General features: G+C 31.4%; 2 protein-coding genes and 3 long non-coding RNA genes across 11 annotated transcripts; 2 read left to right on the top strand and 3 right to left on the bottom strand.

The window, feature by feature from the left end:
- The first annotated feature begins 90,592 nt into the window (after window positions 1-90,592).
- Window positions 90,593-102,173, top strand: LOC131845109 (uncharacterized). 2 transcript variants are annotated; one of them, XR_009357619.1, is made up of 3 exons: window positions 90,593-90,684; window positions 96,465-96,604; window positions 101,752-102,173. It is a non-coding gene; the product is annotated as an uncharacterized LOC131845109 (long non-coding RNA). The 2 variants fall into 2 exon arrangements; XR_009357618.1 differs by lacking the exon at window positions 101,752-102,173 and adding an exon at window positions 99,445-100,258.
- LOC131845108 (uncharacterized) lies at window positions 98,803-102,252 on the bottom strand. Of its 2 annotated transcripts, XR_009357616.1 has the most exons (4): window positions 102,167-102,252; window positions 101,449-101,622; window positions 101,024-101,124; window positions 98,803-98,862 (listed from the first exon to the last, which is right to left on the bottom strand). It is a non-coding gene; the product is annotated as an uncharacterized LOC131845108 (long non-coding RNA). The 2 variants fall into 2 exon arrangements; XR_009357617.1 differs by lacking the exon at window positions 101,449-101,622 and having other exon boundaries at window positions 102,167-102,245.
- Window positions 102,253-105,021: 2,769 nt separating this feature from the next.
- Window positions 105,022-120,279, bottom strand: LOC131845076 (armadillo segment polarity protein). 5 transcript variants are annotated; one of them, XM_059194093.1, is made up of 16 exons: window positions 120,148-120,279; window positions 119,788-119,856; window positions 117,473-117,597; window positions 116,809-116,914; window positions 116,178-116,388; window positions 115,498-116,080; window positions 114,942-115,088; window positions 114,019-114,141; window positions 113,209-113,379; window positions 112,183-112,353; window positions 111,491-111,700; window positions 111,044-111,158; window positions 110,429-110,583; window positions 108,979-109,045; window positions 108,045-108,077; window positions 106,818-106,874 (listed from the first exon to the last, which is right to left on the bottom strand). In XM_059194093.1, exons 2-15 carry the CDS (start codon window positions 119,822-119,824, stop codon window positions 108,073-108,075), a joined length of 2,226 nt encoding a protein of 741 aa, XP_059050076.1. In that variant the 5' UTR covers window positions 119,825-119,856; window positions 120,148-120,279; the 3' UTR covers window positions 106,818-106,874; window positions 108,045-108,072. The 5 variants fall into 5 exon arrangements, with proteins under 5 accessions (XP_059050075.1, XP_059050073.1, XP_059050074.1 ...); XM_059194092.1 differs by lacking the exon at window positions 108,045-108,077 and having other exon boundaries at window positions 105,022-106,874; window positions 111,491-111,697; XM_059194090.1 differs by lacking the exon at window positions 108,045-108,077 and having other exon boundaries at window positions 105,022-106,874; window positions 120,148-120,278.
- Window positions 120,280-120,386: 107 nt separating this feature from the next.
- LOC131845078 (uncharacterized) lies at window positions 120,387-136,393 on the top strand. Its single transcript, XM_059194095.1, has 8 exons — window positions 120,387-121,269; window positions 122,861-123,016; window positions 123,208-123,331; window positions 124,919-125,022; window positions 128,017-128,166; window positions 130,802-130,882; window positions 133,990-134,148; window positions 135,759-136,393. Exons 1-8 carry the CDS (start codon window positions 120,976-120,978, stop codon window positions 136,041-136,043), a joined length of 1,353 nt encoding a protein of 450 aa, XP_059050078.1. The 5' UTR covers window positions 120,387-120,975; the 3' UTR covers window positions 136,044-136,393.
- A 3,807-nt stretch (window positions 136,394-140,200) lies between these two features.
- On the bottom strand, window positions 140,201-141,711 carry LOC131845140 (uncharacterized). The gene is made up of 3 exons (XR_009357622.1): window positions 141,652-141,711; window positions 140,959-141,156; window positions 140,201-140,327 (listed from the first exon to the last, which is right to left on the bottom strand). It is a non-coding gene; the product is annotated as an uncharacterized LOC131845140 (long non-coding RNA).
- Window positions 141,712-144,179: the final 2,468 nt, after the last annotated feature.

The raw sequence follows: 144,179 nt of genomic DNA, 5'->3' as shown, positions 1-144,179 counted from the left end.
GATGCGGCGTGCGTTTCGCCGGATATGCTGCTGCCCACATCCGTATCAAGACCACGCTGTACCCGGATGGCTTTGACCGTTGGTTGCTTTAAAAATATAAAGTGACATGTTAACTTAAAAAATATTATTTTCACATTCACAATTTATTATTGTCGAGCATTTCATATTAAAATCGTTGAAATTTTATATTACTATTTTTTTAATGTGAATAAATGCATTTAAGGCTATATATAGAAAGCTAAGATAACAAAAATTTGTGGTGCAAAAAGTCATATGTATATAGGTAACTCTCAATACCACCAATCGACTTGTGATTGAATGTTTACAAAAATATACATTCTAATTTTCAGTAGTTCTTGAAGACTTTGTAGTTTTGGAGTGAGAAGACTTTGTGGTTGGGAGTTGGGAAAAATATAATTACAGTATTAATTTTAAGACGGTTCTTTACAAGGTATTTTGTAACCGTGCTAGTTCCTATCCGCGCCAGGCACGGCGAGCCCCTAAACGCATTAATTGATTCGCCAGATAAACCCGGAATGTCACTAGGCGGATGCGGCGGACGTGACTTGTGTATTTTGACTACGGATTTTGTTATTTAACGCTTGAGTGAGCGGTTTGATTTTATTGTGCTTGTGCAAGCTAATGTTTGAGGGCTGAGATTTCATTATCACTTCAACGTACATAAAGTTTAATTATGAAATTGTAGATTAGATTAGATAATTGAAACTAATTTTCTTACGTAAATTAGCATAAAAATATCCTAAATGTTAATACAAAATATAAATAAATTCTTTATGAAATGAATTCAAATTATCATTTATATAAATCATCACCAACTATATGATCATCCTTAGAACTACTTATAGTCATCGCTCCTTATTATTTATTCGAAGTATCTTAAGAAATAAACTAATTATCGGATAATTGGTCTTAAAATAGTACTTTATAATATAATAAATAGTATTCAGTGGAAGACCAGTTAAATAATATGAAGTGACAAAAAGAAAAGCGATTTCAACTCCATAAGACAATAAATACTAATAAGGTTTTGTAATTCAAAATATACCAATATAACATTTTAAAACAATTAAAACACAACGCATTAATCATAAAAGCGATTCTTTTATGGAGGGCCTTTGAAAATCCATAACAACGTTAATATTCCCACCCTCTAGAACAATCTATGTAATGAGAGAGCATAAAACAATGCCCCTGTAATTTACGAGTTACACTGCCGTTGAGAAAACTCGGACCTCTCCAGATTTTATATTTTACCTCGACTTCTATTTGATAATGCTCCGGCTTTTAAAATGAGCATTAAGATTAGGAAGGAAAATGTTATTGGGGTAAGCATTCGCCGAGCTTTATTATTCAAGCCTTCAAAGGAATAAAAATCTGTTGGACGGATATTCTAGTCGTTTCGATGGGATGCATTCTTGTTCGGAAATTCTTGTTTGACTTTGTAATGTGGCATTACCATAATATTTAAAATTTGATGTTATATCAACCTGATTAAATATTTTTTACACATAAATTAGATGGATATTGGATTTTTACTTTTTGTTATGCATTGTTTTCATAATTTCAATGAAAAGAGCAGACAATAAATATTAATAGGATGTAAAGTTACGTTAATATTAATCTATATATGCATACAAATATAAATATTATTTTTATTGTTTTCTAATACTTAGTATGTTCTTACTTACTTTTGACAGTTCACGAATTCACTAAGACAAGACAGCGTATGGGGTCAGCTGGTAATGTATTCATAGTAGCAATTTGTTTATCTTTAATGTAACAGCTTATTTTGTGATTTATCTGATAAGTAATCCACATCCGCTATTTTTATGCAAATTGCATTTTCAAAAACACTATTTATTTAACATTTAATATAATTAGATGTTGATGAAGAAAAACTATAAAATTACTACCATTGACAATAACAATGGCTTCTATTTCACTTTTTTCTTAATAGCAATGTTGTTGTGACGTATAGAAATCAATTTTACAATATTACCTACATTGGTATAGCAAGTGAAATACAAATTAAAATTTGAATGGGCGGGCGGTAATTCGACAATAAAACGCAGCTGAGTCGCGCCCCAATCAGATGGCGATCGTGATAAACGACCGCCGTGAGACTGCATTCTTGCCTTTATACCATAGTATATCAATTACGTAGCCACGTACAGTACAATAAAAATAGAATTTTACTAAAAATTTTGTTAAATATAAACTAAACTATCTGGATACCAATTGTCAGTAGGCTATTTAATCGTGAATAAATTAATAGATTTTTATTATAATCATCTTAATGGTAACTTAACTAGTAATAAATATTAAGAAATTTGTAGAAAAATAAAAATTAAGATTCCTAGGCTTGATTCCAAATATATGAGTTGACTTTTAAATGAATAAAAATTAAATTATTTCAACTACAACTCTACTGTACTCTTATTGCTTGCGGGTTTGATTCTCATGATACAATTATTTATATTCATGAGTATGATTTTTGGTGTTAGCTTGTAATTTCTGTGTAGTCACTAGAAAAGTATTTTTAGGTACAATATTTTAGTTCGTTGTTTAGTATCGATAGTTATAGCTTTGATTAATTAAAGGCTAAATATTTCGGGTAATTATCATTACTCAGAAGAAATTTACTGCGACAAATATCAGAAGTCGTACAAAATAATAGATTATATCAAAATATCAAACACAGCCCTTAACATTGTCAGTATAATAATCTACGCTGGTAGCAATAAAATCATAGACAATGAGAATTGTTGGCTGTCATGTATGATCAATTATCACATACTATGAATTATGCGATAATTAAAATATTTACTTTGTTGTGCCCAAAGTGTAATAGTGTACGCTGACTTGCACTATTTAAACTTTCTTGAACCTCCTCTGCTGCAAATAATTAAAGTGTCTTATTAATTTTGCACAGTTGATCCCCGTGGGCGAGTCGCCTTACTTAGGCATAATGCCTTATAATAAGTGGCCAGAATTAGATGGTATTTAAGTATACATAATGTATTGCTGTTAAGTTTTTTAATTTTTGTATTTTTATAAATACAATATAAAATAAATAAATTCATGGCAATTTTTAATTTTTAAAAGTACAAGTACAAGTAACCTGAAAGTATAAATATACTCTCTTGTTGTTGTACTTTTTAAAAATTTAAAAGGGTAAATTTAAAGACAGTACAATGGTTAGAAGATATAATCTTTAAAGAATTTTATTTTCTAGTTTAGAACGTAAGTAACTACACCAAATGAAAACAACCGACTACACCTAAAAAGATAAACAAGACAAAAACGACCATTTTAATATATTTGAGTGATTAATGAAAAATGTTACAAAGTTTCAGTCTAGGTTGATTCAGTCTTAGTTGAGTTGAGTTGAATTTTATAAGTCTAAATTTAATGTACTATTTAGTAATTTAAATTTCTTGACTTCTATTCTCAATTAAATCTAGATAAATTTCAGCCATGCCAATATGAATTAGAAACTAACTCAATCAGGGACGGATTTAGTTAGTAACCTACAGAATGATTGAAATACATAAAAAATACACGGCAATGACAGAATAAAAATAATTACTTCGTATCCCGGGCAAGGCAGCCGTAACGTTCAAATGGAACGTACCAACCTTCCAGATACCTATCCTTTTCGGCTCGGTAAAAATATTCGTTGAGTAGAAAGAGATGGTTAAATGTTGCCTAAATAAAACATAACGACTGAGAACACGAGCCATATTGCCTCGGTGGAAAAGTTTTTAAAAGTTTTCTTTGCGGACCCATTACAAGTACAGTGTCCTTGTGTGTGTGCGCTCGATATACGCGGTCGATGAGCCCGTTTCATGTTAGAATATGGCTACAAATGTAAGTAATATAAAATACATTTGTATCATTATAAAATAGATAAGTAAACCATCTGCCATCTGATAAGAAATGACGGGCATAGTATATCTGAGACTGTGATTTATTATCCGAATAACTTTTTTTTTAAATATTATTCTATAAAACATAAATTATAATAATTGTTTGCGTTTTAGTATGTTGATTAAGTTCCTTATTTTTGCCCCCTAGTTTATAGTTTTCTTAAATATATTTCAGGTTCAGATAGCGACCAGTTACGTTTATATTAAATGTAAAGAAGATTTGACAATAATGTTTAGTACAATTAATTGAGGTAATATTTAATATACATTTTATTTTTGCACTCAATATTTTCAATAATTGTCATACATAAAACCATGTGACCTCCATACCTTTGTATGAGTGAACATCTACTCACACAGACAAGTAACCGTGTACACAACGAAAGTAGGTTTATTTCCATGAAAAAGTTTTGAAAATCGATGGCTTTAGCTCCTACGCTAGCAAACTTTTACGCCATATAACCATAAATACGGCTCCGTGTTTTGCTCGCTGCGCCTGTAGACATTCAGCCGCTGGAATTTTCTTGTAATATTCTCTAATCTACGGCCGCTGTGAATGTTTTTCGTGTTATAAAAAGTATTTTTTAATAATTTGAGACTGGTACTAGCATATTTTGCATATTGTGGAATAAAGAAGAAATAAAAAATGTATTATAGTTTATTACAAATGAAAAGTTGTGTATTTTTTTGCTACACAGATTGCAACAAATAAAAAGGTGTATGAAAAATTTTCAATATACTTATATATATATATATTTTACTATAATATTAAATTATTAGAGAGAAATACTTGTTACCTTACGAAATGTATTGAAATAAGTTTAGTAATTCCATTTAGTAAAATTTACTGAATATTTATAAAGTAAAATGCAAGTAATACTCTCTAACATTTAACATCTCTGCGCAGTATGACGCATCGCTTGGTCTGCGGCGTGCGCCATCTTGAAAATATCGCTTTGATATATTATTGTTTATAAATAATGACTCGAAGACCCTCCCAATTTAATTGTGGTATCCTCTGGAATGGCTTATTAAACGGCCGGTTAATATTTCCTTATTGGGCTATAATTAATTTCGTTAGTCAGGTGCGACGCCGGAGGCGGTTATTCGGGAATCTAAGCGGTTATTATCTACCGCATTATTTTGTCGTGGCCAATTTGTATGAAGCTTTTGACGGGTGAGATACAGTTAATTAAGTCCTTCATCGAAGATAATTTCGATTTTGTTGCGATCCAGTTCAGACATGGCCGACGTAGTTGACAGGAGCAGAAGGCTCGAGGGAGGTGCTAGCTTAAATATTATTATTTTGTAGTATAGTAGTGTAGATACAACAATAATTATATTTAATATTCATAGAATATGTTGTTTAATTTACAGTAGGTACTAATTTTCTCGTAACTTCAAGTAAATATAATATTCAATAGAAAGTACTTATATACATATATCTTAATTTTTTATGCAATAATAGTTTTGATCAGAATAAAGAAAGGCAACTCAGGGAACACATATAAAAAGATCTATGAAGTAACTTTATATTTTACAGTAAGTGTGTGTGTCGATGGGTACCTACATATCTACTGTATATGAGTGTATATATATTTTTTCTTTGTCCTGTTATATTCACTATTACCATGATCATTGTTCATCAAGTTTGCTCAGTAATGTAAGGTTTTATTTCTATTTTTCTTCTATAGAAACGCTTCTTTTTATGTAATTGGAATGGTAAACAAGCTGATGTTGAACTTAATAGTAAGTGGTAAGCGATGTCAAAGAACATGAACAGTATATCGATATCGCTCCTGCGTTACAATACGGAGGATTAAGTTTTCATACCTCATATCCTACAGGATATAACTTACAAGCTACTCTTTCACTGCTTTAACCCACCCTACAACTGCAACGCAACTTACAAAGCAAGCTGCTTGGCACCTGAAATAGGTGCGACTAAGATATCTACGCAGACAACTTTATACAATGTCTATCTTGATGAAAATTATGAAATAAAGTTACGATCTTCTAATATAAAAAGATAATATAATAAAAAGATAATATACAATTTTCGCGCATATTTCTGTTTTATTAAATTCCTAAAAGTAAAAGTTGTATCACCACCAATACTGCACAGTTGCCAAAATTTAGTACTAACTATGGGTGACCAAATTTTAGGCAAGGTCAAATTAGCGCCATGACCTTCTTGCAGCCCTGGGTCCGAGTAGTTTCGAACAACTGCCATAACTCGGGTACTCTGAAACTGGGTGACGGTAGCGGCCGTTGACTCCGAGAAAAAGTTCTCTTTAAATATCCGCAACTTTAGTTTAGCAACTCAAATTTAGTTTGGCAACAGAGCAACAACAAGTCGCAACAAATCCCGATGAAAGTTGCGCGCGAGTCGTTTTCAAGTTCATCGCTTGGTTTGTTCTGTGAAACCAGTTTCAGTTATTTAAAATATGAATGAATGGATAACTATGGATTTTATTAACCTGATTTGTTTTATAAATATTGGAATAATTGTTATTGACATAATATATATTACTATCACAAGGAAGCAAAATCTCTAAAATTTAGAGACAGAGAATAATGAAGCTTACGGAGAGAAATAAACTTTCTAATGAATGCATTTATGTTCGTACATAACACTTACGTAAAAAATAATATTCTACATAATACAGAATTTAATTATTAACACAGAAAAATAATTAGGAATATACAAACAAATTAATTTTGTTATTATCTGGTCATTGTACCACTCTCATGTTACGTCATTGAAATGTTAGCTACTTGCTACGACGTAGGCGGTGTCAAGCTGCTACGGGGTATGAAGTTTCGTATCGATTACTCTTATGACATTTAAGATGACCTTATCAATTTCTGTTATATCATGTCATATTTTATATACTTTGCAACTATTTCTTTTGTAATAATTATTTTTTATCAGATTAACGGTTTTTTTTTATTATCTATATTAATTTAGAAGTGGTAAGGATATGACAAATTAATTAAAAACAAAAATATAATAAAAACGAGACAACATCAAGTAGCGTTCTGGTTGGGTAACGCTATCAGCGCGGTTACGTAACCATCATGATTGAGTACACATCCGCAAAGCCCCTGTATCAATGCCAAAGTCCTGAGTGGGACTGTCACGTCAGCTTTGCGGCTAAGAGAACGCGCATGCGTCCACCCTCCCCCCACCTCCCTCTACCCGTAACACGGAAAACTTTTCCCCGACATAGCTATAAGCACGACCGCTCACCCGTCGGCAACACTTTTTGCCCCCCTATGGGTAGGGGAGGCAAAAGTTTTGCAGCCCGGCTCGGTACTCCGTACACATCGCTCTTCCACTTTTTCCTGTATATTGAAATGGAGGTGCGGAGAAAAGAGTAGAATTTAGAAGCTGTCGTACAAATTTTAATGAGGAGTGAGAAGGTGAATGTTGTTTAGTGTAACAAGCACGAGCCTTTGTATGGATATTTTAATATCAACATCAAATTTCCGTTCACATGTTCATTTTGTATTAATATGTTACGTTGATATTAAAATTCTTTCAGCGAATATTTGAACAAAATTGTAGTGAGTACTGTGTTACGTCTATTGTACTGTGGTCCTATCAGCATTTGGCATGGATCGCTTCAAATTAATTTAGTTTAGAAGCTGATAACTAATTCAAGGGATTTCTATAACTATGTGTATCTATACTTACTCCTACACAGTCTGGTACATTATGAATGGCCGATGGTCAGTAGCGGTAACAGCTATTTAGTGGTAATTACAATTACTTGAACCGCCACTTCATCACGTTGCCGCTATTCGATAACGTGGCTATACTGAATGATTAATAAGGTGAATCGCGGTTTGTTTGCAGTCCGACCGTCCGGGGAGAAACAAACTTATGAATATGCTGCGTTCAACTTAAAATCGATTTTCTTGAACCTTCGTTACGGTATCCTCTTAATTGCATGGGTTATTCAAACATTTCGTCGGGTGCTGTCAACGGCGGGATATTTGAGGTCTGTTCAGGGTACATTCATCACAAGCGGGTAGTTAGTGCAACGTGACCCTACGTTATCTTGTAGGAGCAGCGACACGACCCAAGTGACTGATGACCCGCCTTAATTAAATTTTATGAAGCCCAAACTATTTGGTCGAATTCAAATAAAAATAATTATGTTTAGTTTATTACACGGTACACTACATATATACAGCAAGATTTCAACTAATAATTAATATATCTATGTACCTCTTATTTAATATCAGATTCTACAAGTAAATATAAATATTAGCGAGTATTAAAAAATCATAATACAACGGTAGATAAACAAAAAGCAGCCAATGTCACTTAAAACTTAAGTAAAAGCCCTGATAGGCATAACATCGCAACATACCAAAATAACACATGAAATCAGAACCACTCCTTCCCCTTAAAAAATAACCAGTGAACATAATTAATGGAATGAAATCCCACAATTCACTTCACATTTCTAATGCTGTCTGTCCACCTGCAAAGCACGGCTAACTCCGACGTCCGCATCCAAAATTCAAGGTACAAAGACATATTCAGCCTGTGGAAGCAGTTTCTGATGTGTGTGAATCAAAGACGAGATGCCTGAATTAGAGCATGGAATTAGTCTGACTGGACGGATTAAATAAACAACCGCAGTACGTGACTATCTCCGTTCTGTTTTTGAATTTGTGAGCTGGTATGTAAATAGAGAATGTAGCGGCGATAGATATAGCTGGTAGGTTGTTGCTCCCCAGTTTATTTAACAGATTTCTAGACTTGTTACTAACGTGGTACCGTGGTTTGGTGATTTCTGTGACATTAAATGTAAGTGATATTAAAAAAAAATACGAGCTGAGTTTCTTGTCAGCTCTTCTCACCTCGAAATCATTCCGAACTGACGGTAGATTTGACATATCATAAGAGTCTGTAATAGACCTACATGAATAAAGATATTTTGAATGTAGAATTTTGAATCTATTTTGATTTTAAGAATACACGTTCTTTGTGAGTGAGCTGATAAAACAAAATTTTTTTTAATATTTTTAATTATTTAACAATCTTTGTTAGTAACTTGAGGTAATTTAAAAAACTTCTAATGACAGTTTTGTAATAAATACGATATTAATTTTTACATAAATTTTAGAAATTATTAATAATACTAATCTATTAATATTTCCTTGCTTTTTCGCATGTTTCGATGCGACATCAAATTCTTTACAAGTATGTTCTGTCTTGTTTTTTTGCTTCGAGATTTATATTTAATCATTAGTTTACTACATGTTTATATACGTAGCTACAATATACGCAATGTAGAATAACAATATGATTTTTATAAACAGTAAATTTAAAAAATTAACAACCCTTTCAACTTTGCTTTTAGCTAGTTGGAATAGAGCCATTTGTTATAGACTGGAACGTTCTATTAAAATTATTTCCATCGACGTTTTCAATTCAATTTAACTCTAATTAAAATTATAGTAGCCAAACTTTCGAGAGTTGTCACTTTTTTAATGAATGAAAATAGATTTGGAATGGAGTCTAGACAATGTATTTTCACGTTGGTGTCGATAAAATAGGAATCGGTTTTAAAATATAAAACTGTGAAACACGAGTAAAACCTACGATTGTTTTAGTTGCATAATGGAGAAAAAAAATTGTGGTCCTTTATATTCGTCATAAATTTTGTATAAATAAATAATAATATTTTAACATTTATACAATGGGTATTTTAGAGTTACCATATGGTACATATTGTATTTGATGATAAAAAAATTATAAAGAAGAGAAAAAAGAGAGAACATTTGTTTTTTTGGCACAAACTGTAATAGGTAGAAATAATATGCACTTAAGATATACATTAATATAGAGATCAATTGACTGTGCACAGTTTAGAAAGTTAATCAAACAAATAACAATTTTAGAATAATCCTACTGCGGAAGTCTTATTTTGCTAATAAATGGAACGTCACATGTCATTGCACCTATCGTGGATCGTAGCAAAACAAAAGAATGTCGCGACATTTAGCCAAAGACGGTGCAATAACTCAGCCTCTCGGAGCGGCCCGCACAGATTTATTGGCGCAATTGACAAAGTGGCAAATGGCCCATTAGAAATTAGGAGTTTCACGAGAAACGCGCACCCGCTACCGAAAAATGTACCGCAATATTTTCCACTGTACGCAAAATTGTTAGCAATAAATAATATCAGAATGTTTTGTGCTCGCTACAGTTCATTTTGTAGCGAGCGTCAGTTAATTCCGTAAGCTGATGGTTTTCTATTGTATATTTTTAGTAATAAATATAAAATGTTACCAATGAATTAAATATTGTTTAAAAACATGATAAGTTTAATATAATAGTTATTCGTGTAAATTTATGTTTATAAATTATGACGACAGTTATTAATAAATTGAAAAAATGTTTGAAACATTGTTACCTAAATATGTGTTACAATTTTATTTGATTTATTTTGCTCAATGTATGACTTAGTAGCAGTTATTTCTGAAATGTTAATGATAGACTCATTCGTTCATTATCAACAGTGTAATTCAAAAGTGTCTGTGCGGCTGAACAGATTTTAATTAAATTTGGCGTTTAAGATACACTATATTGCAAAGATTATCAGGATTGTATTACATAGCCTAACCATTATCTCAAAAAGCAGATAGAAACACTGAATTTTTTTGTATTATGTTTAGTTACAAATGTATCTATTACATTTGCTACTAAACATAGACAATACAAAAAAATTGCAATGATATATTACACAAATAAAAATTATTGTCATAATCGGTCGACTATTATGAGTAACCAAATAAAGTTCTATTATCAAACAAAACAATCGTAATATTCCAATCGCATCAGATAGACGGGGAACTAATTCTATGAATGTTTTCAGTCGATATCTTACGGAATGTTTATTGTCATTGAGCAATAAAAATGCGTCTAATGATACGAGAAACTCTGTAAAACTGAGTCAGAATTGTCTCACTATTTCATATATGGGTCAATAAAATTTTATGTGTAGTTAAACTTTGTTAAACGTTTCGCATTCTACTAGGAAATTAGTTTCTAATGGTAGTATAATATTGTGTACGTATATGTATATGAATAGGAAAATGTTTGAAATATAAACAATATAAAAATTTATAAATGACTTATCATTTATAACTTTTTATGTATTTCATCAGCTGTAGGCTAAGTCCATGTCATAAGAAAAATTTACTTGGAAAATCACTCTTTTGTTACGATCCTCTTACTCTAATTATCCTATTTAGTGGAAGCAAAGAATAAATTTGAAGTTTATGCAACTATGATATATTCAATTATCAATTATCAGTTCCCTTCCTGTATTTTTCACACTTTCCTTCTTTATCTCTCTTGGACACATCTCTCCTTCATTTACACTAATTATTCTATTGAATACAAGATTTTTTTGTAACTTAATACATGTAAGAAAGAACACGTTACGTAAAACAATCTAAGCTTTTATAAAGAAATTATGATGTACATAGAAGATGGGCATCCAAGAAAATTGGTTTCAAAAATTGTCAGCAAACACATTAGTGGGTGTTCAGTATAAAAAGATTATCTGGTAAAGGCGGAAGCGAGTAAACAGATTATAAAAAAGACGTTTCTGTAGGAACCCCTCCGGGCTACTTGTATTCATAGGGATACGGTTAATGTTGTCTCTTGCCGAGAATGGCAAGCAAATTGTCTTCGTTTCAGAGAGAGTATATTTTTATTTTATTTTCGGCCATTTCTCGCCTAGTTTATTTTCATTTTGTTATTATAATAATTTTTATAATGTTTAATTGTGTCATGTTGGAATTGCATATTATTTTAAATACATTTTAGAAAGAAGAATAATTTCAATTAGACAGTTTTATAAAAAAATAATTGTAAATATTACACCATATATTTGCTAATTATTAACTATTTGTATATACTATATGGATACTACATATCGAATTTAAAGAGTTATATATTTATGTAAAAAAAATCTACAAACAAGTCCAGTCGAATCAGTTGTTGTTTATTACAAAATAATTCACTATCTACGACGTTTAGTTATTTTAGATAGATGGACTATATTGTTATTAGAGTACAAGTGGATTTTTTTTCAAATCTTCAGTTGCGAGTATCAGATCCTAGAAACAGATTTCCTTTTAGAACCTCTTTTTTCCGATCCCGCGGGTGCAATTCGTCGGTGTCCCGTTACGTTCCTGTACCCATCTCTTCCCCCTTATCCCCTCCACCCTCTCCCACCTGCCTGTTCGTGCGTGTCGATAAAAAATAATTGCTTCCTGCGGAACAAAATTACAATATAAATAGCAACATTTTCTTGAACTACATACGAAGTTTTTTCAATAGGTACTTTTTATAGGAAAAATAAGATATGTCATAGAATAAAATAGGACACGGTTCCTCTTGCTGCATGTATACTTGTACAATATAGGAAGTAATGTAGGCATACATAGTCTGATAAGTTAAAACGTAGGAAAATGCTATAAAAAAAATAAAAAAAATTGAAAGTATAAATTTATTAGTATTATTTTGTTCATTATTAACATGGTTTGGCATTTTGACAGGCCAATATAACATAGATATATATAAAAAGACTATAATATAGCCGAATAGTAAGTGATATATCTAACTCTGAATAGTTGGTTCTATCATATCTACGTTCATGTTACCGTTGAGCCTGTTAGCTCACTGGATGGACTTCGAAACAATGGATTCAGTGAAGTAAGATTCGATATTAAGTTATATTATTCACAAAGTAGTACTAGTGGTTAGACTTAAGACTCGCCTGTTCGAGTATATACCACTGTTCATATAGTTCGACTGACTGACTAAGTTATCAACATTGACTATAAATTGCTTGAGTTAGAAACTCAAAATTTTGAATATATTTCCTTGTAATATTCGCTAATATTGGATTTTTACGAAATTTCCTCTGAATTGCAATATAAATATAATAATTTATACCATCGCTACTATTATTCCAAATATTCATAAACGATAGTTAAACATATCTAAATCTCTTCCATATAGCGGAGGCCGTAAGAATCGGTCTTCAATCTATATGAGGCCGTTATTCCACATAGTTTGTGGTTTAGCTCTGCCATTGCAAGTTCCTATTCAGGGTCAGCTAGATCAAAACATTTCTTTAATAAATCGACCACTTCAGGTAATCTGTGTGGATGTTCTCGTTATGAAAATCAGTATATTTGTACATTAAGAATAAGTAGAATTCTTGAAAAACTTAAGTAATAAAACGGTCTGAGATGTAGGGTTCGTTAGATCATATATACAATTTCGTACATATATATTTTGTATTCGTAATAAAGTCATTATGTTGAAACATGCTGATAAAGTAGACAGAATAAACAAGAAAAATTATATCTATACCTACTATCGAAATACATAAGCCTAAGAAAAATATATCACCGCCATATAATGGCAATAATGTTGTAATACAATAGTTTCGATGGATATATTAAAATTCAAATTTAAAATTAAACTTATATTCAAATTGAAATTAAAAATTCACATTCAAAATATCTTAATCATGTAGGTCTACTACAGACTCTTATGATATGTCAAATTTACCGTCAGTTCACGTCAGATGATATCGAGATGAGAAGAAGTGACAAAAAACTCAGCTCGTATTTTTTTAATAAATAATTTAAAAGATTAATTAAAAAATAATTACGTGCATGAAATAAGTTCATGTGTAACAAAAGATTTTCCAATCATCTTATGAGAGTTTGCGACAAATAAACCGAGTACACACGTGAGGGCTCCCATTCAACAAGTCAAGCGGCCACATTGTGTGCGAAGCCGCGATCAATCATAATCACGGGCTCTTTCACGTCGACTAATGGCGCACGAAATGGTGGAACGCGTTTAAAATCTGCGAACAGTCGGGGGCCACTGCGTATTTGGAGGTAACCGTTCGGAAATGGGCACAAAGAGACTGGCTGCCGGCTGATCCATCATGTGTCGCGGCGTGAGCACTCGTACTTGAAGTGGTTTTGGTGTTGCTTTTAAACTAATTGTTTCACTTCATTACTTTATATATGCTCTCTTTATTTCATTCGTATCATCAGTTTCCATATCATGCTACAGGTAATTTTTATTAATTCAAAGTATTTTGTGAATAAGTTAATATAGAAAACAAAATTAAATATTACATTATTATAAATTAAAAAAAAAAGGAAGTAATCAAAATACTATCAAACAATATCGCGAAACGTAGTAAAAAAAATACAGTCGAAATAAGAATTGTTTTGAAGTATGTAGATAAAATTACCAGTTATTATATTCGTGGTTTTGAAAGAAATAACATATTTTAAAACTACGATGATTAAATTATATAACCATAAAGAGAATCTTTATGCAAATATTTTTAAGGAATTTAATTTTACAAAAGTGTAAGTAGCGACTGTGTACAACAGCCTAACGCAAATCAGTCTCTTTCCCGCACCGATCCATTGTATTCTCTGTTATTTTAATTTTTTCCCCGCGTAGGAATGTCTTTGAGACTGTTCAAATGACGCGTGTAATATCAAGGTTTGAATCCGTTTGATGTGGAAAGATTACGGTATTTGTGATGAGTATTTTTCACTGCGAATAAAAGCGATTTTCCGCATCCCTTTGCGGTGTGCAATGTTCGTTTACATTGGTTTTTTGATGTGGCTACTTTGTTGCGATGTCTGTCTGTAACGTCGAGTTTGTTTAGTACTTACTTCCGAAGTTTCAAAGGTGGCGGTAAGTCTTGTTGGACGCTACTTACTTCAAAGTCGAACAAGCCGCGGTAGCAACTTTTCTTAGTATTCGTTTAGTCTGAAAAATTAGTACGATATTCAATGTGATCTTTTTTAATAAATTGTATTGTGAGTTATATTTAAAATAATAATTATTGATAATATATGCCTTAAAATAATTATTGATATTTTTATGCTTTGTTCTTGTATTAGCCTTATTTTTATTACGTTTGTATTATTATGTTTTTATTAAATATTTAAGTTAGTTTATTTAATCAACTACGAACCCTGTATTTCTCAGAACACTGCAGTGTCTTGATACAGAACTAAGTTCATACTACGAACAATTCCACAAACTTTGCTAATCATAAACGCGAAAATATATCAGAATGGATAGACGAATATTTGTTATTCTTTCACGCAAAACCAACAGAACGGATTTTGGTGAAACTTTACAGAATTATGTAGCTTATACATCAGAATAACATAGACTACAATTTAAAAGGATATTATATAAATTGTGCGAAATATAATGATATATGTATGTGTAATGCAGACAAAGTTGCGCGGGTCAGCCAGTAAACAGTAATAAGAAATATTACATTAAAAAATAATCCATTAAATCATAACTAAAACGTAAACGTAAGTGTAAGGTTCTAGTACCTTACACTTACGTTTACATTTTTTCATACTCGTTACTATATTAATTAATATGATATAAAAATAGATATTTGTTTAACCAAATTTCCTAAATATAATTTACATATATAACATACATATTGTCCAAGTAACTGTATATCCACATTCTGACATATCAGCCACAATTCTGTAGAAAGTTGGAATATAACACGAAATACATCCAAGGCACCGCATGGGTCAGAGAGCTGTCCGTAGCAATCCACGGACGCTAAGCAGAAAATTCCATTCCCGCAAAGTTTTGATTGTCCGAGGCAGCTGGCATTCTTGGACGACACATTCCGCGAATCACTGAGGAGAGCCGTTTTATTGTGTTCATATCGCACAAGTTTATTCTCGTAAACTCATCGGCAACTGTCATTTGGGAGGACATGAATGTAACCTGATATTTTCCAAATATCCACCGCAAATTAGTTTTGTGTGTGTTGTATCTATCCTTCATAATATTATATATTTATTTTGTTATGTCACAACTTAAATTTTCCACGCAATAAACTTGTCTAAGGAGTGCCACTAACTCTTTAATGGCTATTTAATATATTTATATCAATCTGAAACTTTCAAATAAATAGTTTAATTTTTAAGAGTTTTGTATTTAGTTTAGAATATTTTATGTTACCTTAACAATTTGAAGACCACTTATAATTCATTCACTAAAACGTTAGTAGGCTATTCATAGTTAGAAACCATTTTATAAATAAATGACATATGTTTCGATAAAATTACATACACGTGTATGCTCCGTATAAAACTAGAAACACCCCAATAAACCTGTTCAAAATTTAATTGAAACTGCCTACATTTACAATTACCATATCCTATGATAAACAAAAGAGGCAAATGCAACGTCCGACCCTTGTCCATTTTTATCCCCCACTAATTGTAATTTCATTGATAACACAGTTTACAGTTTGACCGGTCCATTAGAGAAACAAGGTGGCGTCCGGCCTTTCGGGGGTATTTATAACCTTTACTAGGTATAGTTGTGGCAATAATTTCATTAGCAGGGCACAACTACCGGACAAGACAAATGGTAGCCATTAGGAGCCCTAACGACGGCCCCCGTCAGCCCCAAACTTTTAACGACGAGAATCAAAGTAAATACGCAACGTTATCTTGCCGATTTGGCGTAATCATAATTCTAGGTGGGCAAGGGTTCCGCTAATGGGGCGTAGTCAGGTACGTAACTAATTAATACATATAGTTGCCAATTTAGAAAAGCATTGGTCAGCGCTTTGTAGTTTCACAAAGATTGTTTTGAATGTGATTTTTAATGAGATGTTATGGAAAGCCCACTTCAAAGTAAGCTTTGATGTTTGTTCTACTACGGATAAAAAAAGGTGACTACTCATCTAAAATTAAATGTAATTTATACATATACAAATATACACAATATTTTAGGCAAATTAGACACGACTTGATGGATTAATATTATATATCTATCAAGTAGTGAAACGGACTTCCGCAAAATAACACCTAATTCGATTAAATATATAAATTAGATACGACACATATATATTTTTTTCTAAATTAAAGTAAAGATGGGCAAGGTGAAGTGTAGACTCCATGAATTAATATACATTACTCATAGAGTGATTGTTTTATAAAATACTAACTTCAAACGTCATATTCCTAAAAATTTTTGGAGAATACACGGCAGCGAATATTAAATCAAATCAAAAATCATTTATTCGTCTAGGATATTTTAGCTGCTCATGGACATATTTTTTTTCCTATTAATATTTTTTCTCTACCGTTCAGTTCAGTATACAGATACAAATGAAGAAGAATACAAATGAAGACTGGCAAGAAACTCAACTGTAATTTTTTAAAGCTAGTTTGTGACTATAGATGTATTTCTGTTTAACAATAATAATACTCTACATAGAAAATGTTCGTTAGAATTTAAACGGCAATGGCGCAAATTATGATCCAGGAAAAATTCAAATGCTTAAATAATATATTACCAATTCGTCAGCTAGTGTTCATACTCTAACAAATAACTTTGGAAAGTTTTAAGATTACATGGTTGTGAGAAAATAAAAATGGCGGGAAACTCATCATAACTCCTTATAATGTTCCCTTCCATCCTCTTAGGCCACGTCCCGTGGGACAGTCGCGGAAATCAGTCGCGCATTCGTGCCGTCCTCGCGGCACTCGCACGTTATTGTGTCCAACCCCGGTCATTAAGGGCCATTCGTGGCGAGTAACTTCTTCTGGCAGACCGTAATGTGTTCGGACTATGTTATATTTTAGGCAAGACGATGTCGTTTGTTTAGTGTAGGTTTTAGATACTAGAATAATGAGACAAAGGAGAGAAAGATAGTTCCTCTGACTTGGAACCGAAAAGGGAAATTGTAATAATTACAGTTAATTAAAGAATTATGTTTTTAATTACATTTCGACAAACATCATAAAAAGTTATTTACAGTCTTATGTCGTCCGTTTTTAATTAGACATTATTGTCCTTAAGTAATTATTATTGTTTATTTTTTCTAGATAATTGAAATGAAAACTAGGCTCTCCACCTGATGGTAAGTGGTAACTGCCTATATACAGACAGCACATTAATATTTGATGGTCGTGATACCACTTATACGTTTGCGATATCAGAGGACTAAGATGTTATGCTTCTTATCCTGTAATTACACTATTGTGTAGATGATCAGCAATTTATAAATATATCCAAGTAAGTTAAGAAAGGAGCGTGTCTGATTCGATCTCAGATACCTTTTTTAAATATTAGATAATTCGAAATGCAAATTCAAATTTCGAACTAACACGACATAATGCCATGATGCAATTCATTAATGTGTACAAAATAAAGCTTATCGAAGTGAACATTCAACATGCGTAATCCGCCGACTGTATTACCGACGAGGGCTGTCTCGTCCGATGCCTCAGTCGCGCTCATTACGCTCATTACCTCCAAGACTTGTGTGATGGGGGCCTAATAATTTCACTCGACCCGATTTGTTGACTTACTGGTTGACAGATTTGTATTTCGATACATGTGCAGTTCTAATACATTATTAAGTAAATTTGAAATGATTGAATTAGATATTCTACACACAATATTACTTTCATTTTAATATTCTTAAGTAGCGGCTTTGCCCGGGTGATCTTAACTTTGTGAGTTTCCTATGTAACTTTGTAATAATGAATATTTCAAAAAGTGAAAAAACTGCTTCTGTCGTGCCGTTCCGGAGTTTATTGTCGTCACGACGATTTCTCGCTCCCTGTGTATAATATTATAAATAATCGTAAATGTAATGTAATAATAATAATGTTCCTGGGCAAATCACATAGAACCGTTTAGTCCCAAACTAAGCAGAGCTCGTGGTATGAGTCCTACAAAACTGATACTATTACTATTTTTTTTTATAGAAAAACAATATGTACAAAACATCCACACCAATACAAACACACTAATGATACAAATATTTGTAAAGGGATGTATTAAATAGTTAACCATCGAGACCATCAAGTGATTATGAATATCATTAAGAAATTTACTTTTAATCTGTATAAATAGATAATTCAATAATTGCCTATATTAATTTCGTAAAGGCGCTGAGCTACTATGAATAACCTTTGACTGAGCTGAATTTAACAAAGAAGGTATTCATTTATATTGTTTTATATTACACGGCATCCCTTCACCAACCAACATAAAGTATCAAGACCGCTAGTACAAATACTACACTAGTAAAATATTTCATAATTCTTCTTACACCAAAATTACACTAAAATAAAAAAAGATGGCCGATTTAAATTATATATAATCACTCATTATTCATTGGTCGAAAAATAAGTAAAGGGCATGCTAGAATAATTCAGGATTTAGTATGAAAATACGGGAGGATTACCGAGGATCTTCATAAAATGACTCAAGTGTCGGGCAGTGACGCGAGTTACGTCAACTCATTTGTAGGGCTGATGAGTAGCAACGGAACAAACATACTCGTACATATACAGCGAGTTTATTTATTGGTATTTTATGAAAAGGAGAAAATGAGAGAGATGTACTAAGAGTAACTGAATGAATAGAAATTGACTAACAAGTAACTAGATAAGTTATTCTAATATTTTGTTTAAATTGTAAATGTTAATAATACAAGCTTAAAGAAACTACAAAAAAAATAGAAAGACTATAAAATACCCATTCTAATTAGATACAAAGAAAATGTATATTTTAATGCTTTTTATTGCGTAACATTTTTTTAAGGAAATTTAATCATACATTATTTTTTATGCAATCATATCGGGTATAAATATAGAATTTTCATCCCTTAATGTCATTATAGTAGACAGATTTTAGTATACTTAACGATATTTAAAGTCGAAATCATTTAATAATATAGCTCACTTTCAGTCACTCATTCGGAGTCATTGTAAGTTATTAATTTTTATAATCTTTAAACAGTAACTGTAAATTAATAATTGTTTATTTACATTATAATTAATTATCATATTACGAATGCTCATACAATTTCGATTTAAATATCTAATTCTAGATTTCATTTATGAATGATATAAAAACGATAGTAAGAAGTAAGAATAAAAATGTGACAACCTGTATAGTTCGCGTATTTCATTTCGCACATATTGCTAAAGTACAAACCGTGGCGTATTAAGTTAATGAGAGACAACACGCGTCATTCCTGCACGAGCAAGGGGATATTGCGGCCGAGTGTACTTCATACATCGCATGCGGAATACGAATTTATTGTTTCATTAACACGGGATTATATGACATGTAAGTCTTGGATACAGCCACTTGACGCAAAGACACCCTACACATATTATGTAGGATTTTGGTTACAAATAATAAAGAAAAAGCTAATACCATTATGTACGCTCATTTTGAACACTCCAATTATTTTTTAGTTTCAGTTTTCACGAATGAGTAAGAAATATTAATAGATATTACATTATTAGTACACAATATAGTTACTATTAGAGTAGTATAATTCTATACTACCCGACAACGTCTATGATTAACTCATCTACAAGAACAGCCGTGAAGATATAACATACTTATTGCTTCAGAATCACTAAATCTACTTAAAGTTTTCAGACTACAATGTCTATTCAATTAGTTCACTAGACCATAAAGGTCGTTCTAACATTTTCGTGCAAAATAAAATCTTCTTACATGCATCTGTATAATTAATTATAATACGCTATAGAAATTGAAACGTGCGGGGGTAAATGGAACACACGGCATCTAGGTACTTTTTTATTAATTTACGAAATAAAGTTATAATCTTGTTAGCGTCCCGACGACTCCATTGTGTCGAAACGTTACCTGGACATTGTAATAGGATCAACTTATTAAACACTAAGTACAAAAACATCAAAAGCATTTTCGCGAAACGAAAGAATGGTGCTCTGCTAAGAGGCTTTTTATTTTTATATTTTGATTCTTTTATATTAATTCCTGTTCAATACATACACAGAAATATTTGATGACAATAACTTCGTGGAAACAAAATTTGTATTGTTAAACGTGTATAATAAAAGTTTTCTGTTATAACATTAATAATAACGGGAGAGTGCTTAATATAAACCCACTTGAATAAATAAACAGAGTGTACCGAAAAGCAATAAACATGATAACATCGTTTTGCTATAACAGTTATGGGGCAAAATATTTGAGATCCATTTACCAAAGATATTAGCCGTTAAAGAGGTGCTTGAAAGGCAATGGAGCCTTTACCTTCGGACCCTTTGGGAGGCGTTTCCTCAAGGAGCTGAGGAAGGTGTTGTGCCCCAACCTAAATACGATCTAATTACGAAATAGTTTCACTTCTTGATTTATAGATTAAGTTTAGCCAAGCCCGGGTCGCACACGCGGCGCACTGGTACACCACTGACATATTAAAATCCTTTGTCGCATGTCCTTAATCGATATTGTTATTTAATATAAGGCCTTTAATAATTATTACACTGTAAATAAATATATACCCGTTTGATATTGTTACTATATTGTACTGTATATTTATAGTAATCTGTATATTATATATACATAGTTTGTTACAATTTGCTAAAAGATTTAGTTTTGTGTAGGTACTACCTACTAATATTAAATTAGACATTAAGCTTCAATAAGCAGCATTGAAGCTCTATGCACTGAATATATCTGCAAATGATTTAATAAAATATCTTCCCAATCTTTTGTATACAAAATGACTGAATGAATGATGATTTATACATTATATACACGTATTTATATGATGATTATAATTTAATGACATAAAAAATATATTTTTAAAATAAATATTTAATTTTAGACATAAACATATTGTTTTTTATTAAGACAAAATAAAAGATGTCATGGCAACTAATCTGTCTTTATCATTATTTAGAACTAGTTATGTACCACTAAATCTTAAACAGATATGTTATCAATTTTGTATATACACAAGAGTATTCATACGGGAAGGTATCGAGAGGTGTTAAGGGAAAGACGGGACAATCTCGAAGGCATTATCGGATTCCGTGGGTGTTCGGCCCACAATAGATGTTCCTGACCGAACCGAGCTTATACTGTGGGCCTAGTGCTTTGTACCAAATCACTTCGCGTAGATTTATTGCCTACTGTCCCCATTACCCCATTCTCCCCCCTATATAAATTGTGGAATAAGTGTTGCCATATTTACCGGTGACGTATTGCTAATCGGGCGCCTTCTGGGCTTGCCAGTTGTGACTCGTGAGTAGTGAGTAGTAATAATCTGGGCATCCTGATGACGAATTTGAATAATTTATATTTGAAATTTATTGCTGCGAGGTCCGAAGATCGAGGAGGGCGGAGGAACACATCTGACGACATTGCGTAAGTGTAATAAGTGTTACATATATTTCATTTCGTGCGTTCGTAAATTTATAATGTGGTTTGCGTCACTGGGAATATTAAATGAAATATACATTTTTATAACTAAATAGTTTAACGGGACGATACAGTTAAATCTTTTTTATGTAATTAGAATGTTAGAGAAGCTGGCAGCATACATGACGGTAAGTGATAAAAATCATCTATAAATATGAAAAGCCACACGAACATTATTATCTAAGGTCCTTGAGACCCGTAGTACCCATTCGTTGCTATTCCGGAGGACAAATATGTTATACAAATTCTATGATAATAATATATAGATATAATGAATTGTTTTAACATTGACTACGCTGTGATAGTGACTGATGGAGTAGTAATGTAGTAAGAGGTAACAAGTAGAACAAACAGATACATTTTAAAAATTGTAACTTCTATCATTTTAATTTAAAAACAGTAAAAAAAAAATATCATACAGAATGAACATAGTCCATAATCCCTATGCAATTATATAGACCTAAACGATGGGTCGGTACAAACCTTCATTAATTGCCGATTCATCAATCGAGCACGATGACCGCTGTCAGTCAAACGAACCGCGAAAACCAAATTACCCGACCAGTTTAGAGTGACCAATGACAGGTGTTTAATATCGAAATGTAATTAGTGGATGCCTTCCACTGGGTGTACGTTTGCTAATGGCCGGATTATTTCGAAACAACAACCAGACCAAAGTGAATTTGTAATAGGGCTGAGAATCTTGAGCCTCGCCTTCGGCTCAATAATTTATTAACTACTCTGATGATACTTATTTAGGTGAGGGTGAGGTGTTGGCAGTATTTAGTTTAATTTGAATAATAACTAGTTATTTATATATTTTGTAATTTTAGTTTGTTATATACGTAGCACATGCAAGATTTTGTTCTATAGGTATACTGAATATTTCAAAGACATAATATTATAATATTTTTATTGTCACATTTTTATACTATCTATAGGTATCTTTGTAAAACACAATTTCTCATTGCATAATAATCCGCTGATAGTAACATTTTCATTAATTTAATACATACAATAAAGATAAATAGCTACAGAGGATGCTATTTGCTCAAACTGTGACGCTACGTCCAAGTTAATGTCTAATATGCGCATGTTTATAAATATTATTTATATTCAAGTTGGAACCAACTAATAAGTGAATTGATGTAAACAGATGCTCAACCCACTTCATACATTTAATTAATTAAAAGAGTCATCGCGTAGCTTAAATTCTACCATTCCTCTTTACCTGCCCCAATGTTTGTGCAACTAACGAACGAATCCATCTTAATTACATATTTATATAATTTGTTTCCATTATACGACAAATTGTATCAGATGTCCAATAAGAGTAATGTACTGGCAATTACCACTCCTTTGTCCTAACAAAATTAATCATATTTGCGTTCCAATTTACATAACAAAATTTCCGCAAGACCCAATTTCAGGCATTTATCGAATTAAAATGGGCCGTGCATCCGCCGGGTAAGAGAATTGCATTAAAGATCCTTATTAACCGGTTTAATGTGGAGGTGTTAAGTAAATTTGGGTGTAATCGTGCTAAGCCTTTTTCCGGGGTGGTGGCCGATGACTGAGCCGTGGGGCTGAGAAAAATGTGCCGGGATTTATTGGCTTGTTACCGGGATTTAAAAAAGGAACGGCTCAGACGGGCCGGTCGGACGGTGAAGAATGCGAGCGCGTACCCCCGCAGTCGGCGCGTTTGATGCTTCAAAAAAGGGGCACTTGGTCTGATGTTCATTTTTGTAATCGTCCTGATTTTTTAGATTATTTCTTTATTTGCATTCCGAATGCGAGCATTCGTTATTTGGATATATTTGTGGTATAGACTTTTTTAAGCACAATACCAATAAATTTGTAAATAATAACTCTATATTCCTATTATTTTAGTCTTTTAATAATATTATAATTATATTGCGAATTTTAAATATTATATACATGAAACTAGTTAATAAAAGGTACCTACCTACCCTTCATTATTATTTTGATAATTAATAAATATAAATAAACATTCTATTTCTATATGACTTTTGCTAAAAAAATATTCATAAATGCGTCAAATAGGATATTAAAGATGATTGCATTACATGCTGAAATTGCATTTTAAAACTTGACACAGGATTCACTACTAAAGTATTAAGTAATTTACGTTTGAATACATGCACGAAATAGTTCTAATTTATGTAATTATTGCAATAGATACATTAGTTATCTTTTGAATCGATTGCGGCTCTTTCTGTAACTCGATTGCTCATCAAGCATTTTAAGTGACTCCTCCCAACCTCTTGAGACTCTCTCAAGGGCTTCTTAAATATTCACAGGGAGTGCTCTCGATCGTATCTTTCAGTTATAGGAACTTTTATAAACTGGAGACCCCTCAATGTTATTAGTTAATTCGAAAGCTAGTCTCTCGCGACAAGATATTCCCTTTAATTATTTAGGAAATGTTCTGAAGTACTTGTAGATATACCGCCTGGAGATGGAAATTATGAAATAAACTTTAAATAAAACTATAAAATCAATGAATTCTTATAAAGCAGTGTGGTAATTATAATTTATAAAAATCGAAAATATTATCACATCATGTTATACAATACAAAAAGGTAATAATTAAAACTAAAAAATTAATTAACACACTTGTGTGTATTATTATCTTCATTTCATTAACTAAATAAATCCATATAAACTATAGATAGAATCTTTAAAGCCATATCCATAAACCCATAATAATAAAGGTGATTTATGTATGGCAATGCAATGCCTACATGTCAAATCTATGAAATATAAGTGAATTTCAAGTTTAGAAAGTCCAAAAAACTAATCATAGTAAATGTGTTGTTATAATAACAAAAGCAAATATTACCAATGAGTTCTATAACAAACAAAATAAATATTGAGACCACAAATTAGAATGCAAAACAAAATGTCGGACAAACAACTGAACACGAGCTCGAAAATACTGAAGTCGCGGAATCATGAATATTTTATATGTAATACCAAACTCTTTTTACTCCTTCAGTGTTCAACGTGACTCGGGGGAACGAAGAATAAACGAGGTAAATTAATAAAAGGAACGGTTAGTTACAATTACGTTTTTAAATGTAAGCAAGACGGCTTGTTACACTTTGATTTTTCTTGTGCGACACGCCATTTGTCGGTTCTACGGCGCGGATGAAGCGGCACGTTTCTGAAGTTTTTCTTATCAATTTTACTAAAGTAACATTTATAATCTTATTTATTATTTAAGTTATAAAACAATTATTTATGTATAAAAAGTAATATATTTTTTTTAGTATTAGCATCGTACGGTGTTTTATGAAAAGAAATAATATGTTGGTCTTATGGGCCCGTTTGTTACCCTTGCGTCGTGTCTTTGTGTAAAATGTAGGTAGTAATTTCAATGAAATCGTTTTTGCTCATAAGAGTACACATAACGTTATTTTAACCATGTAAATGAGACTTAATTATAAGTACAAATTTATTAACATAATATACTACAACTAACTTACAGCAAGAAATCTTGAAATTATTATAAATATTACGTAGTATTTATAAAAATATAGTCTACCTGAGAACGTTTCGGTAGGTAAAACATGTAATCTTTACAGTTTAATTTTATAAATTTTCAGCCTAAACCATTTTCGTCTCGCTCGTCATTAAGCTTTGATTTCGTCGCGAAATACAGGGGTTGAAATAAAAATCGCATCCCTCCTGAGAAAAATCGGACAAAGAAAGGGTTTGTAAAAAGTTCGTATACCCGTTGTTTTTAAAGACGAGGGTAACCAGGTATCCAGTCAAATGAATTGTAAACAGCATTATTATTTCCTACAGGAAGTCGTATATATTGCGGGGCGCCTTTATTTTAACGTTTCTTGCCTTATTCATTTTTACCCCTTTTTTATAGCTGACAGTCTCGTAATATATTGTAAACGCACAGCAAGTGCCGGCTGTAAACAACTATTACAAGTTAATAGGAAAATGGGGTGCGTTTTATGTGATTTTTTTTGTTTTACTTTGAATACAATTTTATTAGATTGCTTAAATGAGCTGTGATATATTTAATTAGATGTAATAATAGAATATGTACCTAATATTTATTTTTATTTGTGTTCCTAACTAGTATATATATTACTACGAATACAAAAATTCCCTAGTTATCTAAAAGATTTTTATTCTTGGATTGTAGATAGTAATAAAATTGAGAATATTAAGATTATGTTTATCACTGAATCTATATTTTGCCTTTGTTCGCATTATTCAGGTTATCCTGAATATTAATTCAAGTTTAAATATCTATCTATTTAAGCCGTTGCTTTCCTACGAAATCAATAGATGATAATACCTTTGTCCCTATGAAAGATAAGTTGTATTATAGTTAATTGGTATATAACTTATATATATCCAAAATGTATTCTTCGAATAATTAGCTCGAACAAAGACTTTAACAAGATAAGATCCTACATTCCTTGGATGAATAGTTTCGCTCATAAAATCTGCTATAAAAGGGCGATAACGGCCGATTATGGGCTTTCTAACGGCTCTCTAATAATGAATTGTCTTTAGTATAATGTTGATCGTGATTGTAATACAGCCAGCCTTTATTCCAGATTAATCGGTGGAAAATTGTAATTATTCAAATAATGCTTAGGTACATAATTTTACAACAGCCCTTCATCTTATTTGACTTTCCGACTTGAAGAGTATTAATAAGTATGTACCTTTATTTTTAAATACTAAAATATTTGGCTTGTAATTAAATAATAGTAATAAGAAGAATGTATAAAAAAATATTAATTTTTACAATATACAATATAGCATACATATTTCATTAAGATAATTTAATAGCTGAAACCAATATCCGCATCCGCAAGTAAAACTAATAAATTGCTAAATATTTTTACTTAAATATCAACAAATACACCACTGTGCACCGAAACAAAAGCTAATTCTTCTATGTAATGGTTGCACAACATACGTGTAGCTATTTGAAGAGCGTAATAAAGCAGCAGAACGGAGCCAATAAACGTAGATTATCGGGAGTTATGATGCGATTCACGTTAATGCGACATGACAATAGGCCCCGGGCCGGGACCCCGTGGAGCGGATGCGTTTGTGTGGAGATAGAACTTGTTATGGGAATTATTTATTATTGAACCAATAACTATCGATCGAACTGGTACGACTATACATTTATATAATAATAAAGTCTCGCTCACTACGGTTTTGCTCGAATAGTTAAGAACTTATCACAAATATTCACTCACTAAGTATGGATGGTTTCTCGAATTCCCTCAGCTACAATTACATTACTCGTGGTAATTTTAAATAGTGTTTTTAGAAAACTTACTTAGCGGATTTCTTATTTTTAAAATATGCTTCAAATTCTAGTTTTTATTCTAGGTACATATGACACTTAGTAGTCAGTAAGGACAAATAATTCTATAAGTACAGATTATAATTTAATTTAATTAATTATATTTATCATAATTTAGATATTATGTATTGTTGCATCGATGAGAGTGTCATTCTCCGGAACAAACCCTAAATATTTAAAAGAATAAAATAAAATAGTTTCGATTAACTTATCGTGCGGACTTTGAATATTATACCTACCTATAATTATTGAAATTCTTTGATAGAACAATCGAATCTACTGTACGAAGAAAACAAACCAATTTGACCTACCCACTGTGCAAACACTTCGACATCGAGTCAATGTTGACATTTTCTCGGTCACCCCTATGAGTATAACATCAATAAACAGTATAAATAAATTACTTTTTGTCATTCTAGGTACATTCATCTTATTTGCTTCAATTAGACCATTAATATATTGTTATATATTAGTCCTTATATTATTTTTTTTCTTTTTAAAAAGGTTCACAATATTATTCATGCTAAAAGAGAAATAGACGCCCATTGGGGACCAATAAAATCCTATCTGAAATTTCGGGGTAAACCAGAATATAAAGATATCGATGGGAGCAAACAAAACGGTATGTTGACCGTGTGTCGTAAAAAACACGTTAACATCCATTCACATTTATGCCCCCTATTTGCGCGGTCGCGTACCACTGGGCACGGACACAAAGTAACTGATTGTTGACTGTAAAGTACAATGTTTGCTATTTTTTGCTTCAATTTTAGAAGCAGATAATTTCATATTCGGCGTATATAAATATAAATACAAGTATATTTATATACGCCGAATAGTAGTATTATAGAAGAATATAATCTTAAAATCAAAATCACGTCTGCTGATTTGTCATACGGACAAATTAGCAGTGTGCGTGTGCTAATATCGAAAAATATAAACAGTATAAATTTCGTCATAAATTTTAACATTAACTGATTTCAGAGAGCCGTTTTGTGTAATTTCTACTTTTGTAATTTCGCCGTTAGCCGTTATCAATAGCATAACAAACAATTAAATACATTTTTACATTGGAATATAAGTTAGGATAAATAACAAACATGAAAATAGTAGAAAATAGAATGCACCAAATTGGTTTCCTTCAACGAGTCTATGTGTAGTAACATTGCTTCCACCCGCACCGAGTCACCATCGAAGGTGCTCAAAACAAAAGTTTCTTGAGAAGTTTTATCAACGCTCCCCTTGAGTCGAAGGGAGCCCTTTGACCTATTTTTCTCAAGATAATCCCCGTTTTGAAGGAACCAGAGATATTTTTCTTATATTTTTTAATGTTATCTATATACATATAGTTAGTGATAGTGGTAATAAGAATATAATTTTCCTGACGTAATTGTTTACGTACATATATAAGAAAAGTATTTTACACAAATTCGAAAACTGTAGATATTTAATATTATAGATCGTTTTGGAACAAGTATTCGAATTTCTGACGTTAAAACCGATTAGTTTACATTGATAATAGTCCCATAATGTTTCTAAATTAATTGCAGTAATGTTTATAGACTAAACTTTCAAATTGTCTTAACTCAAGAATTAAAATTTTAATAAAATAATTAGTACTATTTTTACGTTATATATACTGAAAGATGAAACGATCCAACTACATTTCATGATATATGATGATATGATATAAAAAAGAACTAAGATAATATCATTATTTTTTTAACCAATTCCATGGCAAATTCTTGTGACTTAGTACCTATACATATGTAAATTCATTTGAATACAAATAGAAGAATTTAGATGATTTAGATAGTATTGAATATTCTCAGGGCTGAATGAGATGGTGTTTAGTAAACTTAATAATTTCCTGATAAAACTGCAAACAAATATTTTTAATACTATAGGTATTATAAATATGTATCTTGAATTGAACATTTCTCCTATCATGCGTGCACCAAGAATATCTCGGGGCAGTATATAAATCCAAGATGGCAGACAGTCATAAATACACGTCCGCGGTTATAGACATACAGCGGGCTCGCTTATTGAGTTATCACAGTTCCACGCGAGGCAATAGTTATCGATTGAACAACTCCTACGTCTTGAGAAGTCACAGAGCTCATGTATAATATCATTTCATAAATTGACTGGATAGCTGCGCTATGGTCGTACTTTGTTATCGGACTATTTCAGTGTTGTTTGCTACGAGAGAGCATCATAGGTTAGTGTTACTATTATAGAAAAATGTGTTTTATTTTATATTTTTAATCGAATTAATGCGAAAGACAGCGCGGCAGTAGGGTTGCCTCTTACTACGTTAGATTTAGTTCGTTCGTTCTTCACGACATCGTCAGTTAACGATATCCCTGGCATCTCCTCTGGGGCAACAGCCATGAAAGTAAATTTTAATATATTTCTTTTGTATGAATTTATATTTACAATAGTTTACAAAACGGAAGTGGTTTACAATTCGACCATACTTTTTAGTATGTATATTTTATGCCAATGCATTTTGAAGTCGGTAGACATTATTTTATACAACCAAAGGTGATGTAGCGTAGCATCCACCGGCATTCAGCCGAAACCTTCTCGTGTGACTTATCAATAGATATAATAGCTTGCATTTTAACTTCTTAGAATACTAAATACAGATAAACCTCTATTGTTGTTTTAAAGAAATTAATAATACCTTAAAGTTTTATATTAAAATAATTACCCAAAAAATTATATTAAAATAATTGTCTCTTAAAGTTTCCAATTCACAATAGGGCATTAGAGTCAAAGATGATTCAGAAAAGATTATATACCTAATACGGCGAGGGATGATTGATTTAATTATTCAACTCCTTCGACGTGTCCTGTCTTATAATTACGCTTCATTACTTAAGCATCGCTTTATACCGACTAATTACTTAATAGATGTAACGAGTTCCATCTCAAAGTTGAACCTTAGAAGTGGAATGTAATCAACATTAAACGGGGTCGGCAAACGAATTATAGAGGAGAATAAATAAGATCGAAGACGAATCTTATTTGCCTCTCTCCTTGATCTATTTACGGTAATTGTTGGGTATTTCTTGAGCCATTACTTATGATAGAGAAGTTAGATTATCTCTCAAATAATACCTATTTTCAATTAAAATTTATTTATAACTAATTTATTTATAATTAGTTGTATTTCGTTGGTTTCGCCGCGTATTAAGGCTATGAATTTAGTACGTTCTGTAAAGAATAGTATGAAGAAAAATATAATACGAATGAATACGAATGCATTCGGCCATTTACTCGTCATTGGATAACATTTATTTTAAAGGATAAATTCATTCATATATGTATTTATCCCTACTTATTAAAGATTCTTCTTTAATTTTATTTAGTAATATAATAATTTTACATTACTGGTTTTTACATTACTCATTCATTAATTATAAACTATGTTCCGTTAATATATTTTATGCAAACAAAAATTAATTAATAGATAGAAGAAAAATGTAGCATTTGTCGACAGATATCTAGATATATACTCAGTCACTTTCATTGTACTATACATTTTTAAGGAATAATATAAGTTTATTTTAAATCTGAATTAGAATGACAAAAATGGAATATAATTTGATCACAATCTAATAAAGGCAAAATTAGGTAAGTTCCACATCGAAAATTAAAATGAATGGCTTGATATTTTTATTTGTACTACAGTATTTTATACAAATAATATTTGATTGCTAGAATAATTTACAAAGATCGCTAGCGAGCCCTGGGGAGGGCTGGGACTCGCCGAACTTTTAAAGATATTATCCGAGAAGGGTTGAGACGTGCGTCCTACGTGATCTGCCGCGCCATCTGTCTTCAGCGAAGCTAAATTTGTTTATCTGAACTACAGAGGTATAAGTTATTAGAATGAGATTTTCCATTAACATTACGAAAACATAGAATTCCAATTCAAGTTAATATTTATATAGTGTAGGGTACGAACGATCTATATATCAAAGAGGTGATGTAGTTGTGGTTTTTAAAAATTCAAAAATTGACAGTAATAAGATAGTTTTTTAAAAATATTTCGGTAAGTTTAAGATTAGAATTCACTTCTTCAAATTAACAGAATACGGTGTAGTTAACGCAATAAAGTTTAATGTTATCTTGTTTCTTGCTTTATTAGAGAATGTTTTCAGAAAATACAATGAAGGAGAAACATAATATTTTTTTCAATAGCCGCGGACGTTGCCTTCAAGAAATCCTGGCAATATAAATTATGCAAAAGTGCCGCAGTAACCATAAAAAATCAAGACTCTTTTCTCGAGAGACGTCGAAATGTATCGGGACGGAACTGGACGGACATAAATTTATCATTTTCCACTGCATAAAGCATAAATTCGAATCATTGGTGCTTCCTTTTGAAGGGCTCTTTGGTACACAAAAACTTTTGTTGTAACTTGTAGTTATTTGTCACAATGTCGCCGAATATATCGATATGCTATAACTTGACTGTAGTATAAAAATAACAATGTATCTTATTTACCTATTATTTTTGTAGGAGTAAATTTAATAACAGGTATAAATAAATTGTTAAATGAGAATGAAATAAATTACATATCTACGTTGTTTAAAAGTATACTACATATAAAAATATGAGTGATATTTTACAATGCGAATCGAAATGTATTATTGAGAACTGAAAAAATGGTTGAATAACCTCACCACCTTCATACAATACGGAGTTTGCCTTCAGCGATCCGTGCCCACTCGTCACCCACGGTCGAGGGTCGAATCTACATAAAAATATCCATATTTTAAATTTGATTTGAGAACTTGCCCGTGGACAAATGTTTGCTATTGAAATACAAGTGACGTGACAGAAATTCTACCACTGAAACGGTGCATAATAAAAGACGCAGCCTGTCCGTAAGTTATTGATTTTTTTTATATTTTATTCACAATGGCATACAGGTATTTGCAATTGATTTACTTGCTGTAACTTCTTTTATATATTTTTCAAGTATTGTATGCTATTAAATTTATTCTCCAAGTTAGTCTATTCATATTATAAAAGCTTTAGTAACTGGTTTTTCGATAATTTTTATATGGTATTATAGTAAAATTTCAATTATATTTACGGTATAAATAAAGTAGCGGATCAAATTAAATCAAATCTATTTATGAATATTTTTTTTAAATATCTTCGGCCTCTGTGATATTGTATTTTAGTACACTGCTATATTTAGCATTCAGTGTATTTATATCAGTTGTGTAGTACCCATAACACAAGCTCTACTTAGTTTGGGACTAGATAGTGCAGTGTGAATTGTCCATAGTTATTATTATACAAACAAATCTAAGACTATATGTTAATTAACACAACTGTAAATAGATATGGTAATATATTGATATATTATGTGGACAAAACAAAATGGTTCTCGGGAGATTCAAAACACCAGTGGTAACACGAAGTACCGCGCCCTCCGTAAGTAAATAGTCATGTCTCAATGGCCGCTAATAACCGTCGCATAGGCGCGTCTAGCTCGAGGCGTTTTCCCTTGCCAGTGGAAAACTTTGGACGCTTGTATACAGCATTGTACACATCTGTGCTGGCCGCAGACCAAGTTCTGGTTCAGTGTTGCGGTGCTGACGGCTCCCAGATATGTCATATTTGAAACTCCCCCCACCACGCCGCGTTGGACATCTTCGTAATACGCCGACTGACGTAGTTATAGCGTGGTAAATTAATTTTGATATTTTTCAAATGTTTGGTACAAATAAAAATACTTTAAAAGTAGCTGCGCCAGTCGTTTCACCCGTATGAAATTTATAGCCTATGTGCCAATCTAATATATAAGCTATATTATTGCAAAGTTTTATTGAAGTCCATTAAGTAGTTATTGTGTGAAAGAGTAATGAACTTCCATTCATCTATCTATCGATTCACACTTACAAACTTCCATGTTCATAGTACTTTTTTATTTAATTCTTCTTTATTTAAATATAAGAAAATCAATACAAATAGATATACATATAAGAGTATACTAACATCTTTTTTATCGTTACACAGACAATAAGTCTTTTTAAACATAGTATTAGTATGTAATATTATTTGTGATATAGTAAGATTAATTTTTTTTAAATATCGAGATTCGATTCTACATTCGGTCAGTTTAGAAAACATTAGAACTTTTATTTTATACTAGGACAGTTCTAAATGTTCTCAAATTCTGGTAAATGTCATGTAATTACTTAATGAATTTATATTATTTTGTTAACTCAGCTACTATTACCATGTGTGAGACCACCAATATTCTGTGCAAAAACCTGATCACTGCTACTGGAAGAGTTACGACCTTCTTTATTAGTGGTCAAATTTCGACAGTTATTGAATCTACACTCACATTGCGTTACGTGTTTTGCCTCTAAAAGAGGCATCATCAGGAATGAATAGAGCTCAAATATGCCTTGGAAGCCTAGAGTTGACTATTCAGTGCCAGCGGCAATCTGGCCGACAAAGCTTTCCGCAATATAACAATTTCTCAATTCGATAAAATATATATTATATAATATTTTTCTTATACAATTATTGTTTATTACTTTCAATATTTATTTTTATTAAAATTCTGTTTTTATTTTTATTTACTCATATTTAAGTTATTTGTGTTATAAATTTTTCATATATTCGGATAACTAATATTCATTGGTTAAATTTTGCTAATTTATCTTTTATAAAATTGTTTAATTAATAGAAATTTGCTTATAAAAATTTTATATAATAAAAAAATTACATTTATTCTATTATTTTATTTCATGATGTACTAACTGTGAACAATCTATTAATAAAAAAGCCTATGGTAGCCATTGTTTAATATAGATTATTATAAAATGCTATTTCAGTGTGATCTAGTATCAAAATTGTTTAAGATCGGTTTATGGCGACTGAAACGAGTTAGTCCGCCCACACTTGGCAAGCAAGTTTTCTAACGAAGACGTGGCATATGTAACCCACTGCTTTAACCCTACTGTTTGTATTTGAAACCTAACATGATAGGCAATTTCAGAATTGTGCCCAACTTGAGTAAGAAGTAAAGGAAAAATGTTTATAAGAAAATAGAACATACTAAGCATATTGTCCTTATTATTTTATATTTTCTTATAAAAATATTTTCTCTACTTCTTACATATAAAGGTTTAAAAAATTATGAATCATAACAGGCATTACGTAAACGTTTGAAAGTCACAGTCATAGGTTTACTATTTCACAGTTAATATAAAACAATACATTGGCAATTGAACTATCAAATGATACATAATCTCAAAACTGTCTTTTCAGATATGTTTCAAATAACAGTTGTAACTACATTAGCAATGTCATTTGCTAGTATTATATTGTAATCCTTCAAGTGTATCCATATATGAATACTTGAAGGACTATACCTACAATTCCTAGGCATGACTATGTCCAAGTCCAATAATGAAAAACCAGGCCTTTGTTGCTAGAATCATGAAATGAAGTTTACCCCGAAGTATTTGAAAGTTCAAGCCACATGTATCTACTTTAAAGGCGAGCAGGAAATTCCTGGCAATCCTTTAAAATCAGCGAAGCGATCTAGCCTGCTACGTTGAAGTGACCGCATCCTGATTCCATTAATACCTCACCGCCTCCCTCACCCTACCCCCTTTCTCGATGCCCAAAGGAAAGTATCTCTTAATCTAAGCTGGACATCGCGATAACAATATTATAAACCATTGCCGCCGACTACAATTCGCTTTTAGAGGGGCATTACTAACTTCAGCGCATTTAATCTGAACCCCATTATAGTGTGAGGACCTTAGGGGCAGTCGCAGGGTTGTACGATTGCTACTCATGTAGTATAAGTATGTGAGATGGAAAGCCTTGATAATCTCAATAGTAACAAAGACGAACGTGACTGTTAAGGTTACTTTGTGTTGGTGCTTGAAGTGACAGAAATAGGGAAAGACATTTATTGTATATTACAGGTATAATGCTATACAAAATAATAAATTAATAACAAAAGAAAAGTAAAAACTTTTATTACATCAAAATGCAATGAAGTTGTCATAATTACATGCAAAATTGCACTGAAATGATATTATTATAATTATAACCTATTATTTCTATTACATTACTACTGATATTACATTACGTTTAGTTTCTTCAATAAATTACAAAAAATAAATAATAGTATTACTATTTTATTTAGCATGTATAGTTTTCATTGTCTTCAGATGTTCGTCAACCCTAAACGGAGGGTCAGATCGTCTAGTAATGTCCACCGAAGGATTGCCAGGCATCTGTGTAAAGCAATTAGCGCCTCTAATGTGGTTGGGTTGTAAGACAGACCCTAAGACACGCTTTAAGACAGACTGCATTTTCAGCTTCAGAATTCTTGGGATGGGTTGCCATGGATGGAATGTCTGGAAGTTTTAATGTGCTGGAGATTTTATGGGTTTATCTCGATTCAGTTAAAATGTTTATAAACAATAAAGAAATATATAACATTTTCATTTTTTCTTTGTATTTTACTAATTTATACTCTTTTCAAACTTGCATATTTAAAATTTATATAGGTAATAATTAGTATTAGGTTAAATCGCCAAGCCATTGTGTTGCCAACTAGCAGCAGATAAGACCGCCTTTTGTCATTACTTTACTATTTACTGTTTTTATTATTATGTTTCTTGTGTGTACACAATAAAGTGTTTATTATCAGTAATATTAATCAGTTTATGTTATTAATAATATAAACTGATTATAATTATATTCTTTATAATTACTTATTAAATTAAATTGTAAAGTTATAACTATAATTATATACATACTATAATTGAACCTCAAATATTTACCTCAAGGGTTCGTGTAGCGTTTAGATAAATTTATTAGATCAATATAGCCGGAGAGGTCTAGCCGGTAATGGTTATCGGTCCACCGTTTAATTACCGTACTCGAAGACAGTGGTTAATAAGAAACGACATCTCTGCACTATTCCTTTGATTTATAAGGGCACATTCGTAGCGATATTGCCACCTTAGTCATTTCACCACTAAATCTGGTGAATTTGATTATCTTCGGTATGCAGAATTTGTTTCTAGCGGTCAGTGGATATTTTTATGGCAAATATTGGACAGATAAACGTAATTTTTCAACATTTTCTTGGAAATATTTAAGGCATCAGCTATGACAATGAAAGTAGGAAAATAACGGTAAACATCACGCATATTTTTGATAAAAAATTTAGGTATATATAGGGTGGTTCTTATTTAATGAGGTAAAAACTACTGAATTATTAAATATGTATTTTTATACAAAATTAGAAGTTTTATAGTGGTTTCATTAACGTACGTACAAAAACTTCGTGATATTTTTATTTCGGGGTTTCCCAAACGTAGTTGGCAACACTGATTCGTAGTTTGGCAAGGAGATTAGACGTACTAACAAAGTTTATAGGTATAGGAAATCTGTTGTTGGATAATTTATTTGAATATTAATCATGTAACGATATTAATGGGGGATTGGTTTGTCGCGTTATTGTAGATCTATTGTTTGGTTTGGGGTGTGCTTCTTTACATTAGAACCGATCTTATAAACTTGCATACTGCTATTATAATACGAAAGTGAGTTTGTTCATTTCAAAATGTGTCTACTACAAACCTGACTAGTTGTTACATTTAATATAGAGTGAAAATAGGGAAAGACTTAAAAGCTAATATCGCGTCATGAGCTGGCAGACCACCACTCAGCTGGCGCCGCAGCGTGTCACTGCACCGCTGATTTTTATTTTAATAAAATGTAGACTATATCTGCCTCTACATACAATCTACCTTTACATCGAAATCATTAAGATCAAATTAAATATTTAAATTTAATACCTATCTTTAATCTCAAAAAATGACGACTAACAACTAGTTAGTCAATAGTACATTAAATACAAACTTATAATTATATGTATATAATTAAAAATATAACTAAAAACTGAAGAATATATTGCACTAATTCAACCGCAGTTCCATGTAGTATGCTTCACTTCATCACATGAATACAGATGTGATACTTATCTCTAACTAAATTCCTGCCAATTTTAACATTATTCATTGTTATTTATATATTATGTTATTATTTTTCCTGTATTTTATGAAATTAACTCTGAAACTGTTAAAATAAGCTAAAGATAATTTTATAGTAATAACTATATGCATACGCACATTATTTCAAGATCAGCAACTACTTCAAAGATATCGAGTGAATATTCAAAAGGATTGGATGGGCATTACATTGTGGAACTATCGAGAACACCACGCCGTCCTAATTGATTGAAATATATTCAAAGGAACAATTTGAACTGGTGTGGTGAGTTCACCATTGAACAACAGTCTTACTAAAACAGAGTAGTATTCATGTATTCAAGGTATAAACAGTACTATGCTATGAAAATAACTATGTTCGTGGATTATATTATAAACGATTGAATATGAGTAAAAAGAAAAATTATTATATCAAATTAGGTATATTACTTATAACTATATCTTCATATTCTTTTCAAAATACACGAATTATTCCTATATATATAACCAGTATAGTTAAAAAAATGCCAAAAGTGTATCCGTCAAGCTGTTAGTTACATTTTCCCGACTAATCGAATTAACGTATAATATTGGAAATTGACTTGAGATAGATTGCATCACGAGATAGGCTATCTCAAAAAAGCAGAGAAGATATAGCATTATAAATAAAAAAATCTATATATCAACTTATAACTTTTACGCCCAAATAAAATATCGTCGAGGGAATTTGATTTAAATGGTAATAGAATACGACCCTGTCTTACCAATGTAGATGAAAGGCTTCTAAATAATTGATTAGCTTTTATAAGACACTGCGAGGTCGTAGTAGAACACCCCAAATCTGTGTTATTCAAATGGGCACAACCCTATAGATCTCTGTAGATTTGTCCGACCAGAGGTCACACTACAATTATGGTTATATGTACCAGTACTTGATATATATTATTAATAATGTTATTTTAGTTTAAGTGCTTCAACTTTGAAGTATTACGTGTTATTTCCTTTGATAGGATTTAAATTTATAAAATCAGTAAATTTCATAATGGAATTTACCTGTTATTTATCTTAAGAGGTCTTCTATTTCCTATTTCATTAAATAGTTTTTTAAACAATAAAAAATTAAAGCTACCTAGGTACGAAGAGATTAGTGTAACTTCTAATTTGAAAGATTGATGCGACGTATTCATATTCTTGTTAAATATTTTATTTTATTGTAATTATATTTTTATTTTAATATTTTTTTATTTATGTTTCTACTATATTTATAAGCACTGATTAAATATTATTCTTTCTTTCTTTCAAGTCGCTCACAACTAATTATTACTAATCGTGCAATTTTTAGAACTCCCGCCTCTGCTATAAAGACAGTGACATATCGGACACAAGCGCCTATAATAATCTACAATCTAATGAAACCGCGCCAGTCAGCTGACGCCGCGCCGCGAAGCACAACTTTTCTTATCTATCCAACACTTTTCATAAGAACGGTGCACCACTTGACTCATGTGGGGTGCTTTATGGATGTTAGAAATCATAGAGGAGGTATAATCTATACATATAATAAAAACGTAACTGATTGCATTCCGTACAGGGTAGATGTATGAGAACAACTATTCGGGGAGACTTTATCAACGTAGTTGTTTTAGTCTACAAGTTTTTAGGCAATAATCCTAGAAGCGGCTTAACTGCTTTTGAATGCTGTTTTTACTAAAGGAATGTGGTAAGTTTCACATATAATTATGTGTTTGTTTTATCCATTTGATGAAGAAACATACAGGTTATACGTATTCAAAGTCGCGGGTTCAGCTAGTTGTGGAAAAAGGAAGTAGTTTAATCAACTATTAGGGAAGCACCAGATATACCTTTATAATTTTAGTTATGATAAATAACAAACGCTAGCCGTTATTTATCTGTAGTTTCTAAGTTAAATTCTATAAACTATTACTTCTAAAATTATATATTTTTTTATGATTTTATTATCTGTAAATAATCTATATTTTCTTCTACAGGGCATAGGTATTATCATTACATTATAATAATTACAGAATTTGGTTGTAATAAATTCTTTCATACAATATAAGTATTGTTAATAAACGTAAATTTTCCTTTTACTTGAAATTAACCCTTAAAAACAATTTTTTGCCTGTTTGTGTGCTTTTGTAGGTACGATAAGAGATTAATGAATTACCGCAGTTCTTAAATGATGAGAATCAATTTATGGATTGTGCTTGGTTTTTTTTAATTTTTGTTTATTAAATTACTCCAATTGTTTTACTATCGTAATGCATATAACTAACAATGTAACTCTGTAATAGGTAAAAGCTACTAATTTGATAGCACCTTATTTCCACACATACACAAACTCATACACATCCACATACACAGTTCAATCAAACAGATGGACACATATAGTTAGAGATAACGTTTTTAATGTTCTTTTTTATACTTTATGTAAACTTAAAATTTTGAACAATTTAGTATGTCAGCGTATTATTTATATTATTTTTTTATTTTATATTATAAAATATACGTATTTTCTTTAAATCTGTATATACACAACTATTTACAAATGTAATTAACTTTTTTATAGCATATTGGACGGAACTGGTTTTCATCGCACAGGTTTACCGATTTCGAAAGCTAGGGCTAAATGTATAACATTGTACCGATATAATGTTGAATAATTATTATATTTGTATATTGTATCCTTCTCCAAAAACGATACAGTCTATTCGCAGATCGTGTGGCGCATCCAAACTCCGTACGCAGCAGCGTTGTTTACCAGTCGTGATCGCTCGTTACTGATAATGTCCGGCGACATCTTGCGTCGGAATGTGGGCATAACCTAACGCTAGATAAGCGTAAATGACCGTCCAGATAAAACACAACGTCGCGATCTCAGGCGTTGTTTACTGAAAACGCCACCTCAGTTAGTTGGTTTTTTATATAATTTATTGCTTTGCTTAATTTTGATTTATTTAACAAAACATAGAGCTTTTATATGTTAATGTATTAGTTGTATTTCAGTAATCCTTACTTCCTTACTAATATTATAAATGTGAAAGTTGGGATGTGTGTTACGCTTTCACGCAAAAACTACTGAACCGATCATCATGAAATTTTGTACATATATTCTTAGAGGTATACGAATGGACGTAGGATACTTTGTATTTAAGAAAAAAAAATTTATAAAAAACAAATAAATAAAATATCAACATTTTGCTACATCAGCGCCATCTAGCAGCCAGCAATGAAGTTATGTGAGCGAAGTGAAGCCGCGGGTAAAAGCTAGTCTTTAATAATGAAAAATTTAAGATGTGAAGATATTTTCTCAAATACTTTTTTTACAGTACAATAAATCATCTAAGTACTTGAGTGGTAAGAAAAATAGTTTTAAGACGATTTGTAGATACGATTAATCGAGTGTTTATTAAGTATATAATTCGCAATACAAGTGGACAGTCCTTTAAAGTAAGGTGATTATTACTATAAGGTGATTTATTATTTATATTAAATCAAGACCTTACTTTAATCGACTGATTATTTTATATTAAATATGTAAAAAACCCCTTTTTTTGTTTTCAAAATAGAAATAATTACTTCATAAACTACAAGTACGACTTGCAACACTTAGAATTAGAGACTGTATTCGTGTTAATTTAATATAGATAAAGTTACCTACTAATAACATAATAAGAGGAAAGTGCTTAACAACAATTTGTATGTAGATTTGTAGATGATAGAATTTAACTAGATCAAGTTTTATTCAACGACTAAATTATCTATATATATTTTAAAAATATATATATAAATAAGTTAACGTTATAACTATACTTCGGTTCAGACATACTTCATATATTATGAAGCTTACATACGATTGAAATCAAAATAAATTATTCATTTTCTTCATTTGTAAATGAAGGTTGGTAGAGTAAACTGAGGTGATCAAGTGCAGCGGGCTCCATAGTAAATTTGATTATTAGTCCCGCAAACTTTGATCGTCGAGTTGACCCCGACGGGTTTATCGATCTGCCGCGACTTTCACCCGGATCATAAACTGAGCCACCCACTTTCAAAACTGAAAAAACAGTTCCCAACTCACTTCAAAACTAAGTCTTCCTAATCACGCGGCGCGAACAAACTTCGGCCAAGTTTTTTCCAAGTTCACTTTAACTTCATTGATGTGGAGATCGTTCACCCTGGTAGGGACACTTGCATACGACTCCGGCCGGCCCATTGAAACAAAATGTGGAGCAAGGTTGGACGATATTACTTTCGACCCAACTTTCCGCCGATCGATATGGAAGTTAAAAGTTTATTATGGTAACGCTCGTAAACCAGCCTGCGGCGCCATCGTTTACATTTCCTGTAGATATTTATTATTAATCATCATTTTACAACGTAACCAAAGCAGCTGCTCCTTTACATAAAGCCTTAAAGAACCTTTATTTACTTTACATATCAGCATTCGTAACTAACGAGCATAATACCTGCTCAGCATTCGTATTCACAAAAGGTTTTTCTACCTACGACGGTGGCGGGCGTAAAATAGGAGGCAAGCGGGAAGGAGGCACAAAGGAGAAAATAAAATAAAGACGGAGCGAACGGATGCGAGGTCCGCGAAAAAAGTACAAGGAAAGCGGGCTTAATGGTGTGCGCAGGTGAGGTGGGCGGGGCGGTGGGTGGTTCACGAGGATTGGTCGGCGCCGCCCAGCCAAGAGTACGCCCCGTGGCCCCCTGCCCCTGCCCCCCCCCCTCCTGGGCGCCCCCCACACCCGCGACCACCGGCTATCGCCTGGCGACCACCTACAGCCACCCGGCGCAAGCTATGCCTGTGTCGGAAATTAGTTTCCCAACTCGCTGTCTATGGCGGTACTGTAAGTATGGACGACTGGCTGAATAATCGATAAAGGTGTTTATTGAAAACGGGTAAGGACGAAGCTCTTTATTGCTTCTTTATTATTAAAGTCGACGCTGGGGTCGACGCCTAAGCTGAGGAAGGGATGACCTCAGAGTATGTACTTCTTTACAAGGCGTTGGTACTTGCTCCTCACCATTCAGACAACTTTACATTTTATAGTTAGACATGTTTTTGTCACCAAATATACATATCATATTCTAGTTTTGCCTGAAGAAACTTGATGAGTGAAATTAACCGAGCATTCCCTAACATGTCAAGGCATTAAAGTGTTTCATTGTTCATATTTATAAGAAAGTTGAGATGAGATACAGCATCGACAGAGGATAAAATAGATTTTTTTTATAATATTCATTTATAAACAAAATTTTGATGAGGCGAAAACGTTCTTGTTTGTGTGTTAAAGTTTCAATTAAAAACGACTGGAAAAATAACGATGACATTTTAATAGAATATGTTATTAAAAATGATACTTTCAGAAAGAAAAAAAAATATTATAAAAGAAATGGAAATTTTAATAGAATACGTTGCTAAAATTGATACTTTCTGAATACATGAACTTCAAATTATAGAAAACTTTAGGAAATTAATGGAAAAAAATGGTATTTCATTCTTATTAATTTTTAATACTGCAACTAGCAGTATTAAAAAAAAATTATTTCTATAGTTTAATTTCTATAATTTATTGCTAATTATTCTATTAATAAAATAATCAAGGGCGTTGTAAATATAAATACTTTATTTATTGTTGTCAGTAGATTATCGTAGACAGATATAAATACATATATCTAAAAATGTACATCATCACATCACAACTTTACTATAGCAATAATACAAGCAACAGTATGGAACCCAGACACAGTCATAGATTCAGTTGGACTAAATACATTTTTTTTATAGTAATTGTAAAGTAGATTAGAAAGACTTCCTTCTCCGCGGCATCGAGACCTACTAACCAACATTCAATAGTTCGTGAACTGTTTGCAATCAGTTCAAGAGCAATGTTACATCAGCTTACTATATTTAAACTTTCTTGCATGAATCAGTCACAGGAATTTTCTTAACTGAAGAAAATATTTCCCGACTTACAACTGAAGTGAGAGAACTTATTAATTTGGTCCAGTTACATTGAAAATAATATCAGAATATTTCCATTAGTATATTTATAAGACATGCAGTTTTTCTACAGGTTTGTTTACAAACAATAGCAGAGAATATTAAAGGACCCTTTGTACCGCCCTAATGAAAACATAAGGTCGCAGACACACTAGCCCCCTGAATATTATTCCGCGCGAGGTCCGGTCAGACCCACAAAACATATTTTATGGTGCCCATAATTTCCTCCTTATTAAGACAATATAAAGTTGCATATTATACTGTTGAGATCTACACTAAAACAGTTTCAATACTTTTAATTAAATTTCAAAGCGAGGCGGTACTCAATTCTATTCTATTTTTTTGCGTAGTGAATATCTTTTCTAATGCAATTTATGCTATCAGTAAAGTCTACGCATATTTTGCACTAGTTAGTACTATTGTACAAACGACCTGTTAGATTTATTTAAAACAACAAAATGAACCTAGCTATTTATTCTCATACTATTTCTCATATTATTACTGAAGATGGTATACAAACAACTGATGCAATTTCTTTGAGAGACCTTTAAAACAATAAAATTTCTACTCAAGTTGTTTTAAAAACACTTTGTTCATCAATCTATATTAATAAATGACTTTCCTGTAATGAAAACATCTATAACAAACCAACGTAGTCCGAGAACAGAGGCTCATCCTCTGTCACGTTGTATTTGAATAGATACCTAAAATGTTTCTTTTATCACAAGATGAACAGTTGACAATACCATTGACTACTCCATCTAATAACAGACGTGAAAAGATATTTAGAACCTATGATCATTTATATGTGTATTTATTATACTATTACATTTTTCTGTATGATCTCTATATGATCAAATTTTAATGACGGCTCTAGTCGACGACGTCGACGACGGGTCCACTAAATAGTTCGGGGGTGACGAGTGGGGTATACATGTTAAGAGGTAATGTTTGTAGGTCCAACACAATGAGGTGGGTACACAATTACACAGCCAAAGCGGCCTAGAAACTCTTGACACCATTACCCTCATGACATTAGAGGTTATGTTGTTTTATAAAAAAAGATCTCTCTTTGAATGTACATGAGAGGTTTATGAGAAAAACTACTATATTGAAAATTTAAAAAGATAACAGCACTTAAACATTTATTAGAATTATTCTGTTTGTCGTATTTGTACACGGTAATCTCAAAAATGGCTTATTAACCTTAATTACTAATTATTTTAATTGACAAATATACAAGAGCTACCTACATTAATATCAATAACAATAATCTCCGGATAATTCACACAGCGCCATCTAGACCCAAGTTTAGCTGGCTAAAGCTTGTATTATGGGTACTATGTAACTGATACAAATATGTATATTATTCCTACCAGACCTAGACCGATACAAACAATCATACTCATGAATACAAATGTTTGTGCCGTGCAAGAAATCGAACCCGTGACCATCGGAAGTAAGGCTGTGTGTTAAACCGCTAGACCACCGAGGCTGTCAAATATCATTAATAACTATAGTAAAACAGTTACCAGTTTCTACAGAAATATCCATATATCTACATACTTGACTCGCGAACTATTATGCTATTAGTGCTCAGGTATAATATAAGCCATAGACACTGTCTATAGTTTCCCCTTAGCATCTTAAGGGGAAACTATAGAGAGTGTGTGGGACGACAACCACAGCGCCCTAACGTGTTTATGTAAATTTACCCATGCCTGCCTAGTCGTCACTATAAAGAGGATTACACATGAAATTTTAACGTTCTTAATACCTTAAAACAGTTTTTCTTATTAAATAGTTTATTGGCTCATAATAATTACAAAATACAATATAAGGGGTAATTATTAAGTCATCTTCATGTATATGTATGACTACGACGGTATTGCAAGTTTTTATGACCGCTTACATGGAGTGGCTGACTGCTATTTGATAGTGAGTAAAAAAAAAATTTTAGTACGTGTATAAAAAAATAGGTAAGAGTTACAGATATGTTCAAATCATAGTTCCCACGAAAAAACAAAGGCATAGAGCAAAATACACTCCCCACTATCAGCTCGCGAGTCCGTCATGACGGTCATCACTCATTATTTCATGGTACATTTAACACGTGATTCACACGGAAGGGAGTTTTTGTATAAGACTCCTTGAACAAACATTTGTTATTTGACATATAAACCCAAAATTAAGTCACTTCTATTGTATTCATTTGTAAAACAAAATGTTAATAGCAACATCAGAAGAAAGCAAGAACTGTCATTTGATTTAGTTTTCGGTTCAGGATATATTTTGTAGTGCAAAACTTTATTGTGTAAATTACCTTTTAAACTTTAAATGAAATTAATAATTTTATAAAGAATTATTTTAATATATTTTTTATTCAAGAAATATATAGGCAGTTCTTTTATGAATAACTACGTCAAGTACAATACATAAAAATTTACTTTTGCATATATAAATATAATTTATGCACATTATTATACTAACACTATTGACGGTTCCAAATATTTTTCACAACGTTAATAATATTTATTATGATATAGTCAAATTTTTTTATTATTTATTGTTAACAACAAAGTGTATAGTGTATAAGTGTAAGTGAAAAGTAATCGGAACTATAAATACCTAAGTGAGAACTGATTTAGTAAAACGGAAAATAGTAATTTAATAGCTAGCAGCGGAATCCTAAAAATGTCGATAAAAAATAGAACATCATATCCCCTATACCATTGTCCACGCGGCACAATGCCTTTACGACACCGGGTAAATAACGTTGCGAAAAATGTAAAAAAGTACACAGTTTGCGGGTTCCGGGTAAACACGTCCCCGTACCCCTTATTGAGTTGATCTGGCCATTTGAACGGTCCCTCGCCCTTTGCATTTTGAAAAAAAAAAAGAATTCCGTTTGCGAATTCAATTTTCGATATTCATTTTTGACGTGCCGTGATTAGAACTCAGTTTGATCGTTACCCGGGTATGTTTTCGATGGCCGTTAGCTATCGCCACGTTCATTTGATCCTTTTTTGGTTTTAAATGAATTCGCCAGCAGATATGGTTTCCATGGATGGTTTTATGATAGGAAGTGTCTCTCGTTTGTCTGTTTGGAAATATTCTGAACGAAATAAGAGTATAAAATGAGTGCATGGTTTTAGAATGAAAGTTTGGCAGTTTTATAACCTATCTACTTTTTCGTACTGTAGACATGTAATGATATAAAATACTTTTTCATTAACAAATTATATTAAATATTTTCGTCGTTAACTCTATGATAAATATGGTAAAATATAAACCTAAGTAACTTTACAAGGTAAATTAAACATTCATTCACCCATGCAAATAAACAATTTCATTCAACTCACAACCACCTTTTATTTGTATATAAAATACAACTTAATTATTCATACTTATATTTTTTAAACGTACTGTTATTTTAATTCTATTGCTATACTTATATTTATTAAATTGTATTTAGTTCATGATATTATTCCTGTATATTATTAGGTACTCCAATAAAATAAAATATATATATATCATCGTAGAATCAATAAATATAATTAATAATTTCGATGAAATAAATAAAATATCTTCTAATACATCTCTCGAGTATCTTCCAATTGTCTTGTAATAATAAATATATCATAGTTATACCCGAGGGGCGAATAAAAGGGAAAATAAAGCAAATCGGCCCTAGGAAAGGGACGAGAAAGAAAAGCGATTAATATTAACTGAAATTGTTATTGCCTCTTTATAGCACCGATTTAATATTTTTACTGCCTCCTTATGAAAGAGTTGAGCCTTTGAATTAGATACTCGTGAAATTGACGTTTATTAAAATCAGTATTGTTGATGTGATATTATATCTATGGAATATAGAGGAATACAAAAAAAAATACCGAACATTTAATTATTTCGTGTTGCAAATTCTAAAGTGAGTCTATCTGTCTGTTTGTTAACAGCCTTCTCACGCCTGAACGGTCAAATGGATCTGAATGAAATTTGGTGTGAAGACAGATTGTACTACGAAGTCGCAACTAACTGCTAGTTGAAGATAATAGTTGAACACAACTACATAGAAGTTATCGATTCTTCATTACTATATTGCTAAATACTGTCGTCGCCATCAGAAGACTTACATTTAATATTTTCAAGTAAACTGCGACTTGAAGAAAAGAGAACACACCGTTATGAAAAACAAACTGATAATTATGATAGTACTAGCAGCCCCTAGCAAACGTTGTTTGACCATATAAACAAAATAGGGGTTGGTGGTAGAAGGGCGAAAATTTAGTGTTGCATGTATTTTATAATTCCACATTATAAAATAATAAAAAAAAATACAAAAAATATAAAATAAATGTTAGGTGTGGACAACCCTTATTACGTAGGGTATGAAAAATAGATAGTAGCCGATTCATAGACCTACTGAATATGCATATAAAAATTCATAAAAATTGGTCATGTTGTTTTGGAGGAGTATTGTAACTAACATTTTGATACGAGAATTTTATATATAAGATTTCATACTTCATCGAGTTTTCATCATTATTATCTATCACCATTCTTTTCCGCTAATATAAATTTATCATTCGCCCTACTCAGAGGAGCAATTTTCTAATTAAGCAGACCATCATGAAAATACAAATACTATAATAACACTTAATATAATAAATATTGGAGTATCAAATAAACACATTTCATCTTATATATAGAGCAGCTTAAGATCAAGAGCGACAATATTAAATACTCATACTTTAATCAAATCTGAGTCCATAAATACACAAACCAAAAAGAGTCATTAGTGCCGCGGACGTGAAATTATCCCCTTAACGAGCGGTACCGTCACGGTATTCTTGCATTAAAATGTAAACATTACTACCCCTTTACTGCCAAGTCGATGGAGGACCGAGTCGTCATTTTGCCTGCGACATTAAATATCACCAGTCCGGCGTTTGAACGCTGCGTTTTCAGTTGGTTTTCAATCGACTTCAATAAGAATTCAATATTTCGTACGCGATATTTCTTAATTCTACACCAATAGATTAAAAATCGACAGTGTTTAGTGTTTTATTTTATAATGTCAGAAATTAAGTAATATTTATTGTTCAAAATTTAAACTAATATACTGATATTCGCCGAACTGCTTTGCTTCAAGTTGTGTATCTACGAATTATTTTTTTAAAGTTCAAAGTATAAATTTAAATATATTATTTTTATTATTATTTAAAATAATAAAATAAACATTATGTATCATGTAATCTAATAGATACTCTTTGGAAATTTTATTCTAACCAACCGCCGCGATCAAACCGGCCGTTTGTCCTGATGTTGTAATAAGAGGGTCTCATCTAAGTATGGAAGCTCCAGAGTGGTCATCTCAGTTGAGATCACTCCCATGGGCGTCCTAGACCCAGGAATCCGGGATTTATTCCGCAGAAATACCGGCACGCCAACGACACCATTGCGACTCTGAATGTTTTATGGTGGAATGTGAAAATGTCTTTGATTAGATTAAAACTGTAGGTGTGACCGAATCAATACCTACCTATTCGTAATATATAAATATAATTTACTTTTAATAATTAGTTATGGAATTTAGGTAAACAACAAAAATGAATAATATAAAATAAATAAAGAATAAAAATCCTAATTACTATTCCTTCAGTTCCTTTTAAAATCCTTTTTGACTTTTCGGTTTTCTATTCTATTTCTAGTAAAAATAAATGTTATTTGATGGTACAATTAGTATTATTGACGACCTCGGTGGTCTAGCGGTCTAGTACACCGCTTTACGTCCGATGGTCGCGGGTTTGATTCCTCGCACGGTACATACATTTGTATTCATGAGTACGATTGTTTATATCGGTCTGGGTGTTTTCTATGTATAATATGTATGTGTTTACGGAAAAAAAAATTATGTATTTGTATCAGTTATCTAGTACCCATAACACAAGCTTTAGCTAGCTTAACTTGGGTCTAGATAGCGCTGTGTGAATTGTCCTGTGATTATTATTATTATTGGTAGGTAGGTATATGTAAATACATATTAATTAAAATAGGTATTTGTAAATATGTATACGTATATTTAATATAAAAATAATTAAGTCTAAGTCGGCTTTTTTAATATAAAGTCCGCTATATATACATAGTACAGTGTTATGCATTGTGCAGTAAACTTTAAAAAAATAAAAACACAATTCGACACATCAGTAAAACGGCATTTAATTAAAAAGAAACAATGTCACAGTTTAAATATATTAAAAGAAGTTCAATACCTAAATCAAATTTGCGAAGTTTCGACTGGTTCCTTAATTCCGTCTAACGACTGTGAAGACGGTCGAATTCTTTAATTATTTAGCTCTAATGGCGTCGGGTTTGTCCTTTGACGTCGCCCGGTTTAATTTGAGATTCCTCCCCCAAATTAAAAATATAATGAGACCAAAGGCGGTGTTAATTGGAAACCGATCTACTCGAGCTTAGTTAAAAGTGTCTCTTATCTGATCACAGCGATTCAAGGTTTACAACGAAATTGACAGCAAGAAATATAATTAACACCATAGTGATTATAATTTTCATAAACATTTTTTAAAAATAATTTGTATAAAGACACATTAATGTTTTGAAATCTATATAAGAATTATTTGCTTGGCTTAATTATTTAATATACCTAATGGCTACTAGTCGAGTATATCATACTATTATATTAAGTTTCGCTTATTTTTAATTAAAAAAGATTTAATTTAGAGAGATATTGTTTGGTCTTTTTTTTTGAGATTATAGGATCGGTAAGGTTTCTTTTTTTACCTATAATTGCAAGTAACGCTATACGTATTTTTACATATATAGTTACATACTGTACTTTAATTATTTATTTATTGTCCTTACCAATACCTTATTACTACCCTATTATAAAATTGAAGAGTTTGTAAATGATAATAATGTTATTGAAGAAAAAAATAAAAATTCATAGCGCTGTTAATATTATCGTATGCCTCTTACTTGCTATTATGTATGTAATTACTAGCTGTGCCCGCAGTTTCATCCGCGTGAAATTTATAGCCTATATGTTATTCTCATGTATATAACTGTATAGTTTCATCAAAATCCGTTCAGTAATTTTTGCCTGAAAGAGTAACAAACATCCATCCATACCCACAAACTTTCGCGTTTATAATAATGTTAATAAGATTTATTTATACAAAAATTGATTCAAACGAACAACACGCATGTCTTGGTCATTCTTCTTGAGATGAATCTGCGTTCCGAATGAGTGGTAGAATAAAAAAAATATGATTATTCAAAAGTTCCATTACCTTACAAGAAATCTACATGTACATATGTATATATTATTACCGAATTATGGGCCTTGTTTGAAACAACATATAGAAAAGATTTATTTATATATAGCGAAATCAATGACATAAAAAATAATATATATATATATATATATATATATATATATATATATAGGTTTCAATTAATTCTACGAGGGGAACATGCAAAGGCCTTGGTTCGTGTTTTTTTAAACCATTGACATATTTGCGACTTGACGTAAGTAATCGCTCTCATTTGTTAACTGAGCAGATGGTGTTAGCGGAGACACGAGATTATCGCACTTCTTAGCCTTTTCTTTTTTTTTTTTCTGAAAAATTTTTACTGTTTTTGTCAGGGTGTAAGGGGTTACGCTTACATTGTTAAATGTGTCTTGTCTTAGATATATTTTATGCAAAGTAAATACAGATTTGCTTTCTGTTATCTATTTTTTTTGTTTTATCAATTTAGGAATATTTAGAAATGTTATCATTCTGCTATAATATAAAAAATAACTACACCGTTGGTAGTTATTTATGTTAATAACAACTGTGTAGTTATTTAATTGTTTTGATTACAATTATCTAAAAAATTAATGAAAATAAAAAACAGATTTTATTTTTTGATTTCTAGAAACCGTTTTACTCTGCTGATACTACACATATTATATAATACGCACAGATACCTTATTAGTAAATATTCATATATATTACATTGCGTTCAATTTAAGATTTTTCTCATCAAATGGAAACTTCAATAATACGCACTACAAATTGACTTAAGGTACCTACTACAAGATTAACCTCCTCATTTTTAAGTTGGTTGAAATTTATAAATAACATGACCTCTTTGTGTCCCAAACGCATACCTTCAAACTACCCACATTCATATTCATACGCCCGGACGAGTCGCAAAAAAAACAACAATAGATTCAGAACAAAATCCATCAGTCTGACGTCGCGTGACATTAGATGTATGTGGGGGATGTTGTCATTGTAGATGTATACAGGCTGTTAGAATTTTCTAATGTATTAAATAAATCTTTTTTTTTATTTATTTATGCTTCTGGATTGGAACAATTACTAATGAATGACTAGAAATTGCTTACAGCGATAAGGCCGTCTTTTCTTGCCTGTACATGCCTAATAAATAGTATTATTATTAAATATACAATTGTTACATTTTCCATGGTAGTAGATATTATATGTGATGTACCACTTCAGGAAACTAGCGGTAGCTAGCATCGTAATATTATTGTAATTATGTGTTGTTTGATATATTGTTAGTCTTTTCTTTATTGTATGTTACAAATAAAGTATATTCTATCTAATATTTTTAATTATAATATGAGAATAGCTGTGGTTATTATTATTAAAAAGTATACAAAAATGCCTATCAACGTACCCAAATATTTTGTGTTCATATTCAATAACTTACTAAAAATAATTAAATAACTGAATAATAATTAATTTAATAAAATCTGAATTTTGCACTTTATTTATTATTAAATAAAAATGAAACAAATGACCTTGTAACGTGCTATAGAGATATAACACCCCAACCACCTTTAAAATTCACATCAATCTAATTTATTGTATATCAAATTCCGCGTTCCATTTATAAATTACCCTATAACGAATGAACACTAATGTGCGTTATACATATTCATAAAACAATCACCCCGTAGCTGGCGTTTGTCTACGCGGGCACTGCAATATTTTGCTCACCTTTGGGGTCTCCACATTATGCATAACTGATAAGCTCGATTTTGTATGCATGCGATCCTTGGCCTCCGAGCGCTGTACGCTGTGGTAATGACGTCGTGGCCCTTGAGACTAGTGTTTTTGTTAGACCCTGTTTGACTTCTTCACTAGGTTTACTAACGAGTAGCTAGTAATTATATTGAGCAGTAAATAAAGTGACACAAATATATATATATTTATATTTATAGGTCACGTATAAAAAAACACTGAGCTTGTCAATAATTTATTTCTATGATTACTTCAAGTATTACTTGTACATTACTTATGACTATACTACTATATGCAATAGTCAGAGGCATAAAGTGAAATAAATACGTTGGTGATCAAAAATATATTTACTGGCTCATATGTTATGTAAAATACACAGTTCTTGGTCCAAGTATTAGTGGTACTATACTTATGACTACAGTCTCATATGCGATAGTCAGAGGTATTACCAATAGACGAAGATATGGCGAAAGCAACAATTAATATATTGTTAAAAATATTTGAAACCAACATGACAGAAAGTGAGACTACCAAATAAAGATTTTAAGTAACTTTAAGGCTTTAAAAAACTTATATAACTTATATACTTGGGGTTAATTCACGAAAATAAATTTTATTTCTTTTTTCTCATCATTTTTTTATGTATAATATATTTTTTTGCTTACAAAAAAAAAATACAATAAGCCGACGTCAAAACAGCAGCACATTTCAAATTCCGAACCCGTACCAATCACAAAGCGAGTTACGTTCCCGGATATTCAATTCGTGGACATGTCCGAACTAGAGCGAAACAAATATTTATCAAAACCTGTAAGGAATACGTAAAACGACATAAAACATGTCAGGCCAGGACAAACAAATAACCGCCCGTGATAGATTATTGCAACTGACCGCCTCTATTTCCTATTGGAGTAAGAAATTACCATATGCGCCTCCTGGGCCGTGCGACCTCCGGCTAGATGTTATGGAGATGGCGCTTACAGAAACTCATTTTACACTTATGCTTATAAAAATTTACAGAAAACAAGTTACAAAAATGCACGTATATTTTTATAGACAGATAGTGCCACATTATTAGAATTTCCTTGGTTTCTATTAATATTAGTTATAGAATTGGACCGAACATCAAGTTTGTTTCTAGACGTTGTGAATAATTTCTCAAATTTTTTTTAATGATATTTCAAATTTATTGTTTCTGTTATAATTGGGAAACAATATAATTCCGTTTTAAAATTTCATTATATAGAATTAGAATTCAATTTCTGACTAATATCGCTGTAACAGACTGAGGGACGGATAGATAAAAGTCTCAAGATAAGAATTTCATAACCTTAGTTTTAGAATTGCAGACCGAAAATCCGAATCCTAGAAGTAAGGATACTATTGGTATCTTAATACATTACGTACCTGCAAATAGATCGCAATTACAGTACCTGTAACAAAGTATAAAATAGCTATTATTAAAACATCGATATCTTTACAACTATTGTTGATTCATAGCAATCAAATAATAATTAATTATAATGTTAATTCTATACTTTAATATATTAACGAGAAATTAGAATATATTACATATATCAATTTATAAAAGTTTATACAAGTCTAATTGTATTCTATCATAAGTCCACCTTTTGCATAATATTTTGTTTGGTTTATAAAGTTATTAAAGTAAAGCACATTCCATGTTAGTGTAGCGTCCATCACGTTGGACTGGTGCGGTCGGCGTCGCGCCGGCGACCGGGAGACCCTTCAAAAAGTTTCATAATAACACCAGCAGCGCCGGGGAGCGGTAATGTGACAGCCGATACGTCGCCACCAGCCCGCCACGGCCACCGCCACAGGACAATTTAAATTTCGAACCTTCATTTGTTACAGCCAATACCATTTTAGATATATTTACATTTATGTGTTGAAAAAGTATACTCTTATTTTATAAACGAAATGCAGAAAACTTGTAAGCCAACCGACCACGGCAACTATCATGGAACAATTTAAATTTCGCACTTTATTTAATACAGCCAGTACCATTTAAGATACATTTACATTTGCACATTGAAAAATTAAAAAGATAATTACGGTAACTACCGTAATATTTAAATTTCGTATCTGCTTTCATTACAGACAGTATCATTTTAGATATATTGGTTTTGTATATTGAAACATTATATCAGAAAACATAAGACATGATTTCCATTGTTTTGAAAAGGAATAAAACATGTGCTTGAAAATTTAGAACTCAGGACTAGGCAATATGCCATGACCTTCGCCAGTTCTACTTAAATGAAAATAGGTAAGTATAATTTAAAGATTACAAAAGCAAAACGACTCGTTTAGATAATTTTTTCAACATAGACAGTATGTGAAGATTTGTACTCGTGAGTACCTCATTCTCACCTCGGTCGCCGAGTAATTTGCTTTGTAAGTTGTGTTTCAGTTATAGAGTATGATTAGGCAGTAAAATTACGCGATATATTAGTTAGTTCGTATGACACGTTGGTCCTCTGGAATAGCAACACATGAGTGGTATCACGGGTATCAGTATAAGATGATAATATGGTTGTAGTTCTGTTCACAAATATAGACGAAAGTTGCCGCTTAGCATTAGGAGGGCAGTCCGTTTGTTTGCTAATCCAATTTAAAAAAAAAGGAGGAAGAAATAGATATATAATGCTGAACAAATAGCTAGATATACATAGGTAAAATAAAATAGGCATATTTTTAATAAATACTAAAGATAATTCCCAATAATAAAAACAAGAATACCTATATACTTTCTGAATAAATTAGATTTCTGCAAAAGATAAGTTTAATCAAAGTTGTTTCTCGTAGAAATATCAATTCAGGATAGTCTCTTGTACTAATTCAATTACAAAAATGAATACAACATAAAAGCAAATAAGAATAGAAAGTATTTAAACATTTAAAATACTTTGTTAAAACTATGACAATAACATAAGCAGGATCACTGTATTAAATATTTTCATGTCGAACCTAAAATAATTATTAATATGTAATAAACGATGGATTAATAAAGCTCATCTTAATAATTTTGCGGCTTACTCAATACACACCTCGAAAAATAATTAATGAATGTTTTGCACGTCATACAAGTTTATGTAAATTGAGAATTAATGAAAATTTTAAGTCTCTAAGGACAGGCATTTAATAGTATATGCCAATATGACAAATATAATAAAATTAGTAGGTATAGATGTACTTAATATACTACATATACATATATTAGGTATAATTATGATAATTTGGTATATATTATAAACGATATAGTATTAAACTATAAACGATAGTCCTTTAACCAATCCTTTAATTAAGTACAGCATTAAGTTAAAAACAGTATTCCAAATAATACAAATACTAATTTAGGCGGGTATTATACTTGTAAGAGATATTTTCGTACGCAGGTGAGTAAAATTTAAGTATATCTATAAAAAAAGTCCAACTATTACAACATGAACAAGTAGTTATAACATAAAGTGGTATAAGTACAACTTTATGTTATAACTACTTGTTCATGTTAAAATATACAATAGTAACGCCAATACAAATAGGATACGTTATTCATATCTTATATTATTAAAATTTATTAATGTTTTCTTGCCGTATACTGCTAACCGAGACGAAGCGCTAGTTATTGATACATGTTAATGTAAAAATGATGAAAATTTTAAGATACCATAAGCTAGTAAATAAAAATCATTATTATGGGTTACTATTTCAGTGATAAATAATAGCTTTTCTGATACATCTTCTATGTACAGACAAAGATGTTTAACATTTGTAAAGTCATATCATTTTAATTACAGATTACAATACAGATGGCTTTATAGTGAAATAACTGTAAACTTAATTATCATAAGTAGTTATAGATACTGTAAACAATAGTGTAAGGAACGTATCATGATATAATGGATTAACCTAAGAAATAACAAAACTTGATGTCGCAACGAAAGAAAGAAAAAAATACGAGCACCGCGATGACAACGCAGGCTGGTAATGATAAATGAGACATTCATGAGGTATCAACGACAGCCGTGTGGGATTACATATGTCGTTGGTGGTGTAATGCAGTGGAAACCAGGGGAGACACTGATGACGTGACCGTACTGAAATAAGCGAGGTGAATAAAAAAAACAATGTAATATTGTCATTATGCTTTTCTCGTTAATATTACAGACTATGACTACAATGTTATGTACACAACTTAGTGTTTGTGTATATTCGTAAAAGTGTATCGACAATATCGACCGAGAACGATCAATAAAACATTTATTTACATGACCATCTGTAATTTTATTTATAAATTAAATAATAAAGTAATATATTATTGGAAACATTCACACATTCATTCATTATTTTACCTATTATTGTATTTATCACAGATTTTTTAACCTGTTGATACATATTTAACATTATATTATGTCAAAATTTCATCCTACATTCACTTTTTCATTCAGCCATTTTTCATTAAACCTTAACAGAGAAACAGATTAACAGACAGTTTTCTTTTCGTCACGATTTTCGTATACGTATGCTGAGAAAACATGTGAAAATGAGTTTATTTATTCGATCTTTAACGAGTCCCTCTTAGATAGCGAAGGACCCAAATACCTACGTCGGAATATAAATAACCATGTTGTTGAAATTTATTAATGTAAATATTCTAGTTACTATTATCATTTCCGAGAATATAATTTTGTACATTAGTTATCTATCTGCTATATTTTTTGCAGATATAACTAAAACTAAAACTTTATATTCTGAAGAACTTTCTTGTCATTTGCCGAATTCCGTTTAATTTACCGAAATATTCAATTATCTGACACGGTATTAGGGTAATAATTTAGAAAGTTGTACATATGCCGACGACGAAAATACCTGCTATAAACTAACGAAAACACTCTGTTTTCCACATACCTACTAGTATGGCGAACGTCGCAAACTAATGCTTGGTGATTCGTGAATTAATTCTTTTGGCAACTTGCCAATTTATTTGCTGTAATAAAAATTACCATTATGCTAATATATATGGGAACACAATTTATATTTCTTGCTATATATAAGATATCTAGTACATAAAAATTATAAATGAATTACAATTAACTTACATAAAGTACATACTTATATATATAAGACTCTTTTTGTTATTCTGTTATATTTTCTTTTTTGCATTAATTGAGAAATAGCAAAAGTCAAAATCACAGAAGAATAGAATAAGAAATAAAAGAACAACAAAAGACGGTCATCACTTACCACCAGGTCGGCCGTCAGCTTCATACCCAAAAAAATGGTGGTAAGAATTCAATATGTCAGTATATAGCAATACATTTCTCTATGACAACAACGTATCTAGGTCCACCTAATGTTTAATATAAAAAAACATGAATAGCTGAAGGTAAACATTCTAATTCTAAACTATTATAGTCACTAGATGTCACTCTAAAATTTATACTGATATTCTATAAATCTTTATTAAAAATAATATTACAATAGTGATACGTAAGTGTCTCGAAAAAAATGGCTACTACCATAATTTTAATAAAAACTAAATTATATTAAAATTTGGAGTATATTTGCTATTTAATTCTGGTACGCTATATATCAGTAACTGCATTTATGTTATATATATAAAATTGTTTTTAGAATTAAATAAACCGCCAATAATAATAATTCACTAATTTTACAATTGAAATAACACAAATCAAGTATCTGGCTTGACATTTACAAAGGTTGAGTGATGCGTTGTGACGAGTCAGATGCTAATCAGTCAACCCTTCAGGTCGACAAATCGGAAATTAAGGACGCATGAGCGCTCGCGGGTTAACCCTACTTCTACGGAACCGGGGTCTTTTCGACCCCGGAGACGCCCGACCCTGTCCTGTTCTTTGAATATTTAACGCGATACAAATGCCGTTTCACATGAACGACGGAAATGGATGCGGAAAAGTAGTTTTAATCCAAGTCAGGAAAGTTTTATCCTATATGTCAGTTTCGGACTTAAACTGACATAGGCCAGATTAATAATCATTATAATTGTATATAAAATAGGCAAATAATAGAAATTCTTTTTAGAAACAGATAAACAAAATTTGTTCTCTTAATATTGTTTAGAAAAAAACTGTTTTAACAGTGAGGAAAATAATAATCCATCTATAATAATAAACATCTCTGGATAATTTACACAGCGCCATGTATATATACACAAGCTAAGCTAGCTAAAGCTTGTGTTATGGGTATTAGATAAATGATACAAATACATAGATATATTTTCGTAAATACATACATATTATATATAGAAAACACCCAGACCGATACAAACAATCATATTCATGAATACAAATGTTTGTGACGTGCGAAGAATCAAACCCGCGACCATCGGAAGTACAGCAGTGTGCTAAACCACCACCTAGGCCGTCTATATACTATAAATTGAGTTAATTTCGAGTATGAAATACTGAAAGTGATAATTTGTAACTCTCTTTTTTAAATATACGTACTAGATAAAATATAAAATAAAATTTCTTAAAATATATCATGTTTAGAGGACATTATCGAATAAATTGGAAACTAATACTCAATTTGATTAGTTACCGTTAATTGTAGGCGTGCTTGGAGAGTCATCGACATAGATGCCTTAACTTTATTCAACTTCACAAGACTTCATGGAATGAATCCTTTGAAGTTAGTAGGTATCGTATATTTGAAAGCACGCCTACTAGTGTTCTTTACAAATGACTTACCTTTAATGTATTTCTTACTACTTTCAATAGTTCTATGTTCATATAGAGACAAATTATATAAAAATAACTAGATATCTGTTTATAATTTGTTATATGTGATCCTGAGTTTGTCATTGTAATATATGTAAGCAATTCAACCGGCCGTTTAGTTATATTATAATATATTATGTGTGATTCTGGTAAAAAAATTGTGGCACAACAAACGGATAGGCAGATTAATAATAAGATAATTAAAATACGTCAAAGTCAGCACATTTGTGTAATAAATAATGAAGACGACGGTACAACATACAAACACATTCCTTGCCACCCAAAGGACGGCGACGTCTTAAAATATGGCGACCCTTTCTTCAGCTGTTGACTTTCATCCCCTCTACCCTCATGTAAGGTTCATATAATTAATAAATGACCGCCACGGTCCCTTATGTCACACTGTGCATTATGTTAATGTATAACGTACAAGACTTTCGAGTTTGGTTTCTTTTATCATATTAAACAGTATTCAGCAAGAATATTTCTCTAATGTACATGTATTTTCTTAAATATAATTTCTCTATGTAATATAATTTGTTGATATGGGATTATTTAATTTTTTTTTACGAAAACTTTGAATTTACTATATCCATATTGCATATGTTATATTATACCTATATTGTACATTAATTGTCGTATCAAAAATTTATAAGGTCCAAAAGCAGTAAAAATTAAAACAGTGCTTTTTGTTCAACTAAAATATCAAACTACCTGTAAATACGCAACCAAAGATGTAATTGGATATATCAAATAACCAAAATAAGAGAGAACACTATCGATTGCTACATCATTAATATTTAAAAAATATTCTTTTTCTGCGCATATAATACATAGATTATATAATATATACAATAAATATAATTGAATTGAATTTATCTTAATAAAGAAGTCTATAAAGTTTAAATTCAATTATTATAAGAAATTCAACGTTCAGACTAAATATACGATTGCAATAATCACGGTATAACGATCGAGATACGATCTTAAACGACCCGCACACACCCAAAACACCCATTAATTACTTAAATTTAATTCATACGAGGGCCACCACTATTTACATTCAAAAAGCAGCCCACCGCGCCCGCATCGTAACCCTTGCCAACAAACTTGGCGACCCTAAGACGCTAACTTCCAAGAAGACTTTCTTTGATAGTGCGCTCCGCTGGCTCTAAATAAAGGCCAACGGGTCGATAGAGTTTTGATCTGTAATTTTATAGCTTTGAGGCCGCCCCTAGCTTACGCTCTGAGGATTGTGGCATATCGATCTTCGTCTGTTTTTGTTCAGATATTGAATGCAGTTATGTACGAACAATAGACAAGTCGTACAAGGGACATAAAAATCAAATAGAAGATATAATTTATTTGATTGAAACAGAAATATCCGATATACTATTTAATTCGACGTATTAAGTAATACGTGATAGTGGTGGGATGGGTTCCCATTTCTATCAAGGGCCAGTAGTCGTTCTCTTTAAATTTCATCCTGATTTTCCTGGAAAATTTGGTTACACCAGTAACGCAGATGGATTTACGGTTCTACTAACATCCATATAAAAAATATGGACTGTTGATAGCACAATTGTTATTAGGCTGCTTAAGATACTTGTAATTGTCAATTATTGTATTTTAATATCTGTAATACCAGATGGCATAGAGGGATCGGTAAAAAGCAATTCTGTCGCCAAACTCAAATTAATTTAATTTGCTAGTAGTGTTTCAATTACGGAGTATTAGTTAAAATGTAACATATATACAGACACATGTTACATTTTTAACTATTCTAACATTCTGTTTTAGAAATATAAATTAACATTTTTGTCAGTCAAATTTGAACTCGTGATATTTGGGGGTCTAGAAGTCGGGTAGAAAACCACTAGGTTACACTCTTAAACGGAACTCTCTATATACAGGTGCAGTTGTTAAGGATATCATCAACCGAAATACATTGCTAGTAGTCATGAAACTAAATAAGGAAGAAAAATCAAAATATGAAAATAGTTTCTAAAACCTTCATATCAAATGTGCTAATATCCACTTTACTGGTGAAAGTCGCACAGTTTCATAAGACTACGACTAATTTTGTATACATAAATAAATTAACCAAAAATATGGTCATTTAATTTTAAGATAAATCGAGAGATATCTCAATGTTAATGTCATTAAAATCTAATAAGAAAGATCACTGCTAAGAAAGGGATAAGCTTTATCGCAGTGCACGTAAACCGGCGATACTTATATGAGTGGCCCTTTTATTGCATTATACGGGAAGGGTTGCTTCCCTTAGCGAATACAGGAAGAATTTATAAATAAGTTAAAGCGGGGGCCCTTATTCTTCGCCTCAGCGTCTTACTTTGTTTTATCATATTTAAATTATTAGAGTCAGATGTGGAACGTGTACCTAATTGCTGTACTTTGTTTAAGATAATGTACCTTTGGCGCGACTCCACTTTTGTTTTGTTGTTGTCGAGATATAAATCCACGAGAGGACGGCCTAACTTTGGTGTTCTGTTTTTGTGGATGCTCCTTTTGGTGTTGGGAAATAAAATTTGTTATTCGGCCATTCAGGATGTAGGTGCTGGTGTAACCTTTAGATTTCGTCCGTTAAAAGGCGATAATTTGAAAAGTTTTCAGACAAATGAATTACGGTGTGCAACGACTTAACAATGTGATGCAGGAAAATAACAATAGTAGACTTTACAATTTTTATTAAGTACTATATAACGCAAAAGTTTATATATAACAGATGTATTTTATTATAATAATATGAAATCAGTACATTCTTAAAATACGTCATTGTAGATATCATAAACATATTGTATATTGATTATTATTAATGTATAGCTAGATATATCAGAAATGAATGAATATAAACTTTTTTAAGACTAAATGCATTAAAGTCAATAAATTACTATGGAACAATAAGTACCATAAATAAACTATTTTAATTTAATCCAAACAAAACAAAACCTTAATTTAGTCAAGAAAACAATATCTCATTCATATTATAATATATTTAGCTACATAAATCAAATTTAAGTGTTATTTCATTTCCTTGGCTCCGCATGCAGCACACGCATCGAACGAACAAGTAATTGAAACGAACTTTTGATTTTACGAAATGATTTCACCCCCACGAAATCTTGTGAAATTATTATGAATTTCCCGTTTAGCTACCTTCTAGATGGGCACGTCTTAAGATAAATGGCTTACCTTTTCATATGCGCACCGGGAAATTTTCTTGCTTCAGATCATGTTATGAGAATGTTAAGTGAAAGCCGGTAAAGGATGTTCACTAATGGGGGAAGGTTACCCGCTGTTTATAAATTTGGAACTCAGATCTATAAAGATGTCAATGCGACAATGTGACTCTAACCAAAATATATGTTTATAAAACAGATACTTTGACAATATTGGCTTATTAAATTATATGTCTACAGTTAAACATATAAAAAAACTTCATGTAAATTTATGTTGTAATTTATTTAATATATATGTATGTAGGTAAATAATAAGTAAAGAAAAATATACAGAGATCGGAGATTTATATACAAGAACAGCTCTAAGCTTAAAAATAAAGACATTTTTGACGGGCCAGTTACAACATCATTCATGATCAACATTCACATCATTAAATCTATCTTAATTTGTGTTTGATAATTTTTGAAAATTCCAATATTTTCTTTAAAGCTATTTGTTTGAAATATCAATATAAAAGGTTCCTGTGACAAAACTTTATATAACTAGTACTACTATTAAATTAAGTCTATATATCGGACGAAATAAATATAATATCCATTCATATGAATTTTAGAAAAAGAATTATAATTCATATTAAATAGTTTTACCATATATACTCACCTCTGTTGACCTCTGTCTCGTGAGGCCGAGGTAAATAGTCAACAACTACTACGTACTAGTATATCAGCCGTACAACAGCTTCTTTGAGAGATGTGTTTCAGTTGAAGAGGGAAATTATAGGCTGCGGAGGCATGATATCTTAGTCTTAAGGAATCAGAATACATAAATAGTATCATAGATATCGGTATGGTAACGTGATGACCGTGTCGTTCATCTGGATAAATGACGTCCCACCAACTGTTTCCTAGAAACTTTTTGCCAGGCAATGTGGTTGACATTTTGGAATCATATTCTAGCAATAGTATTTTCGAACCGAAATGATACTGACACCTTTAAGAGCTTATTTCTTCTTAAAAGGGTGACAATGTGGCGGCGATAATAACTTACTATCAGGTCAGCAGCAAACTCAAAACGTTTGTCCTATATGCTAAAAAAAAGTATATAGGCAACAGTTATCATGAATCATAGAAATAAAAAAATCCTATTATTAAATAATATATATAACAAAAGAAGAGCTGAAATGAACCGAGATAAAATATATTAATTAAAGTTATAAATAAATTTCGTAAAAGTAATTTTTTTGGTCTTTATAATTACTTACGATAACTTTACTTACGCCATGTATTTTAAACTATTTTATTATATTTTCTGAATATATTTAATTTATTATTACATTCAACATAAACTACACCATTATAAGTTAGCTCTTCCAACTATTGGCCTGAGGGCCTGATGACAAGATATTGTCGAGACCCTCCGACACTAGCGCTTGTCAACAATGTTGTCAGACACCATTTGAATGGCACAACTTACAGGAAACACAGTAAAGCTGCTTATACATGTATATACAAAACTTAAAAGGTTAAGTGTTAAGCAGTTTTAAATAGTAAATTGTGTACCTCACTAGCATGAATTAGAATAAAAATGCAATCTTCAAAGTTTTGTCTTTGTTTATAAAATCAGCCTAGAAGCTAAAATTATGTAAATCTGCCATTTATAGAATCTTTATATATGACATTACGAGAAAGTTTATCAGCTTCTCGTAATGTCGTGCGTCCATCTTAAAAATACTTCGAATTGTATAAGATCACGAATAATATACATTTCTTTATATAAAATAGTCAAATCAGTTTTTTCTTCTTATTTGTTCTATAAAAATGATTAACTTGGTAATAAAATTATAAAAATCTTCATAAGAACTAGAATTAAATATGTCTATGCGGAGTAAACCATAATCATTACCTAATATTTTTATAAGAGATTATTGTAAAATAAAGAATATTTTATAACCATGTTATTGTATAATAAAAGAAAACAAAGCTTACAACAGTGTGTAAATATTTTAAATCTACTTAATAAAATACATTGTAGAAACCAACAAAACTATTCGATTACGCATTGGTATGGCTTAGAACATTCTTAATATGGCGATTAAACCCGCTACAACGAGCAAGATGTTTGCAACACCAATAAACAACTACAGAACGCGCGCGCGAACGCCAAAAGTTTGAAGCGCGCGGTGAGTGCAGAGGAGCCTTAATGAGGGTTAGAAATTTCGGCACATTGCGGCCCAAACCGCACCCGGCTTCTTGGCTTATTATTAATTCCGTAAGACGTGTCCCCGATGTCCAAGACGTGCGCCGAGATTCGAGACAAAAGTCACAAGGGCGGAAGGGACTCCTCCCCATCTCCCCACGTACGTGTGGAGCGTCGACAAGTCGACAGGAGTGTGGGATTTACAGGTGGTTTTAATATCGGCTGCCACTAATGTCGCGTGATGAATACTTAATGGACGGATCATCGTAGGATCGGAGAGGATTCCATGAAGACAGTTCACTTGACTAATAATAATGGATGCGTTGGTATCATGGATGATGACTAACTACTTACCTAAACGGATATAACTCACATTTCAATAGATAAACTCTAATATATAAGAGTCATGTAATAACGTGATGTATATTAGCGACGGTTTAACATCAGGTGAATCGTCAGCTTGTCTCCCATTTCATTTACATACAACAACAACAATATTAATTATAACTTAAAATGTAAGAGCGCAACCAATTAAAAGTGGTAAATATCACATACAAGTACGAACAGTTCACAATGGCGACGACGAAATGTCTTATACATTATCATTCCTGAGAACGAAGGTGCTATGCATTTCTAATTAGATATTTAAGTGTCACATATTGATTCAACTCTTAAAGCCACAAAATATAAGCATATTGCTTTGTAGAACTGCTGCAAGTAAAGAGTAAAATAGAATTGCCTATCTAGACGACATCGTACAAAGTCGTAGTATACTAACAACTTTGCAATTTGTATTAAGAAAGACTTCGGAACGAAACGAGAGTTATATTTTTCAGCGCTTCATTTCCGGTCATATCTATTTCCAGTAGACAACAATTTAGTTACAAAGTGCAAATCCCTTTAAGATGGCTTCCTTGTCAGGGGTGCTTTCAAAAACTCGTTAGGCGGTTGGCATTCTGCGGTGGAGGGTCACGTCTCGCGATGCTCGTGGCCGCCTCCAGACAAAGTGTTACAAAGTTGATGGTATATTGTCAAATTTCAAGACATTTATACGTTATGTACTAGGACCGTAATATTGTTTACATTGTACCATATCATTAGTAGTAATGTTGCAGTGTAACGCAAAGCAAGTAAATTTATTCGATACTGATTATAAAAAAAATATACACCATGTTACATAAGTTAGATTGTAGGATTTGGAATCCATCTATTCATCTTCAGACTTGGTCTCATATTTCCAAAAATCACATGCAATATACGATTTCTTATAAAGGTTGCATGGATGCAGGTGTGAATTTGAAGTTCTATACAAGATTGATTGACTTATTAATAAGACCTTAGTTTTTATAAACTTCTAATTAATAACACATGATTTTTTTATAACACATAGGTTCTAGTGGCCCCATTGCTAGCAATGTATTACTATTATGGATATTGTGTAAATACTCTATAAGATCGATCTTCACGCGGTCTCCTATACATACATCATGATTAATTAGATTACACAGTTAGTCTCCAGTTTATACTGTTAGCAAGAAAGGTACATCATTCTATAGTCATCCATATAAAAAGAAAACACGATCTCCATTACTGATAACACTTATCTAAGCTAACCAGAATTAACAAGAAAAATACGTCAAATTGCCAATAACTGATACGTTGCTACATTGGAGCCATGCCGCTATCGTGGAGCCGTGAGTCGCACACGTTACGACCGTTTACAGTCAAGTGCCCGCTCGGGACCGATATCCGACGGTAAAATGTGCAATTGTAACTTATTGCGACAAGATGTATAGGTTCGCGTGGCCACCGTGCAACTGATTGTCTTGCAATTGAAAAGTTTTGCACTTTTAAAGAGCTAAAATGTTTAAGTGCATGCACTTAACGTCGAGAATCTAATACGGGGTGTTATATATATTTGATATCTAACAGTTTTGTTTGAGTTTTGATTGAGGTTAAAAGATCTATGTCCAACATGATTCAGCCTCCGATAGGTAGGACTGTCTACTAGACATTATTCCTACAGCCAACAATGTTCAAGTAAGTCCTGAAATATTATAATTTGAAACATGGCTTTTCAATTCTCTAACTAAAAAATACTTAATTAGAAGAAATTGCATATAAAAATCGCTATTTCACAAAAAGATTCAGACAATATCAGTGATTATTAATTTTAAAAGGTAAGCTTATAAAATTACAAACACAACAATCGCAATTTATTCTAAGTTATAACTGAAAAATAATTAAACTATTTAATACATATAATCCATCAATAAACATTAACAATAATGGGTAATATTAATAGATGCATAATAAAAATGAATTTTTACAGCCATGTAAACTCTCGTATTAGTTCACATATACGAACTATAAGAGATAGTCAGATTAATGCCACAATTAGAAATTAATAAATAACGAGTTGTGAGTTACACCGAGGATTTCCTATAAATATAGTAAATAACAATGTAAATTTTAATTTCAATGAGACGTCATTATACCTAGAACAAGTACATGCCAGACACCATATATAATAATAATTATTTCTATTCTGTTGTAACACTGAAGTTATAGTTACGTGTCTCTAAGTCCTTTCTGAGTTCGTAAATAACAATTAGTCGTTAGATTTCAATCGGGCAGCCGTACATTACACGGGTAGCGGTAAATTACCGGCCGAGGCGCTATGTGGACGGCGGAAAGAAATATCGCCGTCAGCACCACTGCACTTGTCCTAGAGCTAGGGCGTGATAACCAAGACTTACATCGATATCGATAATACGCATGTAATAAGAATTACAATATTATTTATAACTAGCTGTGATCGCGGTTTCACCCGGGTGAAATTTGTAGCCATGTGCTATTTTGATGTATAAGCTATATTATTGTAAAGTTTTATAAAAATCCATTCAGTAGTTTTTGCTTGAGAGTAACAAACATCCATTGAAACACACAAACTTTATACATTTATAATATTAGTAACATTATTTTTAAAACAATTCCAGTAAATCCAAACCATTGGGCCAATCAAGAAAATATTTTATATTCTCAAAGTAGGAAATATGTTAATTAGTCATTTAATTCACAAACTTTAGAGACCGAAAGTTCGACTGCAACTGTAACTAATATTATGGTATTAACTTTAATACACCTGACTTTATAAAGTTAAACTTCATCATATCATCATTACATAGTATAAAACAAAGTTACAATCGCTGTCTCTCGCTATGTATGCTTAAATCTTTAAAACTACACAACGGATTTTAAAGCGTATTTTTTTAAAAGATAGAATGATTCTAGAGGAAGGCAATGGAATGTATATATAATAGCCGGGCCGAGTAGCTAGTCATTAATAAATCAAAGTCACCGCGTAACTTCATTACTGTTATTATGTAACTGTAATGTAACTGTAAAAGCCAACAATTCTGACTACCCAAAATTAGATCACAGTCTTGAGCTTATTTGCTCGCTTTCTTCTTACGAAGATCTAGCAAAAGTCGCAGTGAGTTGATGGGTGATAGCTACAATGGAATATAGAATATACATCAGTTCAACAGTAAGAGTTATGAAATTTAATCAATCAATAATACTACCGCTTCAAGAAAAATTACTTAATGACTTATGCAGCACTACTGGATGTAACAGGTGTTTGTAAGTAGATACAGTCCGGTTTTCAATAACAGTTGTATACAGTCTAATATATATAATAGTTTGTATTATGTAGGTTAATAAAATAAATGAAGTTGAAGAATTATGAAATAGTAACGTCTTCAGTTATATACAACAACAAAAATTGCACTCTTTAATATTAGTGTAGGTATTATCGATATAGTACCATTTAAATTATGGTACATCACTAATAATCGGAGCTTTTATAACTGTTTAACAAATCGGCGTGTAAAGACCTCCGGGTTGCCGGCCACCCGCTGAGCGCTTAATCACTTAACACTTACCGGATTAACGAAAATTTATTGTACAAAAATACTCATGTATAACTAGTGTTGGACTTTTTGACACATTTAACATAAACACAAATACAAAAATAAATATAAATACAAAATATGAAAAAGTAAAATGTAGCAAAGTATGAAAGTTACAAATATCAAATAATAATAATAATATCTCAGGACAATTCACACGCCATCCAGTCCCAAGCTAAAAAGAGCTTATGTTAAGGGTACTAGAAAACCGATATATACATAATATACATACATAGAAAACAACCGAACCGATGCAAAGAATAATTCTCATGAATACAAATGTTTGTAGGTAGGGTGCGAGGAATCGAACCTGCGACCAACGGAAGTATGGCGGTGTGTTAAATTTCTAGACCACCGAGGCCGTCAATGTCAGTTGTGTTGTTATAACTAAAACATGTAACCGAATTTATTATGCAACTATAATTTTTTCTATTAATTTATAAAAAAAACCTAACTACATATTTAAATAAACTTATAAATAGTATATAATGTATATAATAGTACATAATATAATGATCAATTAAAAAAATAATTGTATTATTTATAAATGTATTCACATATTATAAAACTAGCTGTTGCCTGCGACTTCGTCTGCATTTCCGTCGTTTTTCGTAAAATAAGTAGCTCATGTCCTTCCTCACGGTTCAGTGGTTTTGATGTGTTTTCCTAACATTTCCCTTTATTGCTCTGCTCCTGTTGATGGAAGCGTGATGAAAAGTAAACTATAACCTGCCCAGGAGTATGAAGAATATTTGTACCAAGTTTCGTTAAAAACCGTCGAGTAGATCTTGTTTCTATAACGAACATAGAGATAGACAGACAGACAGACAAAAATTTTACTGATTGCATTTTTGGCATCAATATCGATCACTATTGAAATAATGAAAATATATTTCCAAAATAACTATCAAGGTGTGATCCTTGATAGTTATTTTGGAAATATATTTCATGTATAGAATTGACCTCTCCACAGACATATTATAAGTATAGATATAACACGTGTTACACCCCTGAATATCACCATAAAAGTGATATTCTTATCACACGTAGTAATATCTGCAGTTAACATTGCTTGACCTGATTTATCTGCACAAAATAAGTAATTACAACAAAAATAAATTATACACAACATACTCCCGTTGCAAATAAACATGTCTTTCCACAAACTAACCAAACAAACAAATCACAGTGAACTTTGGAATGACAAACGTTGGTCATCAATCTCGGACACTACGTAGGTGAACCCTCAAAAAGACATTAATTCTTACAGGAATGAAATGAGAGAATACACGGACAAGGGACGGCTTGCTCTACAAGCGAACCCCGGAGGCCGGAAAAGAAACCCTTTTTCCGAGACGTGAGGTAATATATGGACATAACTTTTATGTTAATCCACTTCATAGTTTTCTCGTAGCGATTTCTATGTTAATTATCGCATGCCTCTTACTTGATATCATTACAGTAATTATTTATATAAAAAACATCTACTAAAAAGAGAAACACACCAGTCTTGCTCATTCTTCTTGTGATGAATCTGCATTCCGAATGAGTGGTAGAATCAAAATATAACTATTCAAAAGTGCTTGTAATGAGTTTATTTGAATAAAGCTTATTTCTATTTCTATTTCTCATATTTTATAAAAAAATATGTAATTTTATTTTTTAACATATACAATAACCATTTTAATATTTATCTTATAATGCTGTTTTTTAATTTTATAAAATAAAAATGTTATTTGTGATATATCCATATAAATATACTTTTGTAATATAATTTATTATAAATTTTGGTACTATCCTAATAACAATCGAAAATTCAGATATAAATTGAAAAGCGGAATTTTTTACTGCACTAATATATGATATCTAAAGAATGACACAATTTTGTTCTATGACATAGTAAGATAGAAAATATATAAATTAATATTAATAAATATTTAAATTATCAAGACACATGTAATCCGAAGACACATCATAAAATAAAAAGGACGAAGTTTATTGAGTAATGAATCTATAATTACAGTCATCTGCTACGCAGTAAGATAATATTAGTCATTCAACTTATAAAATCCGAAGTGGCCATAATTGCAATGTCATATCACCATTATTCTTACGTCACCCTTTACAAAAGGACAATCGTATATTTGCACGAGATCATTGGACGATCAAAGCGATCACCCAATAAATAAATAGTTGATTTGGTTCGTAAATAAATGTTGAAAAGCAACGTCGAATAGTTCGACAAGAATTCGGCAGGATACGTGGGCAACTAACGAGAACTAAATGGATTTACTTTTCAGGATGGCATTCCGTTTTGAGTGATTCGTTTGATTCTACTTCTCATTGTTTCCGGATGTATCCCATCGTAAACTACTTACAATATATGACGAACTATTTAGATTGTACATCAATATTAATATAGATTGCATAGGCTATTATAAATGATGCATTATAAATTAAGAGAGAGGGCTATTAAAGCAAGAGATTGTAAAACAGCCGTTAATTAGTCAATATTGAGGTACGGTTCTAGTTTACTTGTTACGAATTCTGTCTGAAAATTCTAGAGTGATTACTTATATTATATTATTGTTATTACCATCCATAGTAGTATTGTGAATCAGCAAACGTGTCTGTGTGCTTTTTTGTTTGACCAAAATGTTTAGATATGTATGTTACTACATGTAACTATACCTGTATTGTTTCATATTTCTTAATTATTGATACACACTTTTCATTTCATATTCCATTTTTGATTAGGTAAAAGACACAAGTTAGGTACATTACTGAGGGTCGAGATATATATAAGTAAGTTTCTGTAGTCAATAGAAATAAAAGTCATGAGTGAGTTCATGTCACAGACAAACGATACAATTTTTTTTTCTATTTCAAATAAAAATAAACTTTTCCGTATTTCATACAATATATTTTTATATGTTGATAAAAGAATTGTAATTAGGTATTACAGTTATTTTATTGACAAAGAGATATTACTATACCAAATAATAACTGTAAAAAAGAACATTTTGGCGAATATGTCATGCAGCAGACGCTTGCCAGTTGATAAAATAATTCTATAAATGAATATTTAGTTTTAGACAAAATATTGAGAGCGCCATCTATACGAGGGTGCTAACATTACCAGTAGCCTTACGCACCCTAAATAAAGCACCCACTCTCCGTTATATTCTACCCTATTGTAAGAAGCAAGCGAATGGTTCATATCTAAAGGGATGTTCTGAGTATACGAAATTACATTTCTAAGAATAAGTTAATGTTTTCATTTATATAACATATCTTTAACATTTATATTACAGATTAATTAATTAATATAAAATACAGCTTGTAGGATTTATACATTTATTATTATATACATTATTATTATAATAACGATAGAATTTTTATAATAATATTATAATCTTACAATGCCATCTAAGTTGCTTAGCATCTCTTAAATAAAAAGTATGCTTTTCTACTAGTGTCGCTTTTGACGAAGTAAATTTTAACAGAAAGATCGAATATCTCAATCTTGAGTAAGTGTAAAAGACACTAGTTATTTGTGGAATGATACCAACATATTATGGATATTCTCTACGCTAATTAGGTGGGATGAAATGAAATAATTTAACAACACGCACTAATTACGAAGTTCCACTGTTATTCCACCGGGCCTATTCCATAGACCTTATAATTAACAATTTAATGTTTCTAGAATAAATTGTTACACTTCTATATCCTAGAATTGTAAAGTCATATCTCAGACTTTAAACAGGAATATAACTTGCAAAGTAGCAAGTTACTTTGCAAGTTATATTATCATCAAAAATAAGTAAGTAGAGTTATATACGCAGATGACCTTGTACATCTTGTACCTCTAATCGACATTTAGGGACTACCAAATCTGCTTTATATTTAACGTACTTAAGATATTATATTCTAAGTAATTTTTAAATTTTATTGGTAAAGTTTACGGTTCATTCCTATTAATAAGTACTCGATTATAAAACGTGTAGGAGACGTAGATGATACGTTAATATTATATATGTAGCGCGGTGGTTATCCTCACCACTGTAGCGTTATATGGTATATGTTGTGAATTGATGAGGTGTCGCTATTTAATATATTATTTATTGTAGTATGTAGGTAGTGAGTATACCGGTAAATAATTGTACTATTTATTAAGTTTAGTATTTATTGGTATTTGTAATGTGCTATAATATTAGTGACGCGAGTACTCAACGCGGAGTCGTAAAGCGGACTGTTTTAACTTAATTTAAATCTATGTTTGTGGAGACCTAATGGAAGGATCTCAAGTGTTGACCGAAATATTACAAGTGTAGGCACATATACATGGATATTATATACATAAAGAAAATAAAAAATAACTTAGTGTTAATTAATTTATTACAGACTATACTTTCATTAAATGCACAAAAAATATTGTAACATTTAGGAACTTTTACAAGTATAAAAATATTGCGAAAGAATACAATTTTATAATTAAAAAAAAGCCTGTAACAAGTCTATGATCTTGTACTGGCCTACACTGACCTTGATTGTAGAATAAAAAAACATATAAAAACAAATATTGTAACATTTACGAACTTTTACAAATGTAAAAAATATGTGTTACAAATAAATTGCGACAGAATACAATTCTATAATTAAAAATAAAGGCTGTGACAAGTCAATGACCTTGTACTAGCCTGCACTGACCTTGATACATGGCCCGGGTGGGTGTATAGCGGGGGGGCTGCGCGGCGCATTTGGCAACTGTAGCAGATGACGGATGCTGTACCCTTGACGGGACTTCCTTGACATCCTGAAAAATACGAGAATCGGTTACATATAAATATTAAGCTGACAATTTTTAAATGTATTATAAGTTTTCTTATTATAGAAGTTTGCAATCTCTATGAAATAACAAAATAGGCAATTTTCAGTAATTATTCATAAATATTTACATCTTGATCTTGTAGTGTAACCATTATTTTAATCAGTAGTATAGTAGTGGTTATTAATTTACTATTATATAGTGATATAATTGAAATATTACATTTTGGTAGCAAAAAATAAAACATAAAAAGATATCATGAGAAAAATATGTAGCAGATTTAAGAATGTTTTTTATGGCAAATACACTGATGGCCTATCTGGTGATAAGTTGCAATTTTCTTACCTATACATATGAATAGCATCACATTATCATATATCATCATGCGTTATGTCGCGTTATACAGGTAACAAAGTAAACTGCTTGGCGGCAGACGTTAGTAAGTCCGAAGTACGCAGTACCTACTTTTTCCAACACAGGAAAATTAAGGACCAAAATTATATCCCGTTTTTTTATTTCTTATAACAAGTTGAACTGATTTCAATAATGAGCTTAATAAATAATAAAATGTTTAATAACATATAACGAGAATATACCCAACCTAACTGGACATAAATAATTGGATCCCGAACGAAAATATTATAGCAACATTTACCTTAATTTATATTCATTAAATACATTAGCGGAATAAACTTCGATATTGTGTTATATTCAAAGGAGAATTGAACTTTATTTCATTATATTACGTTCTGTTTCAGAATGATATAACAGAGTTTATCTACGGGTTCTGGACTCGACGTTAGAAGCTGATGTTCAAGGAAATTAAATTTTAATAGCCTACTACAGAATTCGTATAGATTTTCTTGATATTTTTAGTTTTCTTCGTACATTACCTTTTTCAGGATTATAAAATATAGCTACTTAGAAACTTAATAAACTAAGTGAAGAGCATTGATCTAAGTACCTTTACTACATCTTTACATAGTATAAAATAAATTCCCTTCCGCTATCTGCTCGCTTAGACCTTTTAAACTACGCAACGGATTTTAACGCAGTTTTTAGCAGTACATAAATTATACATATTATAATTAATTATAATACATGTACACCCGTGCGAAGTCGAGGCAGGTATCTAGTATATAATAAAATCTTATTATCATGACGAGGTTAAAATTGTCTGTATATTTGTTAGTATGATAATGTTTTACATAAAAATAGCTGACGAAAATAGGTGAAATTTAAAAATTAAGAAACCAACGTGACAAGCGGATGTTATGACCCGGAAATGATTACACGCTTTACATGTAGATTCGGGTCACTAGACTGTAATATTTGGGTAAGTATTATGTTTTACACCTGGGAAATAGCAGCATATTCTTTACACTTCAGCGATGATTATGATAATTTTATAAAATTTCTAGGTTTCCACAGATAATTACAGTCGTTGTATCTTAATCACAACTAAATTAAAATAAATTGAAATAATGTAAAACCTTATTTTAAACAAATTTCTACTTCCTGTTCATCTCAATATATTAACTTATATTAAACAAATATATCGCGTAACGTACATACAAAATTGTGAATGAAATAAAAACTAGCACGTGTAGTCGTTAAAATGATTAATAATATACTGCACAATTAAATACCAGTTGAATAATTAGACAAATAACTAAATAAAAATATATTAACGTTTTTAGGAAATATATCATGACTTGAGAGCAATCAACCGATTTAATTTATTTCTATTATTGTACCTTTTTGTGAGAGACTCGTGGTCTAGTGGTTTACAACCCGAGATAGATCACAAGTCATGAGTTCGAATATGACCATGACAAAATAAATTTTATGTAATTTTGTACTTTTAACTAACTCTTTGATAATGAAAACACCGATAACAAACTAAAACCGTAGTAGAGTCGCCTCTTCCACGATAAATAGTATATCCACGATATATAGCTAGCGAAATGTGGCCATCTTAACGTAAAGATCATAACAATGTCGACAGTGTGTCTAATCCATCTGGGATAACAATAGTACTAGGTACCCATTTGTAACGTTCATAACAAATAGGTAGCATAAATTTAAGTCTAAGTCTTTATGTATAAAAGAAACAGATTATCTACTTTAATATTGTATCAAGACTAATTGGATACTTCTGATTATACGGTAATAATAGGTATTTTCTTGGTACATAAGAAATTTTAATACAAAATCATAAATAGATCCTATTGTAATCACATAAATAAATCCATATATATATTTATAAAATTAATATAACCTACGTGCCTACCATACATTGTATGACCCGATGAAGGTTATGTTTAATAAGAATGTTTTATCCATCTAGGCATTACATTATGTTAGGGCGTTATGAGGGAGACACTACATTCATTAATATTCCATTGAATAAATTCAAAATAAGATATTTATATACTTATTAATATATTGACGGCCTCAGTAATCTAGCTATTTAGCCCACCGCTTTACTTCCAATAGTCGCGGGTTCGATGTACGTTACAAATATTTGTATTCATAAATATGATTGTTTGCATCGGTCTGGGTATTTTTATGTATTTTTATGTATTTAAAAAAATATATGTATATATTTGTATCAGTTTTCTAGTGCCCCTAATACAAGCTCTACTTAGGGTCTAGATGTATCAGAGCTTCATTACAATATAATTTAATAAAATAAAAGCCTTTGTTTTACTTGTCCATTATTATTACCAAAGCTATAATCAGATTAAGATTTCAATCTATCGCTCATTAATGAACTTTCGTCAATTTTAATAGAAAAAATATATATACGCAAATATAAGTATTATATAGACAGATTATATAGACAGACATTTTGGGTTCATAGATTCCGTGTCTTTATACTACTAAGAGGTTATATGAATAAAGTAAACTAGAATTGTCACTTACCATCAGATGGGTCTTCAGCTTGAGTCTTGAGTTTTTTATGTAATTGGAATGGTGAACAATCACCATTCCAATTATATAAAAAAACTCCAGAAATACAAACAATAGAGAGAAGTATTTTCATATAATTTATTTTGTATACGTAAGTATGTAACTTTAATGTTTATATTGAATTCATTTATAGAAGTATAGATGATACTGTAAATTCACGGAGGGACTTATGTAGCCGCTGAAGGTGGCACCTTGCTCCGTGCTGAAGTCCTGCCTATCATAGAAGAGTTTGATCTGAGAGCACGGCTAACAGTTAGAGCTTAGGCTGAGGCTATTATAATTTCGACCATAGTTTATTCAAACGAGCTATATCAGAGAACACTATTACTAGCAGATAATTATTTAAAAACTATTAGATATTATAACTTAACAACTTATTACAATGTCTATAGACCACTTTGCCCTTACAGTTACAATTGGCAAAGTTATTGCCTATTCATGAATTATCCAATAAAATCGAAGGCGGGCATAATACAGCTAAGTCACGTATACAACTCAGTTATATAGATCTGAGTCATTTATTATTGGAAGCAATGTAAGTAGAAGGGAATAGATAATACAATAGCTGCTTACAGTTATTACTCAAACAGTGAAATATGTCAATAATAAGATAATTATGGAAAATGGACTGTAAAAGAACGAAGGACATACTACTATACTGTATACTATACAGTACTAGCTATTATTCATAATTTCGTCTGTTTCATATGCTATAAATCCGATCTAATCAAATTAATAAAAATTAATAAAAATTCATTGCGCCATTTGTTTCTTAAAAGGTAGCAAACAGATACACGGATAAACTATGGCATTTATAATATTACTATAGAAAAACAGATCATGTACTTACTCATCTACATACTTTTATACAAAGCTTAGAAGTAGCATAAATTTTTATATTTTATATTTAGAAAATAATAAATATAAATATTTTTGGATAGAAAGATTAACTCAAGAAACTTGGAAATAGAGAGAAGGAAACAAAGTTAGTACAAAAACGGAACGAATAACTCAAGTATGAATATAAATTTAGAACATTTTTCATTAGTTAGTTGTTACATAAAAATACGCAATTAAGTGCTTATGTACATAATGAGACTTTATTTTTCAGAGTTATACTATATATGTGCCTGCCCAATAAATATGTGTTTGAACATTCTTTAAGTTCTCTGCCGAAAGTAGGTTTGTTTAAATGCCGATTTTCATCTTCATGCTAAAATTAGATCTTAGTTACCCAATTAGGTATAGCAATAATGAATACCTATATTAATGTTGTATTAAGATCATTAGCTATTAAATAATATTTATTTAGGAATAATTTGAAGACTAATTAGTAATACAATACTTGAATTAAAATCAAGGGCTGTTAACGTAGAATATGGTAGTTATTTATTACATTTTAATCGCGTAACTTTTGTTTCTGTCGTAAATATAACTATAGGATTAAATAAGGTAAGTATAAAGTTTCAATAAAGATATAATAAATAAATTATAGCAACTATTATTTATAGAGAGACCAGAGACTGTAAACACTGTCTCTGATTTAATTTAGGGGCTGAGCAATCCTATTATTTATATTGTTAACCGGGTCGTAAGATGAATCTTACTTGTATTTTAACAAGTCAAGCACTTTAATTGAAACTACATAATATTTTTACGTATATCTATAGATAATTAAAAAAAATAAAGGTAGAACTTCTTATAATTCCGTATAGGTATAATATTACAAATAAGTTCATAAATACAAAAGCGCCAAATTTAATCAGACATAATTTTACGGAAAAAATTGGTCGAATAAAATTCGTAACGCGTATTAACCCTTAATATCTGGGATTCATACAAGAGCTAATCAAACAGTACCTTAACCTACAGACATAAGATTCATATTCATGGTTGCGTTCGTATCGAAGCCATCGAGCGGACTACAATCCGAGCACAAAGACTCCCGATTGATATTGAATCTAAGTTATATTAAGTTACACAAAGGTTCATAATGAGTTAACCTTGCCGTTTTCAATATCCGTTCGAGTCAAATAATATTTGTTTAGGTAGATAAAATACAACTTCAGTCAATCGATGTCTACATATAAAGACCTATAGCCAACTAATCATTTCTGAAAACTTCTGATTGATATTTAATTGATTTGTGTATTCGGATATTTAAATTATATTTGAACTTCTCAATTTAATACTTGACTGATGTTATAAATGACGAAATTAGTTTATTCGTTAGTTAACTTTTTGCATTTTAACTGCTCAACCATTCAAAATATGGTGTATAAATACTATTTATATATTATGTAGAATCAGAAGAACTAAAAGCATTTTAAGTTATATCTGTCAACATATCGCAGTTAGGCAGACAAAGACGCGAGTTAAAAAAAAGTATTTTTGCAATAAATATTGCACGTTATTATTATTTTTTCATTCAACTAGGTTTATCTTCTTATTTTTAAAACCGTTTATATTTTTTAAATATTATTAATAATAATAAGAACCAAATATCAATTACAAATTAACAAATAGTTAACAATTCTTTTAATTGAAACCCAGAATAATACCAATAATAGAATATGAGAGTAATTAATTTATATTAGGAAAATGTATAAGTTCTAAATATTAATACAATAGAACAATAGCTATATAATATATATAAATCCTATTCCGGGAATAGCTTCATTAAAGTTGCGCACAAAGAGGACTGTCAAACAGTGATTACATCATAAACAAAGGATAATTTCGCATTGATCACACAAAAACATCCGTGAATCGATACACCCATAACACAGCTGCAGACGACGCCATTTTGAAGTGCTTATTTCCATTATAACATTGTACTAACTACACTGAAATGTTCTACAAAAGTTCGCGTTTTGCTTCGCGAAGTCCACAACTTTCATCTTAGCCGGGCACACTAACTCCCCAATTACGTATTACGTAAAAACAACGTTTATTACAAGCCAGTACAGATTGAATTAGCTCGCGGTGAAATTCCGCTTCCAACTTTCCGCAAATACGCCAACTTCAAGTTATCTGAAAAGTTATTTAACAAAGTTTCATAGCTTTCTTGTGCGTCGCGCGAGTTTACGTCCTAACTTGCTAAGGATTAGGTTAATTATTGTTTGAAGGTCGAATTGTTGATCAGACCTTTTGGATTTAAGGCACATCTGCGTTATCCCATCGAGAGCCGTGACTGTAGAAAGATTTTCCTTCTACAATGGACTGAGACTGGGACCGGTTGCTAAAATGACTTTGTAATGGCGTCCTCAATAAAACGATCCAATATCGTAGGCCTTTTACTTTATTTATGACTTAGTGCCGCAGAAATATCTTCAAGCGACATGTAATTCAAAATATTACATAACATTATCTCTGTCTGACATTAATTTATCCAATCTGGATATGGATTTTTTTTATGAAATATGACTTGTTTATGTAGTTTGCATTACGACTGATAATATATTACTACGACTTGTAACTCGGAGGCCAGTTTACTTACTTTGTTTCATTCAGAATAATTTGGTTTCGATTACTTTCTATTCTCATATCTGGTTACTTGATTAATGCATTGAATAAGTTACGTAAATATATTAATAAAAAAAATTTAACTTCAATTTCAATGATAATATTTTCGTAATGTTGCGTTTGTCAATCTAAAACAAAATTATTATTATTATTGTTTAGCATTTATTATAGTTATATGTATATTTATTATGTATGAATTAATTTTCAGTGATAACACACATAAAATAAACAATGAAACATTTATTTAACTCCGTCAATAGTTTTCCTACATAGTTGTCGTGAATGATTTATACTTAGTCACTAAAGTAGCACTCGTGAATACTTTTGACTGAAACTTTTCAGTACCAACTTTCTCGTGTAGGTATAAAGTAGTAAAAGTTAGTTTCACTTGTCACCTGTCACTTATCCTTGTATCCGGACCATAGGCAAGGTCAAAAAGTGATTGTAGCGTCCTCCTTACAAGTATTGAAGTAAACACAAATTAGAAGAGCGTCATCCGATAAACGTCACCTGAGTTACACTTCAAAACAATAGCTGAAATCGGCACAAACACTTATATTCGCAATTTACACAGTAACTATAACACAAAAACAATAGTAGAGAGTTATCAAAACGTCTTTCGTGTTTCAGCATAACCTCAAAACATCTTACTGACACTCCGCGACCCACAGGAATTAATAAAAAGTTTCTTTATAAAACAAGTGGGTTGTGAGCATGTTCCAAAATGGCGGAACTTCGCGTTAACTTCGGAACGTAGAGCGACGTGAAGTTGTAGGGTGCGCGACTCTCGCCGCCCGCGGTGCCGTTGCGCACTCACCCCTAACTTTTCTCATAATACCTAACTCACCGAAAAAACTTGCTAACACCCGGTATATCGATAGAAAAGTTTTTCAGTTGCGACAAAAGTAATTTTAATAGTGTATAAACGTATAAAAGTAGTTTCAAGAGTTTGTATCGCAAGTTGGCAAGTGGTGTATCGCGTGAAACTCCCTTGTAAGAGCGCGAGCCGCTTAGTCGACAGGGGTTCGGTCGTAGAAAATCAATAACTTACGGCCGACTCTCTCCGCCGCTCTCCGCGTTTAATCATACACTTTGTGAGCAAAACATTAAAACTTGTCCGTTTGTTTGTCGGAGGCGGATCGTCTGCGACGCGGGCGAGCGGGGTGGCGTGATGTACGCGGGCGCGGAAGCGACGAGCGGAGCGGGCAGCGTCCGGTCGGGGCGAGCTCGCCGCCGTTTGAGAGTTAACTTCGGATAAAGTTTTGCGAGGTGTTCTTACAAAGAAGTACGCTTTTGTACTGCAATGTGAGGAAGATTGGCGGCGGCCCCGCGCCCCGCGGCCGGCAGTTTAACTTTGGCTGCATTGTTATCGGTAGCCAAGTTCAAATTAAAAGTTTGTCGGTTGTTTAATAACTTGCCGTAGTCGCTGGTACTTACGAGTATTGCTGTCGCGTCCCACTTTTAGATTAGTTTTTAATATGTGTGCGTGACTTGTAATGACACAATGGCTTGTTATTATGAGTTTGATTAGACGATTAACGACTCCATTCTATTGTATTTAACAACTTATCGAAATTTCGTTACTGATATATATAAATAAAATAGATATTAAAATATCATAACAAATTAACTTTGTAATAGGATTCTGGTAACGTAGCATAGCGTTTTATTAATTCATACAAAAACAAAAGTAAAGTATTAATACTTTACTGGCCCAAAATTACAGTTGGAATTCTTATCATTTATTAGCATCATCTCGACCAGCTGTCATCTATTTACTGTTATAGTCTTTGTATAAAATTGTAATATAAATTAAAATAGGAATATAATTATTTTAAAAAATAAACAATTAGGTACTTTCAATAGATATTTAAATTACACATTATTAATATAGTTAAACGGGTTGTAAGAGGAAAATTGTATGGCTGTAGACGTTTCGACTAGGTTGCACTAGCTGTCGGATAATCTAAAGCCGATAGTTGAACAAACTGCCGGGATCCATCAGTATTTACATTCGCTGTTACTCAAATGAATATATTGTCATTTCGTAAAAATAGGATTTTATACTGACAAAATTTGTATAAAACAAGAAAGCTAAAAATTTTTATTACAAAATCAAGCACAAAAATAATTAGTAAAGACGAAGTTTTGTATACATTAATACAAAAGTAACATAATTTGAATTAAGATCCACCATTATTTTTTATAGTTTGGAAATCCTCCAATTTTTAATGTGGGTAAGATATACAAAGATACCTACATTGACTGAACCACTTAAAGCAAATATCGCCCGAAGTGATTTAATTCTGTAAGTAGTGAAAACAAGTTTCGTACTTAGATTATTGCCTTACTACATGCTCCCGTTATACTTTCTTCAAACAAGTCTCTAAAGAAATCTACGAACTTAATAACCTGCATAAATTGAGCTGCCATTCCTCCCTCGGGAGCAATGATTTGCAAATGAAATAGAGATGAATAAATAAATTCGTAGAGGTCTTATAAGTTTGGACGATTTGTACCACTGGTTGGTCGATTTGTCCGGTACTACAGAGGAAATATCAACTCAGTCCAGCGACAGTAGACGGTATACAGTATTAACAAGTATTTCACGAGATAAATAAGTTAGCTAAGAGACTGTTGACATTTGTACGAAAGGAATGTAACATAATACTTACCTATTTATAAAATATGTTTACCTTTATATTATTCGAACAGTTATAGATTTATTCATTACCTATTTTATGTTAACAAATAGCAATATAATTTAAAAATAATTTTATGTATTAATTAGGGAGGGATAGGGAATCCCTACATTATTTCGAAGTCAATATTTCATCTAACGGGATTCACCATAGAATACATTTATATTGTATATATATATATATATATATAATGGTAACACTTCCTCATCCGTAGTTACCAGTTTACTTACTTACTACAGCAAGTAATTATGGATAGCTTATGTGGACTTCAGCTTGTAGATATTTTGACTGCATCGGAACATTATTTCTGAGAATATTTTCAGATTCTATAATGATGTAAAACTTCGAGCATAGCCTTTTCCATAACTCGACAAGCGTTTTGGCACGTGTTTATACTGACAGCGGTTTGCATTCAAGAAATTAGGAAATCTATACTCCCTATTAGAAAACTTGGTTGTGAAATCTCAGTTTCGTAGGATAAGATATGAATATATTATTAGATTCATGATTCATAATTATAATTAGTGAATATAATGGATTTACTTCATAATACTATATCATAATACTTCATAATAATTCTTTTACCCTGTATAAGTTACGTAAACTTCTACAGGGTAAAAGAACAAGCAGGTTTTTATTTTTGTATACATATTTGTTCGAGCACTATCGAACATTAGCTATTGACAGCCGCTAGGCCGGGTCACTTTCACTTTGCCTTGCGCCTACGACGTCACCGCTCGCTTACCTTATTAATTAGACAATTAGTTCCTTGTAATATAATAACTCCTCGTATTAAATATAATAATTTACAGTCCACTACTCATTTTATTTAGGAGTCATCAAAAAACTGGTCGCCACAGTTTGTTGATGACTCGTAAATAAAATGAGTAGTGGCTTATTTAATTGTATTTTCTGCGAGTGGAATAATAAAGAGTTTATTGTTCATTATATTCAATTCATTTCAAGCAAGCTTCTATGTGAAGACCACATTAAATATTAAAATTATCAATATTCACTGAAGGGGAACAATTTTAAGATTCAATATATAAACTTTTATTTTAAAGTTCAAAATTAAAAACTTTAATTTAAATAAAATATATTAGAACTAAGCTGATTACTATTTTTAAGGGTTTCCTTTTATCAGAACCGTAAATAAAGTTTTTAGATATACTTATAGACGAAAACAACGAAAAAATAAACAATATAAAGGCAATATGCGACTTACAAACGTGTAATGTAACATAATAACTACTCCGTGATATTGTCGACATAAAAGTCTACGTTGATTTTTAGTAGAGTATACAGCAAAGCGACGCCGCGCGCGGTGTCTGTAACACAATATCATCGTACTATATGAAAATTGTAAGCTTAAAAATGTCGTTAGTAAAGTAAACATCCATTATTATTAAGTAAAAAAGACATATAAATGATTACTAATATCTCATTGGACACTGTAAATTGAATAAACACATGGCTAAATTATTACTGTTAAGCTGAGGTTAACAGAAACTTGCAGATTTTGCTAAGCAGAAGAGGAAATTCTTGTCCCAGACGGGCCTAGGAAGCGACCTTTAAAAAAAAGACGAGCACAATAGATCAATGTAGGTCGCAGTGCTACAGGTCTTAACACCAGAATTAGCACAAAATCCTCATTAAAAAAAAAGTTAACATAATTTTAAATAAGACACACTTTATTAAAGCTAACTATAACTAGTATTTCAAATTGGTAGATAAAATAAGTATTGTAAAGTCTTATTACTTTCTTTACCACTTTTGACAACATTTTTGTATAACATTTGTTTTATACTTAATTCATATTTACGTTATATAGAGTCGTTGACATAATGTTATATAGAAGATATAGAGTATAATGTAATATAAAAAAAATATTGAAGGTATTATGAAAAGACCTTTCCCTAAGATGAATAAATGTTTGTCCGGTATTTTTTTTCTCAAACATGTTGGTTCTACGAATTATTGCAGAGTCGTAGCGAAACGTAGCGTTATTAGCTACACGGTATTAAAAATATTCCTTACTGGTATGTTAATTATTTTTACTTAAGTTATACGTATTTCATTCCCATGGGTTTAGAATGAACATTTTAATATTATACGTTATTTCATAAGTTTTATTAATACCTGTTTATGTTTGTCCAAAATTTCATACTGAGCTTATACATACAAACCCTCAGCCTAATATTGCTCAGATAGTAGATTAACGGCCTCAGTGGTCTAGTGGTTTAGCTCACCACTTTACTTCTGATAGTCGCGAGATCTATTATATGATTGTTTGTATAGGTCTGGGTGTATATTCCATGTCTATTATGTATGTATACAAAAAAATATCTAAATATTTATATTATTCTATTATTTTAGTTTGTTTCTATATCAAGCATGAAGTAGAACCTATTGGTGCTATAGAGTGAGAATTCATAGGAATGTATTGTATAGTTATTGTTTTTGTTTCAAATGTAAGTTAAAAAAATATGAGGCAATGTACAAGTTAGTACTTAGTACGAGTATAGGATGCTACTTCGTTAAGTATCAATTTTGACTTAATTATGTTTTATTTCGTTAAATAAAACACAGCCATTAAGTCAAAATTGATATTATTATAAGTTTATCCTCCCCTCCCTGCCCTTCCCCTTTGTCATCGTTTATTTATTTCTGTAAACGTTATATAAATAAATGCAAGGTTAGTAGCTCTCATGTGCCGCCATTTACCCCGTTAGGGAACTAGCGTCTAAATATATAATTAATCATTAAATTGTAAGCTTTTAGTGAAAGCATGTTTATAATTGTTTTTAAATGAATTCAAAGATTTTAATACTTAATTGAGGAACTTAACACGTTTTCCCTTTTCCCCGATTTTATTTCCTGACAAGTGACATTCTTCAACCCTTTCACGGGTCATATTAAATATTGCCCTTTAAAATATATTCTTTAGAATGTAAATTAATTATGTATCGCCCCATGGGATGGTCGGCCGAAAATAAAATCCATTTGACATTTTTGTTCTCTGATCTTTTTTAGTCTACAATTTGTAGAAGTTAAGCTTAGTTAAGTGGATTTGCAGTGCAGTAGGCAAATGCATTTTAAATAATCTATATTATAACATATGTGTCGCTTTCTCGTAAGGGGTATATGTTGTTAGATTTTGTTAACATAGATGACATAAAGGTGCACAGTATTAACATTGACCCTATATATGAAATTTGTATGTTAATAAAAAGTATATAGTTGAAAATATCATTGAGCCTCTAATCGACTATTGTTGTGACCTTATCTTTGTTGTTCAGAACTATCATAATACCATGATAATAGTCAATAGCATATTCATTGTATCTATTATGGGATGTAAATTAGTTCTTAATAAATTCAACGGAAATTATAAGAATATTAATGTAATAAATATAATGGTACAAAAATAACAATTAGACATAAAGGTAGTCTTATCGTTACAGACCTGGAACTTATTCCAGTTGAATTATTTCAAATATTCCGTCGTTGTTTCCAATTATAATGTAATTTTAATACAAATATCCCCGTCCCAGTAGAATGAAACGTACCGAAATAACAGATATTTATAAGGCCTGCTCCTACCCTGGGAAAGGTCACGATTCTTAATCCGTTTCGCAGTAAATCCGAGTTGGTAAATTGGTAATAGCTATAAATAAGACTAATTTTCGAGCAGTACAAAATTGACAATATAGTTTAATATTGTCATATGGTATATTTTACCATTTTTAAAGTAAAAATGTAAATGTGTAATTAATAAACTATATATATAAATGTTCAATATATAAATGTTCTATATAACATCGCAAAGAAGATGTAGAATTAAATCCGCCGCACAGTATCAGAATTTTATTAATTACACATTTTTTTTGTCAGATCTATTGTCTCTACCTTTGCGCTATCCTTCTTTATGAAGTGTCGATTCCCATACTTTACATAATATATATATATATACTGATTAATATAGATACGATAGTTTCGTAATGCAATTTGCAAATACTGAGGAACATGAATTTGCATATGGTTCAATAGTAGAACCTAATAGACAAAGTAGACTCGCGATCTCACAATCATAACATTCACATGAGTTCTACAAATATTTGCAATACCTAGTTCATACAGAACTGAGATCGTACATCAGTTTGGAGCCGTTCGGTCCGTTGGAATCTATTAAGAGGATTACTAGATGCAGCCAAAAGACGAGGGTCGCATCCACGTCTCATATGAATTATGGACGTCTATTACACCGATACGTAATATTTGTTTTCTTAAATAATATTACGAGTAGCAAATATTTTATATCTAAAGTAAAAAAAATGTTTAATAAATTGGCCTATAGAAGACCTATTTTACGTTAATTTAAGATGTATTTTATTAAAAAATTAAATCTCTACAATATATAGATACTTTGTTAATTTAATTAAGATGGTCTAGGTGTACAAATTTAAATACAATTATAGGTGTAGATTATTCTTCACCTTATGTAAAGCTCGATGCCACTGGTGTCCTTACTAGGTCATTAAAATGGCCTGTATGAAGGACATAATAATTCAATCCTTTTTAGTAAATAAGTTTTTAGATGCTTATTATATCCCATAAGCCATTATTGAGCATTTAAATTTATAACAAGCTATAAACTACAACACTTGGTTATAAATTATATAGAGTTGATTATAACATATTAAAAATATATAACCTTGGTAAAATAAACTGTAGAAATATCTAAGTATTTACTAAATATGTACTTGAAAGTTTTATAATATATTTTACTATGCAATATTAAAATACTAATATTTCTTAACTTTTTGAACAAATAATATTTGCAATTTTACTTTAAATGCCTTCTTGACATTTATGTACTCCTAATTTATTGTATACTGACACTATCTTTTTGTATGTAGACTGACATTTTGACTTTATCTGTTACACTACACTGTAAATAAAGACATCTTTAATCCACTGTCGGCTGAATTATTTATGCATTTAAAAGGATTTACTCTTAATATGAAATGTAGCAGCGCGGTCACGACTTCCCCACTCCACGTCGACTACGAAAAGTTAATTAGGGCTGCCATAATTAATGTATAAAAGTTACTATTACAGCAGTCAAGTTGCTGTTTTATCCGAATATTTGAAACACGTGAAAACTGAAATCCAAGTAAGACAAATGTTGATAAAAATTTCGTGGGAATTGTTACACGTGCTTCTATTGTAGTATAGGAATTTAGTCAACTAAAAATAAGCTTATTCATACAGCGCCATCGATTCAAAAGATAAGCAAACCTTGTGGTTTAGGTATCTACCAGTAAGCTTAAATACATATAAATACTTAACTAAAATACATTTATTAAGTAGTGGATAATAGCTAGTATTAAACTATATATATAAATTCGGCATTTAAGAAGACAAGTAGGTATAGCAGTAATTACACATAGTGTGCTAATTCTTCTTTGCATAGTATAAAACAAAATCGCCGCCACTGTATGTTCGCTTATATCTTTTAAATTACGCAACACATTTTTATGCAATTTTCAGCAATAGATATAGTGATTCAAGAGGAAGGTTTATATGTATATATTGTAGTATAGAACGAGCCAAGAAATTCAAAGATTTGTAATACATCCGTGTGAAACCGGGACGGGTCGTCAGTTGAATGTATAAATATCGTTTCGTAATGGCAGCTTAATACAATTTAAATTAAATAAATACTACAGACTGATATTACAATTTCATTTAAGATATTGCTTTTCAATTAATTTCTATATTGAAGTCTGTAATCTCCTCATTGGGGATATTTAATTGTGTTATCTTTCTGTTGAAGTATACCTACGTCTATTAGGTATATTGGTCTTCATCTTCATTTCACCATTATCATAGTATTTTGTTATTTTAAACAAAATCTTTTCTGTAATGTCGTATCTGTCTAACATTAGCGTTCAAAATAATCTGTATATAGTAAACAATCTATCAATATCAAAAAGGGTCGACGACGTTTCAATACAAGTTGAAGCAGACAATTTGAATCGCCCGGAAATTGGCAACGGCAACGATTTCAATAGCAACATTAAGAATATATTATTAGAATAATACACAACATTTCAATGTCAATTCAGTATACCTACAGTGCACAAAGTTACATAGATAAAAGTCTGCTATCTATACCTATATTTACATATATAAACACACTTTTTTGAGATAAATCCATTCTGAATACAAATATCAGATGAATATGATATATCAGAAAAACTACATTTAAAAATTAATAAGAAATAGCACTAAATACATTAATGAAGAAAGAGGTGATAAATAAACACCTAGTAAATAATTAATCATCAAAAGCAATAATACCACAATGTTATAAATTTGCTTTAATATAAATTGAAGTAGATTTCTACTTGCGTTATCTATTATCTATGTTTATGATTGTTATAACTGTGTAACACCTACCAAAAATAACAAAAAGTAGCTCAACAACAATAACAACTGAGCAACATTTTGTCCCAACAATTGTAAAATGTTATAAAGCAATTCCTAATGTAATACAACGTGTCCCTTTACTTTTGTTGCGTATGTAGCTCGCGCCACGCGCAGACATTGTTCACCTCGTTAATAACTGGGAATAGCGTCAACACCAATTATAAAGTTGGAACACCTTTCAAAATGGTGGGTAACGCGGGGATACAAATTGCCTTCGCTCTTCCAAGTTGCGTCTGATTGACGTGTTTTCACCGAAATGTTGACAATAACTTCGAAATGTTATTGTCAACGGAACATTCAGATTGTACAATTTCAATATACATTATCTGATGTATATAATTTATATGATATTGCAAAAAAAGTATTCTAAAAATAGCATATTTTTTACTTTCCAGATATTTTTATATTGAAATTCCTCCATGTTTCCATGAGTTTTTTGAAAAGATGAAGAATTTTATTCACAATCACAAAAATAATATTATAAAATATACATTTATTTTTTTATATAATTAGACGAGGAAACAAACTGACGGTTCACCTGGTGGTAATCGGTTACCGTCACCTATATACCTATATACTTACGTATATACATGAACAGCACTACGGATTACTTTACTGATTATGTTATCATTTGACACCCGTGATATAACTCGTGAGTAGCCATTCCATAGATATACGTAAGATATCATGCTTCTTATTCAAAAATTTAATTTATATCTATATTAATTAAATAACTGGAATAATGGTAATATAAAAAGTATAACAGTACTCATAAAAAGGTAAATCCAACCCTTTTAAAATTAACCGCAGACCACAGCACTTCCACCATTTAAAACAGTCTCAACACGGCCTACAGGGTGAATGAATATTTCTTCAAAACAGTGTTACGGTATTAATAAGGGTTGTTAGGGTCGCAAGATATTAAAATTGGAACTTAAATTTATATCTGGCCGTTATTGGTAAAAGATAATTTGAATTTTATATAAAGAAAATATTGTTCGTAAGATTTCCTATTGACATATCGTATGTGAGCCTTGTTGCTTTTACCAAATATGTATATTTTACTTTCATATTTCACTATATTTACTGCCGCTGCGCATTCAACCCCTACAGCCTACAGGGTGAATGAACATTTCTTCAAAACAGTATTACGGTATTAATAAGGTTTATTAGGGTCGCAAGACATTAAAATTTTTATACACTTGAATAATAATATATATCAATAGATAACATGGTAGTGCGTAGTTAGCTAGAAATGTATTTGTTTTTGTTTATTGTAAGATGTATATAACATATTAGAACATAAATAAGACAGTTCTCTACGATAGTCTTGCGGCATTATTTTAATGCGGTATTATTTTAGTTTCAATCTATCTTACCTAAATCAATACATTAAGCCGGTGACCAAAATTCTTAGCCAAAAATCAGTAACTCATCAACAGCACTCGTGGTAAATATCCCATTATTATTTAATTCTGCAGATAGCTTCAGAGAATTTATTTCACCTGGTATAGCTATTCCAGCTTTACTTCTATGCACATTATTTTTAACTTTAACCACGTCTAATTTATTAACATAACCTATAACATTAACGGGAATTTTCAAGCGGCCCGCGAGTAATCGAGCCGCGGGCCGTAATTGAGGGCGCCTGCTTTATAGGACATTATTTTTGATGCCGAGAACGCGACCGCAGGCGTCTTAGCAAAGTTTCCAAAAGCGGTTCACGGGACTAACGAATAACTTAAAACTTGCTTAAGTTGGCCCCTCACGTCAGATGTGGACGTGGTCAGCCTTTTCTTTATCGGCTTATTCTTGCTTAAATCCGGACGCTCCGGTAATTTTAAGGAGATAATAAACGGTGTTGTATGTAAGTATTTATTTTTTCATTGTACTTGAATAAATATAATATAAGCGTTCGTCATGGCCTAATAATTTACTACTTTTTTTTATACTACGTTGGTGACAAACAAGCATACGGCCCATCTGATGGTAAACGGTTACTGTAACCTATGTACGCCTTATTTACTACTCTGAATTACCCCCAAGAGGTCATGAGTTTGGCTGTGACGAAATAATATGTGTGTCTATTTATATTTCTTACTGATTCTTTGGTGAAGAAAAACACTAATATCAAACCTAAATATAATCCGAGAGACGACGGTAATCTCCTCCTCTACCGGCCGCAGACGGCCTCTACCACGCTAAAATATATCTAGTGAATTTTGACCATATGAAATGTTGTATTTACCATAATATCACTCGACAATGCCTCTTACTTCCACATCTGGGATAACGGTCATGAAGGTATGTCATATATATTTGTAAAGGGCAAGCCAAGCAATATTCATGAAACTAAACACCTTTTCCAAAGAAGTAAAGCGAAAAAAAATTAAATCTTCAAACTACGCGATCACGTGATCAATTAAGTACTTAATGAAAAGATAAAAATTGAATATCAAATTTCCAATTTGTGACACTACATGAATTTCCGCATAACGCAGTACTACATACGTAGTGCACTATGTATCAAGACAAAATGGGTTAGTACCTATAACCCATTTTGTCTTGAAATTCTAAAATTTTGTTTCGGAATTTCTATATATGCCTACTTAAAAATAATTTAATTAAAATTTTTCAATTTACAGGTGATTTAAGAAGGTTCACTGTCAATGGCTCTGTAATGTTAAGCAGTTTTGTAGTAACTCGTTTACTTTGCGATACTACCTATATTTGTTTAGGTCTGTGTATCTTTACTGTACTTGGTATACACACTATTATACATAGATTAATAAACTTGTTTGTCATTTCTAATTAATAGTTGTTAATACAACAAAAACAACAACTTAAAAGCTAAGTGAGTATAAAACTTTAATTTAAAATTGTTGTATGTTCTAACATAACAGTGAGGATTTTTTTAGTATTCACACACATGCACAATACCTTTAAATACAATCGATGTACGAGTCTACTATACTCTCATTATAACATGTATATATATGTTTATAATAACAAATTCGATATTTAATAATAAAACCAAGCTAATATTATTAGAGTGCCTTTATAAATGATTATTGTTTGCAAGCGACGCAAAAACAGACTCCGATAGTCGTGCCGAGACTCTGTAATCTAATGAACAAATAATAACAGAACAAAAGGAAAGCACTCAATCAGGAAATAATGAGTCGGAAGATTAGATAAAACATTTCGAAGTAAATTCTACGGGACAGAGGCAATAAATCTCGTAGTACCAATTATAAGTATATGATTGTAGCGCGACGCAGGAATCGAACGTTGTCCGGTACAATGGCCCTTTGGGGAAATACTCGCGACAATTGGGGTCGATCTAACCTCGGTAAGGGTTAGATTCTAATTCTCAGGTTATTGGAGGTGTTGAAATTGTATTTTGGTTTAAAGGAATAGTACAACCTATTTTATTTTTGCACTTTAGTTCTTTGAACTACGTTTTTGTTGAGTTTGATTATATTCTACAAATATAATATTTCTATCTGTTGCCTATAGTATCCATAACACAAGCTCTGCTTAGTTTGATACTACATAGAGTCCTGTGTGTGCCTTGGGTCTTTATTATTATAATAAATAGTATAAAACAAAGTCGATGCTTTTTGTCTACATTTTCTTTGTAAATCAACCATTTGAATATGTTTTCACTTGTGAATGTAAAACACGAGTAGGTATATGCATATAGTTATATGAACTTCGACTGACTGTACATCTGTGTATCAAGGGCTTATTTATTAGTTAAAAATAAATAGGTAAAAAGATTTTTTCATACGGCTGAACGAAATTGTATAAAATTGATACAAATCAGCTAATCTTATTTCAAATTAGTCTATAGTTGACGACCTCGGTGGTCTAGCGGTCTAGCATACCGCTTTACGTCCGATGGTTGCGGGTTCGATTCCTCGCACGGCACAAGCATTTGTATTCATGAGTATGATTGTTTGTATCGGTCTGGGTATTTTCTATGTATAATATGTATGTATTTACGAAACAAAAAATTATCTATGTACTTGTATCAGTTATCTAGTACCCGTAACACAAGCTTTAGCTAGCTTAACTTGGGTATAGATGGCGCTGTGTGAATTGTCCTGAAATTATTATTATTATTATTATTATTTATGAAAGTATAGTTGTAATTTATAACAAACAAAGAAACAATTTATCTATCTATCTATCTTTGGTGCATCATATCAATTACACCATATCCTATTTCAACATACAGAATAGTTTTAAAGTTATATATAAGTCACTCGGTCGAATATAGCAAACGTGCTTCATGTAACACACGAGGGGAATACTGTAATTTAAATATTGAGTCAATTACAATTTGAAATGGTAATAACAAACTGTTGCTTAGCAACTTGTTGTAGACAATGCGGCAATATGTAACCAGAATAAGTGCAAATCGAACTTCACACCGAGCGTACAGAACCCTTACTTTATACTACTACTCGATCCTAATTGTTCAAATGTTCTTAATTATGTACGTCCCTACCTTAACAACTATACAGAAATGACTTCCTTTTTATTGTATATAATTAAAAAACTTAGAACATAACTATATTATACGTACTTATTACAACAAAAATACATTTATATAAACCAGTTATAGAAATGATAATATTAATCAGAGAATCAACTCGTTAGCACAGCCTATGGCTATGCCTATGTAACGTAGTAAAACAAAGAGCATTTATTCATGTAGGACATTTTTAATCGACTCCATTAAAGATTACCATCAATAGATATAGATATAGATTAATTAGGCTTATTATTAGGCTGTATTATTTTTAATATTTGTTACTTCATAAATCCGAACTTCCTTACTTCATAACTAATTTATAAACCGATTAAAAAAACTCTTTTTATTGAAAGAGACATTGGTCCCATTTTTGTGTTAAACTTTTTTCCCTGCCGTTTCCGTTCAATCTCTACTTTTATATTTAGAAGAACTGGCAAGTTACTCAGTCACGAATCCAATAAACCCAAATACGGATACATCAAGTAATACATTTACTACAACTTCGCTAGATCACAATGCCACTACCCAAACAATTATTAGTCGCGAAAATAAATTTAATAAATATCTATAAATTTAATTACTAAACAATTGCTAACATAATACAAATAACATAACTACATTCCAAAAAACAAAATAAGCAAACATTACAAATGAGAAAGAAATCATAATAAATCCACCCTCGAATAAATGAACTAATCAGTACGAAGAGGGCGGAATGGGATTTTTTCGCAGTCCAATAAAAAAAACAGTTCGCAGTTCGTAAAAAAATCTCATTATCCTTTATTGCAGTCGGCCTAATTTGAATTGAGTGCTATGCAGTTATGAGTCAAGAGAGCGGATAATTTTAAGTAACTACGGACGGGGAAAGATGTAAACAAAAACGTTAGGTGGGCTACGCACGTTGCGCCCAACGTTAATATCAAGTGAAGTAAAAATTCTTATTCGTCTATAGCATTCTTTTAATTATTGTTTAAAGTGATAATTTGTAATGTTTCTTCTAAATGACGACATGTATAGTAATCAATTTGAGATTTAATATTTTAATAACTAGAATGATTTCGTTCTATTGTCAATAGTTTCTGCAGAGTACGCGGATTTATAGCCTATGTTCATCGGGGATAACGGAGCATTCTAATAGTAAAAGATTTTCTGAAATTGGTCCACTAGTTTCGAAGCCTATTCAATGCAAATAAACATAAAATCTATTGCCCTCTTTATAATATTAGTAAGTATAGAAAAAACTATAGTAGTACCTCAGTTACCTCAGTGTTACTAATTTAGTTGATTACATTTTAGAATATAAGTAATGTGCCTAAATTACTTTTTTTACTGTATTTAAAAATAGTACCACTAATAGAACTCCAATGAAAAATAAAAAATTAAAATTAAAAAAAGATTTCTATAGCTCGCGATTTACATTATTTTCTGTTCTTTTTTTTTGTAACAGTAATGTGCTGTTTTTACTGTTATTAAAGTTAGGTTCTTAAATTAAATACTATAAGAATATTTGTGGACTCACACATGCTAATTGTGGCGTATTTAAACAATATAGATCCATTGAATAGTGAAATTACTCCGCTAAAGGACTTCCGCAAAATAACATCTAATTCGATAAAATAAATACCTATAAAATTAATTAAGGTATTCCTAAGTATACCTATATCTACTGGTTTATTACGATTTTGAGAAGGAAGTAAAAGTAGAGTACCTTAAGGCGACAGCATCCAACTCTTGTCGGCTCTCTTAATTTATGTGTGCTAAGATAAGGCATAATAAATAGGCAGCAGAATAACGTTTTAAAATAATCACCATTAAATTGCTGTTCGAGCAGAACAACGAATCACTGGAGAAGCCCATATTATATTATCGCATAAAAGTTACTATTAGTATAAAAGTGATTTCAATATCTTGTGAAGCCCGTGGTACACATCTATTGATGACATTATTGAGAACTAAATGTCATGCCAGTTATTTCAAAATATGTCCGTGTCTCCAACCAAAATAAATTACATAGTAAGTAGCTTGCCGGCAGATTTATATGAAACTGAGGTAGGTACCCATACATATGATTTAGATAAAGTAAATCTGGGAAAATTTACATATTTTTGGGCACCAAATTAACTTATTTTTTTATCATATTTGGAAACTAATATTGTCATAGAAAGAAGCATGATGTACTGGGTGTATGTTGCTTGTGTAAGTACATATGTACTTATATAGATAAAATCCTGTCGCATAAAAGTAATTCTGAATTTTAGTGAATCACAGATAAAAAAATCCAAATTGTGTTTTTATTTTAATTTGTCGAATATAATTGCTATTTTAAATCATTTCTTTTATTGATAAAGAATACCTACATATTAATTTAGCGCAGTTTCCGTCCATTGCAGGCTCTGTTCTATTCGTCTTCATTTTAAGAAGAGTGGTTGCGGCTCGAGTGCCCGAGGCGCAATAATGTATACTGGGCTGTACTGTTGGAAAATAGGACGGTGAACCGAGAAAATCTTGGTTACAATTTTTCTAATTTAACGTAGGTATTGTTTCACAAAAACAAGCTATTTCAATCGTGATTATACTAGTAAACACAAACCCATAATAAAATAATCATATACAACTCATAATTACCGAACTGTTAAAAATACGATATTCTATTAAATATTTATATTTATTAGATATACCTCCAAGTACATAAATATAAGGTAATTAAGAAAATGAAAAAGTAAGGTAATAATAGAAGTTATAAAGATTAATGGTTTTATATGTACGAACAAGTTTTAACATTAAATAATTTAATAGCTATTTAGTTCGACATCGTTCATTGCAACCCCTTCTCGCGGGACTTAGGATAATATAATATAATAATATTATATTACTGCCTAGTTTTGTTATGTAACTGGAATGGCAAAGCTGGCGATCCATCCGATGGTAAGTGGAAAACGGTCGAAGATATACATAAAAACCTCCGTACCCTGTGATTTCATTGCCTCACCCTGCACCCATAATACAGCTTAGAGTTAGCTGCTTGGAAGCTGAATCAGGTATGACAAAGTACCTATGCAGTCAACTTTGCTAAAAATCTATGATGTACCTACTTATTACATCGCTCAGAAACTACAATATAAATATTTCCAATAGAAAGAAACAATCTGCAATGAAATAAAATAATGTAACGTTTTAAAACTTTGTCGAACTCGCGAAACTAATCAAAGAAAAAAGACAACACAAATGCGAAATAGGTAAAGTTTCTCCGGTCTTCGGGAGCGTGGAATTTAATTAACATTCCAGCACAAGCAGCGCCGTCGCTGGACACAGGTCCGCCCGCCCTAATTGCGGACTGTCGTACCCAGATTCTCTCACCCTACTCCCAGTTTTCCACGTCAAAACCTTTAAACTGGACGCAGCTGGATTTTAATTTGTCGATATATAAATAAAAATTACAGCATCTTTATTTATATATCGATAAATTTAAACTTAACTTGTGATACACCATGCCTAATTTGTTTTCATAATTTAGTTTTATTCGGAAAAAGGTAAAAATACATAGGTAGGCACTGGCCTATCTATGTATTAAATCTATACATATAAATAAAATACGGTACATACACCAACATAACATTTTTTACAATTTTTGTCTGTTTGTCTGTCGGTCTGTTCGTTCCGGCTAATCTCTGAAATGGATGGACCGATTTTGACGGGACTTTTTTTGGCAGGTAGCTGATGTAATAACGAGTAACTTGGCTACTTTTATTTAAAAAAAATCTTTTATTTTAGAAAAATATGTGGGAACAGCTAGTATAATATAAAATATTTAATGTACATTATTAAAATATTGGTCATAATACATTTACATATGACAAAGCTTTTTATAATTCTACAGTTATTTTGTAAAATTCAAATTTCCTAAGAATTTTGTCTATATATGTAAGAGTGAAATAATTAGTTACTACGGAAAGAATATTACATATAATTAGTGTATGCTTATGCCTACCTATAGTACGTAGTTTAGGTAAAAAGGGAGCTTTAAAAAGTAGTAAAAACTCACCGCCATTAATCCGGTAACAGTTGGCAGGTGAGACTCGGTCGATACTTTAGGATCCCCTTGTTGAAATTAAGAAACTTCCAAATAAGAAGCACGTAGTACGAATTTTAGGGTTCCCTTAATATACATATAAACAGAAAGATTGGCTCAGAAGAGAACACTAAACAAGTCTATATGTATACAAAGGCCACATAAAAAAATAAGGATCCAGTACCTATATTGCACAGCATGTACATAACTTTAAAAATATTCATACATTTTCCAATTTACTTATTTAGAAAAGTTTAGTTCCAACACTGACTAGATTTCAGCTTGCTGTACCTTTTACGATTAACTCTGTATAACATTGTTTAGCACAAAACACCCGAATTGAATATTGACATATTTTGATAAAAACAGAATATTGGCAATTATACGGAACCATTAATATGCAGGACCGACTTGCAATTTTTTCGACTTATTTTTGTAACGGGACTAGATATTTTTATTTCAAAGTACCTACTAGATACTTAATTACATTGGAGATGATAACAGATTTTATTGTAATATACACATGTAACATTCCTACTTGTATTTACAATTATATAGATACTAACAAATACTTACATTTAAAAAGTTGTTTCCGAGTTTGCGAACTACATACCTACATAATATTTCCATACAAAATTCAAAGATATTATCTCAACTTACCCATTAATTAACCGGACAGATGCTGTTTCCGTGTTGTCCATAAAACATTATCTTCCGCCCTAAAACAAAGGTTTATTAAACAGTCGTAAAGGCAGCCACTACAGGGGATCTCAGACACGATGCAACCAATAATGACAGTCGTAAATGAAATACGCCATAAAAATGATAAAATCTTATATTTTTTATGAAACCGAGAGTGGCATAGCGTGCACTCTTTTCGGAAGTGCCTGCAATATACACAGATATATATTTATTTTGTAACACCTTTTCATATTTATATCTTTCATTTTTAAACTCTTTATTTTTAATGTTTTAATTTTGTTCCTGTCCTTCTATGTTGTTGCAATAAAGTGTAATATCCAAACAAAATATCGACCTTAAAAAAATAGTAGGATTTTTTGTAAGTTTAATGTTCTATATTTTATAAAATACCTGTACGTACCTATGACAAATAATAAATACTATTAATAAGTAATTTCCTTTTCTTAAAAGCAAAATTACTCGTTGTTTGCAAATTTAAGGCTATTCAAAATACTTAGGGACCTTCAGATCTACTGTCCTGCAGGCCTGACAGTCAGATTATAACGAATTACGTATTCTAAGAAACTGTTCATTAATTCTTTCCTTCCATTTTTGTGTAGGTAACTGGAATGCCGTAACAGCTAAACATGATAACTGTCAGTCAAGAATAGCGCTACGCACATCAGATTTTATGCAAGGCCCGGGGTATCTACCATGCCTTCCCATTCCGGAAAACTAAGATGTCAAGCTTAACTAGCGTGTAAATTCACTGTCCAAACTGATTTAAACTAAAAATAACAAATAAACAAAATTTGCAAAGCTAAGCTAAAGCTAAAGTCAAAAATTCAATCGCAATATATCTACTCCATATATTGCTTTGGGTACCTTTCATTATTAAGTTCCACGTAGACCTCTAATTATGCCAGTAATTAGTACTCGAAACTCGAAGCTGTCTAATATGTGAATTATTAAGTTATATAGCTACGAATGATATTTCTACACAATAATTTTCGGAATTCCTATTCACAACTCACTTAGCCTATGAAATTTTGTGTCTACACATACATTTAAGTTCACGAACAATAATTATCGACAACAGTTCACTCCTTAATAATTACTAACAGTCATGAGTTCCCATTCAAATTTGAACCTTATTCCTTATTGTTATAAAGAATAGGAATTATTCAAGCCGTATTAACGTTAATTATTACTAAACGTCGCATGGGAAAAGACCAAACCATATTGTACAGTGAACTTCATTTAAATAGATCATAACGACAAAGTTTGACGAAAATATTATATTATGAAAATTAATTTTAAGTATGCATCAGGGATGTTAGGGACCTCCGTAACCGTAACCTAATTTATCGGATATCCGATATAAAAAATATTCGTAACCGTAACCGAATCTGAAATAAAAGTTTCTGATAATATCGGATAGGGGCGGAGCCTAATTAAGACTATTTATTATATTAGCTATTTGTAATTTACTTTTGAAATTCCTTAAAATAATTATCTAATATCTATAATTATTAATATCCGTAACCGAAACTAACGGATAATCCGAAACAATTTCACATCCGCATCCGTATCCGTATCCGGTATAATAATCATTTCTATATCCAAAACCTTTCCTGTCCGAAATTTCATATCCATAACTCCCTGGTATGCACCTAGCATCAGAAAAAATATTGTAAGACGGAATATTTACCGTAATTACTTTTTTTATTTTGAAATTCCGATATTTTAACGCTGAAATAAGCATAGGATACTTGTTAAGCATCCTAGTCACGGGTCGACTAGAGGTGGCGGTGGGTGTAGATAATTATTATAAACTGGCGAATCTGTTTACATACTTTCTTAGTAATTTTCTATGTACAACCATCGCATTTGCTATTCGAGAACAAATGATAGTCACTATACAACAAACTCACTGGATCACCACTCTTTTTACAATGTGTTGTAAAAGTAGATGAAACTAAAATTGTTTTTGCTTTCTTTATTTTAATAACACCGTTAGACTTGTAACGACCTGCGCTTATTTTATATGTTTAGTCTAAATTCTGACAGGTACATATACTTCAATATATTTTCCTACAATAATTGTTATCTTTATTGAAATAGATAGTATTATCATAAATTGAAATTTTATTTTCGTCATATTGTCACCTGATACTTATTAAAGCTGACTGTACTTACTTGAATCACAACACTTGAGTAGGTAGCTAAATGTCTCAATGATTGCCAGGTATAGACTGTGATTTCGAAACTCCCTGTTGAATTATAAGTAGTAGCATGACCTGCGCCAAGTAAATATTAAGTAGGTTCCTAATTACCTATCTTTTAATTAAAGGGTACCTATTTCTTAATATGTTAACCAAGCAAACGGATTCGATAAAAGAACAATTGATTATGAAGCAATTGTTACAGTGTGAAGGTAATTATTATCGGTCTGGACCTTCGTCCATACTTCATTATCACATTAAGTTTTTAAAGGAATATACCTAACTCTTCGATAAAGGATATAACCGCGGCATTATTATGACAATTATTAGGCATTTAGGTACCTGTATGCCATTATAATAATATTTGGTATTTTATTATCATAATGAAAATAAACTCACATGACGCCCTCAGCGAGTTTATTTGAATTTTTTTATAGCAAATAAGTTGACAGCTTATAAACACCGCTTCGGTCATTATCATGTGACATCAGTGACACAACTCATGCGTTGCCATTCCGAAGGACTAAGATGCCACATGCCTCTTCTCCTGTATCTTCACTGCCTTATCTTACTCTAGAACCGAAACCGTTTATAAAGCACCTAGTGACTGCAATAAGTAGACGAAGAAGATTTTTATAAAGTCAGCCTCAGTCAATAGTTCATAATAATATTCATTGAATTGATCGAAGTTTTTTTTTACAGTTGTCAGAATCATTATAATAAAAGCTATTTACCAGACATGAACGGGGATACGAGTAAAGGAGGAAGAACAGAAAAAAGATGGATAGAATGTGTGAAGGATGATATGCATAAAACAAGAGTATACTCAGATGTTATATACTGTATATGTCAGCGGATAGGTGTGGAAGATGATATAGGTACTGCGTCGACCACAATGGGATAAAGCCAAAGCAATGATGACAAGCAGTTTACCGAAGTTACAGCAGTGAATGCAGAATTATAATGCTAAAAATATATTGGAAATCAGTCATACCTAAGTATATAGGAGTACATAGTACGAGGAACGCGATCTAGTCTCAGCACTCTCATAGTACAAGGAGCAACTATTTTCTCAATATAGAAGCGCGACGAACTTACAAGCAAGATTAGTGCTCACCTCGGTCTAAGTCCTAATTGCACATAATAACTGTCGGGACAAAGGTGGGGAAGTTACGTCGCGGCTTGCGGTGCCACCTAGCTGCGCTAACAATTTGCGGGTTCGGATAGTGCGCTGTCTTCGGCTGCATGTAGCGTAGTAACCACACATATTACTAAGAATAGTTAGGACTTGGTTTGGCTGGTTAATCATATTACAGGGAAAACAGGTCCAATAACTGAAAAATAAAATACACTAGTGACTCAAAAGTAAACAAAAGTGATCAAATTAGTAAGTAAACTGTGATTTAATTTGAATATTCCAGGTATTAATACTGTTACCCGGAACTTTTGGCCACTTGGAGATATCAGGTACCTTATGTCCATCAACATACCATCCTCATGTCAAACGCTAAGATTAGTATAACTATTTAGTCTTATAAATACATACACACTTTCACATTCATAATATGAAAGTGACTATAGAAATAAGGATTAGTTTAAATATACTTAATACATTTAATTTTAGACTTATGTGAATAGAATGGTAAATTGATTCTTGATCTGAACCCTATTTATCCATATCCTTGTGAAAACCCAGTAGGTTTTATAATAACCTATATCTATTGTTAAAATTGCCTAAATATTATCAATATGTCAATCTACGGTTGGATTCAAAAGCATTTTATTATAAAATTTTACTTTTATACTCTAAAATTGCTTAAATATAAATGTTATATTTTAAATTTGGACACTCATTAGGGTCTCTGGTAGAGATAAGGGCAACTTTGTCTATAATTTTGTTTGTTACTGTATTTAAAAAATATATAATATATTTAGTATTATAATTAATTTACGTCTTACCTAAACCCACATAATTTTGTAGTCATTTGAGTGGGTACCTCTGTACCATCTACTATATTATAACCACCAAAGCAGTTTGCTTTGAAGATATATTTCAGTTAAAGAGCAATATAACGCAGTGAAGCTACAGTGTACAGAGGGATGTTTTCAGAGGGAGGGTTACATGAGACGTGATATCTGTTGTGCTGTTCATGTATTATGGTTACCACTTATCATCAGGTGAACCTTCATGTATTATAGTTGTGGACTCACTTATCATGTACAGGTGAACCTTCAACTTGTAAGTTCGTGGTGAGGTTGTCAGATGGGCTACCATTCAAATAGAAGCGTAAACCGTTAGGTTCGGCCACCATTCCATTATCATCCATAAAAAAAAAAAAATGTGGTTCACAACCCGTTGTATGTCTTCAGCTGTTACAGTAGACAAATGTGTAACCCTGCTTGAAGCTGACGACCTCGCAGGTTGGCGGTCAGTTGTGCTCTCCCATTCGCAACATTGTTAATGAGAAGAGTGATAAACTGATGTAAACTGGGGGGAGGGGATTGTTAGTAATGTGGATTGATAACCCCATTGCTAGCAATGTACCATGTCAGGTCGACCTCCACGCGGTTCCCCCTGTTAAACCATCGTGTTAAATTCCTGGTGAATTTGCACTACGGGCTAAATGACCTGACCTCATGCTCATCTTATCATCCTCCACTGGTGCCCCGCCAGCGTAGACCGTTGGCGCGGGCGGGTGCACCATTCCATTATCAACCCTCAAAAATAAAAACTAAGCAATCTAAAGTAAGTAGGTACTAAAATGTAGAGGAGACGATGTCACAGGCGAGATATCGGTGACATTTTTGCAATAACACGTGTAATGGTTTTTGCTCGTCTATACATGCGAAAGTTGATATGCATCGTTATTTGGAGAGAATCTCAAGACCTTAGGACCCTTGATCCACCTACTAATTTGAGAAAAAACACTGACTACGGAGTCGTCTGCTATTTTTAAACCTGTAGGTACCCAGCGTCCTTCAGATAGGTACATACGTCTGAAACTTTATAGATTTCTCCTAAAAAACAACATTAACAAAGGCTTGATATTATCTAACATCATTCGAAATTCAGTCAAGTACATTACGAGAGTATGTCTAGAAGACTCTCACGTTTAGTTTATACTAATGCGCCGTATATATCTTAAGCGCAAGAATTACTGCAATCAGTTTATTTTGTATAATGGGAAGAATGAATTTATTTAGCGGATTTACTATAGCTTTATCGGAAACATGAGCTGCACATTTCTATCAGAGTGCAAATTACACCAAAATACTACTGCTACGCACGCGTCCACGTCCACGTGCCACAGAAAATATGCAACTAGTTGCATGCATGATGCAACCATTTCTAACAATCCCCTCTCGCCCTGACGTAACTAAATCTACAAAACAACTAACTAAAACAACACATTAAACCTTTAGGTACAATTAAGAACTAAAATATGTATACCGTTATTTTGGGGTAAAGTTAGATTAATTATTTTAAAAGTAAATATATTATAGTATATAATAGGGCATATTTACCGTTACTCTGATATCTTAATGCTGTCGCAAGCATCTTTATCACGGACTGACTGAAGATGACGGTGGGTGTAAACAATTAGTATAAACAGACAATGTCTACCCACTTTGCCTTTTCTATATACACCGCCGCCACTAACACTGGAAAACAGTTCATAGTCACAACAAACCATCTAATAATGTCGACTTTAGAGCATGAGTATGTAGTTTTAGAATAATTTTTATATTTTATATAGATACTTGATGCCACTTGTAAGATCGAAATAGTGTTAACAAATATATAATTTCATAATTATTTATTTTTACAGTCTATTCACAAACAAAATACTTTTCTTATTTATGTTACTTTTTAGAATTATAATATCAAAACCATAAATAAGGACGACGATACAGTCAATGAATGGGATAAGGAAGAAGCAGATGATGATATTAAAAATAATACAAAATGCATTATTGAAATTAATTTTATTATCCATACAGAAATGGACACAAAACAATTTAATCACTGTCTTCACTATTAAAGAATAATTAAAACAGTGTTAAACCGAGTAATAGAAAAATTATAGGATGACCTAAGAGAACATTATATAATTACTTCTAAGTACTTATACTACTATACTTCGTCAAAGAAAGCGCAGATGCCACTTGAGGCTGAACGCAATTTATATTATGTATCTTATAATATAAATGGTATGAAGTTCTTTCGATAATGAGTCAATAACAATCAAACTGACAATGTTTCTTAACGGCATATGCGTTTTTTTCGACTAAGTTACGATTACATTATCTAAACAATACATTCTGCTATGGGTGGGTTAGTATTTATTCAGGAGTGCATTTCCTAAGTCTGAATATCATATGTGAAAAACTGACGATAAAATGTATTATTTAAGTACAATTGAATTACCAAAATATGGCTTCTACATAATTGTGGGTGTGTACTGAAATAAACTAAATAATCGGATCTTTCATCTCATGCTAAAAAAAATTGTTTTTGTATTGTGTAATGAAAAATTGGGAGTTCAACCTGAGTAATTATAACATCATATGTATTGTAATTACAATAGTATAAACTGATAAAAATAAATTATTAAGTCCAAATTTGTTTACTTTTAATACCGTATATTTATTATATAATCAATAAAAAAAATCATTCTTCTGTTAAAATGGCAGTCAATCTTTAAATACGTGCCTATCATTCGACCAGTCTTATTCGTCATTTAAATAAAACATACATTAAATTTATTGTAATAACAAAATAGTACACACGACCCATACTATAATCATTAAATAAATCAAAACACTTTAAATGCGCGTATAATAATTTCAATTACATAGACAACTATGAAATACAATATTAAAGCCTATAAAAATCTTAAAAGTTAATTTACCCTATTCTCCGATTACACGCAATTTATACGTATGCGTATAAAAAGAACGATACAATCAATGCAGGGCGTACGCTTCCACGCAATATACTTTTTCATGATGAGAAGTGCTTTATCTTCTCAAACTTAGCACCAATTGGAAAATTAAATGAGCGGCACAGTTAGTCCGTAATTTTAGTATGGTAGAGTTCCTTTTTCAATGAGCTGTCTAGTAGCTGCTCTATTTGTATCACAGGTATTTTGTTCTATTTAAACTTCTTTATGGTTGCCGTGGCATGTTGATGTCAACAGCATTGAGTTCATAATTGAATAAATTTGGCACAACACAATATTCCACATATCTCCTCACTAGATAAGACAAGCTTAGCATAGTATGGAAATCAGAACTTTTAATTTAATTGTGAACCAATATGCTTATTGAGGAAAATACTTTAACATGCATTTTTTTAACTGGGTTCATTCTATCTCCACTATAACACTGTCGTCAGACAAAACACGAAGTCATAATAATACAAAAGTAGGCCTAAAATTAATACAAATTAAAAGGAGCTTCACAAATCAATATGTTGTAATAGAAATTGCACTTAGCGTCTTATACAAGAAGGTTCAATTTTAAATGTCAACAAGCGTTTTGTTCCCATTGAAAACACAACCTTAACGTAAAGATACTTAAGTTCAATTTTCAAATTGTTCGTGAAACGCAGTCTAATAACATATACGATGTGGTAACTTGACAGGATCACAGATCGGTGTCGTACCAGGCGGCTACATTGTTGTTGTCGTGAGGTGGTTCCGGGAAGGCGAGGTCAGCTGATGCCGCGCCAGCACCTTCCGTTTCGCCTATATCCATCTCCATGCCAAAACCGCTGCCAATTTCCAGACCCTGCATCGAATCTATCGGTATTTGATCGTACCCTGTAAATGTTAACTTAATTATAGTATTAATAATAAACAGTTTATATTTCAAAGTATATTCGAGACTATACAATACTATTTAGTACATTACAAAAAAATGTACTAAATAGTATAGTCTTATTTTATATTATATATACTATAAAGAGTCTTCGAAGACATTCAAATTTCTATAAACAAAAATGGAATTGATATTGATCCATCAGTTTAGGAGTTACGATACGACGATTGGTTAATAATCGAATTTCGATCCACCTTAGCTCACTTGGCGATTTAAATTTTCCAATATCTTCAATATATTAATAAAGAATGTAGAGTATAAACAGTAGACACATTATATAACCAATGGAGTTTTATTTTGCTAACTTTATAATAATATAAGTTCCTGAAGAACTTTCTGGTGATGGGAAACACCTTTAACAAATCTATTAAATGCGAGAAAGCTGTACATACCTACGTTACTAATAAGGTTTTTTAATCACTATACTGCTTAAATGTAAGAATGGATTTCGAAGAAACTTACCAGCTGATTAAAGTCAGAATGCCTATCTAAGAATATTTCAAAAGATCTACTTATGATCTTAACACGATTTGAGATTATTTTCTTATTATTGATATTATTTCTAGACTAATCATTAGTTGAACACTTTATATTCAATTAATAATTAATTACACAGCAATAAAAGCAGCTGCTCAATATATAGTGAGGCAACATTTCCAAGCTATCGGTATGTTTTGGCTAAGCTAACAACAATGTATTATAAATTTGCCATATGACATTTTATAAAGCTTCATGATGAATGTGTATCAATTCTTTTGTAGTTATGAAATTATAATAATATAGAAAAAAATCGGGGAATAAAATTAGTAACATGCTATTTGTGGGGCCAATTCAGAAACATTTCTTGGGTTATATTAAATTATTGTAGATATACTTTATACTTATATTATTAATTATGGCGATGAATGACTTATAAGTTAAAATATTAATTATTATAATAGCTAAAAAATAACAATAAACTGAAAGAATGGGTAAATAAATAAACATGCTGAACGCATTAAAACAGTATTTATAATAAAACGTATGGATACGTTACAATAAAATAAATAAACCATATAAAACATGATATAAATTAAAACACAACACAAACATAGAAATAATATTCCCATCACCTGAGTTTAGTGATAAATAGGGCCCGGATTAAGCTGCGTGAAAAGGACAGAGAAAATATATTTATAAAGATAACTTCAAGTCTTATATGATAGGAACATACGGTGCTCTTAAATATTATGTGTATATTAAGATATATTTCGAGGCAACATAAATATATTGTACAAGTAAACTGCATGCGTTATAAGATAGCCGATCACTGAAATAGTTACGAATTTATAGTTAAGTTAGATATAATACAACTCCAGATAAAAATTCATTTTGACTGTAAAAATCTCATTCAATACAGTTATTTCACAGCAAACGTCCAGAAGTCATTCGTACCATTCGTACAACGCATGAAGTGGAATTTCTTATTAAACTTTTGTTAAAATAGAATAGTCGAAATATCTCTCAAGTATAATCAAGATATTACAAAAGCCTTTTAATCTCGATAATATGATAAAAATAGTCAATCAAAATAATATAGATGTTTACAATATACTTTTAAAAAGAAGAGTACCTTTATTAGATCGTATTTTATTTTAGTGTGTTATAATATACAAAAATAAAATTCTATCCAGAACTATACCTACCAGTCATTTGTTCTCGATACTGAACTAATTTTGCTTATTCCATTTTAAGTATCGATACTTTTTAAACCTGTGTAAATGTAATGCTATTATTACGATTGAAATTGATCACTTTTGCAAGGAATATTTTTTTATGCTATGAATTTATACAAACAATGAGATTCTTTCACACATGGTTGCATAGTTATTCTTTTTTAACAATAATTGTAACAATACTATTCTTAGGTTAGCTGTTGTAATATCTTGTAAACTACACATTAACATTACAATGTATGTTACATACATAAACAATAAATGTACGTTACATACACAGTTCATATTCAGTGTTAGTGAACCAAACTTGTGCACACCACTTGCATCTTACCTTGCTGGTGAAATGATGGACGGGTGCCATACAGCCCCTCGTAGCCCTGTTCCGGCCCGAGCATGTCCTAACGAAGGGTATCGGATCATAATCAAACGAAACAGGAGTGATATAGGTCTAAAACTAAACAGGTTAAATGGAAGGAAGCAACGTTTGAAAATAAATATATGGAGTGGAAATTGATACTCAATTTTTTAACCCATTTAAATAATTGTGTGAGAAATATTAAGTTCATAATTTATTAATAACACGAGTATAACCCTTATTGCCGTGTGTTTAACACCGTGATAATTTAATGTGATATTATGTGCACTTAAACAGAATGTAAAGGAAGTATTTTCGAAAACTGAAAGAAAGACCTGATAAATTAACTTCAAAATTTATCAGTTTGTCTATTGGAATATAGTTTTTTTAGTAGTATTTAATGTTCTATTATTTATAAGGCTTACTATTTCACTGTCACTTAAATAATTTTATAAAAAAAATGTGTATATTATATTATTTTATACAGTTAAATGTATATCAGAAACAAATTCTGATCCGACGCAAAGACTAAAAGTCGTTTATTGTTCCGGTTTCAGTTCTCGAAAGCGTTTCTCTTACACCTGAGTATATACTATATAGTAATGTGATAAAATGTCATAGAAAAGCGTGTAAATACCAAACGTAGACAAGTTGAATAGATAATGCAGATGGAGAGTATCCAAAAGGTAATTTTCTAGACGTTACTAATTTATCAATCTCTTGTTTATGAATTCGAAATACTATATTTACGGCTATCAGTTATTTGACTTTGATAATCAGTTCATTTCACAAGATTGTGGATTGATCTACCGGCCGAGGTTTTCTCTAAAAACTACAGCCTTTATCAAGATTAAAATTTCTGAAATTGCGGAAATGCGCACTTGATACCCCTGGTGTTTCAGGTGTCCATAAGCAACGGTAAGCGTTTACTATCAGATGGCTTATTTCATTGCTATCACTGTGGTAAAAAAAACCATCATGCAACAAAGAATGACTGATGATCGGCGACCTCAATACATATCTATTGAAAATTGCCATCTACGTTCAACATTATGCATTGGTTTCAGATATTATCCCTACAGTAAATTCGCAATTTGATAATTTAAGGCTAATAAAGTCTAGATACAGTTAAGTTACTAAATGTCATGTTGTCCTGTAGCTGAAGTAAACAAGCAAGTTAAGATAAATAAGAGATTTTTTAAATATGTTACTCAATTATCAAACATGAGTTATCTATTCAACTGAATATCTATAAGTTATACTCATGTTAAATAAATAAAATATTAAATATTCACTGTCAGTTTATTTGTTAGCAAACATATATCTCAGATAATTAACAAATTTAATATATTCTTTTTATTCAAAACTAACAGTAAATATATCAACAAACACAATTAATATTGTAACAATAAATAGCATGACATACCTGTAACTCGGGTTGCATGGCTAGATCAGTTGGCCACATTTGTGGATCTTCGCGGAACAAGGAGTTCGTCAATTCCATAGAGAGTCTCTTCTTGTAGTCGTGAGGTTTGTCCTCAGACAAGCGGAACAGAACCGCAGCAGCATAAGTAGCGACTCCTAATAAAAATTATTTAAAATATAACTATCAGATGATCAGAATGTTGACTTACTGACTTCCGACACCAAATTGTCCAGTTTGTTGATGTTTCAAACTATAACAATTCGGTGGCAAAAGCTTGATACGGAGGCTTAATATTTGTATAATGAGATTCCAGACTTGTCAAATGTAACTATTTTTCTGATTAATAACTGTTTTTTTTTATGTTTGTTTATATATATTAAGGGTGTTTTCAGAATACTTGTAGAATGCTAAAGCGAACCCATGACACTGCCAATGCTGCTTCGAGGTATACCTTAGTCATTTTAAATCCAATTCTCCTTTGCGCTTTTCAACTATTATAATGCCATTCATTGTAGCTGGCTGTTATAGACTCACCAGCTAAATGCAGAGGGTGGGATGGTCTTAATAAATAATTTTTGGTACACTAAAACATTATCTTATGAATATCAACTATACCTTCGTTGCGGGAGTGAAGAAGCTCAGTCAGCGGGGCGGTAGCGCCTTCTGCCTCTATCATCTCGGCGCCTTCTTTGTCGACGGCCAGCTCACAAAGCACCCCAGCAGCAACACGCTAAAATGTTAGAATATTAATTACTAGATACAGAAATATTATATATTGGCAAAATGCAAAATAATATGGTCACTCAGACAGACTACTGTAAATATTTCACACAATAACAATCTCTACCCACTTTTTATATACAACGATGGTGGCAAACAAGCATGCGGTCTATCTGATAGTATACAGTTGCCGTAGCCTATGAACGACTAAAATATCAGGGGTGGGAAATTTCATAGTAAAATAACTTATATATAAGAAATAGGCTAAAAGATAATAATAAATAAATATCAAGTAAGTGTTATGCAGATGAAGTAGACGAAGTTACAAGGGTCAGCTAGTACCTGTATATTTTCGATTTCATTGAAGAGCAGCTGCACAAATATCGGTATGACGTTCTGTTGGCGAATGAGTTGCTTGTTGAGCGAGTCCCTGGCGAGTATATGTAAGGCGCCCACCGCGCCCTCGACGATCTCCTCCATGCGGACGCCGTCTGCGTACGCGCCGCCCGCGCCGCCCACTCCTCCGCCTCCGCCCGAAACCGACGACCGCTGCTGTAAAGGGTAAATTACTTTCACAAACCTCCTAATTCCCCGGTTAAAGGTCAATCATTTCACAAGCGGCCGACATTTTGTAGATATTCCAATTTATTTTTTACACTTGCTACATTTTATATGGAACAGAGAACAAACGGACTTGCGGCTCACTTGATGGTAAGTGATTTTTTTATTGATGATAATGGAATTATGCACCTGTTCCTAGACCTTAATAGTACCTCTAGATCCCAACTATTAAGGCGGAAATCAGTAGAATGTATGATGTACAAGCACAGACTTAAATACCACGTCAACAAATTCTTAGATACTAATTTGATTGTGTTCCAAATAATGTCTGCCCAAAATGTACAATAAAAGTGATTTACATCGATGGACAATATATCCCCTAAAATATTAACAAATCTGATTATGATACCCATAAGGCTGACGGCATAGAATAGGAAAAGCAATTAAAAAGTGTGATATTTTAAAATACTTACTCTTTGAGTATCGTTGAATGCACGCATCAGAAGACGAACAAGATGGTGAACGGCGCCATGTTCGCGGAGTGGCCCGTAGTTGGCCGAGCACAGTGCCAGATTGCGAACCAATCCGACAACAGCCTTCACCAGTGGCCAGCGAGAAGGTGGTTGCAGCAGTTTCACTATCACCTGCAAATTTTATTAGAGGCTATTTTTAAATTACTGTAATCCAATTGTATATAATTGAGCTATCATTACAATAATTAAATTTAATACATAATAATATTACATTTTATTTATTTCAAACTAAGGACCGTTTTCCTGCTCCTAACAGTAGGGGCAGGAAATCAATTAATACACACAAAATATTAACAAAGTTTACTTTTAACATCTACCATTTTAATCACTTTATTGATAAATAAATACCGAATATTCGATCAGAATATTTCGAAATTTCAGGGAAATTTTAGGGAAAAACGTTTTATAGAAGACATGTCAAAATTAATTATTAATTATTTATTTTAATTTTAATTCGGATTACATCCATATTGTATATATTTATATAAGATTTATATAATTATATATTTATATAAGATTTATGCTGATATACTAAAATCATAAACAATATACAATATTTAATTACTTGATAACATATGTTCTTTGGAGAATCTAAAATATATAAAACTATGTTAAATAATCAATTTCAGTAAACAATATAATATTTTTCTTAGTAATTTCATCAGTGTTGTCTGATGCTAAAGGCACATTGAAAACGCAATTGTTTATGCATTCTACCATCTACGCACGCCATATGATGTTTGAGCACACTATAGATATATAATATCAGAACTACAAGAGATTCATTTTACACTGCACTAAAAATAAACGACAACTCACACTCAAAAGAAATAAAGCAAAATTTTGTTAGTTGTTACTAAATTTGACTTTTAACGGACAAGAACAAAAAGTGGAACCCAAATGCGCTGCTTTACATGCATAATTAATTGGGTTTGTAATACCGGGCGTTAAAACAGTTCCACTTACCGGCAATCCATAATGCAGACGTACGGCATTCTGAGCCATCTCGCTCTCCAGATGGCGCGAGGTGAGGTGCCGCAGTGCGCAAACAGCAGGCTCTGTGATTTCCTCGCGGTCCCCAGCAGACACCACAGTGCGAACCAGCGCGTCCACACCGCCAGCTTGGCACACTGTCACCTATATAAAATGTATGTTGTAACATCTATTTTTAAGGACGTTGCCGAACCGAAAGTATATATTGTGTTAAATATTAAATAATTGTAGTCTATATACTTCAGCTACTTGATTGTGCCAATTGGAGACCTTAGATAAATCACCTTCATAAAAAAATTCAACACATGACATGCTCACATTTAATTGGGTATATTTGAATCTAAATAACGTGTGCGAGGAGTCTACCGCATTCTCTTGGATACATAGGTTTAGTAACAGTTGAAAATCTATATTTCAACATGTCAGGTAGATTCCAAATCATGATTTGGGTTCAATGTACAGGTATAATCCAATGAGACAAGATGCTCCCAATTGTTCATAAAAAAGAAAAACCTATTTCATATTAGTATAGTATTATACACATGGTGACAAAGTAAGAACACAACTTGAAATGTCGTGTATCCCAGAATATGTAAGATCCAACTAAGGAATGGAATACTGAAATAATATCCTCTTACAAGCCTGCTGACTGACTATATACTACTCATGGATGATATTCATCATCATCATCATCATTGCCTTGCCTTTATCCCATTATTTGGGGTTCAACGCAGTATACAGTATTTTATACCATATTATTGGGTATAAAATAATTTAATATACCTTATTACGTTGATTATTGCATGTCAAGTTAGAGAGGATTCCAGCAGCACAGGTGACGATGTTCACATCAGTGGATGCAAGGACTTGTACCAAGCTTTGTAAGAGACCTTCTAGGCCCTCAACCTGTAAATACAATGCAATTATATTATAAGGACATAAATTTTCTCTTAAAAAGTTTTAGTTATTTAGGTCAAAATTACATATCTCAGTTCCAGACTTATTGTAGTTCTATTTTGTAGTCAGTTAAGATATCGTAATGCATGAAAAGAAACATGAAAGAGAGTTAACCTGTTAACCGAGCAAGACGCATAAATGCGTCAGGTGTAAACAATATCGGGTACGGGTAGGACATATGAATACATCCTCGAAAATTTATTTGCGCCCTGGAACGGACGGAGCCTATATTTTCGTCGTCGTCCGAATTGTAGTGTAGCATTATGTATTAATAATTGTTTTAAAAAACATATCACACAGAAATTAAGTTTTGAATTTTTATATGTACCTATTCTGTAATTCTATTTTGTTTTCATGCTTTTACTTGTTTTGTGATTCCTTTGTACTTCAAATATATTAATAAATTATATATATTTAATAGTTTTTTATTTATTTTATGTAAAAATAAAAATATAGAAATATGTAATGACGGTCTCCGGGTGTGACGTATTGACATGTCCTAGCGAAACAATATGCGTCCGGTGCATGTTGCATAATTTGAACGGGAACTCCCCGCTTAACAGTTAACAAGACATGTATATAAGAAGCCTCTGGATATCATATATAAGCATAATCTAGCCAATTTATTATATGAATCTAAATATTATTGTTTCTTATCCCTTCCACATAAGCTCTCCGTGATGTAATAGCTAATGTACAAATTTTATTGTGATATCAAGTTATGCTTATGTTAAGAGACTTGTAATTACCTTAGTGGCAGCATCAGAAAGATTTCTCAATGTCCAGAGACAGTTCTGGACAAGACGGCCGCTCGCATTACCGAGGTGCATTGCCAGAGCTTGCATACCCCCAGCCTCAACAATTGCAGGCTTGTTGCTTGAGCACACCGAAAGTACCTAGAACAAAATGAGAAATATATCAAAAATTAAGAACTGACATATTATTTCACAAACTTCAATCGCTACAAAATTATTGTAGAAAAAGTAGATAATGGTTTTGATTTAATAAAAAAAAGTACATCAAAATTGATGGAGTATTTATGAAAACATGACATATAAATATACATATATTTATTGAAACTCAACTTTTGATTTTTTAATAAATATATATAAAACTTGATCATTTTTATATGGTTTCTTAGGTTACAACATAAAATTTACTTCTCATTCTGACATGTATTAAGATTTTTTACGATTGGGATGTAAGTATTTATTTACTTTAATATGAACACCAATTTCTACATATTTGAAACAAATTTTACTACACTTGTGTTTTATTCATTATAACTCAATATACTTAGATTACCTTCAAAACTCTTGAGGTGGTCCACAGCAACTTTTCGTAGTCGTAAGAACGCATAATTCGTACCAACTCGATCGGCCCTTGAGAAGCAAGGATAATAAGCTTTGACTCTTGATTTCCATATGCCAAAATCTGGAGACAATCAGTCACAATTGCAAGGAACTTTACATTATTCCTTTGCAGCAAAGCCACCATTTTTTGGAGACCCCCAGCCAGTCGTACAGCCATTTTGGACCCATCTTGGTGCAATAGTAGGTTATGAAGGGTAGTGATGGCGTAGAAGAGGACAGATTCCACTGGCGAGCTGAGTAACTTGACCAATGCTGGTATTCCACCACTCTTGAAGATAGCTAATAGACCTTGACGATGGTGAGACAAGTTATGCAAGGTTCCAACGGCTCCCTTGGTTGTCTCCAGGTCGTTGCTATTCGATATGGCGCGAACTAAAGCCGCCACCATTTGTGGCGAATTCATGATGGCATGGCGCGATGCTTCCTTCTTCGAGAGCTGGTGGACCATCATGGCAGCTTGAGATACAACCACTTGATCTTCATCATTCAACAACTTGATCAACTCTGGTATAGCCCTGTGAAAAAGAAGTAAAAAATTAATAGTAATACAATTTTAGACTTTCCATAACACCAACACAATAAAAGTTTTTACATAAAAGGCTTAATTCTTACCGAGTAGCCAAATCAGCATCATCTTGGTAATTGATCAGGTTAACAACAGCATGCTTCAGCATCTGCGATGGTTCAGAAAGTCGTTGAACAGCAGTGGGTTGGGCAGGGTCCAGCTGAGTAGAAGGGATCTCAATGCCTTCTTCGAGGGTTTCAGGAAACATAGCAGCGCGGACACGTTGGGAACGCGTTTGCGACAGTTGCTGGTTCATGTCTGAAGTGAGATTGTAAGATTTTTCATTTAATATATCTTTTAAGTTTTGCAATATAGAGAAAACTCAATATAAGAAGATTCTATAAATAATTGAGTATTCGTAATTAAATGATTTCATTTGATTTATGCGTTACATGTACATAGTATTTTATTTTTTGTGCAAAGATCAGTATGTGTATTTTGTTTCAATATAATTAATCAAATCATGATCATATCTCATCTAAACACATCATATTTTTATGTAAAGCATAATAATATTCTGAAGGACAACAAAGAGTACAATTGACTGACATCATGACTATAACTGTTCAGTGTTGGTTATATTTGAGGCATAGTTACCATTTTCAATAAGTAGTAATTTATATTTTGCTATTCCTAGTTGTATGAAAAGTAAATGAATAATATCAAGGATTGTCTTACCATCAACTTGTTCCTGGGTAAAACCCTGCGCAAACCCTTGGTCCAGGTCGAACATGAGTTGGTCACCCTCCATCTCATCATCTTCCTTCCCGGTAAGTGATGGCACCTATAAAAGTTATTAGCTTCAGCATTCTATCCAATATCACAAAGAATATACTTAGTAATAACAAAATAGAATAATACAAATAATGTTAGATTTTTACCATGATTTATGTATGTGATAGCATATTTGTATTCTAAATTCTAAACATTATTAATTTACTACACTTTTTAGCCCAATAATCATATTAATTAACGTCTGTCATTTGAGTAATCATTGAAATATGTAAACTATAGTATACATTATTTTTAATCAGTGGATATATTATATGAAAGATTGTAAAAACCTGATAACATAAAAAAAGCTCTAAGCCATGAATAGCTGGAAGGTGGTAAAGTCAAAATCTATTATAAATTGTTTTCATCAGTCAACTGGACATAATAATAATTTCAGTTAATAATTATGTTTACCATTAAGTATGCAAGAAAAGTCAAAATAGTCATAATATAAATTTAATAAAATAAACATATTCTAATATTCATATGTCATATACAACTATATGTAAATATAAATTAAATTATTTAAATAAAACAACTAGGAAAAAAAATAAACAATAACACATACCTGAGTAGCGGCTCCTGAGTTAATGCCAGAATCAACCAAGTAGGAGTTCTGCTGCCACATGAGTGTCTGTTGTTCTTTGCTTGGAGCCATAGGCACATCAGATCCACCGTAATTGCTGTGAGACACTGAAAAAAAATTAATACAAAATTTATAATTAAGAATATAGTTTTAATATTTTATAGAATATTTTTTGTTGCAATAGTTAACAATGTGAATGTTAATGAAAAATAATTAAAATTTACTACTTTATTTTGAATATTAATATACCCCATGGGGTGCTACATATTGTACTTTTTTTACATTTAGTAACATAAAGATCCATATGGTATGGATCTTTATGTTACTAAATAGCTGCTAGAAATTAAATAAGTTTATTATATTTTAAGAAACAGTCTTAATTGTGTATGTTATATGATATGTATTATAATGTGTCAATATGTTAATTTGATATTGTATCATATTTAATCTATAATACATACATTGTGTACTATTTAATATTTTCTAGTGACTAAGATCATACTCTTTATCTAATATGATGAATTTTCTGTAATTTTATATTTTTATTAAGTAATAAATAGATTAGATATATTAGTCTATGATGTATAAATATTTAAATAATTGCTTTGAATATATATAAAGTTTTATCTATTATAAAGATGAAATTAAAAGATAAAACATAAATATAATAAGAAAAGATAAGTGAAATAAATTCAGGAAAAAGGAGACATGTATATTTGTTATGGATATTTCACAGGCTCTGTGGGGTAGCATTTTCAAACACCTATTGATTTTTAATTGCTTCACTGTCTACAATGGTTATATATTAGATTCCTTGCACAATAACAACATTTGCATTCATATATATGATGTAATAGTTTATATTGGACAGGATGGTTTCTATTTATTATAGTTAAATAGTATTAAAAAAAAAAAAAACTATTACTATATGTTTATAGTCTGTTTTTTAACCCCAGAGACAAATTTGACATTTCCATAGGTTTTTGTATTTTTTAAATAGGGTTGTGGCACTATCAGAAATTAATATTAATTACCCATTTTTATAGATTATTCGGAAATAATGTGTGGATGTTTATTTCATATGCATTAACACAAAATGAATAGAGTATAGGCATTAATAAATATATGGTTATTGTATCAAAATACATTGATTTAGTAGCTGTCCCAACAAACATTGTTTTGCCATATAAATGAATAACACTATAAAAAAAATAGGAGTTGGTGATAGTAGGGTAAAAACTTTGGGTTGTATGTATTTTTTATTGACACATAAATATAAATAAAAAATTTTGCCCAAAAAATATAAAAATAATGTTAGGGTGGACAACCCTTATCACTTAGGGGTATGAAAAATAGATAGTAGCCGATTTTCAGACTTACTGAATGTGCATATAAAATTTCATAAAAATCAGTCAAACCGTTTTAGAGGAGTATGATAACTAACAGTGTGACACAAGAATTTTATACATAAGATTTTACACCAAAATAAAGATTAACTGCCTTTATATAAAAGAATTCATCCTTTTATAGTATCATATATCATAATACAAACACCTATTTTTTCAACATTTAGCTGTTTGCAAGAAATAAAAAAATGTTGGTTTGTAGTTTAATACTGTAAAAATTTGTAAGTATTTGTATGGAAACAACAAAAATGTATATTTATGCTGTATAATATGACGATAGTAATGGAAACACTGGTACATGTGCATAAATTTTAAAATTCTGTTGAGGAAACATCATTTAACACTTTTAACTATTATGTTAAAGTAAAAGTTTACCATTAAACAAATTGGTATTGCAGGTACACAACCTAGTCTGTCAATTACATCTGACAATTAATTATTACATCTGTCAATTTAGCCTCCGGGATTAAAAAACAGACTATTAATATACAGACTAATAACAATTCTTACAGAGATTGTTATTCTCTTGTCAGTGTTAGTCTGCTTATTATTATTTCAATATATTTGATATATATATTTTAGACCAAGATTGAAGAATATCATGACACCTCTGATATCATTTAAATTTAAGTTCAACTTTCATTTTATAACAATTTTTCATATCTAACAAATTAATTTTGTATTCAAGACCTGGTCATGAATTTCTGATTACATTAATAATAATAATTACTATGTTAAAGGCCAGATGTATGGTAACTATCTTTACTAGTGCTCAATATTTGTAGCATGACTCACAATACACAACACTTGCTAGGAGCTTAAATTAAGTATATTCCTGGACCATATCGATACCAATAATATACGAGAGCGTGTACATCATTGAATACTTACTGTTGCGGTTCTGTGATGATGGCAACTGATAACTCATGGTAGTGTGGATGCACCAATGCACCCCTGCACCTAGACGAGTAAAAACAATTAAATGGTAAGCCGTAAAACGAAACTGTGTCCGTAAATAGATATAACACAAATATAATTATATGATTAATAAATAATCATGTAAACAGTCACAAAGCAGTATGTTTTATGCAATCAACGTGTCTATTATCCTTACAATAAAACAAAATAAACAAAAAGTATTCCGTGAACTAAATACCACACCCCGAATGGATTCTAGCATTTGATAATTATGGTGAATCTATAGACCAAATAAGCATTTATTTGCAACTATATTGAATACTTGATACTTGCCTCGATTGTATAGATCACGGGCACTTATTTATCACCGTTTACTACAAATTTCAGTAAGATAAATCGACAGTACACACAAATAGCGTCACAGAAATCTGACATTACAATATGGCGGTCGATTCGGCAATATTCGTATTCCCCGAAAAATCGACAACACCAATATTTCTGTCTCAGTTCTTTACATTAAAATAATGTAAGGTGTTTCTTTCTTTCACGGATTGACTCTGTAATACCAACATCAGAATGATAACATTGTTTCATTTCACGCATTTTATTATTTCTCCAGTAAGTAGTTTGAATAAAGCTTATTTATTGCAGCTTAACTATAATAGTGATAACCGAATCCATAAGTATTCGTAGTTCGTACGTATTCGTACATATCTGTCTTATATATATGACTCATAGTATCATACAATTTAACAAGAGAAAATACTTCTTTATAACTCTCACAATTATTTATTTATCTGTGCATATCTTTATTTTAATTTTAACTTAAATATTAATAATTTGTGTCTCTCGCCAATCGTAATTCGATCAAAATTCAATTGGACCGAGTAATCTAAGTTTTTAATCTGCATTCTTCTTATTTATTTCATGATAGGTATATATAGTAACTTGCTTTTCTCTTTCTATATATGTACCAGGTTTTCCAAAAACACTACATACAAATTCAATCAATTTATAACGTCTAAAAATGACACTGGCCAATTTATATCTGTAGATGCTATTAAAAAACAAATGGATATGATAAAATTCTGTAAAGTTCTTATAACTTAATTTATAGCAGATTTAGCTGTACTGCATACTGTCCATTTAATATGTTATAAAATGAATCAGATAGATATACACACGTTTATCAACGAATATAAAGAGCGCGTAAAGAAACAGTTACTTCGTGAAGAGGAGAGTGCGAAAACACAATTTGTATCGTTCGCCGACAAAAGTCTTAGCATTACTGATATTGAATGGCTTCAAGATAATCAAGAGCGATTCTTCAAGGACACAGCAAATGAAGATTTACTGAAACTCGATTATTTATCTGAATTAGGCTTTATTTGTTGTATGATTTATTCCCCTGATGGAACATTTATTATCGTTGGTCACTCCACGGGATTAATACAGGTAGTGTCTAGAGGATGTTTTGTTATGCTTAGTACATGAGGCCAATAAACATGCTGCTTACCTGCATTACCAGAGAAATTGCAGCTGTATATTAGTCTTTTGGGGACAGATATGCAGTTGTCTTGAAGATTTCGTTAGCTCATTTCAAAAGTATTAGAGCTGTGTTTCATGTCAGTTTTTTTTAGCTTGCCCTAGCACTCATAACTGACGGTAGATTTGACATATCATAATAGCCTGTAATAGTCCTAGGTACTTACACGAATGATTTGATAATTGATTTGATTTGAAGGAGTATGCTTCTGCAATATGATCTTTTGTGCTAATTAATTTTCTATCTTATACTCATTGTATTTTATACCAAACGAATTATTCTTCCTTAACTCTAAATTTTCAGTACATTGCTATAGAAATCACAATTTATGTATTTGGACTTTAGCTACATATTACATAATTGATCTAGTATGCCATGCCGCATTATGAATGATCAAAATCTTATTCTTGAGGAGTTTGCAAAAAATATACAGGTTTATTACGACAATGAGAAAAATAATAAAATTTGGTATCCCATGTTTTATCGAGGTAAAATTCGGAAACCAGACAATGTGTCTTGGGTCGAAGAGAATTATAATATTTTTTTTAAAAGCACACGTAATAAAATAGCTTATAATAGATGGTATTCAAGAGAGTCTGGCCCTATATCTTCGTTAACATATTCTCCAAACGGCACACATATTATCGTCGGCCATTTGTCAGGATTAATCCAGGTATAAACTTGTTCGAATAGTAGGTAGTAGATGTGTATAGTTTTATGTACAGAAATATTCTGATTGATTAACGTAACAACGTTTATACAAACACCATTATTTTGTTCTAAAGACATACAAAATTCATACAACCATAACTATAGCCCATGGTTGTGGGGTTGTTGGAAACCATTATGTTATAATAATCCCACTACTACGGGCTATAGATATGCTTGTATGAATTTGTATGTAGTATGTATTTAGAATGTTTGTGTCCTTTCGGAGTCTGCATGTACGTGCGAAAGAATGTATGATGGAGAAAATATGATTGTATTTACGTATTTCTCACCGTATCAAAATCTAAGTACCTATTATCAATCTTGATTATAAGATAGTGACTAACTATTTGTTTTTATCGGGCTCGAAAAGAAGCAGGTGCAGTATTTATTATAGAGCTTTATTTACTTATTTATGAAGTCGCCCACTCGTAAACTTTATAACCATATTATGAATGGACTTAAGTTTGAATATTAACTAGTACCTACCTACCCAGGTTATTACTTTATTCGTCTGTTTTTTGTTACTTTAACTAAATCAAATTATGACAATATAGAAGAATTGAGATCTATATAGAAGTACTGATTTCCGTAAATGCAGATGTGCCAATATTACATACATTCAAGTTTAGTAGCTATAATTTTACTATGACATATGATACAGGTCAAAAAGCAAGCTGCTTGTCGGCTGGAATAGGTGTCAATGACGTACACCCTCAATCGACACAATGTAGGTACGTCTGGTAAAAGTAATTAAATATTAAATGTAATAAATATTTTCATATTTTCTAGATGCGACACGGCACTACTGGGACGGTATTATGTACATTACGAAATATACAATTTCCACCAAAACCAGTGTATGCTTTATCGTACAGTCGTCTAGAAGAAAGGGTGTGCTACGCAGCTTGTATGGATGGAGCGATATATAGAATTGAGATTCCAAATGTATGAACATATATTATGTCATTAATTCAGAATTAGTTACATATATATCAATAATTATAATTTTAATAGCTGGCGTCGTATAGAAGCTTTATTTATTGTTGACGTTTGACTACCATAAATTACTACCGCCAGATGTATTCGCATACGAAGTTGCAGGAACCACTAGGTGTAATGTAATTTGTTTATATTAGATAACTGCACCTACCGACAAGCCACCGGAATACTGTATTCAAGCAGATCCAGGTTTAGAATGCCTCAACATGCAGTTCTATGGTACACCGGGAATATCATCATACTCAACGCCTTTCATCACACGTACGTAAATACGTAGATATTATTTTTCTTTGGCCTATTAAGCAAGAATGTATAATCGATGTAGGTACAGTTAGTTATGTAGGTTACGAAACATGATTTGTAAAAGTATGTCCACAATCTCAGCTACAAAATTGTAAAAAAATATCTCCGCTTTTGCTGGAATTATAAATAAATAAAAACTATCGTTTGCCTACTTAATAGTAATTTAATATATTTTGCATACACTTCTTGTAATGTTTTATTAAAGCTTATATAAACATAATAAAGATAAAAAATCTATAATTTCGAACTATATTTAAGTTTAGTAAAATTCAATTAGGCTTTTTATGTAATTGATAAGGCAAACAAGCTAATGACCCAAGTAATAGTAAACTGTAACCGTTACAAATATAGTGAATAGCACTACAGACTTCACGTTATTATGTAACACCTACAGTACCGCTCAAGCTTTGTTATTTCAGAGGGTTAAGATGCCTCTTATCCTGTTATTTCACTGGCTGCATAATCTGACCATACAACTGTAACAGCGGCTTACAAAGCAAGGCTTATAGGCTGAAATAGGTTAGACTAAACTGATGGCCCATCCAGAAGAGTTTTTACAGTCTAGCTCTTGTAAATTATTCTTAACAATGCCCAATTTAATAAAAAAATGGTGCACACTATCTGTGTGGCATTCAAATGATAGTTTCCAATTTTGTTTTTAACAATATTGTCTTGTTCGGTATTCTTACTAGAATAAAGCAAAATTATATGTACGATGAACAAAGTTATAAGTAGTGGATTTCTAATATTGGTCGGTAAATTGAACTTTCCTCTTCAACTTTCGTAATGACGTAATATTCACGGAGTGTTGACGTCATAGATACGTACTGTGACGCCTACAGTTAAGAGATCCGTAACCAGTTAAGCGGCTTGATCAAGCACTTGCACCCTTGAAATTTGGTTTAGGTATTATTTTTTCCCTTTTTATTGGCTTGTTTGGGCTATTGTCAGGTGCATCTCTGTTTTATTATGGTTTAGGTATGCTTTTTTTACGACTATTGCTTTAGTCATAAATAATAATAATAAAAACCAGCAAAAGCTGAGAAAAAAAAACATAAAGAATAATAATAATGATAATCTCAGGACAATTCACACAGAGCCATCTAGACCCAAGTTAAGCTAGCTAAAGCTTGTGTTATGGGTACTAGATTACTGATACAAATACATAGATATTTTTTTTTCGTAAATACATATATACATATTATATTATATTAATACATAGAAAATACCCAGACAAACAATCATACTCATGAATACAAATGTTTGTGCCGTGCGAGGAATCCAACCCGCGACCATCGGACGTAAAGTGGTCCGCTAGACCACCGAGGTCCTCATATAATCAAATAATAAATAATGCGTTGGTTTTTTCTCGGTCTCATATAATAGTTACCACTGTCTACCAGGTGTTCTGTACTATCACCTTGTTTGCAATTCGAATCATAAGAAAAATCTAATATATAAATACTATCGCGTATAACTAGTAGTCTATTGAACTTTTTTTTTGTTTATAATTTGTAAAGTAAAAATAGTATCTTATGTATTCAGAAAGGTCCGCGACACTCTCTTTGGGATTGTCTGCTGACCAATCAAAGATGGTGGCTGGATATGCTGATACTTCAATAAAAATCTATGACATGGAAACCCAAGAGGTAGGTACCTACATATAGAATATAGTAATTATCAAATGAATTGTATAACTTTGCATACTTGCTTATATTATGTTATCTGTGCTTATATATTCCAATGTTAGTACATACTCGTAGACTACATGAACAAAATTGAATAGATGGGTAATATAATGTTCTTTATTGAATGTGTAGAAGGTATCTAAGATAAATTAGGTGTTAGGTACGTAATAAACAGAGTTTATAAAGTGATTTAAGATTTCTCGTATTTCAGAAAATTTATGCTCATTGGATATTTCAGTATCAGTATCTACCTCACAGGCGAATTGTCTTAGAGAGCAATAACATTCAAAGAATTTGTATATCTAGTTGGTTAGTTCACATATTTATAAAACTGAAATCTAGAAAGATAAATAACTTATTATAAGTATAAAATAAGAATACCATCATATGGTTCTGCAGATATTTGATTAACGTGAACTATTTTCCTTGAAAGTAAAATAGCAGATTTTTTTTCATATATGTAAAGGATCTGCGTAAATAAAACACCTATTTACAACATTCTCTTTCTCATACGTCCATACTCTGCTTTTTGAGCTGAATTAGTACTTAAAATAAACTATTACTTATAACCCTATCCCTCTGTTATTATTATTATATGGAACATAATCCATTCATTGTAATAAAATGGTCATTTACCTAATTTAGAATTATACAGTCAATTCATATCAGAATGTACTGCAAAATGTACAAATTACCATCACAAAACCTGATTACAATGAAGGTTAACAATACCACAGAGCCTATTCCAAGAGGATAATCTAAATAATGTAATGTTCATAGCAAACCACGTAATACCCCACAACTTCGCATGAAACGCAATCTACAATAAAAGATTACGGCCTAATCTCAGTTTATTGCTAAAATAAATTTAAACACTGCATCGGTTTATGAGGTCCATGAAAGCCCTTGACCCTCTGGAAAGTAGGACTTGGCAATTAATTCGTTGTCACTTACATTTTGTTATTTTTATGATAATAAGATAAAACTATACATACTTTTATTATTACAACGACCTCAGCTTTTCTAGCACAAGCTTTAAACCGCTACACACTGCTTTGCTTTCCGATGGTATTGCGTTGGAGTCCTAGCACAATGCAAATATTCATTTGTATAGTAGTTTGTATTGGTTTCTGTGTTTGCCTGTATATTATGTATACAAAAAAACTACAAAAAACTGCATTGATTACTTCTATCAGTTGTTTAATACCCATGACACAAGCTCTGCTTACTTTAGGACTGGATAGCCCTGTGTGAAGTGTCCAGGGTATACACCTATAAAAATCCTCTGAATCCATTCCTTCAATATGAGAAAGCTCATGTCTGTTTCCTTTTGGCGTATCAAATAATATCTAATGAACATACGTTCTTGATATTCAACATATTTTCTTGTTATTTTGTGAGTCTATTTCTACAAACTTAAAAATAATGGGGTTGACCTGAATTTTTATATTAGATATTATTTATATATTGCATATTATGTAGTGAGATCTATTTCATATAGTAATGACCAACAGACTCAAAATTTGACATAGAGATATTGTAGATGATAGAGTCACAAGGGATTGCGATTATCTAAAATAATAAGCTACAATTTTGACGTTCAAAGAAGGGACAAGCTTGCACGAAGACTTGTTAAGAAGAAAAATCTTCTTTTGTAGTCGTTATATTATTATGATACCTAATATAAGTATAACTATTACAATTTAATGTGACATGTCGCATGTACCCACAACGATAATTAAATATTTAATTCCAAAACAGATTTTTATAAACAATGAAATCAAACAGACTACTAATTGTGACAAAATTGGTAATGATATGGCTACGAGTAAGCAAAACTCTGTTAATTCCAAAAATATTAGTTATAAATTAACCCAATTTACTACGGAATACACTGTGTGTTTTTTGTGAACATTACAGAAAGCCTTTTAATGAATCGGTGGACTTTATGGGTACCTATCTATGTGATAAAAACACGTAGATTTCTGTTATATTTTATAATACACGCACCTACAACCAAAACAATTAATTATACAAGAAATATAAATAACCTTTATTCAAATAAACTTAATATAAAATAACTTGATAAACATAATATGCTTTTGAATAATCACATAGTATTTTTTTTTATTCCACCGCTCATTCGGAAAACAGACTCATTACAAGAAGAACGAGTAAAGAACCTTGCATGTACTTCTGTTAAATAAATGTTGCATCGGCAGCAACATATAAAAGTATTTTAAAAATATAAGTTATAAAATTAAGGGATTATACTAAGCGTTTTTTGTTGATTATTTTTTCATCACAAGGGTTTACTGTACAATATTTATCTGTAACTAGTAGTGATTGGTTCGTAAAAATGAGATTTCTTCGATAGGTAATAACTTTTCTTATTAGGTGTTCAATTATGTTGGGTGGTGACACTACATAGCTAGACTTGATCCAATTGATATTCGATTATCCTGTAACTTTACTACCTAATCTCACCCAATAATCAAAACCCAGCTTACGAAGCAAGCTGTTTGGCAGATGAAATAGGTGAGAATGCGATACCCACGCATTGTATTCTGATAGGTAAGTAGGTAGGTCTCAACATTGTTGATAGATAAATCAAAGAAATATACCGATAACTTTATGAATTTATTTATTTATATGGTCTAAAATTGTAAATAAAAAATTTTATCTACTGAAATAATCTATTTTGGAATGGTGGAATGGTATACTGTAATGGTACACCCGCCTGCGCCAATGGTTTTTTCTGGCGGGACACCAGTGGAGAATGATAAAATGAGTTCAGGTCTGTTAGCCTAATGGTTTCATGGTGATTTCTCACGATGGTTTTCAGGAGGAACCCATGGAGGTCAACCTGAGATTGTACATTGCTAGCACTGGAGTTATGAGTCCACTCCACAATACTAACAATACCCTTTCCCTAACCTATTTTATTTATTCCAGGCTGTAGTGACATACAAAGTACATAAATTACGACTACAATTTATTCCTAAGAAATTGCAACGTGCTCATTTTGGACAAGTGTGTGCTTTACGATGTCACGACGAGAAACCGTTCCTATTCGCTTCCGGAGGTTGGGATAGAACTCTGAGGGTTAGTTGGCTAAATTGAATTACTTTAGGCCCAAGTATTACTTTTTAGATAATATAAATACATTCAAGGGGTATTTTTTTAATGGAATGGATTGATATTGACATTAAGTCAGGTCAGTTAAACTATCGTGGCAAATTCACCAGGAACTTATCTCGATATCGATGGTTTTAAGGGCAAACTATTGATGTAACATACAATATGTAACATAACAAATAAACAAATATATCCGTTTCAAAAGTGCCGACCTCAACCAGCGCTTTCATTATCTATGAAGTTTGAATGAATGTAAAAAAATAAGGATTTTATAAAACACTTCAAAGGCCGGTTCTGACGTAGATTGGTCGTCACGCTTATTAACAGAGAACAATGTGTATTGTTCAGGCATCTAACTTTGTTAGAGCAAGCAAAAATACAGCTTAAATATTTTTTGTTCTGTTTACTATTTTAATCGCTTGTCTTAATATTTTGCTCTAGGAAAATGAACTTTATTTATTTTGTAATGAAGAATATCAACTTTATTAAAACTAATTGTTATATAAATGGTTAAAGTTATGGTGTAAATGAATGCAGAATTAAAAAAATATTTATTAAATTTTATTGATGCTGGCTGGCTAGTCATATCCATAAATTAGCTCTATTACATTTATTATTATTATTATTTCTTAATCTCATTAAAAACTCTTTGATATCTATCAATACAATTCTCTTATAAATCTCTTTATTCTGTTTACCATAATACGATTACATTTTTTTTATAATAAATATATAATATCTACTTCCTATTCAGACATTTATAGGATAACCTATAGAAGTAGACTTTGCACAAAGGCGCTTGCATTGGTACTCGTTACCATTAGCTGGACCGTCAAATTATTTGCTATTCTAGTTACATAAAAAAATGCCTTTTATTGTAGGTACGTACTGGTCCAGATATATATATATATATTTGATCTGGTAATAAATAAACTAACTACTAGGTGTATTTTAGCACCTATTATAGGAATTGTCTTATAACAACCAACTAGTATACAATTACACAACATTCGTAACTAACGTAAAATTATCATTTTGTAAACAAAATGACAGAAATGTATGGTCCAGGAAACCATAATGGATTATTCCAGGTGAATACTATTTTCACCCTAAAAACAATATAGATATCGTTAGATAATAATCCATTGATATTTATAATCTATAATACTTGTGTATATTTTTTTGGAATGAATTTATATTAGGTAAAACTTTTTAATTAAGTTGTAATATAGGGAGCTACTTGATGAAATAGCGGAAGGCAGTCCCCACTTCACGTTTGTACGGTCGCGATATCCTTATACAATATCTACATTTATAATCGTAAACAGTACTATTACTCTGGATATGTTCTGTATGTATTTGTAAAAAAAATTAAGTATATTTGTCACTTACTTAATATACATATTCCAAGCTTAGTTTAGTTTGAATCTAGTTAATACTATGTATCATAATTTGATTAGGTTATTATTTCAATTTTCATGGATTATATATTGGCAGTGGTGAAGAATGATATCACGAATATCCGCCTAAATATAATTTAAGGTATTTTTTACAATACTTAGTGATATGAAACGGTGATCCGACTCAACTCGATGCCTGCAACCACATTGTGAATAAAACAACGCGGCCAACGACCGTGTACAGACACAAAGCATCTCTGTCGAGATTAAAATATTTCGCTTAGTGGTTAAACTGCTCAAATTATTTATTAAAAGATCCTTTTATGTCGCTACAAAGAATTGTCCTATGCAGGCTCACGTTCATAATCTATTTAAATTTTCACATAGTTATTGTCATTCTGTCGTATGTAATTTTCCTGTGATGTTATTTTTGTTACTGCATAATAATGTTTCTGTCGTAGTAAAAGTATTTTAACATCAAGCGAATCAAACATTCAGTAGGTCTAATTACAGACTGTAAATTTTAGTTTTGAACCTCTAACAGAAAGTTATTAACTGTTAGATGCGAGATCGTGTCTTCCAGTGGTAAAGGGATAATATCTATATTGAAGGCGTTATAATATATATAATATATAATCTACGTTGCTTTTACTACTAGTTCTTATTGGTATTTATTATTTTAATTTTAGTTTGAGTCCAAGTAAAAAAATATTATATTTTAATATTCCATATTTTTATGTAAAATTGTTGTACAATTGATTGTAACAAATGTATTTTATGTACAAAATTGGCTTTTAAAAATACCATTTACAGCTATAAATATTCCATAATAAATAAATAATTACAAACATGATAACTGAATTCGGAAATTAATGAAGGAATATTTAAAAATAATATTAGTTCCATTATTAATTGACACGCGAATCTTTAATTAAATTCTTTAATCATAATTAATCTGTCGCATATTAGATTAATTATGATTTAATATTAGTAGTAACTTCATAATTGCGTTAAACTTTAATTGAAACGAAATGAAATAATGAATAATATTATATTATTTGATGTACTCGTATTATTATATAATACCTATAGTAACAAGAACGAATGTAAAATGATGTTACATCAACATGTTTATAGAAAATTTAAGATGATTTATCTTGTTTCTCATTCTATTGTATAAAAAGTTACTTCTTTGATTTCAGATTTGGGATACGCGCTGTAAAGTGGGGTGTATAATGACTTTCGAAGGTGTCAATATATGCAGTGATGCCATTGATTTGAATGTTAGTACTCTCATACATTTTACTTATATAAACAAATATATATCTTACCTTGTATAATATACTAGGCAAGATATAGACGGAGTAGTCAGACGCATTTTCAACTAGATAGTGGTGAATACAACACTTGATATGCCTACATTTCGGTAAGTATATTGAAATAAATGGCCTATACTGGATTAATCTGATTTAATATTGGCCCTTTTCATCACCGTAGAGCTAGTCCGAAACCTAAAGAATTTATATGTTAGTGTAATAAACCAATATAAGAAGTTATTTGTTTCGGGTAGTATGAGGTTATTTCCTCTTAATATTCTGTTTGATATAGATAAATACATACCTCTATTTTCCTCTATTTCAATCCAATCAATCTATTTTCGAAGTTGATGATGTTGGAAAGGAAAATCATATTTTTAGCTCTTCAAAGTAAATATTGCTTATTGGCAACATAAAAATTTAGTAAAAATGTTTTATATATACACTTCACACTTATATTAACAAAATGTGTTACTTTATAATCTTTAGATACTTACATAATAACTTCAAAAGTATTATTATTCGACACAGTAATATCTATTTTTATAGTAAAATTATGTTTACGATATTACTCACGAAATTTTGTTACGCAGTAATTTGTTTTCTTGTCAGCACCATAATCGCGGTGAAATATTTTCGTAACGTTATTTACGACTGCAATATCTAGTAGACAAGTCTGGAAAAGTCTAGAAAATATTAAAATTAATTTAATATCTAATATCTGATGTTGAGTTACCTTTTTAGAAAGTTGGACGGTCACGTCTGGACCGTGTACTAGGTACCTAATGGAAATGTCTTAATGGATAAGACATATTTATTTTAGTTGTAAGCTAAAAGCATTCATAGTTTTTATTTTAGGATTTGAGTTGATTCAGTATAAATCTATTATTTTCATATTAATTCTTTTATTATACATAACATTATAAAGTTAATTTTGTTCCGAGACAAGTATAGTCCAAAACCACTACACTGACTTTGAATATTCTTTTACAGTTAGAAGGGTACATTATTCTTAGACAATAGCTAATGTTAATATTTATATACAAAATTCACAAAGTTACAAACGCCTAGACTACAACTGGGCGGGCTACTAGTATCTTTTTCGTATATCCATTTCAATTGATTCGTTCTGAGAATTATTACACATTCTACGCCTAAACCGTCTTCGCTGTATGATGCCCGATTTACGTATCTACGTGATCGTTTTTCGAGTGGCTTGTTTTTATGAAACATGTTTACTACAGCAGTTCAGAGTTTACGTTACGATTATTATTGTTTAATAATAGCATTGCTATAAATAAATATCTTAAAATATATTTTATTTCATACAATTGTGTAACGAAAATAACATTAGAGCTACTAAAAAGGTCAATTAGCAGGTTTTCAAAAGTTGGATGTCAGGAATATAATTCTGTAGGATATACACAACAAGTAATAAAAGTATACCTACTTATGGTAGGTACTTATTGGATGAATAAAATATAATGCTTAAATTAATAAAATAATAAATAAAAGATAGAAATATGAAAAAAAACTAAGTAATGAAATACGAGAATAAGGCAAGGTAGATACTTTGTGAGTAATCACATCTTATAAAATATTAAGTAAAGTAGCTAATCTTGATACGAATTACTCTTAATGTATGTTTTCACTTACACTTCCATCAAGCGACCGAGAGGGTGTTTTTTGTAGTCTATTTTCTTGATAAATGGCAATAAATTTCAGTGTGCGTACAATAAATATGATGTCTGTTAGATAATGATGAACATACATTTTTAGTATTATTTTCTCTGTAGATTTTTAACATTTTTAGAGAATAAAAGCACATTTTTACTCTTATTTTGAAGAGTGTTATAGTATGTATAGACGATATTACAAAATATACACATTATATATATACTTTCAGAATTTTATAGCGATGTAAGTCTTGAAGATCGAAAGATCGATAGGAAGATCGAAATTACCTGTCCGATTCACACACACACATAGATCAATTGGTATATAAATAGATAAATTAAATTGACACAGAATAATTGTTACCTGAATTCACGTGGAAATGTGGGGTATGGCTAGCTCGCCTTACAAGTGTCGAAGGAATACGTTAAAATGTAACTGATTTTTATAATGTGCCATTTCCATTCAGGGTGAGACGTATAGTTTTACATAATATTTCGAATATGGTATTTTATTAAGGTCTTATTTGTTAAAAAAACGGTACCTAATTAAGCTCTCCAGTATTCTTAGTTGTCGATTTGAACGTAAATTTTTACATTTTTTATACACAGTATACTACTGTGTTATAACTATGTAATATTTTCTGATCAATGTTTAGAATCTTTAAGTTATCAATTTTGGACGTCTAAGTTATCAGGTGACTTAGTATGATAAATATATCGTTTATCCATGTACTTAATATTCTTATTATAATTATTTAAGAGTTAATTTAAGAAAGTATCATTTGTGCATTTTGATTGAGTCTTGAAAAATATTTTAGAGAGTGAAAAATACAGCCTCTAATTTTGAAAATAGTAGGTATGTACCGATACCTACCTACCTTCACATGTGTACAAAGCTCTCTAAAATATTATATCTAGGTACTTACTTCTATTGCATTTCATACGTGGCTCGAAGTTAAATACGGGGCACTTTTAATTAAAAACTCAGCCTTTGTGATGGTACCAACTTGCCAGTGTTTCATCTGCTAAGTCGTGTCTCCTTCATTAAGAAGTTTGAGGTTTTCATAGTTTGTTGTCAGAGTTTGAGCAGCATTATTTTTCCACCTACAATTACTTATAGTTCGGAAAGTACTCTAAGTTTTACCTGTACAGTTTACAGATAAAACTATGACTTGATTCTTTTGAAGATATAACCGCTCTTATTAATTAAATTAAAACCGAGGTTAATTTTTAAAAATTACGTATTTACGAGTATTAATTATTCAGAACAATTTCCACAGCGCCATTTAGTCTCAAACTAAGTAGAGCTTGTGTTACTAAAAAATATAGATACAAAGGCTTAAATATATTTTTTATATATTTATATACATAGAAAAGACGCAGATTTATTTGTTACAGAGAGATCACTGTATTACCGGTAGTTGGCAACCGACAGAAGCACTTGTTGTGTGGGATTTGGTTGCTCGTAAGCGACTCAACATTATCAGGGTACAAAATCGTCGCCCTGACATCGACGGAGAATACATTTACGCGTGCAGATATTGGAGGTCTCCGCAGGTAACAGATGGCATACAAAATCTCGTAATAAATATCTCGTTCTTGCCAAATCTCTACCTCTTCACCGGGGATTTAATTATGTAATACAAGGACTGTAAATTCAATAGGACATTTTACGATTAGGTGCTATGCTTAATCAAAAGATTCAGATGTCAGTTTCAAAGGGAGCACTATATTCAGTACAGCTCACTTATGTATAAACTTATCTTTTGTTAAATACACGCAAAGATAAAAGACATCTCTCCTAAAAATATTTTACAATTCCTCGCCTTAGTAGCGAATTCTACACAGGGCAAGCACAACAGGATTTCGAAGATCGCAATGCTACATATTTGTAAGTATTTAATAGAAAAAGAAAGCCGGATATATTCCTATATCATACCAGAAATATTTTTTTGTTACCTAAAGCCTCCTCGCCTCTTACGTTAGATTTTAATATACCTACCTAGCGAAATGTGTTGAAATGTTTCAAGTGCCGCTATAAACACAACTCTGATTACACCATCCGAGATACCACTCGTCGATATGTCATATTTAGTAAACAAAAATAGTTAAATATATTTAATACGTAGATTACTACAACAAAGTATAATTCAATCTCGTTATGGCACAACAAAACTCATCTATGTATAAAATGAAAACATAATTTCCTCAAAATAAACCTCACAATTGAATCATCGCGTAGCTGCCATGAACAGCGATAGCTGTGAGATTTCACCACTCTGTTTTCCTTTAATTCCCTTCTCGGGCACAAAGTACTAATATTACTGAAGTTTTGGGATTTCGGATGTAAGGTGCGGTCATGTTGAAAATCTTGGTTGGAAAGTTGGAATGTTCGGGTTTAATTAAATTGACATAAATTGTTTGGTAGGTACGGTTCATTCACCGAATTTTCGAGGTATTTAAAATAATATCAAATATTAAATTATGGCGAATAGGAATTCGGGTACTAATTAAAATTTGAAGAACCAAGATTTTTTGTACCGTCACAAATTAAAATTATTTTATTTTTAAACCGAAAAAAGTTTAATAAGACAGCAGTTACTGTTGGCCTGTTTCGCTCAACTCATTATGGTAACCGTCGCTATATACATGCAAAGTATAACGATATCACGTTATCATGCTACACCAGTGATACCACTCGTACATTGCTATTCCGCAGAACTTATATTATAATAGTTCCCTGTACTATTTCCAATACTAAACGCAGTGACAAGAAACTTCACATTCCATTAATGAGAAGTAAGATCCGTTATTTATATAAATTAATAATAATGTGAACCTTAAGAACTATGGTAATATGGTCTTACTTACCTTATATTTCAGATTTATTTATGCAATTGTAATAGCTAACAAGCTGACGGCCCTACCTGACGGTAAGCGGTAACCGTCTTTTATATAGGTATGTACCTATATAAGAGAGTTAATGTTAACAACATTACGGATATCTCGTTATCATATGACACCTGTGATACCACTCATGCGTTGATATTCCAGATAACTAAGATGACATGCCTATTATTCTGTAATTTCACAGCATAATCCTCACCATACAACCGAAACACAATTTAACAACCTCATTTTTTATTCTATTTGGTTTTTTTTTTCAGTATAATCGTAAAGGTAAATATGCCATCATCGGTGGAAGTGGTACAAATACAGTTGAAGTTATAAACCTTCATAACAGGTATAGCGCTTGCTCGTATCCAGCAGCGGGAACTGTCGTCGCTTTAACAAGTCACGAAAATTGTATTGCATACGGCGGGACTGCTTCAGTATTTAACATTGTTTCATTTCACGATCCCAAACACGAAAAGTACGATAATTTTGAAAACTTTGATGACGATTATAATGAGAGAGTGGTCACATTATTCGATGGAGATGAAATATATTAATCAAGTGAAGCGAATGTTGAAACTTTTTAATCTATTTGGGCAACATCTGCTGTCGGAACTAAGTTAATATTGCTACGAATCAGTGATTGGCTTGACTGTTGTTGATTAATTTAAATATTAAAACAGTCTGAATACACTTTTATTTGTTTATTTTAATAAACACCGAAAGTATAATGTTCTTTAAAACTTTAATGATGATTCTAATAAAGGTTACAACACCTTTGATGAAGATGAAATATTAATCAAGTGAAGCAAACACTGGAACTTATTAATCAATTTGAGCAACATCTGCTTTCGGAACCAAGCTAGTAATGTCGGTACGAGTCAGCTATTCGTTTGATTCTTTGGTTAAATTAAATATTAAAAGAGTTTAATAAATGCTTAAAATTTTATTTGCTTTATCCAGTTTTGCTACTTATATTGAAATACCTAAAAATATGTAGCTTGTATGTTAATAAATTAAAGTATAATATGTAAATTACATCTCGTTCGATAATTCTTGCGCCTTCTTGGGAATTTCAATGTTTAAAACTATTTTCCTTAATGTGCTTAAAAAAGCATTTCATTATTCATAATAGCATAGTATATCAATATAATATATCTATGAGGTATAAGATAGGTGACTATATAATATTTATACATTGCTGCATTTTTCTGTGAGTCTTACGAAATATTGTTTTTATGGTTCGAATAGATATAAAAAATATTTTAGACTAGATAATACACGTATTAATATAACTGATAATTCACCACATGTCTAAACTTATCGTTTTTCATAAAAAATAGTATAAGTTATTGTTTAGTTTTCAAATGAAGCGCAATTATATTTAAAACATTCCTTTTATAAGTTCTTATTAATATAAAGCTAACCTACAAATGATGATGACTCCTGATTAAATATTGAGTACGTACACGCAAACAGACCATCATGATGAAAAGTAATCCGCTTCAATTTCGTTAAAGACACATTCGTGTCCATTTCAAAATTGTGTCGAAGCCAGTTCAACAGAACATTCTCAGTACCATTACAAATTTCAAAGCTTGTTTTAGCCAAATTGGACCGCTGGTGTAATAACAATAAAGGGTATTCTGGAAAAAACAGTGTTGAAATCCAACAACTCGAAATTGAACTTCTGAAGGGGCAGAAAACAATTGCACAAGTTCTCGCAAAAAAAGTTGGTATGCTATATTGAAAAATTAGAGTTGCCATTGCGAATTCAGTTGAGGCTACAACGGCGAACAAGTTGCAATAGAATTTAAATAAAGAGAGCGTTCCCTAACTGCGCGAACGGTGCGCGGGGCGTTGTGAACTTTCAACTTTTACCCGTTTATGTAGCGCGGGAAACGTACCTCCTTCCAGCGCACCCCCCACGTACGGGTAGGGGGCTTTCCGTACTTGAAGCGAATATTTACAGCGCAACCTAAATATAGCGTGCCGCTGCTCAGCTGGCACGGTTGAGGGAAGGTAGGAGGGTAAACATTCTCCCAACCATCCCCCTTGAGCTGTTACCGCTTGTGGAAGGCCATTCGGGCACCGGCTCCTGAGGTAAGCGGACGTTTCTTGTTTAATGCAAGGGTCGCAATGCGGCCGTGACCGCTGCCTGAGGGGTGGACGTACGGCGGTAATTTTCAAGGTTATGACTTTGAATTCGATATGTTACGCTGATTCTATAAATGGTAACCTCTAATACTAAATATAATTGAACGTATCGAGGGTTGGAATTTGCTCGTTTAGGTACATTAACAGAAATGTCAGTAGTTTTTGCATCATAAACCTGAGATAAAAGTATACTGAGACCGAGATCACAACATTGTTTACAATAAAGCGTTCATACCAACATTATAAATGCTACCGTATGTCTGTTTGTTAACTAAATGATTGAAGGTATGATTGTAGCATATGAACGGACATATTTTCATAACACTCTTATTGACATTCTTTTATACATAGCCGTCAATTAAATTCTTATAATTTTTACGTATAAAAAACGATTCAATAATTAAGAGGAGGATCCTACACCACTGTTTTATGCATTTTATAAGAATGCAAAATTGAATTTAATATGAGCATAGTGCTTAATTAACAGCCGAATACTTTATTATTTAAAATCCGTCGTCATTTCCCGTACATCAGAAAAAGGACTTTATTAATACTCTGTTGTATTCGCTCTTACCTGTGACTTCGTCTGCTCTTTTGGAGATAAATATCATGTATTAGTTAATGTAATTCCATCCATTTTAAACGTTACGTGGATGTTTACATTACCTTGCTGCCGTTTAGTTGTGAAAAGCTAACAAACAGATAGTTACACTTTCGCATTTATACCCAATACAAGCTTTAGCACGAAAATTCGTCCGCATTTTTTTATTTCATTAAAAGATAGTATATGTCTGCTCTTGTGATACAATGTCTTTATTTGAAATATCATTAATTTCCCTTCAGACATTTGGTTGAGAAAACGTGACGAACAAATAGACAGACTGGCAGATATTATTTCGTATTTCTATTATTAATGTAGATATTTCGACCTGATATTATAGCTGACAAGTTTTTATTAATGTAATTAACTCTGTTTTCGTATGTGGATTTATATTAATTTGTAAAGCCCATAAAATTGTTTTAGCTCTGGTATGACACACACATACACAGACTCGCTATTACGTCCAGTAACACACTCAATGTCATAATTCATTTTTGCGGCTTTTTCGCGAGTTTGGAACAAAGCCATTTTTTAATCAAGCCTGCTACAATTTATATGGAATATTATCTAAGAGATGTGGCAGATTCAATTTCAGTTTCGTTATTATCTTGGGCCCAGTTGTAAATAAAATACATACAATTAACTTCGGATTCAGATAAAAGTAACCTTAGATGGTTTTCTAAATTAATATCTATGTAGCTATGAAACTACGTATCTTTTCATTTATAAATTACAAGTACTTTCGTTTGTAATTATGTTGAGATAACGCAATATCTATTTTTAAAGTTTCGTAGTTAGACTTATAATTATAACTTAACTATAATTATAACTTGATATTTCAAAAATAGTCGGTGGTAAAAAATCAAAAGAACTTTATGTAAAAAAGGATTTGTAAATATTACTTACAAATCCTTTTTTACGTCTATATATCAGTAGTTGAAAATTATATATGTTTATAAATAATGGAATTAAAGAAACGTCACTAATAAACGCCAAAATACAATAAAATTATTATTATTAAACATTAATAAAGCTTGATAATCAATAATCATAATGTTAATTGAAAAAAAGTAGGAGATTAATCGAACAAAATTTACAACTCTAAGAAAAATAAGAATGCGTCTATTGTGCGTACTTATATCACATTTACATTTTATATTGGATAGTAAAATATCTTACTTACATATGTACACAGTATAGTAAATATATAATAGTAGTTTTATTATTAAAGAGAATTAGTTAATTATTTTAAAACCTAAGCAATTACATATTAACGTATAGGTAATATATAAATTGTGTTTCACAAAAAAACATGTTCAATCGTTATAAAATAAAAAAGAAAAATACGATTTAAATTAATTCACTATTACCAAAATATTCGTAGGTAGATATAATAAAGAGAGATAAATAAATTCAGAAAATAAAAAGTTAAAGGTTGTTACAACTGAGTAGACACAGATAATTACATAAAAAAAGGTAAGTTCTATAAAATATTCAGCTGTAATGTTTATCCAGGGACTTGGTACATTGAAGTGATATTTGCTTAAAAATCATGCTTTTGTTTTGTAACAATAGCATTATTTTTGGTAGAATATGACGGTTAAATATTTATTAAATTCCTTTTGTAAATACAATACGGAAATGACAGCACAATATTTATCAATCACAGTATTTGTAGTAATATTGTTACATTACGATGTTACAAATCTCTCAAATGACGACTATCTATAATAAAGATGTAATGTAATGTAACCATCACGAAACATACTTTTGCATTAGAACTCGTCCTAATATAGCTTTGTATATCTTGTTTTCAATATGAATGAATAAGAATACTAGTATATTAATATTAACACGTATAATAATTTAATATAATATTAACATAATTGTACCTAATGTCGTCTGGATTAAAGTTTATAATGAATTGGTAATGAACTTTCTTTATAAACACGTGGCAGTGTCAAAGTCAAATCTCTAAAAGGCTACAATGCATTAGTAACCCTCGTGTTGCAAGTGTCCTTGGCGACGCCGCGACGGCAGACCACTTGCCATTAGCACTTCCTATTGTAAGCTCGTTGCCTCCCTAAAAATAAGAAAAATTTGGTATTAAATTACAAAACTGCGCTGTACACCACTACGTCGCCTATATCCCGCCATCTTGAAATATTTTGAAAATATGGGACATATTGATGTAGTACAGATATCAAATTTAGAATAAAAATATTATAGATATTAGTTTGGTTAAAAACGTAAAGGAATATTGAAAACTAAATTATAGCGTTTTTTTCTGGGAATATAGTGAATACTATTTACCTTAATTTACAGAAATATAAGAATAACTCCCTATTTTATGTACTTAGTTTCCGTTTTACTTAGTCAATGATATTTCAATTCATTGTCAATGCACGCAGTACAAGGTTACTAGTTATACTATGCCCGCAGTAAACCCCGCGAAATTTGTACCCTACGTATTATTCTAATGTATAGGTTACATTACTGTAAAGTTTCATCAAAATCCGTTCAGTAGTTTTTGTGTGAAAGAGTAACAAATATCTATCCATTCATCTATACATATGTCTGTCTCACAAACTTTCGCATTTATAAAATCAGTAAGAATTAAGATGTTAATACAAGAAAATTATTAGCAAAAATAATGCATTTGACACTTCCTTTACATCAAAAATACCTATGTCCCTGTAGATGTATGTACTTACACGAAAATGTATTGGGGCGTTGCGAGCGGGGCGGCGCGGAGGCAGGGCGGCGCGGCGGGGATAGCACGGGCATGGGCTGCATCGATCCACAGGCCGTGACCTTGACACGACCGCCTTCCCGGATGTGCCAGCTCGCCTAGTTGCGCCATTGTCGCTTTATTCAGCCCTGCCTTTTATTAGCCCCCGGTTATTTCTGTGCTGTTATGAAATGTAGGTGTCCGTTAATGTTTCTCGCGGACTCTTATTTGGGTTACTTTCCTCCTTACCTTTAAAGAAAGAGATAAGAGTGATGGGGACTATTGCCGGTAATATACCAGATAATAATATGCCAGAAATGCATCCCATCAGGTCTACTACCATTTGGTCTACCTGGAAACCATCGTAATAAATTCGTAGTGAATTCGCTACGATCGCTTAACTGATTTAACTTTATTCTTATTACATTGTCTTCCACAGGTGGCCCGCTAGAGCATACCGTTTGCGTAGGACGCCAAAAAAGCTTTAAAATATTTTTTCTATGACTACAATTTTTCTTAGCAGACTAGGTATTTGAATTACCAGTAGATATCGACCAAAACATGCCAAGAATGTGTTGTATACCTTAAAACTACTTTACGTAATAACTGCTTATACTTTCATATATTTTCCTCAATACAATGAACATACTTTCAAGAAGCATGGTGAAGGTCTTACCTTAACCTTTGTCTATTTTCAACTATCAAAAGGTTTTGTATATCAATACGACGATATTTCAGTGTATTACGATATATCTTTGCCAATATAAAGGTCTTTTTGTTATTAATAAAGTGTATTTCCGTATAAGTTCCATTATAGTTTGACACACATATGACATAATATAGTCGGATTAATACTTCGCCTGAATATAATGAAGTTGAGCGACCTGAACTAACCTTTCACTTCCAAAGATAATATAAATACCACAGAGATCAGAACTCAAAGGTAAGCGACGAAGTTTATTTCTGTATAGTAAATACTCATCCATCTTTAATCAATTTCCTTTTCCAGAAAAGTCGGAATGATATCGAATTTATTTAAGACATTATTGAATACCCGTTCCATTAGAATTTTAAAATTGTAGGTATAAAGCACAGTTTTTGAAATTAATTCGGTTTCTTGACTATATTTAGCGTTTTAATAGTTACCAGTTTATAAATAGAAGTTAAAATTTCTGGAGTGTACAATTTATCAGCTATTCTGTATCAAGAAACATTACTACTTACTTGAGTTAATGACCAAAATATCTATATTATTGCTGGATAAACTCATATATTTATTTAATAAAATCTCAATGTAAAAATACACTTATAAAGGTGCACATGGCGGTATTAACAGATAGAGACACCATCTCCCAGTCAACCATAGGGAACGGAGATTCATTTGGGCGGTGCATTATCAAAACTAAATGTTTATGAAAGATACTTGAATCTGATTAAATATATAATGATAACGTAAATGTAATTTTTCATGTTAGTTTAATTGCGAAAGAGAGAATATATTTTTAATAAAAGTCAACAGGTTTAATAAGTATTTTTGCTCTAGACAATGTTTATTCTCATATCTGTCTCTAGGTATGTATAAGGTCTCAAATTGTATTTGGTTTGAATCTATTTCTAGAAAAAATAAGTTAAAATTGATTAACACAAACATATTTTTTCTTGCGTGAATTTGAGGGTGTAAAATTATAAATTCCAAATATAAAGATCACCTAATTTCAAGTTTCCATCTAGATATCAATCGCCCGCCCACGGCGCTGTCACGTGTTCTCAAACAAAAATATGCAAATATATGCAATCTGGCCGGTGGGACTGTTGGTGGCCGTGCATAATAATGTATGCTAATCAGAAGATAGCTGCGCATGATTCGTGTACATACCCTAATACTAATTTCAATTTACACTTTGTTTAAGTATTTTTCATACATAAGCTTACCAATATTATAAATTTCAAAATGATTTTTGCAAACTCGTGCATATCATCACCGTTTTGGAGTAATATAATAAATTATACACATATAATTCATTACAACGATTCACGTTTATATAATAGTACTTAAGTAAGTAGGACATAAGATGGAGACTCTTTAATTATGAATAGAGAATAAAATAAGAATCTTTTTTATCTGATTTATAACTATTACTCGTTTGAATACACTTATCATCTAATGTGAATTGTTAGACTCTGCCTGCGTTGCTGTAATGTAGGTTTCTCTATGTTATGGTAATTATACTAATTATAAATAAATACGAAATTCTGTATGACTGCTCTATTATTTATCCATTCAACCGTTTGTTCTGAAGTGTGTTAACACATTTCAGAACTAAACTATTAATAAAAAATAAATTATAATAATTACAAATATTTAAAAAAGTATACAATAGTACCAATCACTTGGTAAAAATAATTAGATTTTTTGATTTTTCATTTAGAAAAGTTGGTTACGTTAATTGAGACTATTGGGAATTCAATTCTCATTGCAAACGAACGTGCCTATATATTATTATTGTAAGACATATAATAATTTTTATAAGTTTAACAATTTAATATTTCAACATTTAAATACATTATTGCGACAGGTAAAATACATCAGTGCGATTTACTTCAGCTTCCAAATTGACACACAATGTTGGTACTTCTAGATTTAAACTCACGATCTTGCTATTGCAAGTCAGTTTAATAACCACTGGGCCGTGACCTTTGTATTTTAGGGGTGATAATAAAATGCTCCCGCCTATGCTAATGGTGTACGGTAGCGGAAAATCAGTGAACGATGAAAGGATGAGGATGAAATCAGGTCAATTAGCCCATCGTGGCGAATTCACCAGTTATTAACCACAACGTCGAAATGAAAGGGCAAATTGCTAACAATGGGGCCAGTAGTCACAAAATATACTATTGCTAGCAATTCTCTCCTCTCCCATTTACGGGGTGGACAGAAAAGAGACGCACTAATAGCAATAAAAGGAAATACAAGGTAAACTGCCTAAGAAACCGTTTAAACTTAAGTACCGTTGAATAATGAATGTGTTTTTCATTCAAAGAATTGAAAAAGAAATGCTCGTCAAAAGATAAGAAAACAACAAACGTTTTTCTTTTCTTTTTTTGACATTGAAAGGAGGTTTGTTTATACTGACACCAGTGTATATTTTGTGATTGAAATTAGATGATAAAATACATATATTTCATGTAGCACCATCACCATTT

This window comes from Achroia grisella, unplaced genomic scaffold, assembly GCF_030625045.1.
Source record: "Achroia grisella isolate CSIRO2021 unplaced genomic scaffold, CSIRO_AGI_Agris_v1 utg452, whole genome shotgun sequence".
NCBI lineage: Eukaryota > Metazoa > Arthropoda > Insecta > Lepidoptera > Pyralidae > Achroia > Achroia grisella.
This window is presented reverse-complemented; position numbering and strand designations above follow the sequence as displayed.

Coding starts and splice junctions, on each gene's coding strand:
- LOC131845076 (XM_059194090.1), bottom strand. CDS start 119,824: ATGAGTTATCAGTTGCCATCATCACAGAACCGCAACA. Junction 117,598..119,787: donor ATCATCACAGAACCGCAACA/GTAAGTATTCAA, acceptor ATTTTTTTTCAG/TGTCTCACAGCAATTACGGT. Junction 112,354..113,208: donor GTCTGCATTATGGATTGCCG/GTAAGTGGAACT, acceptor TAAAATTTGCAG/GTGATAGTGAAACTGCTGCA.
- LOC131845078 (XM_059194095.1), top strand. CDS start 120,976: ATGAATCAGATAGATATACACACGTTTATCAACGAATATAAAGAGCGC. Junction 121,270..122,860: donor ACTCCACGGGATTAATACAG/GTAGTGTCTAGA, acceptor CATATTTTCTAG/ATGCGACACGGCACTACTGG. Junction 130,883..133,989: donor GTGATGCCATTGATTTGAAT/GTTAGTACTCTC, acceptor TATTTGTTACAG/AGAGATCACTGTATTACCGG.